This window comes from Medicago sativa, chromosome 6 (genome assembly GCF_051527215.1).
Source record: "Medicago sativa cultivar Bolivia chromosome 6, Bolivia_mono, whole genome shotgun sequence".
Classification (NCBI taxonomy): Eukaryota; Viridiplantae; Streptophyta; class Magnoliopsida; order Fabales; family Fabaceae; genus Medicago; species Medicago sativa.
The window spans coordinates 174,003-318,181 of NC_140754.1; the positions used below are offsets into that span (position 1 = coordinate 174,003).

General features: G+C 32.6%; 13 protein-coding genes, 1 long non-coding RNA gene and 3 pseudogenes across 15 annotated transcripts in view; 12 read left to right on the plus strand and 5 right to left on the minus strand.

Annotated features, from left to right (window-relative positions):
- DEG10 (DegP protease 10) overlaps positions 1–3,276 on the minus strand; it is a 6,420-nt gene extending 3,144 nt beyond the window's left edge. Inside the window, exons 1-3 of the mRNA XM_085717866.1 lie at positions 2,729–3,276; positions 1,225–1,666; positions 39–298 (exon numbers count right to left, since the gene is read on the minus strand). Of these exons, the coding sequence (XP_085573992.1) occupies positions 39–298; positions 1,225–1,666; positions 2,729–3,143 (1,117 nt within the window). The 5' untranslated portion in view covers positions 3,144–3,276. The remainder of the gene's footprint in view (positions 1–38; positions 299–1,224; positions 1,667–2,728) is intronic.
- A 4,286-nt stretch (positions 3,277–7,562) lies between these two features.
- LOC146911794 (putative B3 domain-containing protein At1g78640) lies at positions 7,563–7,982 on the plus strand. Its single transcript, XM_085717864.1, has one exon. It carries the CDS (start codon positions 7,563–7,565, stop codon positions 7,980–7,982), a length of 420 nt encoding a protein of 139 aa, XP_085573990.1.
- A 2,496-nt stretch (positions 7,983–10,478) lies between these two features.
- RAD52-2 (cobalt ion-binding protein) lies at positions 10,479–14,907 on the plus strand. The gene is made up of 4 exons (XM_085717868.1): positions 10,479–10,974; positions 11,267–11,304; positions 11,374–11,465; positions 14,423–14,907. The coding sequence occupies exons 1-4, from the start codon at positions 10,592–10,594 to the stop codon at positions 14,573–14,575; spliced, it is 666 nt and encodes a 221-aa protein (XP_085573994.1). The 5' UTR covers positions 10,479–10,591; the 3' UTR covers positions 14,576–14,907.
- Positions 14,908–15,748: 841 nt separating this feature from the next.
- LOC146911796 (uncharacterized) lies at positions 15,749–18,026 on the plus strand. The gene is made up of 2 exons (XM_085717869.1): positions 15,749–16,262; positions 17,824–18,026. The coding sequence occupies exons 1-2, from the start codon at positions 15,763–15,765 to the stop codon at positions 17,879–17,881; spliced, it is 558 nt and encodes a 185-aa protein (XP_085573995.1). The 5' UTR covers positions 15,749–15,762; the 3' UTR covers positions 17,882–18,026.
- A 12,493-nt stretch (positions 18,027–30,519) lies between these two features.
- Positions 30,520–35,803, minus strand: U2A' (U2 small nuclear ribonucleoprotein A). Its single transcript, XM_085717870.1, has 8 exons — positions 35,707–35,803; positions 34,725–34,851; positions 34,382–34,511; positions 34,077–34,282; positions 33,395–33,556; positions 31,997–32,047; positions 31,250–31,399; positions 30,520–30,814 (listed from the first exon to the last, which is right to left on the minus strand). The coding sequence occupies exons 2-8, from the start codon at positions 34,845–34,847 to the stop codon at positions 30,809–30,811; spliced, it is 828 nt and encodes a 275-aa protein (XP_085573996.1). The 5' UTR covers positions 34,848–34,851; positions 35,707–35,803; the 3' UTR covers positions 30,520–30,808.
- Positions 35,804–48,565: 12,762 nt separating this feature from the next.
- LOC146911798 (Thiamine pyrophosphate dependent pyruvate decarboxylase family protein) lies at positions 48,566–52,337 on the plus strand. The gene is made up of 2 exons (XM_085717884.1): positions 48,566–50,159; positions 51,657–52,337. The coding sequence occupies exons 1-2, from the start codon at positions 48,768–48,770 to the stop codon at positions 51,969–51,971; spliced, it is 1,707 nt and encodes a 568-aa protein (XP_085574010.1). The 5' UTR covers positions 48,566–48,767; the 3' UTR covers positions 51,972–52,337.
- Positions 52,338–52,827: 490 nt separating this feature from the next.
- On the plus strand, positions 52,828–55,101 carry LOC146911799 (F-box/kelch-repeat protein At3g23880-like). The gene is made up of 2 exons (XM_085717885.1): positions 52,828–54,002; positions 54,381–55,101. The coding sequence occupies exons 1-2, from the start codon at positions 53,232–53,234 to the stop codon at positions 54,390–54,392; spliced, it is 783 nt and encodes a 260-aa protein (XP_085574011.1). The 5' UTR covers positions 52,828–53,231; the 3' UTR covers positions 54,393–55,101.
- Positions 55,102–60,707: 5,606 nt separating this feature from the next.
- Positions 60,708–64,319, plus strand: LOC146911800 (protein DETOXIFICATION 9-like). Its single transcript, XM_085717883.1, has 7 exons — positions 60,708–61,019; positions 62,080–62,623; positions 62,702–62,788; positions 62,885–62,941; positions 63,049–63,287; positions 63,721–63,926; positions 64,048–64,319. Exons 2-7 carry the CDS (start codon positions 62,259–62,261, stop codon positions 64,114–64,116), a joined length of 1,023 nt encoding a protein of 340 aa, XP_085574009.1. The 5' UTR covers positions 60,708–61,019; positions 62,080–62,258; the 3' UTR covers positions 64,117–64,319.
- A 2,091-nt stretch (positions 64,320–66,410) lies between these two features.
- LOC146911801 (uncharacterized) lies at positions 66,411–69,900 on the plus strand. The gene is made up of 4 exons (XR_015014628.1): positions 66,411–66,558; positions 66,809–66,852; positions 66,969–67,041; positions 69,495–69,900. It is a non-coding gene; the product is annotated as an uncharacterized LOC146911801 (long non-coding RNA).
- A 3,762-nt stretch (positions 69,901–73,662) lies between these two features.
- On the plus strand, positions 73,663–80,897 carry LOC146911802 (uncharacterized). Its single transcript, XM_085717887.1, has 19 exons — positions 73,663–73,930; positions 74,962–75,314; positions 75,405–75,512; positions 75,758–75,928; positions 75,995–76,561; positions 76,781–76,855; positions 76,928–77,056; positions 77,127–77,201; positions 77,288–77,497; positions 77,708–77,860; positions 77,959–78,173; positions 78,492–78,609; positions 78,702–78,834; positions 78,902–79,103; positions 79,195–79,300; positions 79,378–79,518; positions 79,615–79,738; positions 79,867–79,986; positions 80,406–80,897. Exons 1-19 carry the CDS (start codon positions 73,726–73,728, stop codon positions 80,759–80,761), a joined length of 3,561 nt encoding a protein of 1,186 aa, XP_085574013.1. The 5' UTR covers positions 73,663–73,725; the 3' UTR covers positions 80,762–80,897.
- Positions 80,898–82,246: 1,349 nt separating this feature from the next.
- On the minus strand, positions 82,247–82,763 carry LOC146911803 (protein RADIALIS-like 1 pseudogene; annotated as a pseudogene).
- Positions 82,764–84,730: 1,967 nt separating this feature from the next.
- LOC146911804 (F-box protein SKIP23-like) lies at positions 84,731–86,786 on the plus strand (annotated as a pseudogene). Its single transcript, XR_015014629.1, has 3 exons — positions 84,731–84,870; positions 85,218–86,390; positions 86,677–86,786. The product of XR_015014629.1 is annotated as an F-box protein SKIP23-like (transcript).
- A 2,429-nt stretch (positions 86,787–89,215) lies between these two features.
- On the plus strand, positions 89,216–89,775 carry LOC146911805 (non-specific lipid-transfer protein 2-like). Its single transcript, XM_085717886.1, has one exon. It carries the CDS (start codon positions 89,306–89,308, stop codon positions 89,600–89,602), a length of 297 nt encoding a protein of 98 aa, XP_085574012.1. The 5' UTR covers positions 89,216–89,305; the 3' UTR covers positions 89,603–89,775.
- A 4,012-nt stretch (positions 89,776–93,787) lies between these two features.
- LOC146911806 (putative glutamine amidotransferase GAT1_2.1) lies at positions 93,788–96,497 on the plus strand. The gene is made up of 4 exons (XM_085717889.1): positions 93,788–94,173; positions 94,310–95,037; positions 95,431–95,637; positions 96,076–96,497. The coding sequence occupies exons 1-4, from the start codon at positions 94,098–94,100 to the stop codon at positions 96,307–96,309; spliced, it is 1,245 nt and encodes a 414-aa protein (XP_085574015.1). The 5' UTR covers positions 93,788–94,097; the 3' UTR covers positions 96,310–96,497.
- Positions 96,498–101,042: 4,545 nt separating this feature from the next.
- On the plus strand, positions 101,043–104,369 carry LOC146911807 (prohibitin-3, mitochondrial pseudogene; annotated as a pseudogene).
- Positions 104,370–112,146: 7,777 nt separating this feature from the next.
- LOC146911808 (uncharacterized) lies at positions 112,147–112,536 on the minus strand. The gene has a single exon (XM_085717874.1). The coding sequence runs from the start codon at positions 112,534–112,536 to the stop codon at positions 112,147–112,149; it is 390 nt and encodes a 129-aa protein (XP_085574000.1).
- Positions 112,537–119,952: 7,416 nt separating this feature from the next.
- On the minus strand, positions 119,953–120,435 carry LOC146911809 (S-protein homolog 5-like). Its single transcript, XM_085717875.1, has one exon. It carries the CDS (start codon positions 120,433–120,435, stop codon positions 119,953–119,955), a length of 483 nt encoding a protein of 160 aa, XP_085574001.1.
- Between the last annotated feature and the right edge of the window lie 23,744 nt (positions 120,436–144,179).

The following is a 144,179-nucleotide window of genomic DNA, read 5'->3' on the forward strand; positions in this document are numbered from 1 at the left end:
AGTAAGAAAATTCAGGAAAAAGAATTGAAAGAACATACCTGTACCATCATTTGCTATAGGCACCCCATCAAATGAAAGTATGATATCGTTTTTCTTCAAAACTCTGTATGCATCTGAAAGTGGATTTATTTTGTTTACGAGCACCCCAGTCATGCCAGGCTGCATACCAAAATGGTTTCTGAGGTGCACATTTTCAGTAGTTTGGCACGACAAACCCAGGGAGCAAAATCCAATGTATTTTCCATTTTCTTCTACATCAGATATAAAATGCTTTATTACAGGTACGGGTATTATGTAACTGCAATAGCAAATATGAAATGAAGTAATCTATTATGCAGAAAATATGTTTGATCAGACCAACAGAATATCAAATACTTCATGATAGTTTAAGCATTTCCTACAACCATTATAATATCTCACAAAGTAAGGCCATTGTGGCAATCCTTCCCTGTTCCCCCTTTATAAACTGCCGGGCTTGTAATTTTTAGGGGTAATTGGTCATTCAGACTTGGTCGTAATACTCTTTTCTCACCTTCCCTATCTGTTACACCCGATCGGGCTGTCCTACAGGTATCATCAGCTCCATCAAGGTTCAAACTAAGTGAAGATCTTCATAGATGTGCATGAAGATATCCTCCAGTAATTGGTATCTCTTGTATAATATAAGTTCTTCTTTCCGTTTCATATCATACTTGGCAGCTGCCTTTTCTTAGTTCTTTTTTTATTCACATTTCTTTAACAATACCTCTATTTTCTTCCGTTTGAAGGTACCAGGCTTTGTTGTTTGTGTTTTCTTTTCCCTCTAAATTTTTTTACTTCCCACTTCTCTGTTTATGTCCTTCATTTTTCAATTTCTATTCCATTATTCTGTTTTTGTTCTTTGCCAACTTCTTTGTTCAAATCTTCTTGATCTGATTCAAGGTCCTTAACAATTTCATTCGTTACCTGATTGGACTCATTTTTATCCCTCTCAGTCCCTTAGGATGATTGATGAGATAAATTTCCTAGAATAATTGTGTTTTCTGTTCTTGATATAAACAATTAGGTCTTTAAACATAGGGCTTTGTTAAGTACTATATCTGAAGGTTGCAGAATCAAATCGTATAAGTGATAACGATTAACTACTATAAATGAAAGTAGAAACTAATGGCAGAATAAGGCGTTAATGAATCTTAAGTTTTGGAACTAAAGAAAAATAAAGACAAAGAAAGCAAAAGGACTTACCCTATATTCTCCGCACCAGAAAGATTTTGGAATGCAACACCAGCAACTTTCTTGCCCATAATTGCAGGACCACCACTATTCCCTGGGTTAATGGCTGCATCAATCTGTATTGCCATGAGCTGTGATGCACCATGTACATATTGTGTAGGTTCAACCCTAGAAACAACCCCTTTAGTGACTGAAATGGTGTCACCTCCTTGAGGATATCCAACAACAGCAACAGCTTGTTGTAGAAAGGGGATGTCTCCAAACTCCAAGGGAATCATTCCATCCCAAAATTCATCAGAGTCTACAATCAATAGAGCCAAGTCACATTCATGACCAACAGCTTTGACTTGTGCTCTATACTTGTTTGGAGAACCATGTTTCCTTACAAGTACAAATGAATGATCAGCTACTACATGAGCATTTGTAAGAATCTTTCTCCCATGAATTACAAACCCTGCATTATTACCATCATAAATTTTTTTCAGAGAAAGTAAAGAGCATCAAAATAAACATTCATAAATGATATTTTGACATCTATTTCGTCAACAAATTAGATGGTTAGCACAGCTCGTTAACATATTTCAGTTGATGATTAATGAATATAACAAGATGTTGCAACTCATCAATAATCAACTAAACACAGTAAACCACAATTTTCAAGTACATTTGAGAAAAAAATTGTGATTAAAGAATATCATATGTATTTGAACATAAGTCGGATGGTTAACAAATATATGTGTTTCGGATTTGGCCAATGCCCACTTCCTCAACAGACCAGGATCTCTCAAGTCACTAGCTAGCACACAGAACATCTCATGACTCACAGTCACACTAAATACACCGAATCAGGGCTACCAAGAGCAATTCGGACTATTTATTTCGGATCCTATTTCAACTCGTTCTAATCTTCTCACAGATGTCCCTTGGGACAGCTGCCCAGACTAGGGTTTGAGGAACCCAAAATCCTAATTCACCATCATAAAGGCAAACTCATGGTCTCTACCCAGGTACACACTTTTCTACCCTAAAAGCCTCACATATTCAGCATATTCTTACTTGATCGTCGGAGTGTTTCCAGGTACACTGCTCTCTTCAGTTAGACGTTGGAGCTACTGTTCAAATCCATCAACCTCACTCCATCACCGCCTACCCTCAAGGCCAAAGATCTCTGGTCCGGTTGGATTAATGTGTATATTCATTGATCAACTTAGAGTGATGTTCAAAATTCTGGTTAATTGTGTTCACTTGATAATTAATGAGTTGATATTCATTATTCATTAGTTGTTCGATTAATTCGGTTTGAACCTAATAGCTGAAACTCCTTATCCCTTTACTCAAACTAGTTGAGCTACCAACCCCCTTCCCCAGATTACTAAGGATAATTAACTAACCACATATTTGAATGTGTTAACAATCTAATTTGGTGTCGAAATTTGATATCAATTTATTGAATCAAAACAACACAACTCTTACTAAAATCAAATGAATGAATGAAAAGCAAGCAAGAAGAAGATACCAGAGCCCATAGATTCACGTTGTGACTTATTCTGCCAAGGAAGCAAATAATTGGGACTGCATGAAACAGTGAAAATCTTGACAACAGAATTGAAAGCAAGCTCAACAGCAGCTGTATTATTATTAGTAGTAGTAGTCGTAGTTGTATGTGTCAATGCGCCACTGCTGCGTGGTTGAACCTTCTTCCTCCTTACTCTTACTGATGATGTTGCTGTTGTTGTTGTTGTTGTTGTTGTTGTTATATCTCTGCTCAAATTGTTGTAACTCGACGACGTCGTTGTCGTCGAACACAACCTTATCAATGTTTGAGTTTGTTGGGTCTGAGTCTGAGGAACAGGTGAAAGTGATTGAGAAGCGAGATAACGAGAGGAGAAAATATTCTTCCTAAAACCACGGACATATCTAGACATCATCATTCAGTTTGAGGGTAGACTGACTGACTGACTGACTGGCTAGTTAGTACTTACACAAACCACACGGCGGCAGGCAAGGCAGGGAAGGCAGGCAGCCATGTACTCTTAATTTCTTTCTCGACTTCTGCTGCTGCTTGCGTGGTACTTTACTGCTACTGCAGGGTAAATATTTTAGTTACTACATATACGCCACCTTATTATTTAGTCACACCCCTTCCTTATTTTACTATAGAGCTGGGTAAACATTTTACATCATTTCATTTTTTAATTCAAAAAGTTTAAATGTAGTTTTTTTGCTTTCAAGATTTACAATTGTTTGATTTTAGCCCTCAAGTTTAATTGTTTTATTTTCGCACTAAAGTTTTACGATTGTTTGAGTTTGCCTTCTTAAGTTTCAATTACTCGATATTTTGTATTTGCTAGTCTTCCATCGATATTTTGACCGAAAAAGGTTACATGTTATTTGGATTGCATCTAACCTTTTTTTTTTTTTTTAATCAAGAATTGTATTAACATATATATCCTTTTTAGGGGATGAAGAGCGAGTTTAGCCGTGAGGTAAATATATTATGATAGAGAATTGTTCCACTTGAGAATCAAACTCGATTCTTCTGAACAATCTGTCATTTGTTAAAGCTCATTAATCAATTGAGTTCAATTACTTAATTAAATTGTTTTAATATTTTATTAGTTATCTTTTTTCCTATATGTACTACATATATTTATGCGATGTGTGGGTTGGATATTAAGGGAGGAACAAACCTTAAATTTTACCAATGTTTTTGTCAAGGAAATTTTTACCAATGTTTTATCACCTTCCCTTAAATTTATCATAGTTCATAGACAATTGATTGATTCGAGTTGTAAAAAGCTTAACCCTTAAAGCAAGTGGTAAAAATAAGACTGATTCATTAATCAAATTGAAGCTTAACCCTTAAAGCAAGTGGTAAAAATAAGACGGGTTAATAGGCCTTTACCCCCTGTAATATAGGCGACTTTTGGTTTTGCCCTCTGTAAAAAAAAATTTAGATTCCGTCCTCATAAAATGAAGATTCTTCAGGTTTGCCCCCTGACCCCAATGAGTCAGCAAAATCTCCTATGTGGCACGCTGCCTCACCTTTTTCTGATGACGTGGCGCGCTGACTGTATAATTATTTTTATTTTTTATTGGGGATACACGTGGCATTTTTGATTTTTTTAAAAAATTAAAAAATTCTGGAAAAATAATAAAAAATTGAAAAAAACTTCTGAAAATATTAAAAAATTCTGGAAAATTGAAAAAATACGGAAAAAATTTAAAAATTCTGGAAAAATTAATAAAAATCTGAAAAAATTTAAAAATTCTGGAAAAAATGATTAAAAAAATAAAATAATCTAATAAATAGGAAAATAATGAAAAATTCTGAAAAATAAAAATTCTGGAAAAAATTATGAAAAAATAAAATTTCAAAATTTTCTGAAAAAAATTAAAATTCTGGAAAAATGAAATTTTCGAAATTTTAATAAAAATTCTAATTAAAATTTTAATGAAAAATAAAACTTCTGGAAAATATTTAAAAAAAATTAAAAAGATTAATCATTTTTAAAAAAATGAAATTTTTGAAATTTTCATTAGTATTTCTCGAAATTTCGAAATTTTCATTAGTATTTCTCGAAATTTCGAAATTTTCATTAGTATATATGTCGAGCTTAGGTTTTTTCAGTGTATTTATTTCCAAAAAAATTTCCAGGAATTTTTGTATATTTATAAACCGGAAATTTTTGTGTATTTATAAACTGAGAATAAGGCAAAAAATATGTGTATTTATAAACCGAGCTTAGGTTTTTTGTGTATTTTTCGAAATTTTGAATTTTTCATTACTATTTTTTCCCGGAATTTTTGTGTATTTATATACCGGGAACTTTTGTGTATTTATAAACCGAGAATAAGGGAAAAAATACACTGAAAAAACCTAAGCTCGACATATATACTAATCAAAATTTCGAAAAATACGAATGAAAATTTCAAAAATTTCATTTTTTTAAAAATGATTAATCTTTTTAAGTTTTTTATAAAATTTTGAATTTTTAAAAAAAAATTCCTGAATTTTTTCCAGAATATTTTTTATTTTCCAGAATTTTTTCATTATTTTTCATTTTATAAGATTATTTTATTTTTATTAATTTTTCCAGAATTTTTTAAATTTTTTCTGATTATTTTTATTATTTTTTCCGTATTTTTTCAATTTTTTTCATTTTTATTAATGTTTCAATTTTCCATAATTTTTTTAATATTTTTATTAATTTTTCATTTTTCCAGAATTTTTTAATATTTTCAGAATTTTTTTATTAATTTTCAGATTTTATTCAATTTTTTTATTATTTTTCATTTTTCCAGAATTTTTTAATATTTTTTTAAAAAAAATCAAAAACGCAACGTGTACCCCATTAAAAAAATGAAAAATAAAAATAATTATACAGTCAGCGCGCCACGTCATCAGAAAAAGGTGACGCAGCGTGTCACGTAGAAGATTCTGCTGACTCATTGGGGTCAAAGGGCAAACCTGAAGAATTTTCATTTTACGAGGACGGAATCTAAAAAAAAAATTTACAGGGGGATAAAGGTCTATTAACCTAAATAAGACTGATTCATGAATCAAATTGAATGATGTTGTGTTACAATTTAAAAAGTAAGGAAAGAACTATGACAATTAAAAAGTTAACGATAAAAACTTTGTCCTTAGATTCCTCTGAGTCTCAAATAAGAAATGTGTTCTTAGGCTAGTTCTTTTTCCTGATTCTATAGGTGAAAACTAGTAAAGTACTATTTATGTATTTTACTGAAATAATAAAATCAACTCCAGACTATGATTTTATTTGAAAATTTTGTTTATTTCCTTCATATTTCAAGAGATAATGCTCAACTTATGTTGTGTTTTTTACATGATCCAAAATTACTAACAAGAGATAGTGATACATATGTTACTTTCTTGACCTTCAATAGATATGAGAAATGTTAATCAGTGCCCATACACTATATAAGGTCTTTAAATAGTAACTTATCATAAAAATATGTGTAATTAATGCATCGGAAATTGAAATATTTGACTTTTTTATAAAATAATTTCTTCTTTTAGAATCCTTAAAGAGTGCTCCAAAGACACTCATTAACAAGACCCGATAGATATTAATCGTTTGATTATTCATGCTTATCATGCTTCTTTCACTGCACTCATTCTCTCCTTCATTTCGATTTTCGACATGCTTTTCTTCTATTCATTTCAGCACACATTTCGCCAATCAATGGTTTCTAATAACAAATAGTACAACTCTTAATATTATCAACAAAGAATAACAAGATGTTTCACAACTTCTATATTAGGGCTACATTTTTCATGGCAACTAGTTCCTCTCTAAATAAACAAGGTTAAAGTGATATGCATGGATCCCTAGAGTGGTAAAGCACGCGTATTCACACACTAAACGATATCGATCGTTAATATGAGATCAAACGGTTAACATTATAATATAACAAAATTAGTTTTAAAAATTTCGATCGTTATTTTGAGATCGAAAACTACTTGACACATACTTTACCAAATCCAAACCGGTTTGTCTTTCATTCATGTGTGTATATGTGTTTTTTTTTGTTTTTTTTTATATAGTTTAGATATTTTTATATAGTTTAAAGATATTGTAAAAGTTGCTCAAAAAAAAAAAAAGATATTGTAAAAGAATATATAGATTTAAACTTTTTTTTACAAGATATAGATTTAAACTTTTAAGAAAATATAAACAGGACCTTTTCTTTTTGAGAAATATAAACAAAATGAATATATTTTTTTTTCTTTGCATACACTTTTTTTTTTTTTGGAGTGAGTCATACATTATACACTGTTAATTATTTCCTTACGAAATATATCCTGTAAACGTTTTTTAATAATATATATTTTTTATATAGTTTAAAGATATTGTAAAAGAATATATAGATTTAAACTTTTAAGAAAATATAAACAAAACCTTCTTTAAAATAAAATATATCTAAACAAAACCTTTTCTTTTTGAGAAATATAAACAAGATAAGTATATGTTTTTTTTTCCTTTACATACAATTTTTTTTTTACAATATACGCTGTTATTTATTTTTTGACGAAATATATGCTGTTAACTTTTTTTGCAAAAGTGTAACCAAAAAAAACTTTTTTTGCAAAATATATCCTATTAACTTAAAACCTGAGAATTTGTAAAAAAACATTAAATAAAATCTGATCAGATATGGTAACATTTGAGACAAAATGACTATAAAAAAATAAAAATTGACAGAACAAATTATATTAGATTTAATAGACTTATAGAATATTCAACTACCTATTATAAAAGACTAAGTTGGGGTTTGACAACTTTACAATTTGCAGAACACAGTAAAAAAGAAAAAAACTCACTATGACTTATAGGAACAATAGAGTTTGCGACCATCTAACCTTAGGAGTGTGCCACTGTACAAGCAACGATGACTCTTGGAACATCAAGAAAGTGTTGAAACAAACTGATGTTGGTTATTGCAGTCGACTTTTGTTGGGGAAAAAATTGGCTGAGGAATTTGTGTTGCCTGTGTTGGGTGCTAAAGCTAATAGAGGAATTCAAGTTAAAATATGGGATATTGACACCAAGTCCATGCACACTATCAAATTCAAGAGAAGGTCTGGAATGTATTTTTTCAATGGTGGTTGGGTCAAAGAGTTTGTAATCAGAAGAGGCTTACAAGAAGGGAATAAAATTGGTCTTTATTGGGATCAATATGGCAAATTCTTTAATTTTACTGTTCTTGAGGCTGATAAGGATCAGAATAGACACTATGTTTAGCTATCTATTTATAGAAGAAACATGTCTTTATATTTCCTAATTGTCACTACTTTTTACTTTCAAAGAGTTTTGATTATCCTTTAATTTTTTTTTTTCTCTTTCTAGCAGTAGTCATCAAATTAAGATTTGTTTTGATGTTCTTTCTACTTAACAATCACTATTAATGGGTACTTTAAAAGCGATGAAGTACCCTGGATACATACCCGGTACATGTACGGTATTCGTGGTATTTTATTTTTGTTCATTGTTAGTTTGTGGTTTTTATTTTTGTTCATTGTTAGTGAAATTTGTGGTTTTTTCTTATATATTAACATAATAATATATGCTACTATAATATTGTTTGTGGCTTTGAGCTTCTTTCTTGTTGCAATCAATCCAAATTTTTTATCTTTTAAACTTTTAGTGTGATATTTTTGTTTTTTGAAAGAATTTTTTATGGTTTTTTTTTTTTTGAAAGAAATAAGCTTATAGCTTTTCATTATTGATCAATTGATGGTTTTGTTGTGAATCAAAGAATTTAACTCATTCATGTTATATTATATAGCAAAATTTGCAAAACTCATGTTTCTTACTCCCTCCGTCCCTATATGTAACCACTCTTTCCCTCTAATAAAAGGGTGCTTACATATAAGGACGGAGGGAGTACTAGTTTTCTTATACTTTTTTTTTTTTTTATAAAATTGTCATAATCACGTACCTAAATCCGCATCGTACTGTGTACCTTATCCAAACCTATGCAACATAACTATTTTTTGACAAAAAGAGAAACATAACTATTAAGTTCTTAAATTGTTTTAATATTTTCTTAATTAGCTTTTATTCTTTATGTTACCACACACGTTTAATGTGATCACTGCTGCTATAGGTTATCAAGGGGGAATTTCTCCTTTAAATTGATCCTAATTCATCAACAATGGATTTATTCAAGTTGTAAGAAATTTGAAGCTCTTAAGTAAGCGGTAAAAAAATACTGATTCAAGAATTAAAAGTACGTCAAGGAAAACACTATGACTATTACAAGTGATTGAACTCAAGTTGTTAATGGTCTCTACTAAATTAAAGTATGAATCATTTAAGAGAACTCGATTTGATTTCTAGATGAAATAATTTGATTATACTTACATTACGATTGAACTTCAAATAATTAGATTAGTAGTGCTCCGGAGAATCATAAGAATAACACAAAAATAATAGCTACAAGAATCGTATCCTTAGACTAGTTCTTTTCCTAATTGTATAGGTAAAAACTACTGTGATAGTATTTTATTGAAATAATAAATTCAGTCTAAACTCTAGACTACAATTTTATTTGAAAATTTTGTTAAGTTATTTCATATATCGACCATTTAGCTTTCAATTCTTTCAACTTTTTATTTTAAAAAAGAAAAAGAAAAGAAAATGCTTTTTGACTCTTCCAAAAATAGGCGAAGAAATAACATATGTAGAAAAAGTAACATATGTCGCAATGTACTATCAATTTGATTTTTATAAATAGGTTACCTACTTTGATATATTAGTCTATTATATCATACTCCAAAACACAATTTTGTAAAGAGTTCTCTTAGACTCCAATTTCTTTAATCAAATTGCTGCATGAAGGATATCAAATTGTCAAAATATACTTATTCACGACCGAACTCCAATTATCAAGATATTTTCCTCGTAACCACGACCGAACTCCAATTATCAAGATATTTTCCTCGTAACCGAAGTAGGTCTATATGTGTCTATCAACCTTTTTTGTTTTGATTACTATCTTGTATTAATATTAAAGTAGTAATATTTGAACAACTACTTGGGAGACAACTATTCATCTTTTTTCATTTGTCAAAAATAATAGGGAGAAAAAAAAGGAAGAGAGAGAAAAAAAAGAGGATGAGAAATCCTAAAAAAAGTATGAGAAATAAAGTTATTAAAATAATTGTCACAAATAATTTTATAAGAGAAATGATATATCGACAATGTCCTACATCGAATATTTATACTGTATAGATACTATATCATTTTTTAATTAGTTGTTTCTCTATCCTATAATCACATCAATAGTTATAATTGATGTATTTTTATATAGATTGTCCAAAAGTTATTGATTTTTAGATGTTCATATATCATTAGTCATTTTATAAATATCATTTCTCTTACTATTAATCGCACCCCTCTTATCTCCGTTCCTTTTTAATTGTCACTTTTTGACATTTTACACAAACCAAGACAATCAATAATTGTTACTACTTTTGATGCAATAAGTTATACTTTTACTATAATGACCTTATTCATTTAACATCTCATTTGATATATTTCTCTCTCCGCAATAAATAACCAAGGATAATATTGGTAAAACAACATTTAATGTTGCATTGAACTTTGAAAGTGACAGTTAAATAGGAACAAAAAATTTCTCCAAAAGAGACACTTAAAAAGGAACGGAGGGAGTAATTGTTAGTATCCTTTCCCTTCACTTACCTTACCCACCAACCCCTTCTCACCCCGTCTGTCGTGTTCATTCCATTCATTCATTCATCTTCTCTCACCAACCCCTGACTCTCTCCTTCCTTCCTTCCTCTACATAACCCCTCAACGAATTTTCTAGATTTGGGTGCTTGGTGGTGATGGCATTTTCAGTTTGCAAAACAATTCCATTCACTTCTTCTTCTTCATCTTCTTTCTACAAAGAAATCTCAATTGAACCATCATCAATATGGTTTACAAGAAAGACGAGAAGTATTGGTGTCATCAAGTGTTCTATTGAACGCAGTAGCAGCAGCAGCAGCAGCAGTGATGGAAAGAAAGGAGGAGGTGTAGGAGGAGTAGTATCGAATTCAAATTATGTTGTACCTTTGGACGATTCATTTTCATTCTCAAATTCATCTTCCACCATTACTCGTCCTTTAGCTGAGATTCTTAGAGACCTTAATAAGCGAATCCCTGATACTCTCGTTAAACCTCCCACCGATCCTAATTCCTCCGCTTCTTCTTCCACCTTCATCCCCTGGTCAGTACTTTCTTCATTACTTTCTATTATTATTTATATTGTCTCTGTAAGCACCGACATTTCTGATCGGAGACTATGCTTGATATCTCACAACTAAACAACATATTCATGTGATTAAGTTCAATTATGGCTCCCTTTGATTGGCTTATTTTCGAGGTTATGTAAAAGAGCTTGGTTATGCAAATAAATACGCTTTTCTGTGTCTTGTATTGTCTGTGTCAGTACTTCGTAGATCATTATTATTTTTTATGATCTAATTTTACTTTCAATTTATCTGCTTGTTCTTTGATAGGTATCATGCTAATAGGATGTTAAGCTTCTATGCTCCAGGTGCGTGTTTGCAAATTGCAAAGTGTTTTTGAATTTAGATAGTTTTGAATTTGAAATATGTTTTTGTAGGATGGTGTGGAGAGATACGTGATGTTATTTTCTCTGATAATGGAACTGTAACTGTTGTATACCGTCTTACTGTACGCGGATCTGATGGAGAGGTACCTACCCTCATCTAATCTATCATGTTTATTCATTCATATTTGCCATCTCTATTGTTGTTGTTCTGTCCTTTTTGCTTCTAAAACACATTATGTGGATATTGAACTTAGAATATTGTTATCATGTTAAATAAACTCGCATTGGCTCAACTCATTGCTGGAGGATAATGTTTTGAACAACCCATTATTATCATTTAAATCTGATGTTCTTATCAGATTCAATATGATCTAGGTGGACATGTTATGCTTCTGAGTGATATTGTATCAGCTTTTATGCCATTATTCTTAGAATTTTGGTTGAGCATAACTCAACCTTACCAAACTGGTTTGTAAGTTGAGGGCTGCCCTAACTTTATAAACATTATATAGGCCAACTAAATCCACCACTTCACACCCAACACAATGAAGGTGTTGGAGGCTGCAATGAAGGCAACCCAAATGCCACAGTTAGGCGGCTAGGGACGGGCCGCAATGAAGGCGGAATTTCCAACAATTATATATGCTAGTAATCTGATCAAAAGTTTATTATGTCTGTACTTGTACTCAAAATCTAAATTCAGAGTCAGATTGATTAAGTTTGATAGTGCACTCACCCTAACTTTCTACTATTCCATTCATTCATATTTGCTACCTCTATTGTTGTTGTTCTCTCCTTTTTTCTTCTGAACCACATTACCTGCATATTGGACTTTGAATATCGTTATTATGTTAAATATACTTGCATTGGCTCAACTTGTCGCTGGAGGATGTGTAATCTTATGAACAACCCATCGTTCTGATTTGAAATTTCTGTTCTCGTTAGATTTAATATGATCTAGGCGGGTATATTATGCTTCTGAGTGATATTGTATCGGCTTCTATGCCATTATATATGCTAGCAATCTTGTCAAAAGTTTGTTATGTCTGTTATTGGACCCTACATTTAAATTCGGAGTCAGATTTAAGTCTGATGATGCACTACCATCTACACTATTTAATCCCAAAACCTCAAATATCAACTATGTAGATGTTTGATTCTAAGTCAATATTGTAATCTATATATCAACTCTTTCAAAGCATGTGTGAAAGAATGTGGCCCGTGTGAAATCGCTAATAATCTACTAATTGATATTATAAAATGAACTATGTGAAATCTTCCTTCTAACTTCTAATGCATTCATTCATACTCCCTCCGGTTACATTTATAAGCAAAAAACAACTTTTTAGGTACATTCAATAATTAATGTATCTAACCCATAAACGTGGCCGGATACATTAATTATTCAATGTACCTAAAAAGTCAATTTTTGCTTATAAATGTGACCGGAGGGAGTACTTGCCACCTCTATTCTTCTGTTTTTTTCCTTCTAAAATACATTCTGTGCAAATTGGACTTTGAACATTATTATGATTTTAAACTTGCATTGCACTTTCTGAACTTATTGGAATTGGAGGATATGTAATCTTCTTAACGAACCGTTATTATGATTGAGTAATGATATTTGTACAACTATTTTGTGACAACTTTTGGGACAGCCTTATTTTTCTCTCTTCTTATTGGTCCAAAACAATAGATAGAAATAGGAAGAGAGAGTAAGAACACAATGTGAGTGTGAGAGAGAAAGTTGTCACAAAATAGTTGTACAAATACCATTTCTCATTATGATTTAAAGCTTTTGTTCTTACTACGTGAATAGAATATAATTTGCCAAAGGCTCAAAAGGATCTAGGTGGGCTGTCATGCTTCTCATATTGTATGACCTTTTATATGTGCCACTAATCTTATCAAAAACATTTTCTGTGCCCTGAATTTAAATCCAGAGTCAGGTTGATTTTAGTCTAATAGTGCATTACCTTCTACACTACTCAAGCCGAAAAATGACAGAACTTTTCACCTATGTTTGATTCTAAGTGGATATTTAATTTATATATCAACTCTATTACTTGTTGAAATTACAAAATGAACTTTGAATATTGTTATCATGTTAAATAAACTTGCATTGGCTCAACTTATTGGTAGATATGTAATCTTCTAAACAACCCCTCATTCTGATTTAAAGCTTCTATTATTATTAGATTCAATATGATCTAGACGTGCATGTTATGTTTTTGACTGATATTGTATCAACTTTTATGCCATTTATATAATGCCACTAACCTTATCAAAAGTTTGTCATGTGATGTCTATACTTGCAGTACCCTTAATCTAAAATCAGAGTCAGATTATTAAGTCTGACAGTGCACTGCCTTCTAACACTATTCAAGGCCAAAACTCTCTTAAATTATCAACAATTTTTTAGTCCCTCGTGTTGTTGTAGTGTAGTGGTTACCACTACTAGGACTTGAGTGTCGGTTCGAACCCACAGCACCCCACCCCCTGCCACTAGGCCAATAGCAAAAAAATAATAAAATGAAAAATGAACGTGGCCGCAAAATCACTGGTACTCTACTCCTTGAAATTATAGATGAATTAAAGGGCAGCGTCCTATTTTACTTCTAATGCATTCATTCATATTTGCCACCTCTATTCTCCTTCTGTCCTTTTTCTCTCTAACCACATTTTGTGCAAATTAGCCTTTGAACATTATTACATTGAATTGAATATAATTTGGAAAATGTCCAATATGATTTTGGTAGGCTGTCATGCTTCTTATGTTGTATCACCTTTTATATATGCCACTAATCGTGTCAGAAGCTTGTCATGTCTATATTTGCACCTTAAATCTAAATCCAGAGTAATATTGATTTAAGTTTAATAGCGCATTACCTTTTGCACTATTCAAGCCAAAAATCCACGGAATTTATCACCTATGTTTGATTCTAAGTGCATACTTATTATATATATGAGCTCTTTAAAACATATCTGAGAACGAATGCAAAGGCACTAGTACTATACTAGTTGAAATTACAAAATGAAATATAGAACAACTATCTAATTCTAAATGTCCAAAATGACTAACTTTCTTTGTTGATGGCAGGCCTATCGTGAGTCAACCGGCACAATATCAACTACTGATGGCTCCATTAGTGATCCAGTTTCAGCAGCGGAGGAAAATGCTTTCTGTAAAGCATGTGCGCGGTTTGGTCTTGGTTTGTATTTGTATCATGATGATCAAACAACCAGTATGTAAGAACCGATATTTTGTTTTGTTTGCTGTGTCTAAACTGATATAAATAGAAGTGGGCAAAAGGCGGCGGTTAGACTCTGGTCAAGTAATGTTATGGAAAACTAGAAGCCATATCTTTGTTTTGTATGAATCCAAATGCTTATTTGAAAGCATGTTACTCTTTTGGCTTTATGTTTCCAAAGTTAGAGTAGCATAAACCTTAAATTGATGTGAAAATGAATAATTTCATTTGCTTTTTGTAGTGTAAAGGGAATACCCTTTTTACCATAAAGACTACTACAAGGTGTTGTTTATATGTTTTGAATCTGAGTATGAAATATTTGTGAATTTGTTTAGGTAGATGGTATACCAAAACTCTTAATTTATGTATTAATTTTTTTGATAATCAAGAATATGGTTAAATTGTTATCATATACGGAGGAAGATTTTTTTAAAAAATGGCTTTTGCAAAATACATAATCTCACAACAAAAATAAAAAACTCTACCTTAGGTTTTGTTTTTTGTGAAAACATTTTCTATTTTATTATTTTTTCTAAAGTTTGAGTTAATTTAAATGTTAACAAAAAGATAATAGACTTGCTCTCAAAAAAAGATAATAGACTTTTAAGCGAACAATTGTTAATTTTATTTTTTTACAATGAAAACTCAAAAAGAGCTGCTTTTATTATTTTTAGAAATGTGTCATCTCTTGATGTTTTGTTCATTAGAACAAATAATTTCAAGAGTCGTACATTGGAGTTTGAACCCTAATCGCTAGATATCAATGTTGTACTTATGCGCCTATTCAATCTTATTTAAATTAGCATATATTTTAGAAAATGTAAATAGAAATAAATTTCTTTCTTTTTTTTTTTAAAGAAGAAATAAATTTCTTTCTATGAACATAACCTATCGAATCATTCATCTCCAAATTCAATTGGGAGTTATATTCATCTCCCAAACTTTAAAAGTACTAGTACGAAGTTTATCACTGGAATACTCTTTTTCTTAGTTTTCACCAATGCTTTAGCAATAAAATTTAGAAGGCAAGGAGGTAGAATTAACACGTACTATTTTCTCTTTTCTCTCTTATAATGTCAATATTTATTTCATTATACGACACAGTCACAGATTGTTGAAGTGGTGGTTGTGGTCCCTATTAAGCATATAAACTTTAAATGTATGAATGAAGGGACAATAGAGAAAGATAATGTTAATTTGTGGCTCAAGTTTATTGCCACACTATGGATCCTCCATGCCATTCCTACATGTTGGAGGTTTTCAAAGTGAGAGGAATTGGCACAGCAAGAACAACAATTCAAGTAGAAGAAGCATCATCATCACTTGTAAATCCCTGCAGAGTGAGAGTAATGTCAAAAGAGTATGCAACAAATACAGTGTTACACTTGCTACCTTTCTCACAACTGCTGTGGTAATAGCATCAATTGCAACAGTTGATGCAGCAACATATGATGAACAAGAAGAGACTTTATCAAACATACCTCAAACTCTATCAGGTGAGTGCAAAACAGCTCAAGATTGCAAGAAACCTAAAATACAGAAACCAAAGTCAAGGAAAGCAGAATCATGCACAGGTAAGTGTGTCACTACTTGCATCAGAGGTGGTGATGGCTCTCCTGGTGAAGGCCCTCTTAACATCATAGGACCACTCGTTGTTTTCAAACAAGGTTTTCGATCTCGTCATTACTGGTAAATATTTGCCTTAACTTTTTGCTATAATTTATTTTTAATTTGCTTTTGATAAAGAATCGATATAGTACATGAATTTGTTGACATACTATTGACTCAAAGTGCATACATCAATTTATTTTGAAGTTCCAACTGGCAACTAGATAGACATCATAGAGGACAATTAAACTGAATACACAAAAGTAGATTTCCTACCAGCCTTCACCAACAAACCATCCCCAAGACACCATTTTAATTTGAGAGATCGTCAAATTGCAATTCGCAACCCCTTCTTGAAAAATAACTTTGTGGCCAACCAAAGACACCAAACCACGGCCACCCAAAAAAGAAAGCCGGTTCTCTTCAAACGCTTATGTAAGACCGAGTTTGCATGCAAGAAGAGATGTTGAACACCTTCATGGTTTACACCTTTTGAATATCCGTCCAATTATGGCAGGCCATGCATTATAAGAGAAAGGACAAGAGAAGAAGAGATGGTTACTAGACTCAATATCACTTGAGCTACAAACATAAGACATATCATGAAAGGTAGGCATTACCCCCTCTGCTAGCGAAAGCCTCTTTAGTTGCTAGTCTTCCTTGATGTAATCTCGAAACCAAAACCTTGGCCTTATACAGAACATCAATCTTTCATAACTTTTCCAAAGCCTTTGTCAAAATTGATCACTAGATTGAACATTTATAAGTGAAACCAAGTGTTTATAACAAGAAATGACTTAGAATTCCCCAACATTGTTCAACACCGGCAACATTAACTTTCAATTCATTATTGACAACTTCTTCTTCTCATGCAAATAACGACCTCCTCCACCACCAACTCCATACCAAATGACCATCAACACCCATATCCGCCGTGCTGGCCTCTTTAACAACAGTATCTGAAAACAATCTAAGAAAGACATCCTCAAGAGGAAACCAACCAACCCACAGATCATGCCAAAATGAAATACTTTTTCCATCTCCCAATTTTCTTCTAACCACATCACGAAACCACTAATAAATAGTCCTCTCACACTAGTTTTCACCTAGTCTCTCCACCACAAAGAACTCCTACTTCCCAGCTCAAATTCATATTTAAATGGTGTCTCTATCTTGAAGGCACCCCAAATCCACTTTGATACAGAGTTATATATCAGCCAACAAAATTAAAACTCACTACTTCATGCGAGCTATTTTTGCCCCCTTATCGTTTTCTTTAAAACTGCACCCTTTGAATTCATCAATCTGAACATAAACAAACAAAAAAATCATTTTTTTTTTCACGTCCAGATTAATGAATTAAAAAAAGGGTGCAGCAAAGTTGCTTATCTACTAAGTGAAAGGTCTTTTGGCCTACGTTAGAAGAAAAAGATATACACAGTCATAGATGATAAATTAGTGTAGCAAAGTTGCTTATTTTGATTCTTTGGATTCGAATTCAAACTTAGAATATGAATTGCTTATTTTTTGGATTATTGTATAACTATTTACCTACAGGAGATTAAGTCTCAAAATTACCAAAAAAAATGCACCAAGTTATTATCTTTCAATTGATGCTCACCTTATGTAATTTTTTGTGCAGTTTGGTGGAATGTTCAGATATCTGTAATTTGATAAGCAGTGCTGACAACGTGCCTTGAGTTTATACTGCTATTGATATTATTAACTTTAGGGAAGCAGTCGACATTAATAAACCTTTGTAATGTTTATGTGAGCACTTCTTTCATTTTCTACATACTGTGATTCTTTTACAAAAATATTTTATTTTAATTTTATTCTTTCAAATTTCGGTTAGTATGTCTAGTTCTATGTTTAAATATTATTATCCAACTTGATAGTTAGTTGAAGTACCTGCCAATAACTTTTATTGCGGTCGTGAGCTTAAGTCAGTTGGTAAGGACAATGAATAATATATGCAAGGTCCGGGTTTCAAACCCCGGGCACCACAAAAAAAAAAAACTCTTATTGCGATTCTTGTAAGAGATGCGATTGATTTTTCTTCAAGCAATTACGTGCTAAAAAATAAATTGGTTCTTTTTTTTTTTTTTTGTCAAATAGTCTAGTGGTGTTGGAACACTAGTTAATTCTAGTGAAGAAAATTGGAAAGAAAAACACTATGAAAAAAACTAGTGTGTGGGTGTGACTTAAAAATGTCTCACATTGAACGGTCACCCCAACTAGTAAGTGTTTATATATGGGAAAAGTGACCTCCAAGGGTGTGCCCTTGGGGTACCCAATTTTGTGAACGGGTGAACGCTTAAAAAAAAATTAATATATATTTTTTTGTCACTTGAAAATGTTAAATTAATTAATTAATTAATTTAATCATTATCCGTAAGCGCTACGCGTAACAAATAAATTTGTTACGACCCGACCCGATCCAAAAGCATATCCAGAAACTTCCGGATATATCCAATTAAGAAACAAAACGCGTTTGCTTAAGGATTAAGCAGACTTAATCCCCAAGTCACTCGTTTTTTGTTACAAACTCTCCCTATAAAAGGAGAGCTCGCCCCATTTGATTCTTTACACCGAAAATTCACAGTCGATGCTTCCTGTGTTTTTTCCTCTCTTCTCCCTCCGACTTGTTTTTAACAAGTTTCTTCTGCTTCTACTCCTTTCTGTCCCTTCGGTATTAAGAGTGTTCTTAAGACCATAGTCCCTTGGTCTTAAGTTCATAGTCCCTTCGATAATATATGATTCTTCGGAATATAGAGTACTATTAAGATCATATTAAAGAATGATCTTAACGGTATGTATATATATATATATATTATTTTAAAGAGAAATGGTGGTATCACCATATTTGAGTGGTCGTAGTGCCATATTCATGTTTTGGAGAAGTTAGAATGGTGGTAACACCATATTTGAGTGGTCTCAGCACCATAATAGAATGGTAATAATACCATATTAATTTGAACGGTTTCGAATAGAGCGGTTACGTACCGTATCGAGTGGCTTCGATCAAACGATTGAGCCATATTTTGAGGGTGTAATTCTCGAACGATTTTTCTACAGTGCAGTAGTTAATCGAACAGTTGTAGCTGGGCTTGTTTTATCCTGGAGGCGGCGTGGTTGATAGTCTACCTTGCACAACCTTGGGTAGTGCCACGAAACGTCTTAAAGAGAGCGACCTGGTCGTGACTCAACCTAGTAACAACTTCGGTAGATGATAGAAATTTGGAAATTCAAATTTAACAGTTTGGAAATCCAAAAACAACAAGTGGCTAGAATTCAATTTATAAAGTGAATAAGCGGGGTGTCCGAGATTCGAACTCCGATCACTGCCAACTGAGCTATGCTCACGGAGACATTAAGTTTGTTCCTTAACTACTTCAAAGAATGTTAAGCGCACTCTTGAGTAATTTTGTGAGCTACTCAACTAAAAATGCAAGATAGAAAGATAAAAGATAAAAGGTTAAATTAAATCAAAGGTCTTTAAGTAATTTAATTATAACAAGTTGGTATCGCGGTCTCTTTGGTACACATTCTGCTGAAAAGATTGCATGTCAAAAAAAACAAGCTGGTAATAAGTTAGTCGTTTAAGTTTATTCAAAAAAAAAAATTGTCAAAAAAAAAGTTTATTCAAAAAATAAGTTAGTCATTTACGTTATTTAATTATAACTTTTAAACGCTGAATACTTTACTTTACGGTACGAAAAAACTAAAAAGATCAACTTTTTACAACTAAATAACTTAAAATATCTCTGAAATAATTTAAACAAGATAAAATTGTGAAAATAAGTCGTTTGATTGAATGTGTGTGTATTTTGAAGAATTTACAAGTGTTGAGACTTATATATAAGTCAAAGTATCGTGACCTTGAGAATTTGGAAAGCAAGCAACAATCAAATGATGAATGTTGAATTCTAAGGAGTGAAAGTGAAAAGTCCCACCGGTCACATTTATAAGTAAAAAACAATTTTTTAGATGTATTGTATAATTAATGTATCTAACCTATAAATGTGACAGGATACATTAATTATTCAATGCATCTAAAAAAAATTTTTTGCTTATAAATGTGACGGGAGAGTATTAATTTAGAATATTCCAAGCCCGAGTAGCATGGACGTATACCGTGCTCTATGTTACTCCCTCCGTTTCAAAATACATGTCCAAGTCAACCACTTCACATATGCCAATGTACAATTTTGACCATTAATATCTTTAATTATCTAAAGTAAAAAATTATAAAAATTTAATATTTTGAAAATATTTGTCGAGACAAATCAAACAACATCTTACATGCTAATATTTGTATTTATACATTAGTTAAAAAGTATGGTCAAAGTAAGTCAAGTGAATAGTGCACATTGGACATGTATTTTGAAACGGAAGGAGTAATAATTAATTCAATTAGTGGCGTTATAAGTGCGAAACAATTTTCCGTTTCTTCTATTCCACTGAACATTGACTAATATTCTAACACCTATGTGAACTTCGTGGACTGTAATAACTTCAGAAAATTTGAGTAACTCACATTTGCTTGTTTTGCGTTAACCTAACGTTCATTAAGTTAAGGGAAATTCGTCTGACGCTACCTGTTGTTCTTGGCTAATTTCTAATTTTTTAACAAGGTATTGTTGATTTTGCACAAATGTTTGTTTATTTTTTATTTTTATACATATGTGCTAACAGATAAATGACTGGAAAAGAAGAAAAATACAAAAAAATAGATTAAGAAATAAAGGATCAAATAAATAATTAATATTTATGATTTTTTTAGGGAATATTTACGATGTTTATCATCTATGTTCAAAATAATGATGGTGGAATTTATAATTTGTCAAAAACAAAATTAAAAATATAAAATTTAAGCGATTATTTTAAGAAAATATGTTATTTGATAGATAAGAGATACATAATATATAAAGACTAGTTTATCTATAAAGCTTATTTATGTTAAAAGAGACCCGTAATAAAATAAAAATGTATTTTTTTTTAAAGAACAATGTTCTATTTAATAGGAATAGCATCAACATTATCAACATGAATATCATCAATAGGAATAACATCAACATCAACATTATCATCAATAAGAATAGCATTATCATTAATAGAAACAACACTATCATCAATAGTGGGGTGGTACTTAGTAGTACTACTAGGCTATATTTTTTTTGTTGATGCCCATACCGTGGGGAGACCCAACTCCATTACTGTTTGCACACCCCAAGGTCCGGCCCTGATAGTGTAAGATATCAGTTAAAACTAAGACAAGTGCGTTATGGATTATGAGTTGTGAACATAATTAGATCTATGGACAGATAGGCGAGTAGTGTGACTCCCTTAGCGGATTGAAACAAAGAGTTCTATTTATGCAATTTCAAGGAGGAGAGTTCTGATCCATTCCACTTACTTTTCATGCATGCATTTGATCAAAATACACATAAAACCTTAAAATTCGCTAGGCAAGTAGAGTAGCAGTGGCTCCCCTAAGCAATAGAAACAGAAAGCTTATCAGATGCCACATATGATCAGGATTCCTTTAATTATTCTGATCTTTACTGAGTTATTAATGGCATTGTGCTGCTTTGAATGAGACTGTTAGTTTTCACTTTTCAGGTGTCTTAATGTTGGGCAAAAAGGTTTGATGCACAAAGGGAACAACATCAGAGAAGTGGGCTCTAAATGAAGTAGGAAAATGTGATGCATTCAAAGAGCCAACTGCTGGCTGAGGATGAACAACTTCACCAAAAACATTACCTGCTTCAGCTGAATTCCCAAATTTTATTTTGGTATATTAAATTGCTTGGGTAATTCCACAAATGGAACGTTAGCCTCACAAGTTAATGCTAAAAACTTAGCAAACATGTTGTTAAACATCTTTTTAGCTACTCTAATTACCTCATCACCGGTCAAAAACATTAATTTCCCTCACATAAATTTTGCAGGGCATTCGATAAACAAGCTGAGGCAATATATCTTTTGTAAACTCTCTGCATTAATGATTAAAACAATCGTTATAATCAAAAGTATATTGATATACTAAAATCGATTTCCTAAAATCAAAAGTTTAAAATCGATTTCCTGACATATTATTTATATACTAAAATTAAACTATACTATAGCTCTTTTATTTTATTGATTAAATGTTTTTTTTAGCATGTTACTATATTAATTGACAACTAATATTATTAATTTTATATTTTATACTCTTTTAAAATGTCTCATATTTCATAAAGTATATTGATATGATCCTCACCACACCATATTTTTAAAAGAAAGAATCACAATGATATAGCTTCACAAAATGTATGTGATTGATGTGTGCACTCTGATAGCTCCTATGAAAATGACTGGCATGTCTTTTTCGGATGTGCAAAATTAGAGGAGGTTTGGAGTGCAGTAGACCTTTGGAACATTATACAAGATAACTTTGAAACAGCTGATGGTTTTGTAGCTCTTTTCTTCAGGTTACTAGAATCTCTACAACACCACCAACTCTTTGATTTCGTAATGACCCTTTGGTGCATGTAGAAACGGCGAAACGACAAGTTATGGAACAACGTCGAAACAGAACCGCGTATTTCAGTGAATATGGCATGCGATGTCTTAATCCAATGGCAGCAGGTCCGCGTGAATCAAAGAAGGAGAGAACAAGGAGCATACCACAACAGTGGAATGGCGGATCACAGACAGGAGAAGTGGATTAGACCAGTAGCCGGGGAAGTGAAGTGCAATGTTGATGCGGCAATTTTTAAGGATCAAGGATGTTATGGGGTCGGTATGTGTCTAAGAGGTGATCGAGGGGAGTTCATTAAAGCGAAGACAGCGTGGTACAAAGGTCTCCCACAACCCGCAGAAGCAGAAGCAAGAGGTCTAAAAGAAGCAATAATGTGGCTTGGTAATATGAGGTTTTCAAGGGTGTCTATCGAACTTGATTGCAAGCAAGTGGTTGACGGCATCTCTAGCAACTTCAGCACCAATTCCATGTTTGGCACGATTCTCAATACTTGCAAAACTTCACTTATGAATCATCAAAACTTTAAGATAAGTTTCATTAGGAGACAGACAAATAATGTTGCCCACTTGTTAGTTATGGCGTCATTATCTTATGCTAGTTCCCAAGTTCATGATTATATGTCATCTTGTATTACAACTACTATTAGAAATGAAATGAGTTAAGTTTGTTTTTGTCAAAAAAAAAAAAAAACCTTCACAAAATAAAAAAACTATATAAAAACAAAAACAAAATCTAAAATAAAAATAAGGTATCTTTTTTTTTTACAAGTAAAAATAAGGTATCTAAAATATAATTTAGTCTTTAATATATTAATTATTATATATTAGAAAATCTACTCTAACAAAAATCTCATACCTCCACGGTCATACACGATTTTCTCTATTTGGTTCATTGTCGTTTTTTTTTTGTGTACATGTAAATATATTTTTCATTTCCAATTTATATTTTTGCAATAAATAGAAAAACAATTTATATTTTTGCAATAAATAGAAAAATTGTAGTGCAAATTGAAAATGCGTCCTTTTTATTTATATCTATACTATATGTAATGAGAATAGATGGCTTTGGACGGATTTTTTCATTATTCCAATTACATCATTAAACAAGTTTTTCTATATTAATGTTTATTGTTTGTGTCATTAAAAAAATAAAATTTATATTATAGTCGTTATATTATTGGTCTCATTGAAATAGATAGACATGGTTTGTTTGGTTTGCTATAATTTGAAAGTCAGAAACATCCATATTTGTACCTTTAATCAAAAATAAAATTTCATAAAATAAAAACTGTTTATAACTTACAAATGTTAACGGAATAAAAATAGTGGAAAGTAAGACACGTGAATGTCCGTCTTTCCACTAGTAAATATAATAGGGATTTTCCTTAAAAAAAGGGGGGGATTAGAATTGACAATCATTTTTTTTTCTAATGTATATAATATTCCTTCTAGTCTTTTTTATAAGAATAAAAAATTTAATTTTTTTTCTTTCAAAAAAAAAGAAATTTTTTTGTCCATTTTTATAAGAAACATGGACCAAATTTTTAAATGTGTTGGATGTTTAATTTCATTTGTGTTCTTATTTATTACGAAAGATAATGTTCAAAGTAAGTAAATAGGTGGAATGAAGAGTAATTAATATAGGAATATTTACGGAAAAATTAAATTTATATGAATATTAAATGAAATTTCAAGATGTTTCCGATGATTTAGAAGGTTTTATTTTTTATAAAAAGGATCGAAGGGAGTATTCATTACAATATAACATGAATGACTACATGCATGACTACAATAGTCATATTGAATACATGAATAATTGTGACAGTGGATTCTATTGAGAAAAAAATATTGGTTATATCATTTTTTTTTGACAAAAAATATTGGTTATATCACATGTAGTTAGTTAGCTGAGTGTGTTTTTGGTTATTGACATGCATGACTCTAAGAATCATATTTAATACATGAGAATGAGGAAAAATGATTTAACTAATATTTATTTTTTTAATTTGAACTTAATGATATTTTTATTTCTTTTACTCTTTCTTTAGTTAATATTTTTAACACAAAAATTTCTAAATTAATAGTTAAATCTTCAATTCTAGATTAAATTTAAAATTAAATTCTCAATCATGAATATTAAAATTTGATCTTTAATTTAAGGAATACTTGATAAGTTTTACTTATCTAGTGATTGAATTTCAGATTATAAGATCCTATTTTCCTTAAAATTTACGGGATTAGACCGAACCTTAAATTTCTAATCCACTTTCGAAATTTAAAATAACAGTACCCTAATATGCGAAAAGAATGATAAGTTTTTAGCCTAAAGATTGTAACAAAAAAAATTCTATTTCTAAGTCTCATATAGGGGAAAAAATCTATTTCTTTTACAAAAAGATTGTAACAAAAAATAAAAAATATTAAAGCGAAATAAGAAAAAAAAATTTGAAGTATTTTTATTGATTGTGTGTATTCTGAAATATGTACAAGTGTGGAATATATAGGCAAACAATGCTTATACTGACATTATAAACATAAACATGGAACACGAGTTCAATTATGGTTATGGCATTATGAATATAGAACACGGGTAAAATTTCAAATTAACAAGTTTCACTCTTTAGTAGACTTGAGATATTACACATTTATCAGTTTTGCATTCGCATAACCTTCATTTGGCTGAGGAGAATTCTGATGATCCTAAATACTGGGCTTAAATATGCTTTTCGTCCCTGCAAATAGGGGTGTCGTTTAAAATTTCGTCCCTGCAATCGCTAATCCTTTTTTTTTGCCCCTGCAAAGTTTAATCACTTAAAATTTCGTCCCTTGACCCGGTTAATGACTGCCACGTCACCTGATTACTGATGTGGCGCTGTTAATTGGCCAATCACTTGAATGACTCAGCAAAAGGGCATGGGAATGGACCAAAATACCCCTCCTCATCAAAGTGGCAGCCATCTTCTTCTACCTCTCCCTCTCCCTCTCTTCCGTTTCAGCACCACCCAACCACTCCCTCTCTTTCGTTTTTCAATCCTTCAATTTTCAATGTCCAATTTCAATTTTCTGTCTCAAATTTCCCAATTCAAGTCACCAAAATTCAAACTGAAACTCAATTTAGAACAAAAATTCTCTTTAGGAAACTCATATTTTCCAACTGAATCATTCACCATCACATCGTTTCTCACACGAACAACCACCGCGGCGTCCACCCTACAGCCACCGCGTGTTGTGTTTGTTGGAGTTCACTGTCAGAATCGGAGAAGAGAGGGAAGAATGAAGATGAAGGGACTGGCTTTCGTTGATGAAGAAAAGGAAGAGGATGAGGATGAAGAAAGGGAAGTCTGAGGAGGATGGCAGCGATGATGTCGTCGGGAAGGATTGGCGGTGAGGCAATCGTCGGGAGTGACATGAAATTCAGATGATGTTGTTTCAGTATTGTTGTTGTTTCAGAATCGTAAGAATTGATGATGACATGAAATTGTTGTTGTTGTTGTTTCAATTTTTTTGCAGAAGGAAATTTTAAGTGGCAATGTTGTTGTTTCTGAGAGGAGAGGAGGAAGAAAGAAGAAAGGGAAAATGAGGAAGAAGACAGGGGTATTTTTGCCTTTTCGCACTGGTCTGAGAAGAGGATGGGTAAACAGATGACGTGGCAGTGATTAAGTTGGTCAAGGGACGAAATTTTAAGTGATTAAACTTTGCAGGGGCAAAAAAAAAAGGATTAGCGATTGCAAGGACGAAATTTTAAGCGACCCCTATTTGCAGGGACGAAAAACATATTTAAGCCTAAATACTACTATTGTCGAAATTTTTTTATTTGTGCCCTACTTTTTGCCAAAAAATCCAAAATTACCCTACTTTTTCAGAAAATTGCAGAAATACCCTATTTTTTCTAACTTTCTGGTACCACTCCACTTGGAGTTGCGGGATACCCTAAAAAGTGACAAAATTTTTGTCCTTATTGTACCCCTCTACTCCAAGTTGAGGGGTATTTTCCTTTTTTTTTTTCGAATTTTTTTACTACCACTCAACCTGGACTTGCGTTGTATATATGGCCTTTTTTTAAAAAAAAATTAAATACCCCTCTACTTGGAGTAGAGTGGTATAATAAGGACAAAAAACTTTTGAAACATAGTTTTACGTTAAAGCATGCATAAAAAGAAAATACTTCATCCGTCCCATATTAGATGACCTAGTTGACTCTGACACACGTACCAATGCATATATTTTATCTTTGATATCTTCAATTCTCTGCTAAAAAAAATTATGAAAATTTAATATTTTAAAAATATTCATCGAGACGAATCCATCAATATCTTACATAATATTATTTATCTTTGTGAATTAGTAGAAAAATATGGTCAAAGTGTGTTAAGTCAATATTATTTTTTGTCAAATAGGTCATCTATTGAGGGACGGAGGGAGTAATAATTATTATAAATGTTAAAAAAACTAATTAAAATTATATAACAAATAAAATACCATAAAATCTACAATTATTATAAAACATGTATTATTTCATCTACTATAAATACTTCCTTTCATTTTTCAATTTATCACACCATTTCAACTTATATTAATAATGTTAATTTAGGCATTAATAAAAAAGTAATTATAATAATAATCATAATATTTATAAAATAAATAACATACGAAATACAATAAATATGAAATAAAGATTAGATTTCTACTGATGTCTAATATTAATGCAATCTTTGCAGGAATGACCAGGCATCCTACAAACGCCGCATCTTCTCTCAGTTTCCACATCGTCCATCTCGGTCCTAATGCGAGTAATTGGTGGACGACCTTTCTTTGCCCTACGCATGGATTCGTCTCGATGAATATTTTTAAAATATTAAATTTTCATAATTTTTTTTAGCAGAGAATTGAAGATATCAAAGATAAAATATATGCATTGGTACGTGTGTCGGAGTCAACTAGGTCATCTAATATGGGACGGAGGGAGTATTTTCTTTTTATGCATGCTTTAACGTAAAACTATGCTTCAAAAGTTTTTTGTCCTTATTATACCACTCTACTCCAAGTAGAGTGGTATTTAAAATTTTTTTAAAAAAAGGCCATATATACAACGCAAGTCCAGGTAGAGTGGTAGTAAAAAAATTCGAAAAAAAATAGGAAAGTACCCCTCAACTCCAAGTAGAGGGGTACAATAAGGACAAAAATTTTGTCACTTTTTAGGGTACCCCCAACTCCAAGTGGAGTGGTACCAGAAAGTCAGAAAAAGTAGGGTATTTCTGCAATTTTTCGAAAAAGTAGGGTAGTTTTGGATTTTTTGGCAAAAAGTAGGGCACAAATAAAAAAATTTCACTATTGTCATTCTTGGCTAATTTCTTATTTATTTTTCAAAGTAAACAAAGGCCCCCTACTTTTTACTATCCGTTAGCTTGATTTAAAAGGTGATGTGACGTAAACAATAAATTTTTATTGAAAGAAATAAACAATAATTATTAAGCATGAATAGTGTCATCATCAAGTTATAAAACATAAAAGAAAAGCTTGAAAAACCTACATCGGATTGTGAATACTCAATTATCCCTTTTGGTTTAATTACTTCAACGGTAACCCTAATCTTCTCAATTGATTGAGGGATAAAATCTGCATAATTTTGTAACTAGCCATGGTCGAAAGAGTTGCTATTTCTTATGATATTTATTCAATCTCTCAATTTTCTTGTTTGCCTTGCTAAGTACTCTTCTGACTTCTCATACTACTTTCTTTTCTCCAAAACCCTAAACCTTGTGAATGTCTTCATTTGACTCTCAAAACCGTTCCCACTGTTATATTGGTATTGAAAAATCTGACTCAAGGTTTGTTTTTGCATAAATCTTTGCACCTAGATAAAAACCGATCCCAAAGTTGGACCCTTTTCCAAATTCAAAGGCATTTTTCGCTTAGTCCTTCAACTTTTGTCGTAAGGAATGGGTTCATGTTCTTATGTCTTGCTTATGCCCTGCTAAATATTACCATCTTCTTGTTGTTAGACAGGCCAAGCGATTTCTCATCCAATGCCCGATCATTTAGCATGACTATGGCTAGATCGGTGGAGACTTTCAAAGGCCAAGATTGGAGAATCTTTGACATGCTTATGCTCTCTAGGATAGATATGAAATTTGACAATGTCATTCCAGAAATCTCATTTTCATTGATTAACTTAATGGAAACTTCCACGAATCGTAGAAATATTACTCTATCTATAATCACAATGTCATTCACGTACCTAATTTTCAACTTATTGTTGATCTTTGATCATGTGTGGCAGATTTTTGTGTTGTTAGGATTTGAATATTGGTATGTCAAACTTCTTAGTATCTTTTGATAGTTATATGTATCTAGCTATCTTAATCGCTTATAATGATCTTAAAATATGGATGGAAAATGTACAAACTCATGGTCCTTTTGATTGTAGTTTTGCTATTTTACCATTTGAATGAATGAATCTTATTTTATTGTTAAAAAAAAACTCAAGAAATGTCATTCACGTGTCTAGGAAGACACTTTGAGAAGCGTTGAGTCTCTACAGCATATGAAGATTCATAAAGATAATGAATACTTCAAAATGAAATATAAGTAAATACTTTGGAATGAAGTATGAATAAAAAAAAGCTTTTTTTTTTTCACTCAAACACATTAATTTTTCAACTATCATTTTTGTTTATATTATTTCGGAGTAGTAACAGTTTAACACTAGAAAAATGGTATCACTATACCAAAGATAGAAAACATGTATTGGAAATTCTACCAATTTATTTCTACAAATTTTGAAAATTACTTTCTCAATAAATATTTGCTATTTGTAGAATTTTTTAATGTGTGCTCTTAAGGCTCATATTAGCACAACCCTTGCTCTATACACCCTCCGGTCACAAATATAAGCAAAAATTCACTTTTTAGGTTCATTCAATAAATGATGTATGTGGACTATTAAATAGACCACATACATTATTTATTGAATGAACCTAAAAAGTAAATTTTTGCTTATATTTGTGACCGGAGAGTGTATGTCCTTAATTATAATACTTTTTCAGAAATTTTTTGGTGGTGACCGGGGTTTGAACCCCAGACCTTGTATATATTATGCATTGTCCCTACCAAGTGAGCTAAGCTCACAAGGACACTTTTTCAGAAATTTGATTGTCCATTAAACATTATACATATTAGTTACACTGTTAATTCTTTCTTGGGTTGTGTTAACCGGTGCCCCCGGGGCACTGGTTAAGGAAGCCAAAAAAAGAAAGATTTAGTTTAAAAATAACACTTTTTAAACCTTTAAATAGTTGACTTCACAAGTTCCAATGCAGTATTACTATATATGTTTCTTTAACCGGTTAACATTTCCCTTCTTTTTTAATATGCTTAAAAGTTCTTAGAGATCTTACAAATAGCAACAAACGGAGTACACGTGTCACGTGTTTGCTATGAAGTATGGACTCTAGTACGTGGATCTTTGATTTGGGACCTGTTTCACTATGTTGCTTTGGACGTTGAATTAGAGAAAATGTAGCCAAGTTGTTTTCCAGATTTGTTTTCGTTCCTATTTGTCCTTATCCTTGAACTTAACTGATCAAGTTACCTTAAGTTGATCAACGAGTTAGACCAGACCTTCAACGAGTTAGATGAACTTAGCTGATCAAGTTTCAGCCACAGCAAACTCTACAATTATTTTCACCACTTAATACCATTACGTCTATTCGTCATGTTGATGACAATTCTTCATGTTAATGACAATTCTGTTCATAGACAACAGTTAGAATAGAAGGACCAAGTCTGCATCTCTTTATATGAAGAACATGGATGCAACCAAATAATTGACTATGTCCTATTAGTTTGAAGAATGTTTCATACTTATCGTACACTAAAAATTCCTGGCTAGGGGCCAAAAAAGCCCTAATGATTCATTCAAGTTGTAAAGACAATTAAATTTAATACACATGTTTACGACAGCAGCAGCTATTCTCCAAGAGGGGAATTGAAACCCCCAATTATAAAACCATCTAAGAAACAGAGAAGTACACTTCATGAAAAATAACCAATACTTTGATTCAAGAACCCGACATAAAAGTGTACGCACAATGTTCCTCACTCTAGTCCTGCAAAAAGAATGTAATGAAACATCAGATACATTATTACTATCATGAGGTTAAGACAAGAACACAAACAAGCAGAGCATATATGATCCTAAACAATTCATACACAATTGTATGATCAGTTCTTGTTGCATTTAATTCTCCTCAGTTAGATAACCTATAATGGATCTCATTCCCTCAAGGCCAAGGATGAGAATAGGTAGGATCTATGCTTAATTAACTGTAATTATAGGCTAAAAGAATAGTAATAAAATAATGGTTGGGTGTGTTGGGCGGCAGCTGCTAACATGTTCAAAAAAGAAGTGTGATGAAGGCACAATTATAGGCAGTCCAATTAGTTCTGAACAAGTATAATTACATATCATGGAGGAATGATGGTTAATTTATCAGAGATCCACAAGAAAAGCTTGAGCAACACAAGGAAAAGTAGACACATACCTGTTCCATTGCAGTAGAATCAGTATTACTCTGCTCTTGTGTATCTTTAGATTCATCAGGAACCACATCTTGTTTTTCATTGACATTATCAATCATCATATTATCAGTCAAGCTTTTAAGATCTGCAGGAAGTTGGCCAGACTTCAGTGCCTGTTAACATCAAACCCGATTAGATGACATATCATCAGTTATTTTGGTAATATATAAGAAATCTATACTAGGAAGATACAATAAAATAGTCAAGCAAATGTCATAACAAAGCTCAGAAACTAGTTGCATGAATCTCCCATTAGTCTAGTAAGAGGTCAATAGTCATAAATGAAATGTAAAGTAATTTCAACATTATGTTATGCATGAGTAAAACAAAGGCTTAATTACACTTTTGGCCCCCTAAGTTTTCCAAAGTTGTGATTTTGGCCCCCTAAAAAAAACAACTCTTTCCAAGCCCCCTAAGTTTACTTTCTGTTGCAATTTTAGTCCCTCGTGGCAATTTTAGCCCCCTAAGTTTACTTTTTGACTCGAAATTAGGGGGCCTGGAAAGTAAACTTAGGGGGGCTAAAATTGCCATGAGGGGCTAAAATTGCAACAAAAAGTAAACTTAGGGGGCTTGGAAAGAGTTGTTTTTTTAGAGGGCCAAAATCACAACTTTGGAAAACTTAGGGGGCCAAAAGTGTAATTAAGCCTAAAACAAAAACAATACTTAAGATACCAGAAATGAATGATTATCTAATTTAGAAAAGCAAGTACCTTTTCAAGTCTAGCGACATCTTCAAGAGTCTGTGAACTAACAATGGCAGCCTGCACGCAGAAGAAACATGTAAAACCACAGGGCAACTCACAAATAGTTGTTTCAAGTACCCCCTCTAAGAGATGGCAGCAATAGTTCAGTAAGATAGCCATTTTGCTATAATCCAGAATAAGGTGATTCCTTAGTTAAAGAAAATATCAAACAGGCACATAATATAATTTCAAAAGAATCTGCTTACACATAGTTATATACTATGTATGGCTTACTATAATAGGAAGGTTCCGGTACGCCCTACTGCTGTTAGCTATAGCTTTCATATTGGTTAGATTGGTACTTAACTAAAAAGAGAAAGTTACATTTGTCACAATAGTTTGAGTCTCTAATTAACTCATCATAGTTTAACCACTGACTTTCTCAGATCAATATAACTTCAATTTCAGATTCTCATATTATCAGTTTTATCTATCTTACTCTACTCTCACTTTTCTCTCAAATGTTAAAATTTTTCACTGCCAACCAATACAGAATTAATCAAATGGGCCAGTGGAGCAGAAAGCATACCCACTTATAGCATAATTTCAACTTGTAGGATAATGAGTTACGCTATCAAAATAAGCCACCCTCAAATGCAGATAATTATAAAGCTCTTGCAATGTGTTTTATAGTTGAGACCTGACTAAATTCATTATCAGTTTAATGGATAATTCTAAAGCCCTTGCGATGTGTTTTATAGTTGAGACCTGACTAAATTCATTATCAGTTTAATTGATATCCATTGCATTTACAGAAAGGAACGCATCAAGACTAACTGGACGGATTTTTTTTTTCATTTAATGATTGATGAATAACCACAGTTAAATTCATTTTACAACAAGAATTGAAGTAGCAAGAATTAAAAATAGAATAATAGGTACTTCAGGCCAAGCCTTTTGTTCGGACACTGATATTTGATAGGTTTGACACAAATGAGATATGGCTTGTTGCCTGTACTATCACAAGATATAGTTCAGACTCCTTGCTGTTGCACCTTAAGGTGACTACCAGTGTTATCAATGGTGGATGGTGGAACATGCCATTGCACCGCCATGGCAGGCCTCCGTTTACAAATTGCTTATGGTGGTTGGAGAAAATTCCGCCATGCTAAGGCAGAATGGAAGCACCATGGCCTCCATTAAACAACACTAGTGACTAGTTTATTATGCAAAAGTTTCCTATATCATCGTATATGTGCTGTATTGGACACATGCTGAAGTTATGGGTTAAAGGATTAAAGCAAGCAAGTAAACTCCTCGTCTACAACTTTTAAGCTACAAACAAAAATGCATAAAAAAGGAAAATACACAGATTATTTGTTCATTCTAAATTGAACACAAGGTGTATGGCACTTGTAATTGTACCTTAATAGCAATAATTTGCTCTGGAGTAGGAGGAGTCACTTTGGGTGTCTGTTGTTCCTCCGTAGCTTCTGAAACATCTGGAGTTTCAACAGGCGCTGGTGTGTTTTGAGCTTCTTCTATAGCTTCCTTTGATTCAAACAAGTTTTTCGCTTCTAAACGTTCCTACAGGAAGTACAGATGAAGAGGATGAGTGATTGATAACAAGAAAAAATTCAATAATGTACCACCATTTTCGTTTTTTTTTTTTTGCATTGTAATCTCTAATAATGTAATGAAACAAACTCTTCTTGCATCCACAAATATAATTTTAAGAAAAAAAATATTTGCACCCAAGATCTGATTTGCATTTTCAAATTATGCAGAGTATCAAAGCCGCGTAAAACAAAGACTAAGGGAGTAAAAAATCAGTCCGTCGTCTACAGTTATATGCACGCAAGATCTGGTTTTCATTTCAAATCATTTAGTCTATCAAAGCTGAGTAAAACAAGGGCTAAGACAGACTAGTAAAAAATCAGTCCATCGTCTACGATTATATGCAGTAAAATATCCACAACCTGGTCTTGCCATTAAGAGCCAATGGTAAGTTTTAAAATGCTGATATATTCATTCAAATCAGACTTTCATATTTCAAACAACAAACCAAAGAAAAGATAAATATGGGTAGTGGTAAAGAAATCCTTACCTTATCTTTCACTTTCTTGAAGTCCAAAACTCGGAGGGATTTCAGCTTGTGGATAACATAAAGCCTATAATTCACTTTTTTTGTAATATTGTTGTCAAGAAGACTAAGGAACTGCAGCTTTGGAAGGGATGTCAAAGGATCAATTTCTACTAAGTTTACAATCCTGTTGTTTGTGAGAACTAGTGTGTGTAAATTCGGTAGGAACTCTGCAATACAAACACCATAGTAAGGTAGAGTTACACAGCTTGTGGCTTACAACAGCTAGAAGCAAGATGGGGTAATACAGTTAAAGTTTCAAATCATACCTCCAATATTAGGATTAATTCTAGTAATCCTGTTGTTGTTAATGAGTAGTGTACCCAATCGGTTAAGATTTGGTAAGTTTTCCAATTTGACAATCTCATTGTCGGATAAATCTACTGTGTCAAATTGGTCCTGCAAGGAATCCATTACAAAGGAACTCAAATTCATGAACATATCAAGTAGGCTCATCAAGACAAGATGAACCCTGTCAAAATTATTTAACTGAAGCATAGAGTCATAAATAGATTCTTTCAAATCAAAAGAAAGCTCAACAACAAAAGTAGTTACAATCCTTAAAAAAAAAAAAAATAGTTACAAGGAATGCAAGAAGATAATATTGCATACCTCTGTGGCACCTAAATTTTCGATTACAGATATTTTGTTGCCTCTCAGATCCAACTCGCGCTCTTTAATGGTATTGAAGAAATGAGGACTTTTCCAGATCAGGTCAGCAGTGAGTCTCACCATCTCCCTACGAGGTTAAAATGGAACAGATAGTTACTACTAGATGACTTTGGATGATGAGCACGAAGATTAAGCTCAGGAAAATTACAAAGTAGAGAAGGATATACAAGCAGCCAGCTTGTTTAGGGTTTCAAATTTAGAGCCGTAAATTATAATTGCTGGGCCGGGCCAGTCTACAACCCATTATTACTACAACCCAAATGGAATTCATATTATTTTCATGTCAAGGACGTAAAACCAGAGCACATAGGGCCTGTTTGGATTGGCTTATTTGAGCTTATCTACTTACTGGCATAAGTTTTGTGAGACTAATTTGAAGAACTTACGAGAACAGCTTATGACAATTTTCAAAAGCTATTTTCAGCTTATTTTCATAAGTTCTCTAATATAGCTTACAAAAAGTAAAAACAACTTACAGCTTTTCTATAGAAATAAATAGCTTATGTGAACTTTACACATAAACGATTATCAAGCTGTTTATCCAAACAGGCCCATAATGAAGCATAAATAATCAATAACCCATACAAATATATATATATTTTTCATGTTAAGAGCAAGTAATCTGAATAAACCAACACTCAAAAAAGCATTGCAAGTTACTTTAAACTTCAAAATTTGATCCGCATGATACATGAGAGCAATGTATGAACTGAATAAATAAATCTGAAGCATTAAAGTTTAAATTTTCAACAACCAAAACCTAAAAATAACCCCACATGAAATTAAACAACTTTGAAAAACAAATTATATTAAAATTTAATTATCCAACCCTTCAGTGCGATGAATTTAAGAAAACACCATATAAAGCATAGAAAATTCACTGTAATTAAGAAGTTGAAGGTGAAGAAGAAGAAGTACTCACAGACACGACGGAGGAACGGAAAGAGTGACCGGAACACCACGAATCGGTGAAAGAAAAGTGAGGAGAAGAGAGGGAAAACGAAAACCTAATAAGAGACTCAAACGGTACCGTTTTACATCTTCTAAATGGACCGGGTTAGTTAAATTACTTGTATTTCAATGGGCTTTCTAAATTATCAAATACTATCTCATCTCCCATATACCCCCTTAAGTTCTAAGTAGTATATGGAATTATCATTTTATCCTAATAATATCCTAACAATTTTAAAAATATTTATAATTATTTAATTATGTCCTAGAAAATTTAAATTTGGATATTTCATAAAAAATTGAAAACTTAAAATTTGAGCTTCAACTAAATTTGAGTTTAGGCCAATAAGAGATATTTAGTAATTTAGTAGAAAGTCATCATGGGTTTGTATTGCTGCACACCTATCCAGTATAATACCGTATTTTTTTAAAATTTTTAAACTATATTGTCCTACCTACCTATGGAAAGGATCTAGCGATGACCAGGGGCGGATCTGAACTCAAAATATTAGTGGGGCAACTTTTTTTTTTGTGAAATAATTAAATAATATTGTATTTAGTAAGAAGTTATTTTAAAAATAGTTGTAGCAATCAAAATTAGAAAGAAAATAATTTATTTTCCATTTGTTGAAAATGAACTAAAATTATATCATTACTAATTGTTCTAAGAACATCTCATTCTATATAGGTTACAAGAGATGAATCGAATGCTCTTGCATGATACACGTGCATACGGACGGGTGAGTGTGTTGCGCTCTTTTTTTTTAAAAGCAAGTCGCAATTGCGTAAAAATTATAAAAATATAGACATGGGTACAAATTGTACAAAAATTTATTTCCGTATTAAATATGAGTAAAATTATAGACATGTGTATAAATTAAAAAAAAAAATTGGTCCTCATGTAAATATATAAGTTAAAATATAGACACATGTATAAATTAAAAAAATAGGCCATCTTATTAATATACGAGTAAAAATATAGACACATGTATAAATTACAAAAAAAATATATCTTCATATTAATATATAAGTTGAAATATAGGCATATGTATAAACATAAAAAATTAAGTTTGTATTAATATACGAATAAAATTATACAATAAACCGGTAAAAAAATAAAAAAAAAAAGAAAAAGAAAAAGGGGGGACCTAGGCTAGTGTGGCACTTGCCACACTGTGCCTTGAAGAGGTCCGCCCCTGGCGATGACGTAGCATAGTCGAAAACAAAGAGGTTAATGGAGGGGTCTTTCATATTTAGTGTGTGTTTGATTTGGAGTTTCCAAACCTTGGCAACTAAAAATCAACGTCCCAATACACTATCTAGTTGTGGAATGAGAAGTTAGGAATTCTACCTTCACTCCATATGTTCGCTTAGCCCTTCCAACCGCTAGACCAAACAAGGGCTTAGATTGTGATTTTTGGATTGACAAACTTGCTTTTGTGGGTACCGACAAAGTAGATTTCGGTTTTGTGGGGTTGTCTTGTAAGTTCGCAAAATCAAATTTATAGTGTTTAGGCATGTACACACATGAAGATACAATTTTCTCAAATATGTTGAATTAAATTTTTTTAAATTATTAAAAAAATATTTGATTTTGTGTGCCTAAACACTAGAGAGATGATATGGGCAATTTTATTAGTGCGCAAACTACTTGGAATTTCGGTCAATCAATTTCTTAAGAGGTGAAAACATGGGGTTGAAAAAAGTGTTGCTTTGCCTTATAAATTTGAGTTATCCTTGAGGGGTCACTTTAGTTTGGACCAGTGCATGTTTTGGTCCAACTTAAACCACTTAAATGACCTCTTATTGTAGGTTGTCTTCAGGTTAAAATATACAATACATCCTATTATCCAAAAACACACTAGCAGCCCCCTTTCCTCATTTAATTTACAAATTATTTTTTCCAGATCTAACAAACCCCATGTCCATGACTGAATTGGAGGTGGAGCGAAATTTCTTCTTCAATTCTGAATGTTATTAAACAATTTTGAATGTTAAATTAAAACAACTTCAAGCATAAACTGAATGTTATTTTTTTCCAATTAATCAAATTTAAATTATTAAAAATTGTAACCATGCAGTTAAATTATTAATTAGAAGGTATATTAACAGCATAAACTGAGAATTGAAGATTTTCTTAACAAGGAAGAGAGAAGAATCAAAGTTGGGGATTGGGTTTGATGATGGAACATGGAGTAAATAAAACTGGAGAAGAAGAGAATAAGGATGAAATTGGGGATTGGATTTGATGGAAAGAAGAAGGCTAGGGAGGTGATGGAAGTATGAATCGCTCCTGGAGAAGAAAGGAAGAGAAAGAAATTTTGGTTTTTAGTTTAGTTTAAGGTGTTTTGGGTATTTCACTTAGGGTGTGTTTGATATAGAAGAGAAATTGTAAGGAGAAAAGTTGGTAAGAGAGAATAAGAGAAGAGAGAAAGATGTGAGAAATGGAGTAGATTTGATGGATTGTTTGGTATAAGATAAAGAGAAAAGAAATAGAGAAGAGAGAAGTGTTGATTATATCTAAAAGTACAAAAATACCCTCGAGTACAAAAATGATTTAATTCTAGATTTGATTTGTTTTTTTTTTTAAATGTTGAATAGCTTAAATAATTAAATTAAGTTTTTTTTGGTACAAAATAATTAGATTAATTTAACTAATTATTATATTGATTGATTTGGCTAATTAATAATATTTTAATTTTATTTTAGAACCGAACATCTTTCCCTTTCTTAGTTTCTTATCTCCTTCCATAATCATTGCTAACCGACCCAACCATCTTAATATCTCCTCTTCCACACATGTTGTATATTGTTGTCCCAACCCCCATAGCAATAGTAGTAACGAATTAAATTGGGGCTTTAAACTTGAATTTCACGGTCATAATTAATAAACAAAACCATCCAGAAAACTATTCTCAACGCAAGTCCACCCAAGAAAAGATCAGAATTAAATTGGAAAAACGGCACTTTAACAAAGTGATTGTTCAGCATGGCGGCACAAGAGCAACAAGATGGAGAAAAAACATGAATAAATAGGCCAAGAACAAGGGTAATATAGGAAACTGAAGAACAGAGTGAGTTTCTTCTGTCTTTCTTCGCATATCAGCGAGGAGATAAAAAGGCAGTGGGGCCCGCGTTTTTATAATCTCTCTCCACAAGTTCTTTGCAAACCAAACGAGAGAAATTAGCTATCGCTCTTCAATTTCTCTCTCACCAACTTCTCTCCTCTCTTTTTCACCTCAACCAAACACAGTAGTGACAAAAATGATAAGGTGTGGCTAGTCTTGCATAAGACTTGTGGGTGATACAACTTGTACAACAGGTATTCAACTATTAATCCTAACCATTTACATAAAATATTATTATATCAAAGGTTAGATTTCAATTGGTCCAAGTTGGACCCCAACTTTCACGGGTCCAAATTAAATTTTACCTATCCTTGAGTATCCATAGGACTAGATGGCAAGCCAGTCGTAGATGGCATGTCAGGTAGAGCGAGGCATAGATTGGAGTTTAGTGCTTTATTACATGCTTGTAAAACCATAATGCAATATCTACCAAACTTTAGGGTAAGTTTTATTATGAATCAAACCAACAATATAGCTCATTTACTAACTGGAGCGGCAATGTCACATGCTAGTTGCCAATTTTTTTGATTATATCTCATCAAGTTTAAAAACAATTTCGCTTGCACTTCTAAATAAGGGAGAAATTTAACTTTCTAAAGTTTTGGTTGAAATATGGTTCCTAGTTGAAATTTGCGTGGATGGAATGGAACAATGGTGTCGGAGGCAATGCAACAAGAGATGACAGGTTGAGGGTGAATGATTTCACGAAAAATGATCTTGTTTGTACATGATACATGAGATGATCCATTTTCAATGTTGTATGAGTGAATCATCAATTTCGTTGGATAAATATTACTCTCTCTTCTAAAATGAGCTTGTGAAATAATAAGTAATTTTTATTCTATATGAAACTTGTTAAGGTATTTTCCCAAGCTATATGAAAATTGACAAGAGATAAGAAACAAAATTCAAATAGTGTAAGGATTGACTTGATGAATTTCATATATAATTTAGGGTTAATTAAGTTTTTAGTCCCTATAAATATTCATAGTTTTGTTTTTAGTCCCTACAAAATAAAATCACACTTTTTAGTCCATGTGACAAATATAATCACACTTTTTAGCCAAGTAGTCAAAATGGAAAAGAATCACGTGGAAGATGAATGTGAGAAGATGCACAAGCTAGAGTGGGCAAACATTTTATAACAAAAAAGCACGAATGAATGGTGCCGTTTGGTATGCACAAATATAAGATTTGTGCACCATGCACAACTTGTGCATTTAAGAGCTGAAATCAATTTTGGGCCATTGATTTATTAATATAAAACTCCAACGGTTGAGATCTGTGCTGTTAAAGGGATGGGTGACCTGCTGATGTTGCTGCTGCTACAGTACCGCGGGTCCCACTAGTTGATTAAATCGGAATATTTTAATTGTTTTTTTTGCAAATGTTGTATTGGGCTTATATAACAAAATGAGACCCATAAGAAAATGTTGTATTGGGCTTAATGGTAGAATGGAATTATTAAATTTTCCTTAAATCTTAATATAAATTAAATATACAATTAATCATTATTAAAAATTAAATATACAATAAATCATATTTATAAATTAAATTGAAAATGAATAAAAAGTTAGTAGAAGTTGTTGAAGCAAATTGAGAAAATTTAATAATTGGATAAAAATTTAGTAATTAGATTGTTTATCATGTTTTGAAAATTTAGATAATTGGATAAAAATTTAGTAATTGGATTTTTGTTTTAATTTTCGAAAATTTAGAATATGAATAAATTGGGCAAAAAATAGACAGTTCATCTAGTCACACTATTATAAATAGTGCGTGTGATGTATATTAAAGACCACATAGATAATTTATTGAATAAATCTAAAAAAATTACTTTTGCTTATTTTGGTGACCGAAGTGTGTACATAATTGTTGAATGGGTTAAGGTAAATGAACATTAAAATACGCAAAACATTTATTCGTTAGCCAGTTTGAGTTTTTGTATTTTTAAGAATTTCTTTTTGAATTTTTTATTCTTGAGTTTATTTAATTACACTATTATTATGTTATTTTCATTTCAATGTGTTTAAAAAATAGTTGTAATTTGTTATGTATATTGAATTTATAAATTAGTTTTAATAATAACGATAAAATTAATTAAATACAAACCACATAGTGAATATCTTGATTAATCAATTAACATTTATCCAAGTATTTTCCGTATAAGATTCTTGTTATTAGGGTAAGAGTTGTGGGTTTGATTAGTCGTTGTGACCTATTGATCTGACTATTAGAGCAATTTAGGTCGAAGATTATTGTCGTTAGGGTTAGAGTTACAGGCTTGATTAGTCGCTAAAGATGTTGATTAGTCATTGAATGTGCATCTAAGTACTTTCACTGCAAGATTCTTTCAGTTAGGGTAAGAGTTGTGAGTTTGATGAATCGTTTTGAAGTCTTTGTAATAGTTTAGGTCTAAGAAACTTGTCATTATGGTTAGAGTTGTGAGCTTGGTTAGTCGATAGATAGTTGGATTAGTCGATTAAAGAGTTTTGATTAGTCATCGATCATTGATCCAACTTTTTTGACTCTAGGATTATTCCAGTTAGGGTAAGAGTTGTGAGTTTGATAAGTCGTTGTGACATCTTTGAATTAGTTTAGGTCTAAGAAACTTGTCATTATGGTTGTCGTTAGGGTTAGAGGTGAAAGCTTGGTTAGTGGATAACAATATTTTGATTAGTAAGTGATCGTTCATCTAAGTACTCTGTCTCCAAGATTATTTATGTTAGGGTAAGAGTTGTGAGTTTCATCAGTCGTTCTGAAGTATTTGAAGTAGTTTAGGTCGAAGAATCTTGTCATTAGGGTTAGAGTTGTCCTCTAAAAATTCCATCTTCACTTTTGGTCCCTTCTTTAAAGTAAACTCATATGTAGAATTCATATTTTTGAATAAAATTTTGCAGAAAAATTCATAATATTATAAGAATCATTCCCAAAAGAAAATTAGAATTTTTTAACAAAACATGAATTTAATATGAATTTTTATATTTTTTACGGTTAAAAATTCATATTTAATTTATGTTTTGTTAAAAAATTCTAATTTTCTTTGGGAAATTTTTTTCTAATATTCTTCACATATCTGCCAAATTTCATTAAAAAAATACCAAAATTAACTTTAAAATGGGGACTAAAAGTAGTGATTGAAAATTTTATAGGGGCTAAAAGTTGAAGGAAAATTTTAGAGGGACTAAAACAAAAAGTTGATATATTTATAGGGACTAAAAACATATTTAACCCTATTATTTATTATGTTGAACGAAAATGTTAATAAAAAAGACAGTGATTTTAAAAAATAATAATTAAGAGAATGATCAAATTTCACCTCTCTCCTTATTCTATCCCTCTATTTCACCACTTTCACATGACTCCAAAATTCCCCTCAATTTAATTTTCATGACTCCAAAATTCCCCTCTAATTTAATTTTCATGATTTCATTTTCCTTCTTCTACCAAAATAATCAAATTTCATCTCCCTCCTTACTCTACCTCTTTATTTCACCACTTTCACGTGGCTCCAAAATTTTCCTCCATCTAATTTGAAAAGACCTAAGATAAGATTTCCATCTATTTTGTTTTTCTTCTCCTAATTAAAACTCAGCCTCTCTTATCTCCTTCGATTCCACTATCTCTCTTTTTCCCCAAATCAAAAGCTAAAACTTTCTCTCTTCTCTTACCATTAAAAACTGTTTTGAAGAAAATGTTATAATTGTGATTATGAAATTGGTCAACCGTGGTGTATTAACATAAATACCCCATAAATATTGACATACAATTTAAACTGGTTTATGACATAGAATTTAAATTGGTTCATTAACTAAAATGGTATACTACTATTAAGTACTCCATCCGGTCACTATTATAAGCAAATTTCTACTTTTTAGATTCATTTAATAAATGATGTATGTAGTCTACAATATAAACCACATACATCATTTATTGAATGATCCTAAAAAGTCAAAATTTGCTTATAATAGTGACCGGAGGGAGTATGAGATTAATGATGGTGTTAAGAGTTTTTAGCTACCTCTTGAAGATGAAGAACACAAGAAAGTTGAGATTGATGGCTTATTAATTAAAATCGGTTTTGGCTTATTAATATTAATTAAAACAGTTTTATTTTAATTATAATTATAATTAAAATTGGTTTCACTTTAATTATAATTAGGGAAATGCTAACAAGTGCCCCCGGGGCACTCTTTAAGCACCTAAAGTAGTAAGATTTTATAAAAGTTTGTGTATTTATTGCATTGGAAATCGAAATCTTTACTTTTTTTAAAGAATAATTTCTTTATTAGGAATGCTAAAAGAGTGCCCCGGGTGCACTCGTTAACAAGACCCTTATAATTAATCAGAATAATATTTATGATTTCGGTTCGTTAGTTCTTGGAATTGTTTAGTGTTCGGAATTTTTTGTGATGGTAGCTTGCTTGTATGTGTGGAAATGTTTGGTATGATTAAATAATTTAAATGATTTTTCCCTGTTCATTGTTCAACTATATTTTGTTTGAGAGTGAAATGTGAACAACAAATTTGACAGTGTCATCATATATTGGGTTGCATGTGGATGTGTTTTATTGGAGACAATTGTATTGAGTCCGTTCGATCGTGTTTGAATGGTTATGATTAAGAAATATCAAATCATTGACTAGTTGTAAATGATGATCAAACGGTTGTTATTGAAAGTTGTAATGGTATTGAAAACAGAGAGCAATTTACATAGGTGATGTTCAGAAAAGTTGACAGTGAATTCAGTGCTTTTTGACAGTGTTGGTCGTTGCGTGTCCAATGTTCATTGTGTTGCTGGAAAGATGGTTGCCATGGACAGTACACATAGTGGTGATTCTTTAAATATTAATAAATGTAGAAACAATACAAAGAAATTAATTAGAAGGAATAATATTAATAAATGGCTTGCTGAAGTAATATGTTCCAAACCCTAACCTTAGTTGAAGGAATAATCCTTTATTATAAAAGCTAGAGTTGTTTGGCTACTATGTTTGCCCTAATTCACCATATTTTGCCCTAATGCCTAGCATTTTTCCCTCCTAAACAAGTATTAATTGCTACTCTAATCTCACCCGTTCAAACTTTTTTGTGGACAAAAAAATGCTCTTTAAGGTGGAGGTTAGTGATGGTAATATCAATAGGAAGTGGAGGAACTATGGTGTCAAAAGGGCTACTGATGATGTTGAAGTCATCAATGAATTCATCAAGAAATACAATCTCAAACTAAATCAGGTCTTTCCTTAAATTAAACCAAAATTTGTGTTGCAATATGACTTAATTGGACTAAGATCAAACAAAAATTTAAAATTTAATATTTTAAAATACGTTAAGAGACAAATCGAACATAATCTTATATGCTAACGTTTGTATTGATATTTTAGTTAAAAAATATGGTCAATGTATGTCATGTAAATGACACACCTTACAAAAATGCAAAACATATTTTAAAACGAAAGGAGTATAATTTTCCACACAAAAATAAACGAGAATATGTTATTTTAAAATATAGTTTGTCCCCAAATAGAATAATAATAATAATAATAATAATAATAATAATAATAATAATAATAATAATAATAATAATAATAATAATAATAATAATAATATATAAAATCGCCAAAAAAAAGAAAGAATAATATATATAACACACACACACACACACACACACACACATATATATATATATATATATATATATATATATATCCCTAAAAAAGAAATACACATATATATAATATATTCACGTGTCAATAATACAAAACAAAACTATACCAAAAGGATCAGAATAATAATTGGTATTACACTACCAAAAAAAAAAAGAATGATAATTGGTATTTATTGGACATGATTTTTTTTTTGAACTTTGGGACGCAATATGTTTTACGTTTTCAGAAAGAAAAAAAAACTAATAACCAAATCTGGGGGTGTAATAATTAAGGGAGGTTAGTTAGCAAAAACAGACAATCAATATTCACATTAAAATATGTTTCAATTTTTTTATTGTTTTTGTTACAGCAGGTTAGCAACCCACAGCTGTCCTTCATATTACAACTTGTGCATGGTGCACAACTTTAACATTTGTGCATTCTAAATGCTTTCGAATGAGTTATGAGTCTAGTAGTCCCTATCTCCCTCTATGACACTTCTTCAGCTCCTATTCTCTTTTGTTCTTCATGAATACTTTTATATCGTACGTGAAAGACTAATTAACATTTAGTCATTAAAAAATTAGGTTCTTTAATTCAATTTGATTAATATAGAGATCTCACTATTCTTAATTGATTCATTTAAGTACACTAACTTATAATTGACATTTGGTAAAAAAAAGTCTTACAATTAACATCGTCAAAAAATCACAACCACAACAAAACTCTTTACTATTTTCATAGTATATTGTAGAGATTAAACAAGAGACATGATCATGGTTTAGAGGCTACCTTTTTAACTGTAAATATCTTTTTCGATGATTTCTAAGTTTGAGGCATGTTACTGTCTCCAAAGCTCAATTCATATAAACTCAAGGCCATTAAAAAACAGACTAAATTTAAAAACGAACGTACTAAATAAAAGAAAATGTCAACGAAAATTTGTAGAACGTACAAAATTAATAACTTTACATATAAAATTATGTAATTATCATTTCTTCATGTATTTGTCGTACATCTTTGAGAAAAAAAATTATTACTATCACTCCTCAAAGAATACCTTTAAAACATGAAAGGAAACATAAAAAATAATTTTTGTATTAAAAAGAAGGGTTAAATATGTTTTTGGTCCCTATAAAATTGCGACCTTCTAAGTTTAGTCCTTACTTAATTTTAATACCTTTTTTAATCCCTACAAAAAAAATTTACTTATAATTTTAGTCCCTGCTAAAATAAATTTTGTTTAATTATCCTTAAACTCTTAAATTTTTTAACGATTTTTTTATACAAGTTTAGAACACTATGAAAGGTTCATTTACTAAAATCTATACTTTTTTAACATGAAATAAATTAAATATGAATTTTTTAAAATGACAAAAGTTTAAGATATAAGTAACAAAAATATGGACGTAGAAATCAAATTTTTGCGATATTTTTTTCGGAGGACCTTTTAATAACGTTCTTAACACGCCTGTAAAAAATTGTTGAAAAACTTAAGTGTTTAAGCATAAATTAAACAAATTTGGATTGAGTAAGGACTAATATTGAGTGCAGAATTTTTTTGTAGGGATTAAAAATGCTATTAAAATTAAGTAAGGACTAAACTTATAAGGTCGCAATTTTGTAGGGACCAAAAACATAATTAACCCTAAAAAGAATGTTTTTTTTTTACATTTTTAATAATTTGACTATGAATGTGTTTGATATGTTATTATTAAACAAAGAAAGACATGACAACATCAGTTGAACGAGTGCTTGATTTTTAAAATTATTTCAGAGATAAAACAAACTGTAGGTAAGAGACAAAACAAAAACTTTAAATTTTGATTTTTTTACTAAACCATCTCACAATTTTGTCTCACATTATATAAAATACCAAAATAATCATTTGTCCATAAAAATCGTATAAAATAAAAAATTATTTGATACTATAAGAATTTGTTTGGTACTTTATGTTATCTTATATTCCGTTCAAGATCAATCGCATTTATATACAAATTTGAAAATAGCTTTTCCTAAAAAAATAGTTTGAAGATAGTTTTAGATATTTTTTATTCTCGTGCGTACTTTCTTTATCCTTAAACAAAAACATGTACATCCACATTGGTTGGTGAATGTCAGTGGAGGCTGTGAGTCAGCAAGGTCCTAATAATGGAGAGACCCTTTACAATCAGATTGGCCACGCCCCCTACCCCTGTAGATGAATGTTGTTACAGCAAAGAAAGAAAGAAGAAGCATTCAAAAACATATTTAGCCATACTTTTTTTTTTTTTTTTTGGTTCAATATTTAGCCATACTTTTAATTACTACTTTTTATATTGTATATGAGCTTGTATATATTAATCTAATAACTAATTATTGTCTTATTTAATTTATTTTATATGGACTAATCCACTGAAATCAACATAAAAACAATAACCTAAATCCTTAAGATGAACAAATTTCAATGTACTAAATCAATATCATCATATCAACTCAAGTGGATTAAACTAATCTCTCATTTGAATTTTTTTAATTCAATTTAACTGATACAGAGATTCCATACTTCTAAATTGAATCGTTTTAGTGTAGTAACTTCAAATTGACATTTAGTCAGAAAAAAGTCATAATTAAAATCATCAAAGATTCACAACCATTACAAACTACTATCATTCTCATATAATTTTGAGATTAAATAAGAGACATAGTCATGGTTTAGAGCTGCATTTTTAAACCATAAGTATCTCTTAAATGATCTCTGAGCTAAGGTATGTTAGATTTTCCAAATCTCAATTCACCTATTAAAACACCGACTACATTTACAAAGGAAATCGCTTACAAATATCCTTAAGACATTGTTTCAACAATCATAGGTAACTTTCAAATAAAAAATTGTGTAATTATCACATCTTTATATAAGCTAAATTAGCCCACTCAAACTAGTATCGGGGAGACTTTGAAAAGGAGCACACTCACAGGTCCCAAATCAATACCACGAGACCTACTCAAATGGGTTAGCTTTTCATACATTTGACTTATGTTTTACAACAAAAAAAAATCCCGTCACAAATAGGGGTGGGAACAGGCCAGGCCGTCCGACAGGGGCCTATGGCCTAGCCTATTTAAAGTCTAGCTCGGTCCAGCTCGTTTATTAACAAGGTCAGGCTCAAGCTTTTTATAAAGCCTATTTAATTAAATAGGTCAGGCTAAGGCTTACAAAAAAGCCTATTAAGCCCGTCGGGCCGGCCTATTAAGCTTTTTATGTATAATATATCTTCCATTATTGATATCGTTGAAGTTTTTTTCCTCATAAACTCAAGCCTTCATAAGATTAGTTATTTAGTAGCACATATATTGTTGTGATTATACCTTCATGAGATTTCATTATTTAGTTGCAGATATATTCATGTGCTTTAGGCCTTCGTAAATTTTGGCCTATTTAGTAGTAGGCTTACATGTGTTGCTAGGCTTTGGTGTAAAATAGGCTTTTAAATAGGTTTTCAGGCTTCATCGGGCTTTTAAATAGGCCAGGCCAGACCTCGAAAATGAGCCTATGACGGGTAATAGGCCAGACTCAGGCCTATAATTTTTGAAGTAGGTCAGGCTTAGGCCTTACAAAGCTCGGCCCGGCCTAACCTATTTCCACCCCTAGTCACAAATTCCTTAAGCAACACCTTGAAAAACACTTATAAAAGAAACATTAAAAAATAAATTTTATATTGAAAAAAATATTCCCTTACACTTTTAACAGATTTTTTGAGAGGTTACATTTTTAATAAATTGAATACACAAATTCAAAAACAATTTACTTTATTTATTTGATTTTTTAACATATTTGAAAATATTTTTACTGTATTTGATTCTCTGCTCTGACTAATGTCTTTGCACTTGTTTCGTCAAAAAAAAAAATGTCTTTGCACTTGCACATTCTGACTATCCTTACACAAAAACATGACACATCCTCATTAGTTGGTGAATGTGAGGGAGGAACCAAACTGGTGGAGGCTGCTGAGTCAGCAAGGTTCTAACGGAGAAGAGAATCAATATAGATAGAGCCTCCCTCAATTTTGTATCTGTTGTTGTGACAGCAAAGAAAGAAAGAAAGAAAGAAGCATTCAAAAACAATTTCACTTCTCATTTCCTCTTTTGAAGGCCAACCTCTCATTTCATCCATCATATATATAATAAGATACACAAAAATAGCATTCTTATTCATTCAATCAATTCAACTTCATATATTATATTATTACTATATCTATCAATTCATTTCCAATCCAATGGGAGAAATTGACGGTAATGTCCTCGCTGCTAAATCCTTCTCTCAATTCGGCGTCCAACACATGTTCGGCGTCGTCGGCATCCCCGTAACTTCACTCGCTACACGCGCCGTCTCTCTCGGCATCCGTTTCATCGCTTTCCACAACGAACAATCCGCCGGTTACGCTGCCTCCGCTTACGGCTACCTCACCTCCCGTCCCGGTATCTTCCTCACCGTCTCCGGTCCCGGTTGCGTTCACGGTCTCGCCGGTCTCTCCAACGGCACCACTAACACATGGCCTACTGTCATGATCTCAGGTTCTTGTAACCAAAACGATGTCGGTCGCGGTGATTTTCAAGAACTCGATCAGATCGAAGCTGTTAAGCCTTTCACAAAATTCGCAATCAAAGCTAAACATATCTCCGAAATTCCGAATTGCGTCGCACAGGTCCTTGCTAATTCCGTTGCGAATCGACCTGGTGGTGTTTATTTGGATCTTCCTACTGATGTATTGCATCAGAAAGTTTCAGAATCCGAAGCTGAATCGCTTTTAACCGAAGCCAAAAATCTAGCAGAGAAAATCAAGAAAAGTCATGTTATAAGTATTGAATCTTCAAAGATTCAAGAAGCTGTTTCGCTTCTGAGAAAGGCGGAGAGGCCGTTGATTGTGTTTGGGAAAGGAGCAGCTTATGCTAAAGCTGAAGATGAATTGAAGAAATTGGTGGAAAGGACAGGGATTCCCTTTCTTCCGACTCCAATGGGGAAGGGATTGTTGCCGGATGATCATCCGTTGGCTGCCTCCGCGGCTAGGTCACTTGCTATTGGAAAATGTGACGTGGCGATTGTGATTGGTGCGAGGTTGAATTGGCTGCTTCATTTTGGAGAAGAGCCGAAATGGTCTAAGGATGTGAAGTTCGTGTTGGTGGATGTGAGCAAGGAAGAAATTGAGCTTAGAAAACCGTTTTTAGGGTTAGTTGGTGATGCTAAAGAAGTTTTGGAGATTTTGAATAAGGAGATTAAAGATGATCCGTTTTGCTTGGGGCGCACTCATCCATGGGTGGAAGCTATTTCGAGTAAAGTGAAGGACAATGGTGTGAAGATGGAGGCTCAATTGGCAAAGGACGTTGTGCCGTTTAATTTTTTGACGCCAATGAGGATTATCAGAGATGCTATTTCGGAATTTGGAGGAAGTCCGGCTCCTGTGGTGGTTTCTGAAGGTGCTAATACCATGGATGTTGGTCGATCTGTGTTGGTTCAGAAGGAGCCAAGGACTAGGTTGGATGCTGGTACTTGGGGGACTATGGGGGTTGGTCTTGGTTATTGTATTGCGGCCGCTGTCGCTTATCCTGATCGCCTTGTCGTTGCTGTTGAAGGGGATTCTGGATATGGATTTAGTGCTATGGAAGTTGAGGTATATATTTTGTCATCTAAAATATCATGCAAATTTACATCATTACTATTGTTTTCGAATTGTGTTTGTGCGTTGTGATCCGGATCCCTATTGGATTTGGATGTTACAATGTGTTTCTCTAGTCTAGTGGTAGATGATATAGACATAAGTAGCGGCGAATATAAATGCTTTATTGTCCTTGAAATTGAAAAAAAAGGGGTATTTGGCATGCATTGGACTGAGCAGTGATGAATCTTAGTAGTGGCGAATGTAAATGTTTTCTTGTCCTTGAAATTGAAAAAAAAAAAAAAAAAAGTTTTTTGGCATGCATTGGACTGAGCAGTGATGGATATTAGTGCCCAACTTCTTTGTTGCAAATGAATGGGCAACATAACATACACATATTAGATTTGTGGATTTTACCTTATCAAAATTTCTTAACAAGTTTGTTATTTTGGGTCTTTACCTTTTCCCTGAGACTATAGAAGTTATATATCTTGTTCTAGCCTGAAACAGAGAATAAGCCATGGTATGCTGCTGCAAAAAATCAAGTTCCATTTTAAATCTCTGATGTAGCGAGGGTTTCTGCTTAGAACTTTTGCTGGTGTTCCTGATAGTAAAGATCTTTGATAGTTAGTAGCGGTGTTTATGAAATGTTTAATGCTTTCTTGTCCTTGAAATTGAAAAAAGGTTGTTTGGCATGCATTGCACTTAACAGTGATGACTGATGAGTGAGCAACATAAGATACACATGAGATATGCGTGGAATATTTTTTTACCTTATGAAAACTTCTGAACGAGTTATTTACTCTGGAGCCTTGTTATTTTAGGTCTATGCCTTTTTCCCGCAGATTTTTCAAATTTTATATCTCTAGTCGTACATGATAGACAAATGTAGTATGCTGCTGCAAAAACGAAGTTCCATTTAAATCAATTACTGATGTTGTGAAGGTTTCTGCTTAGATTTTTAACTAGTGTTCCTGATAGCAAAGATCTTGGATAGTTAGTACATAATCATAAATGTTTTCTCGTCCATGAAATTGAACAAAATGCTGTTTGGCATGCATTAGAGTTAAAAACGATGAATCTTAGCTTCCAACTTCTATGTTGCAAACTAGTAAGCAACATAATAAGATACATATCTGAGATATGTGGATTTTACCTTATGATAACTTCTTAACAGGTTTGTTTTTCTTCAGTTTAGCCTTGTTATTAAGGTCTTTACTTTTCCCTGAGACTATGCAAGTTTTATATGTTGTTCTAGCCTGAAACTGAGAATACATTTTGCTTCAAACAAAAATGTTTTTATGCTTGTAAAATGGATTTGTTTGTTTATATAGCTTTGTGAATTTTAACTTTTTAAAAACCATTCATTCATATTAGTTTATAAATTTTTGGTTTCTTAATATATGTAATGTGATCTTATTCATATATGGCTGCATATGCTTTACTCTTGCACCTCATTTTATGAATACAAGAATGTAATTTGATGCTCTATATTTTTTTTTCTTCTTTCAGACATTGGTTCGGTACCAACTGCCTGTGGTGGTGATTGTTTTCAACAATGGTGGTGTATATGGTGGTGACCGTAGAAGCGCGGAAGAGAAACATGGACCTCACAAGGAGGACCCCGCTCCGACATCCTTTGTTCCAAATGCAGGGTACCACACTATGATGGAAGCTTTTGGTGGGAAGGGTTATCTTGTTGGGACACCTGATGAACTAAAGTCAGCTCTCTCAGAATCTTTCTCTGCTAGGAAACCAGCCGTCATAAATGTTACCATTGATCCCTATGCCGGTTCTGAGAGTGGGAGGATGCAACACAAGAATTGATTTCTTTTACTCCTATCACTTGCCAATGCCAAGTGAATGCTAGCGGCCTTCCACTTCTTCAACTTCATTCCTTGTGGTTCAGTTTTTTGTTTTTGTTGTCAGTAATACACACAAGTTAGAAAAAAATAAGTATAGTATAACTACCCTTTCAATTAATTGATAAATAAAAGCATGTGAAATATATTTACTTTTAGATAATCAATTTAGGATGAAGAGTTGTAGGTGGAATGATAAACCGGCTGGAGTTGTAATGCAACATTTCACAGTTTATTTGTTTAAGCTTTTATGTATTTGAGTTTCTCTAGTTCAGAAATTTATGGAATGAAAAATTCAAACCAAACAGTTTGGTTCAGTTTTAACCTTGAATTTATTGCACGTCTGGCTATGGATGAAAAATCTCTAAAAACTAAAGGCAGTACTCACTCAGTCCCATATTAATTGACTCATTTGAACATTTAACACAACCTTAAAAAAATCCATGTATAAATGAATGAGACATTTGAAAGCTCATGGACCACTCATTAGCTTGCCTACTAATACAACTAACCCTGTGTTTATTAGCGAAAAGACGGGCACTCGTGTGTCCGTCTTTCCGCTCTTTTTATTACGTTAACGTTTGAAAATTATTAATGTTGTTTTTTTATGGAATTTTGATTTGGATTGAAAGTAAAATTATAAATGTTTGTTGTTTTTAAGTTATAACAAATCAAACTAATCATGATTATTTATTTCAATGACACTAACAATATAACAAAAAAATATAATCTAAATTTTTTTTAATGACATCAACAGAAAAATATAATTGAAATAATGATAAAGTAAGTATAAATATATTCATCTAGTTTGTTACATCTAGTCTGTTTTATCCAGTTGTTGTTGATTTTTTGACAGATATTGATTCATCAGTTGCAGCAGCGGCCACAAACAACCATGTCGGATACCTCCTCGGTCACCGTAAGAAAACAAAAGTTGTCAAACCCCCTCGGCCTGTTTGCTCTGCTATCTCTCGATCTGGAGTTAGAAATTCTGTACAGGATCCCTATCAAGTCACTCTTGACACTCAAGTGTGTCTCCATGCCCTTTAATTCCTTTATTTCCGATCCCAAATTCGCCAATGATCACCTTCGCTTGTCAAAGATCCACCACCGCCACCACAACCTCCTCATAAGCCCGTGAGCTTTCTTTTCAGAAGGGAACTTCTTTCTCCTTGATTCCCGACTTACTTCTGTTTTTAACAACTCAACAACCATTGTCCCGGATATGAAGCTCAACTTTCCTCTAAATCCTTCTAACATTCGTGCTATCATAACTGACTCTTGCGATGGCATCATCTGTCTTCAAACCATCGATGACAAATTCAAATGTGGTGATCCGCTACTATGGAACCCTTGTACCACCAAATTCAATATATTGCCACCTTTGGATTTCGAGAATCCAAGTATAGAAATTGCATACACCATTGGGCATGATGATCAATTTACCCATACTTACAAGGTAGTTGCTGTTTCTAGCTATCAACCTCGTGGAATTCATAACGTTTACAAAACTCAAGTTAAGGTTCACACTTTAGGCACCAACTCTTGGAGAAGGATTCCAGACTTCCCTTCTCAACTCATGGGTATACCCGAAGGGAATGTTGGGAAATTTGTATGTGGCAGCGTTCATTGGGCCATTGAAGATCAAAATAACCATTTCCTAGAAACACAAGATCCAGATGACCACTCTTCATGGTCATGGCACATTCTTTCTCTTCATTTAGGAAATGAGTCGTATCGGGAGATTTCCCAGCCCGATTATGGTCTACCTCTGCATAACTTCAGCTTGGGGGTTTCTAGGGATTGCCTATGCGTCCTTGCTCACACCAATTTTTTTTTGGATATTTGGCGTATGAACGATTATGGAAATAAAGATTCTTGGACTAAATTGTTCACTCTTCCATTCGCCGAATTCCTTGGTCTTGATGGCATCTGCATTACTCAGCTTTATATTTCTGAGGAGGACCACCAAGTGTTTGTGGACTTCCACAATAAGGTATATGTTTACAATTACAAGACTGGTGCGGTAAAGAATCCCAAGATTCAAGGCCTCCCATGTATTTCCTTCGACTCAAATGTCTATAATGAGAGTTCCTTCAACTGTGATGTCTATGTTGAGAGTCTCATATCACCTTGACCTACATGCTTTGCTATGCTGGCTCTCAAAGATTCTCCTCCTGTGGTGTTTCCGTTTATTATGTCATTTATTTTATGTTGGTTCAATGTTCATTAACTAATGGTCAATGTGATAACTTTATGTCTAGTGACCTCTGTCTTAAGTCACAAAGACTGACAGATTAAAATTATTAAATATTTTGCTCGATGATTATTCTTTTTGTTCTAATTTTTTTTATGAAGTGAAAATAATTTGCAGATGTTGTCGTAGTTGGATGAATCATTAGTGCCATTGGTTTTGATTGGGATGTTAACATCAAAATTACGATACACTTTGAGGATTTTTACTTTTCTTCATTGTCCATCTTCTCCATTTTCAAAAATAATACCCCGGTTGGTTCTAGCAATTGGTATCATAGCTCTTTTTGAGCTCTGTGGGTGGACATCTTGATGAAGGCATATGCAGTTCAAAATTCAACAACAGTGATGTATATTTTCTATGAATTGCTGAAGGAATGAGTTGAGAGATTGGAGAAGAGAACTGAAAGAGTTACGATTAGCAATACCAATCTTTGAAGGAAAGGATGCTGATGGGTGCCTGTATGTGAAGAAGAGGAAGAAGAACATATGGCAGAAGTTGTGCAATGGATGGGTGGTCAAGCCCTCACATGGTACCAACTATAATCTGTCTTTGTTCATGATTGCGGTGCTTTATACTAGGTTCTTACTTTGCTTCATTTGTGTTTGAATTGTAATTTGTGCTCAAATCATAAAAAATAAATAGGATTATTACCAGATCAGAATAATGAAGTCAACAATACAGTTGACTGATTTAGCTTAGAGTACAAGTTACCCTTAATAAGCATAGCTTAGTGTAGTTTACATTTGATCTGCTGCTTGCTATCTCATAGTTACATTCTGTACAGCACTTGTATGCATTGATTACACATGAAATAATACACTATTTTCTCACTTTATAATAAGGATCTAATTAAAATTTGTTATGTGTTTGAATATAGTTTTGAACCGTGAGATGGATGGTTATGTGCTTTTCATAGAGGATGGATAGTTATTCTGCTTCTGCTTCTTCTGCTTTGTATTCAAATTCAAACTATGCACTCACTTTGACATGGTCTTCTACTATTAGAGGATAGAGATGTTAAAACTCTTTTATAACTAATTAGATTTGTTACATTTTTTTAAACTTTGTGATCAAGAGAATTGAAACATTTTAATTCTTGGTCAAACTTAAGCATCTTAATCTGAGTACTATTTGTCGCATCTTAATCTGAGTACTATTTGTCAAGACCTTTATCTGTTTGTCTTAAATTGGTTGTTGCAGGGTTCAGGTGCATGAAAAAGGGTATGAAGAAAATGTGCCATTATGGTTAAGTTGTCACAAAAATAGATTATAATTATAAATGTTTTGGGTTGATGATTCTCTATGTCAGTGACAACACTGACACCTACACATGATAATTTGAGAAAATAGCAGATATTGAATAACTAAATGCATATGTGTTGTGGTTGTATCTAGAAAATAGCAGATATTGAATAACTAAATGCATCTGTGTTGTGGTTGTATCTAACACCCTACATGTGTCGCACATTAGATACATCTTCAATTTGAAGTGTTGGCGCTGAAATGTAATTTAAATAATAATTTGACATATAGTTGTGCAACCAATGAATAATGGAGCTAAGGATTCTCTTTATCAGTGGTAACAATTTGTTTGCATAACAAGTTATAGAGATCTGAAAGTTAGTCAAAAGAAGGGAAAGTTCTTTTACATTGTTTGGAGTATTTGAGAACTATATGATTAACATTGCTGTAAATGAAATTAATGAGGCCATATTAGCATATTTGTACAAAGTTCTCTTCATTGTTTGGAATCTATTTTTATTTTTTTTTTTGTTAAAGAGGAAACTAGAAATCACCAATATTTCAGAAGCAGACATATATTAACTCTTAATTTCACCTTAAACTTTGTTAAACTTAATTACTTGGTTATGAGATGAGAACTATTACCCTTTAGATTAAACTATAGTAGTAGTATTAAGTATTGGTTGAAATTAAAACACATTTAATATTCTTAATCTAATAAATCCTTAATTCTTACCTTTTTTTTTTGGGTACGTAATTCTTACTTTTTTTTATTTTAAAATAAAATTATTGTATGACCATGAAACCGATACGTAAAATTAAATCTCATATTTTCGCTCTTAAAAATATTTATTACTTAATATTAATCAAAATATGTTGAAAAGTATAAAGAAAAATTAGGGGGTTAGACATTTCAACCAGTATGATGGAAGTCTTAAAGGATTGGAGAGGGTAGCACTTGGCTGACATTGTGGTTGGTGACATTGACAAACCACAATGTCACATGTGGCTTTCTTCTCTCTCTTTCATAAGGTTTTTTTGTACTTGTGGTTTGTCAATATCACTAATGTCATCAACCACAATGTCATCCAAATGCTATCTGGATTGGAGGTTCAAAATTCTATACTCGATAAAGGAGGAAATACAAATACTAAAATATTGTTGGTTTTTTACGGATTTTTTCCTCTCAAATAGACTAGTAGTCAGAATTTCACATCTTAAAGATAAATAAGTGAAGAATTTGAATTCAAATTTCGACCCTTGCATATATAATAATGTTCCTTCCAACTAAGTTATGCACGAGAACTTTTTTCCTTCTAATTTTCTTTGAGAAATGTTATTTGAACAATCACTTTTGAGACAACTTATTGAACAACCAAAATATACAAAAAAATGTAAAGATTGACACAAAAATTAAAACAATGATGAGAGAAAATAAGTATGAGAGAGAAAATTATCACAAAAGTTTTCACAAAATAATTGTTCAAATATCATTTGTTATCTCCTATTGGGATTTTCTATCTACGTTTTTTTTTTTTTGGTACAAGGATTTTCTATGTTATCATGTTATCATGCAGTCTTTATGACACACCTCGTGGATCATACCAAGTAATATAAATAGAATTTTTTTTTTGGTAAACGAAATATCGTTGGATACAAGCATCCGTAGGTAAACATAGTTGAACATAATAAATCATACACCCTCTGGTCACTAATATAAGCAAAAATCTACATTTTAAGTTCATTCATTTAATGATGTATGTGGTTTATAATAAAGACCATGTGCATCATTAAATGAATGAATCTAAAATGTAGATTTTTGCTTATAATAGTGACCGGAGGATGTATAACATTAATAAATGGTTGGATGAAGGATGCTCGTCAAAACTCTTAAGATACCAACAATGTGCTCAGTTAAAAAATAAATGTAAATAATTAAATAAAAATCTATAAATGAGATGATTTAAAATACGAATCACTCCTAACAACACACTTTTTTTTTCTTGCTAAAAAAAAAAAAACAACACACTTTTTTTTTTTTGGTAGTGGCCGGGGTTTGAACCTCAAACCTTACATATTTTATGCATTGTCCCAACCAACTGAGTTAAGCTCACGAGGACTTTTATTTTATTTTAAGGACAGCAACGACACACTCTTGAATATTGTGGGCGTCAATAATTTAAATAGAAATAATTAAATATAATCTATAAAATGAGATGATTTAAAATAGAAATTACTACATTTTCATGTGCACTACATGTGATTGGTTTAACTATACCACTAGTAAAAACACACTCTTGAATATTATTGATGTCACGATTTTAATAAATAATGACAGGAGTTTTATTTCAAAAATAAATAAATAATGACAAGAGTAATTAAATTAAATAGAGTGATGTCAAGTTTAATTAAGATCACTCTATTTGAAAATCTATTTGTATGACAATCAAATAGACAACCATGTTTTTACAAAGAAAAGTAATTAACATGAAAAATAAAGTAATAGAAAGATAAAGTAAAAATATAATGTGAGTATGAGAGAGAAAATTGTCACAAAAATTGTTATAAAATGTTCTGTACAAATATAATTTCTCTTCTTTCTACTAAGCAGATAAGCCTTATTATTTATTTGATTTGATATGTAGTTGTGAGAGTGGATCTACACCCACAGTTGAAAATCAATTGATAATCAATTAACCAATTAGGATGCTATCATGATATTCTCACATAATATCAACTTTTAGGGTCTGTTTGGAACAGTTGATTCCCTAAGGAAAGAAAGCATCAAGGATGGAATCACAGATTTTAACAACCTTTCCATCCTTTGGTTGCACAAGAGAGAGCAAGGAAAGAACATTTTTTGGTGGGTCCCACATCTGAAACCTTTCCTTCTCAAATTGTGAAGAAAGCACGAAGAAAGCATGCTTTGGGCATCTAACATGGTAAAATGACAAAAACAACCTCACTTATCAAGAATTAATTTTCTAAAACAGTGCATCCTCTTTTTTTTTTTTTTTTTTCTTCAATTATATTCTATTTTTTAAATATAATGTTCCATTTTTTGTGCGAGTATTGTTCCAAAAAAAATCTATGGTAATTTTTTATGGATATACATCATCAACTTTTATCACTATATATTTATACATAAATATAATGGTCAATATATATGTCCATATTAATACAAGGGTATTTATGTAAACTAATAATTATATATCTTTCTTTCCTTTTACTTTCTTATCACTTTCACTTATATCAAACAACTAAAATAATCATCTCCCTTTCTACTCATTTTCATTCCTTTATCATTCTTTCCTCTTACTATCTTTTCTTAAACTTTCCTTAAGGCCCCATTTGAATTAACTAATTTACGAACTTATATATATAATAAATAAACTTTGAAGTATTATTTATAAGTTTTTGAATGTAGTTTATGTAAAAATAATTTAAGATGGTACAATTTTTGTTAATAAAAACTTATAAATTAACATAGCTTATTTATTTACATAAACTATTTTAAATAAACTTAAACCTAAGTTAATCCAAACAGCCCGAGTCTAACATGTCAAACTTTTGAAAATGATTAGACCAAATTCTTAAGTAATTACAAACAAATCATTTGTGTTATGATCAAACCTTTTGATTTTGCGAGAAAGATAGTGTTAATAATTTAAAGTATCATCTAAAAATAAAAGTAAGTAAATTATGATTTATGAGTCTTACTAACCAGTACCCTCATAGCAATGGTTAAGAAATTTACAAATAGAAATTTTATTTTGGAAATATAAGATGTTACTTTAGATACACAACTTTTTCATGAAAACTTACCTGTTTTGCATGCTTAACCATTGCACTTGGGCACCGGTTATCATTCTCCATGATTTGTTTTTTCAGTTAGGTTTGAAACTCAATTGCTCCGATTTACCAAACTCAACCACTGCACTTGGTATGACCAAGTTCATTGAGATAAGAAATCGTATTAACTATTGATTGAATTGAAATCTTATCCTTCAGAAATCGTATCCTTTTTAAACCAGTATAGCATATTCCTACTATAATATTCTTACTTTTATCCTAAATTATTTAAATTTATGCGGAATTTGGAACTAATTTCCATATGACCAAATTTACTTATAGCCCATTGAATGTTTCATCCTTTTTAAACAGATTGATTATTTACTCTATAAAATATTCAAACTCTATGCACCAAAAAAAAAAAAATTCAAACTCTTGTTAATGAATACTTAGGTCAACAAAAGTTCATGTATTTAGACTAAAATTTTAATTAAATGCATCAATTTTTGTTGACCCAAATTTATTTTATAAATAAGATCGGAGATAGTATATTTATATTTAATTAAAAAGTAGTATAAAAAGAAAACTTTATGATGCATGCGGGGGAACGTTTTCGACATTTGGTCTGATGTTGACTGAATACTAACCCGAGTCAAAACAAAAGAACTCAATACCAGCCTTTCCATTTGCACATTATTTAATTATTACTATATTTAGATTTCCACCTCATGCAATCTTATGATACACCACGTGGATCTTACATAAAATATGTAACAAATTAAATATATATAATTCTATAATTGCACCAGTTATTTAAGGAAACTGTCTCGAGGTGTATACATCCCGGGAGAGAAAGAGATCAAAATAATTTTAAAGGAGCTCGTTTGGATCTGTATCTGAACTTTTTCCTAACATAAAAAGCGCAGCTACAAAATTTGAAGAGTTTGAATTTTGCGGTAAAAGTACGTTTGAAATGATGATTAAACGTGAGTCTCTAGGTGTAAATAAGAAATCGAACACATATTAAGCCGATAATATGATAGAATGAGAGATGAAAAAAAAATAAAATGTTGAATGAATTGAATGTTAGAAAATATGAAGTATACACATATTATTATTGTCGAGGACAATGATATAATATACATTTTTCATGTATGTACATGGTACGTGATTAATTGAATATTACCACTAACTAACAAACACACTCTTCAATTCTGTCATCCTCATTCTGTGTGTAGAAGCACAATTTTAAAATAAAATTATCATTGTTAATTTGTTTATTTATTATTAATTTGCAACTTGGTTTTTGACCATAAATATTAACATTAACCACACTTTCCATGTAGGTAGAAGAAGAAAAGAAACAACTCTTCTACTTATATATAAATATAAATATATTTCTCTCATATCATATAGTGATCACATTTATTGAATGAATGAACAATGAAAAACTCTAGAGAGATGAGTAAGGAGGTGGCAACACCATTGCTAAGAAAGAGTGATGACCATGGAAGTGATGGAAGAGTTGAGATTGAGAATACATTCATTCAAGAGTTGAAGAAGGTGAGTTTCATGGCAGCTCCAATGGTAGCTGTAACAGTTTCACAATATCTTCTTCAAGTGGTTTCTCTTATGATGGTGGGACATCTTGGTATACTTGTTTCATTCTCTGGTGTTTCCATTGCCATGTCTTTTGCTGAAGTTACTGGCTTTAGTGTCCTTGTATGTTCTACTTCTCTCTCTCTCTCTCTCTCTCTCTCTCTCTCTCTCTCTCTCTCTCTCTCTCTCTTTCCTTTTCTTGTTTTTCTTGGATTCAACTATCAATCCAACTAGTTTGCATCTCTAAGCTTTGTATTTTGTTTTTATTTGTTTGAAGCCTATTTTTCTTCTTCTGATTTTTGTTTGGATTAGGAACATAATCCAAAATGTTTGATTAGTACTTTGTAACAGTAATAAACAGGATCTCATGTGAAAGGTATATAATGCAATCCTAACAAGATCAAAGAGTGACAACTATCTATTTGATTCTTGTACAGTAGAAAAATAGCATAGTATCCTATTGAATATAATGAGTGAAGATACAACTTGATCATTCTCAATTTTCTTGTGGGTGAATTCAATCTCTAACAATAAATAAACACAAATTAGTATGACATTTTCATATTCGAGACAAATTAGTCCATAAATCGTTGTATTAGAGGGACTAATTTGTCTCCAAAATGAAAATATGAGGACTAATTTGGATTTATTTTTTGTCAAGTAGTACTGAATTCTCCTAGAAAATTATGAGGGTTGTATATAAATGGTGAAGACTATAGAGTAGTTGGGTATGGTTGGTTGACAACACTTATTTTCTCATTGATGATGAATTGATGATGTCCTGTTGTGTGACAAGATCCTACACGCAGAGTTGAAATAAGGATTTGTATACCATTCATTTGGAGAATCCTAAATTTTCTGTATTTGTACATCTCAACGATCTAACGGCTCAAGTTTTAGGGAATGAATTATCTCCACCATTCAAACCCCTTAATGTCCCTTTTGTATATTCATTTTTTTGAGGGTCCACATTTCACAGTCATAATGTCACTTGACATAGTTCTTTTTCCTCGTCTAAATATTTATACCTTATTTAATGAATTTAATCTAACTACTAATTTTTTTTTTTCAAATTGTGACTGATGTTTTAGTATCAATGTCGTGTCTGGTGTGTGTGTCATCTGTGCTTCATAGTATAAATATAATGCTTATGCTTATTATGTGTTTCTTGTTTGCATTGTAGTTGGGAATGGCTGGTGCATTGGAAACACTATGTGGACAAACCTTTGGTGCAGAGGAGTATGGAAAACTTGGAAACTACACTTGCTGTGCAATATTAACTCTAACTGTAGTTTGTTTCCCAATATCTCTTGTGTGGATATTCACAGATAAAATACTACTGTTTTTAGTCAAGACCCTGGAATGTCTCATGTAGCTCGCGAGTACTGCATATACCTCATTCCCGCTCTATTTGGCTATGCACTTCTTCAAGCGTTGATTCGCTATTTCCAGACTCAGGGAATGATCTTTCCCATGGTTTTTAGCTCAGTATCTGCTCTATTTTTGCACATTCCTATTTGTTGGATTCTGGTTTTTAAGTTGGGATTAGGACACATTGGAGCTGCTTTAGCTATTGGAATTTCTTATTGGTTGAATGTGATATGGCTTTGGGTTTATATTAAGTACTCTCCATCATGTCAAAAAACCAAGATTGTGTTTTCTACTCATGCTTTACATAACCTACCAGAGTTCTGCAAATATGCTATTCCTTCTGGACTCATGTTTTGGTAAATTATAAAACAATGCTGCTTCATTTCATTTTAATTTTCTTCTACTAATTTCAATTTTCATACAATATTGTGTAGTTTTGAATGGTGGTCCTTTGAGATTCTTATTTTAATTGCCGGGCTTTTACCTAATCCTCAACTTGAAACCTCGGTTCTTTCTGTCTGGTGAGTCTAATCAATTTCAATTTATAATGCATTGTCCTAAGGGTGAACTATGCAATGTGATCTTCTTTCTAATTTAATCTAAATTAACTCTTGCAGCTTGAACACTACCTCATTGCACTTCTTCATTCCATATGCAATTGGAGCTTCTGCAAGGTTTGGTTTGGTCCATACACATAATCCTAACAATAATATCATGTGATATTGCAAGATCTTCTGTTTTTGATATCCCCCATGTCATGATGTTTGTGTTGTTTTTGCAGTACTCGTGTTTCAAATGAATTAGGAGCAGGAAATCCAAAGACAGCTAAGGGAGCTGTTAGAGTGGTTGTGATTATTGGAATTGCTGAGGCAATTATTGTCAGCACTTTCTTCCTTTGCTTTAGAAATATTTTAGGATATGCTTATAGCAATGATGAACAAGTTGTGAATTACATTGCGGATATGGTTCCTCTTCTTTGTGTTTCTGTTAGTGCTGATAGTCTAATTGGAGCTCTTTCAGGTCAGTTTTATCTTTTATGTTATTAATAAGCTAGTCTTTTTGCTTAATTATTAGACTAATCTCTCAAGTAGTGATCTCTCAAGTATTACATTTTCTTAGTTTCTAAACTATATGAAATCTGCTCTAATATATAGTCATTAGGATATATGAAAATCTTTCATGTTAGTCTCTAAAGTTGTGTGAATATAACAATAGGGATTAATGAGACAAATTTTCATTTACTTTCTGAGGGATTTAGATTTTGTTGCAGTTAGAAATCAACAGTACACATTCACGTTTTTAGGGATGTCAGTGACTGTTGGATCGAGATCAGACGATCTAGATTTTAATGTATATTTTGGACCGTCTAATCTCGATTCATCGACTACAAATATCTTCATTCTAAAAACATTATAGTTATATTTGTTACTTATATAATGAATGTGAACTGCAGGGGTTGCTAGAGGAGGTGGATTTCAAGAAATGGGGGCTTATGTGAACCTTGGAGCTTACTATATTGTGGGAATTCCTATTGGTTTGTTATTAGGTTTTCATCTAAAATTAAATGCGAAGGGATTGTGGATGGGAACTCTATCAGGATCTGTTTTAAATGTCATTATACTATCTATTGTAACTGCATTAACTGATTGGCAGAAAGAGGTTTGTTTTCTTATACAAATACATAAAACTTTTTCCAAATTGTGCACTTTTTTCTTTTCAACCACATTTGTTTTTTTGCAACAATTGAGGCAACTTTTGCATGTGATTGATTGCATTGCAGGCAACAAAAGCAAGGGAGAGGATAATTGACCAGTCAATAAAAACTAACAACACATTGGTGGTGGCATGAAAAACAAAGAAATTAATCATGATAGGAAAAATAGAGAATTGAGAGTGCTTTTCATAATTTTGCTTATACAGCTGTTGTATGGTTGTTGAAGTGTTTTTTAATTTTTCATGAACTAACATCTAGACATATTTTGGTTGTACATGTGATTTTTGTACTGGATTTGTATTTGTATGAGAAATCTGATCCTACAAATTTTGAGAGCACATGCTTTGGTACTACATTAATCAAGACAGATTTGTCGTGTGCCCATGGCTTATGATGATATATATATATATATATATATATATATATATATATATAAACAATCCACACCCTTTGTTACATCTGGTCTTTCCTATAAATAGTGATTGAATTGATTACAATAAAATAATTCAATGGATAGATAAGGTAAAATTTAATATAATTATAGTTGATTATTGAAAATTAAAGGGAGAATATTCCTATTTAAAGAGAATGATTGATATCACAGATATGAAATAGAATGATATGGAACGATCTAGATGTTTTTATCATCATCATTATATGTTTTTTTGTTGACTTTTGACTAAAAATTGATGTTTGTGTTCCTGAAAAAATCGTGGCGCGACTTAGAGAAACCGTGACATAATTTGGTGATTTTTGAAAATAAAAAAGATAGATGTTGTTGGAAAAATTGTGGCACAATTTGAAAAATAATCATGACACGAATTAATATTTGAATATGACAGAATTGAGAATTGCATTTCAAGTTATAAACAGTGTTTTTTTACAAAAATTTGATTTTGATTAAAACTAAAAATATAAATGTTTGTTGCTTTCAAGTTATAATAAATCAAACTAACCATGATTATCTATTTCAATAACACCAATAATATAACAAAAAAAAATAATAATCTAAATTCTTTTTATGACACCAACAACAATCTTTATTATATAAAAAAATTGTTTAAGGGTATAATGAGATAATAAAAAAAGTAAGTATAGATATACTAATCTAGTTTGTTAAATTTTTATTTGAATTAATATTTGAATTTACTCTTATCTATTTATTATATGTGTTATTTGTATTGAAAGTTGAGGGTACTTTTAAAAAGAAAAAAAAAGACAGTTCAAAAGAGGCGAAATATATTATTTTCTTTACATATAGTATAATATAGATTATATACTACTAATAAGGGACATACATTATTTTTTTTTTTAGCGTGTAACATATTTTTATTGTGTAACATATATATTATCATTTAAAAAGCGTAACAAACTAAATGAGTATATTTATACTTAATTTTTTATTATCCCAATTATACTTTTAAACAACTTTTTCTATAATAAAGATTGTTGTTGGTGTTATTGAAATGAATAATCATGTTTAATTTGATTTGTTTTTTTTTTTTTTGACAAGATGTTTAATTTGATTTGTTACAACTAGAAAGCAACAAACATTTATATTTTTAGTTTTAATCAAAATCAAAATTTCATAAAAAATACATAGTTCATAATTTTCAAATTTTAGCGCAGTAGAAAAAGCGGAGTGCCTGTCTTTTCGCTAGTGTAGTGATATATAAATGAAGTTACTATACTACAACCAACCTTGTACCTATAAAACCATTGTTGTTTCTTACGTGTCTCTTCATGTATCTCGAGGCGCGGTTGGAGTTGCACCTCCACATGTTGATCACGTGGAAGCCGCATAATAAATGATGTTAGACGAAATCGAGGAAAATCGGAATATTGCTTTTCCTCGAAGTACCATACTACTTGCTATTGAGAAAGACATGTACTCCCTCCGGTTACTATTACAATCAAAACTCCACTTTCTAGGTACATTGAATAATCTGTTGTTCGCGGATGACTGAAGGATAACAACCTGCAAAACAATAAAACAAAAGGTAAAACCTGAGGCGTGACAATGTCACTGGACTAAGGAATTATAAGCATAATTGCGCAACTCCCCCAGAATACAACAGGTTCCTCTCGGCGGTAATCATACCGAGGCTATCAAGACACGAGAAATACACACACTCAATGACTCATGCACTTAGTATTTTTGTAAGAAAATAGAAGGGAGAAAGGAAGAGCAAAGTATTTTTTTTCTTTCTGTGTGTCCGTGAATGCAAATTTTTATGATATCATATAGAAAGAAAAATATTTTTATGTTGGATAACCGTTTCTCCTCCATAAAGGCAATATAATATATTCATTAAATCATACTATATATAAAAGTTGCCCCAAGCCATCATTTTAGCCCTAATTAAACCTAAACCCTAGAGAATAAAATTCCTGTTTTAACCCTAACTTAAACCTTAATTACGAAACAGCTATAGTAACAAATGAAGAGAAAAAAAAGCCGCGAACAACAGAATAGAAACCAAATTATGAGAATAACCACATCTCTCTCTCTCTGTTATGCATGTTTTCTTCTCTCTCGCCCCCACTGCTCTCATATGCTTCTTCAATCGATCTCAGGTATCTTAGTTCATATACTCTTTCCTTTAATTAATCGATTCACTTTATTTTCGTGGTCGCACGCTACACTATATGGCTCGAATTTCATTTTTTGATTCTGTTTTCAGGGGTTTTGAGGGGATAAACATGATCTTTTGATAGTTTAGTAAAAATTTGATTTTGAGTTTGATTTTATATACCCAGAGACCTTTTTTTTCCTCATTTATTCTCTTCTGCTCATATCTAAATCACTCTTTTTTCTTTTGCCCAGATCTTCATTTATGACAAGTTACAAACTTAACTCCGAAGATACAGGTAATTCCATCACATTCTCCATGGTTCTTTTATTTTTGCTTTTGTCCCATTTCAGTTTATTTTTCATTTTTTGAACAATGAAATTAAACTTAATCTTATTCTTATTGTGTATGCAGAAATTTGTGCTTAAAGCGAACATATGGGATGGATGCAACCATAAAGTCAAGAAAATCTTGCAGAAAATTGATGGTATGCACCTATTAATATGATTTATTTACATCTTAAAAAACATATTATGCTTTCAATTGTTATTATCCGAAGTTAAACAAAACCAAACTGGAGTGTGCATCTGTTTCTTATATTGTAGGCTTTGTGAATCAGTTTTTCCACTTACTTTTGCCTCCCCCATCTGTTTGATATAATGCTTTTATGAACTGTCACCTATAATTTGGCTTATATTGTGATTTGTGTGTTTTGGCTGCAGTGATATAATGCTTTGATTTGTGTGTTTTGGAATCATGCCTCAGACAATCTCTAATATGTCCTTAGTTTGTTTATTGTTTGTTCTTTATAACTTCTCTCCACTGTTGAATCAACGTCGCCAAATGTTGTATCAAATTTGGCACTGATCTCATCCGTCAAGATTGTTGGAAAAACACTATAATTCTTTTATTCCTTCCTCTGTTTTTCTCTTTCGAAGTGCTCAAAGCGGCCGGCGGCGGCACCAATTGAAGGTTTATTGTTCCTTTCTTTTCTTCTAAAAAATTCTAAAAATTACATTTGGTGCTAATTTTTTTTTGACAGCATAATGTGGATGCACCGGTAAAAGAGGAATAAGACGTATATCAATGAAGAAAACAATTACTAAAAAGAGGTTTTATCAGTTGTTTCATAATTGTTTTTTAGCTTAGAACAACAATGATATGGGATGGTGCATTGCATTTTTGCGGTCTATTCTTTTTGTTTTTAAAATATATTTAATAAGGTTGCTTCAAGTTGAGCCCTAAAGCTTATAGTTAGTAAAGGTTCAGATAGCATATATTAATTACTCAAAATATAAAAGAAAATGTTCATCAGTAAGGATTATAATAAGAATATGGGAAGGAGTTGAGTTTAGTTCAGGGTTTTGGAGCAACTACTGTTTGTTTGAGGGCTGATGCATTTTTGTACTTTTCTGTTTCGGCTGCAAGTTTGTTTCAATTCTTTTATCGTCTGCTTGGATTTGTTTTCCATCTGTGTTTGTGCTGCTGTAGTTTTGTTTTGCAGGGTTATCAATTCAGGTTCATTGTTGAGGCTGTTTTGTTGTCCTGCTGCAGTTTCGTTTGACATTGATTTTTTAGCCAATTCATTTTGTTTCTAAAATAAATTTATTAAGGTTGCTTCAAGTTGAGCCCTAAAGCTTATAGTTAGTAAAGGTTCCCTTAGCATATATTACTCAAAATATAAAAAGAAAATGTTCATAGTAAGGATTAGAGATTTCAAACTTGATTTTGAATTATTTTCCCAGTTATGCAAGCAAGTGACTTTGAAATGCATTTAGTATCACCTTGCTTCTCTCATATCTACTCTAATTATTTTATATGATATGTGTAGTGGCCTTCATCTTTTGTTTAGTCTATTCAATTAATCTCTTTTGTTATATTTTTTTTTTTAATTATTGAGTTTGTTTTATCTTTCCATATATCATATATATATATATATATGATGAACGCACATATCGTTAAGGGTTTAGAGGTCATTATGAAAGTGTGCGAATGTTGAATGAATGCCAAAAGGGTTTGGTTGTATATAGTCCCTTGCATATATAAAATATGTTTAGTATCCCTTTCGGTTGATAGCTTTTAATACTAATCAAGTTACCTTCTAAAAATTCTGAAATAAATATGGTTGAAGTGAAAGCAAAATTTCTTTGGTATCCCTTTTCTGGTTTAAGTGGAAACGTTAGTTTACTAATATTTTCATAGTTGAATGGCTGGGGCAAAATTCTGAAATAAATATGGTTGAAGTGAAAGCAAAATTTCTTTGGTATCCCTTTTGTGGTTGAAGTGGAAACGTTAGTTTACTAATATTTTCATACTTGAATGGCTGGGGCATATCACATATATTTCATACTTGAATGGCTGGGGCATATCACATATATTTTATATATCTGTTTTGGCATTTTATTGTTTCATCCCCCGTGATTTTGGCTTATAGTTACGTGTTTTTTCTTCAAAAAGTCTATGGTATGCATAGTTTGTTCCCTTTCAATGTGAGGGCAACCCTTTTTTCAGTTGATTCTTTAGTATGCCTTTTTAAGTTGATAGACTTTTATGCAACACTTTGATGTCCATGCGGTGTCCCTTTTAATTGTTTTGGTGGGAAAACATTCCTTGGCCTAACATGAGATGAGAGTATTATGAATTTGTTGTCGTTGGGCAAACGAATCTTATACATTTCTTTATGATTTGTTTGTCTTTGTTATATACTCAAGATTAAATATGGGTTCTGCCATGTAGTTTAATGATAGACTCACTTTTTTGTCAAATTCATCTTTGTGATCATAGTGATTTTGTATTAATTGTCATAATGTGGGCTGTGTGACCATAGTGCCTTTTAAAGGAAAATCTGGAGTAAGCTTGATTATGAGTTTGTATAGAGGGCTTGGTTTCTACTAATTGAGTTATTGAGGGAGTTTGTAACCTTTTGGTTTCATTGTGCAGTGAAGAAAAAATATGAAAAACATGAAGTTGTGCATGAAAGGTTGTTTTAAGTCATACGCTGGCACACTCTTGAATCCTTGCTGCAGTTATGCCTCTTGGTGTGTTGATAATGAAGTTGTGCAGCCTTCTTGAGCAATGCAACAACGGTTCTGTCATTTACTACTATTTCGGCTTGGTTTTGTACTTACTGATGTTTGAGTGATATGGCTGCTTAGTGTCACGTTGTAAAATTGATGTGGCATAGACATGTAATGATTATACTTTATTTGTTTTGTATTGTACCAATGTTTTTTTTTTTTTTTTTGATTTGGGGAGTGAGGAGTCTTTAATTGGTGTAGTCTTGACTGAATGGTGTTACTCTATTAGAGTTGTTTTGTATTGAAGACTTTGTACCCGTTTTTTAAAATATATCATCTATTAAAATAAAATGTGATCTTAATAGGCTTAATTAAATGAGCAAGCAATAATATGACAGAAATTTTTCTTTTTAGTTTTTGAAAAATAAAGTAATGCTTCAAATTGTTAGATACTACCAAAAAAAAATTGTTAGATTTTTTTTTTTTGAAGTTTCAAATTGTTAGGTAAATACATGATAGTTTGCGTATTTAATACATGTATTTGAAGTATGTATTAAACTGGTAATCATTTTTCTTTATAGTGTTCCTTCAATACCGTGTCTTTTTTTTTTAAATGATACATATTAACGGTTAGTTCTTACATTATTTTTTTTCTTCGTTCGGGTTTGAACGTAAAACATTCAACTACTTATTACTTAACTGAAATCAGTTGAGCTATGTAACCCCCAACTTCATTACACGTGTCTGATTAAAAATACTAATAATTTAAGATCTCAGACCCGTGCGTCGTGTGGGTTTGATGTGCATACTCATGAATTTTTGAACACGATTGTTGCTTCTGGAATTCCAAAAGGTTTACATTTCAAGGTTATCATTGACTCCATCAGACAAAAGAATCTCATTCAAGTTTCAACGAAGACAATTTCCATTGGTTGTTTCATTTGCTATGACTATGAATAAAAGTCAAGATAGTCGCTTAAACATGTTGGAGTCTATCTGCCTCAATCAATTTTCTCCCATGGGCAACTATACGTTGCCATGTCTAGAGTTACTAATAGGAAAGGCTTGAAGATATTGGTTCATGATGACGAGGGTGATGATACAAATGTAACATCAAATATGGTCTATAAAGAAATATACCAAAATGTACTTTAGTTGGTTCGTATTACAAAAAAACTTTGGATATCCTTATTAATGTGTTTTGTTATACTAATACTTTTATTTCAAATATGATGTGCTTGCTTTATTTATATTCTAACGTTTGTCAAGGATTACTTCACTATACATTGTCCAGTATTATTAGAGACCCGTGCGATAGCACGGGTCAAAAGTCTAGTGTGAGAAAATTGTTTTCAAGGATTGAGCACACATTTCAGATTTTCCACAACAGAATTACACATATGTGTACACCAAATCAATTTCATTTAGCACATTTAAAAGCACATTGAAAAAAACCAATTAAGTTTAACAATATCACCTATTAAATAGGGAGATTAATTCAAAAGAAGTTACACAAATTTGGCAAAACAGAGACGTGATGACATTGAGGATGTCAACAAATTTAATTTTCAAATAAAATAAATTAAATTAATTAGAATAAAATATAAATAACTTTTGAAATATCTAAAACATACAACATAATCAATGTATCTAGTCTTTATTATAGACTGAATACATTAATTATTCAATGTATATAAAAAGTTAAGTTTTGCTTATAATAGTGAACGGAGAGAGTAGATTGTAGATAGTTATTCTACAATTATCATCGAACTAGCTTAAATATTAAATTGAGTTATTTGAAATAATCTACGGACATAAGTTTTATGAGATTGTTTGAGATAACTTACAAAAGTAACTTATGAAATAATGAAAATATCTTATATGTAAAAATAATTTTATTTTACCATTTGCTATAGAAATAGTTAACTTTTTTTTTGAAACGGAAAAATTTATTAACACAAAGCCTGCACAAGAAGCGCAAAAGCCAGCACAAACAACAATACAAGTAAAAGGGTGCCGTATATAGGCGGAACACCCTACACCAAAACCACCAAAACAGAGGGGCGAACAGCACAACCTAACAGCAAAAAACAGGCCCCAAAAAAACAGCAACCCACAAAAAGCCTATCAGGCCCAGACTGAAAACACGCTACCAGCACCCCTAACAAAGCAGCAGCAGCAGCAGCTCTCTAGCAAGAGAGAAACCACCCAGCAGAGAACAAAGCTTCTGCTAAAAATAAAAACACCAAGGTACTGCCACCCTCTAACATACCCCTCCCCTTAATTAAACCTCTTAAGACATTCTCCAGGGTCCCAACACCATTCATAAAAAAGACAAGGAGTAACATTCAATCTTACATAAGTTTTTTTTTTTTTTTGTTTAAACCTATATGAACTTATACATAAAAGCTTATCATTACAAACATGAAACATTTATTCTATAAGCTGTTTATCCAACTGGGCAAAATCATAAATAATTATCCATACAATGATGTGATTACGGTACTTAATAATAGTTGATACAAATATTGAATCTACAAATGATAGTTCAAATTATGCATACATAAGTAAAAACTTATTCTAATAGATCCATTATCCATAGTTATTATAAATACATGTAGTATAATGATTAATACATATATGACAGGATCAACTTATACTAGTAGATAATCATAATTAATATATAGTAAATAGGAAACAAACTTAATAATACGGAGGACGTGGCGGTGGAGGACCGGGATGACCAGGCTGTGGTGGAGGTGGACCAGGATGACCATGAAGTGGTGGCTGTGGTGTATGATGGTGGTGGACAACTGGTGGTGGCGGTGATGGAGCGTAAGGATTTGGAGGAGGGGGTGGATGGTTGAAAACAGGTGGTGGGGGAGCAAAAGGATCATGAGAAGGTGGAGGGTGGTGAGAGTGGGGCATAGGTGGTTGTGGTGGTGGTGGACCTGGACCAAGTGGTGGCCCTCTTCCCATCATCGGAGGTCCTGGTGGTGGAGGATTGTGCCTGTGGTTGTGAGGGTAACTCATGCTTAATTATTTTCTTTCTATAGTAAGAAGTAAGAACCTTACCTCAATAATTTAGAAGTAAAGATTTTTTGTCCTTGCTAACACGATGGACTGACTTATGGCTGGGAATTGTTGTTGTTGTTGTTGACTTGTTGTTGTGTTGTGTCCTTAACTAATTAATAATGTTAGTACTATCTAGAAAGAAACTTAGACACTAAGCTTAAACGATATTTATAAATTTAATTTTAGAGATAATATGTCGGCAACGGGTCTTCATAATCCAATCCTATTAGTAACTTGAGATATATATTTGTGGTTTGAGTCGTGTTAGAACTTCTTTTATTGGATTGGGTCAAATGAAAATGAATTTCATCTTTTAAAAATGGTTCATATGTAAGATGCTGAATTTATATTAATTTACTTAAGTTCAATAAAGAGTGAATGTTAGAGAGTGTTAAAAGGATAATGATTCTAACATTTCTCTTTAATTTTGTTCAATTATACGTGTGTTTAAACACTTTTTACTTGTGTTTGTGATTAAGAAAGAATTTCTCTATATTGTCATATGGTAAATTTTAGGGTTAATTAAGTTTTTAGTCCCTATAAATACTAACAATTTTGTTTTTAATCTTTACAAAATAAAATCACACTTTTTAATTCCTATAAAATTTTCCATCAGCATTTTTAGTCCCTGTAAAAAATTTCCATCAATAGTTTTGGTCCCTAAAATGCTTAAGGAAAATGTCCCAGAGACTAAAAAGTGTGATTTTATTTTATAGGGATTAAAAACAAAACTGTGAATATTTACATGGATTAAAAACTTAATTAACCCTAAATTTTAAGATATGTGTGTGATTTGATGCAAAACAAAATGTGGTTGATGTAAAATTACTATTTTACCGTGACAGTTCATCGTCTATTTTCTTAAAAAATAATGAAAATATAGTGTATTGATTCATAACAAAAATAATGGATTTTTCGTTTTTTTTTTTTTGGATTTTTCAAAAGCAAAAATAATGAAAATCGTTATTATGGTTGATTAGTCTATAAAAGGAAAACACGAAAAGCGCGCGTAGAATGAGAAGTGTTAAAAATGGAAATGCAATGTGATGAGATGAGATGAGATTACATTGAACTCAGAAATGGAATTTTCTCATCAGAAATCATCATTATGCAATTGCGTTGTTAATTTTTTATTAGAAGAGAATTACATTCTAACTGCTTTTGAACTTCTTCATGAACTTCTTGATGATGGACGTACCAATCAAGCCATTCGTCTTCAACAATACTTTTCTGATCCTTCCAGATTTCCTCCTAATCAAATCTCTCGTTTCAATTCCCTCTCATGTATCTATCCTTCCTCTCTCTTCCTTCTTTAATTTACTCGATTCAATCTTTCTTTATTTTGTTTTTATCCTTCAAATTAAATGTAATGTATAATCTATATAGCACCTACACTTCTGATGGAAGACGTGTCCGGTGATCAATATGTGTCAGTGCCTAGCACGATACCCACATTCAATTATGTCATTTTCTTAAATAATTACTTTGTCGACATGTTTGTGTATTAGAGATGTACAAGTTAGTTGCATGTTAGTTAAATCATGGCGTTGGTGTACATGCATGTGTATGACATTGTAATTTTGCAAAAAGTACACTTTGATACCAAATATGCAATAAGCCTACTGTTTAACTTTTAGAGTCTCTACAACTATGAAACACGGACACATACACCAGACATAACACATACCTCGACATTGATAATTATTTGAAAAATGACACAATTCAATGTAATCATACATGTCAGTGTCATGTTGGACACCGACACATCTTCAATAAGAAGTGTCGGTGCTAGAGAGATTATATCTACAATGCAATATAAAACTTCGCAGGTGCTATTTAGAACCATGAGTATATGCTTGGTTTCATTTTTGGAGGAGTCAAAGTTGCAAAATTAATTCCAACTTGAAGCTAAAATTTGTAGTTTTTGGCTTCTACAATTGATTTTAGCTTTGGGTTTAACGCTCAATTCACTTTTACATGAATGTATTACAACAAAAATCACTTTCCTTGAGTGTTTGGAATTGCGGTGGAGTAGATACCCATGCACGTCCATATGAAGCTACATATTGTAGCTTCCACTTGGACGTGGTTCCAAACATATCATACAATAAACCGGTCATGATCAATTTTACAAAATCATTGTACAGCCAAACATTACAAAGTTTGGTTTTTGTTACAATATCAAAATTTTGCATTGACTGCAATTGCTATTTAGAACCATGACCAAATTATGAAGTCTCTACTATCTATTTCGAGGATCAAACTTAACTCTATTTTCATTCATTCAAACTTGAAATTGCATTTGCTTGTTGCAGTGGCGGATCCTCAAACACTGCAACAAAACAAAGAAGAAGCTGAAGATAAGTTAGTGATGACAGATTACGAACTGCGTTTGGCACAGGAAGACATTACAAAACTGAAAGCCGAATTGCAAACCAAAACAGAATATAGTACTATTGATGATGCAACTATGAAGTCAAGTGGAGATGTTTCGGTGAACAATGTTGGTGGTGAGTTACAAACTCAACAACAAAAAGGGAATAATCATAGTCCAGTCGCTGCTTTGGGTCCAGTGAAGGAAAATGAGCGTCGAGACCTCAATTGCGCTGTCAAGGAATATTTGCTTATAGCTGGTTATCGACTCACCGCAATGACATTTTATGAAGAAGTATCAATATCATTCATGAATCAACTCAAGTGTTTTTCTTTTTCACATTTTATGATCTTAATGTTTAATTTTCATTAACTGTTATTGTAGGTTACAGACCAGAACTTGGACATTCGGCATAATACAAATGCATTAGTACCCGATGCCTTGCGTCATTATTATTATCACTATCTTTCATCAACTTCACAGGCTTCTGAGGTCATTACTTAATTTCTGGAGTAGCCAAATTAGTTCATTTAATTAAATAAATGTTCCAACTGGTTGTATATATTTGATGTCTTGGAATCTTGGTTTCTTAATTTTGAGGTTTTTACTATGCATACATGTAAGTTCACTGGATAGTTGTAAGAATCAACTATATGTTCTTGCATTGGCCATATTAGACCTGCAATGCTGCTTCCAAATCACCGTTTATGTTGAATCACATGTGAATGGATATGCAGGAAAACATTGCCCAAGTTCGAGAAATCGAAGCATTGCTGAAGGAAACTCAGAGCCTGAATGAAGAAAAGGAGAGCTTGTCGAAGGACAAAGATTTTACAGACGGTCAAATAAGAGCATTAACTAAATCCTTGGGTGCACTTCAAGAAGATCTTAAGCAGAAAGAGAACACGGTATAGTAGCTATCTCAAACAGTAATCATTTTCTATCATGAATCTTATACTAATAATAACTTTTAGGTTCAAGTGTTAAAGAAGTCTTTGGAGAATCAAAGAAAGGAGCTCCATGACTGTAGAGTTCAGATCAGGAATCTGAAAAGGCATAATGAAGGGTTCGGTTCCGGAAATAGTCTGGTTGTTGGTGATGTTGATAATGTTCTGCCCGAGTCTTTAGATAAGTACAAGGAAGAAATTAAGAAATTACAGATGGAAGTTGAACGGTTGAAGGAAAAGAATAGAGGAGCTCCAGAACATCGAAATTTTAGCATTTCTGACAATGAACTTATACAGACAGAAGACAAATTTATTGAGATGCAAGAAGACCAAGGTGCAACCTCTCATTCTGTTGATGAGGCATTGGATGTTGTAAACGATGAAGAAGCTCATTCTCCCGCTCTTCAAACTCTTAATGAGTTTGCTGATAAACACACAGATTCACAACTAGATTTATTCAATCCTACACCTACAAATACTGCTTTTGAAAATATTGAAAATGTCTCTGAACAAAATGGTGGCAAGCAAGGAGGCGATAGCAGGTTACATGCTAAACCAGAAAGTGTAAATGAGGAAGCAATATTTGAGAAGATGGCAAGTCCATTCTACTTTGATCAAATCCACATACACCATTACTTTTTGGTTTCTTTTTGCCTAGCTTTAACTTTGTCAAATGCGGAAGCGTTATAACTTGTTAGTTGCATTAGCGAATCAAAATAGAAAATATTACTGAAAATGCAATTTTTCAAGTTATGAAAATCTGAATTATTGACATTTATTTTGCTGTTCTTATATCTGTTAATACATTGACAGGGATTAGGAACCATTCAGATACTGGCAGATGCTCTGCCTAAAATTGTTCCTTATGTTCTAATCAACCATCGTGAGGTTTGTTACTCTCTAATTTTATTTACACATAAATCGCGTACAATATGTTACATAACTGTTTCATGGTTGCAGGAGCTCCTTCCTCTAATGATGTGTGCAATTGAGTACCACCCAGATAGCAGGACTCGAGATTCTTTGACGCACACATTATTTAACTTAATAAAGCGTCCTGATGAACAACAAAGACGGATAATTATGGATGTAAGTTATACATTGCTTCATGTAAGTTGATTAAATAATATGGTTTTCAATACAACTATGATCATTTCAGGCGTGTGTCAGCCTTGCGAAGAATGTTGGAGAGATGAGAACAGAAACAGAATTGCTTCCTCAGTGTTGGGAACAAGTATATTCTGGCCTTATTTTTTGCATGCTTCTTGCCATTCTGACTTAGGAACCTTGTTTTCAGTTTTTTGGTGTTATGGATTTTAGATAAATCACATGTACGAGGAACGTAGACTGCTCGTTGCTCAATCATGTGGAGAGCTTGCAGAATTTGTACGCCCTGAGATTCGCGATTCTCTTATTTTATCAATTGTGCAACAACTAGTAGAAGATTCTGCCACTATTGTTCGAGAGGATGCAGTTCATAATTTGGCTAAGCTGCTTCCACTTTTTCCAAACATGGATAAATATTTCAAGGTCAGCCTCACTATATCTGCTTCGAGGCAATCATGGAGAAGATTTCTGACTTGAGAGAATTGGCTACAATGTAAGCTCTGAAAAAGGTTGAGGGGACGGTCTAGGGAATGGAGCTTTATACCCTTAGCATAAAAAATACGACACTCTTTTTCTTTTGGAAAAGGAATAAATATAAAGAGTTGCTCCAATTCTTTGTTTTATTTTTGTTAGGTGGAGGAGCTAATGTTCCAATTGATATGTGATCCCTCAGGAGTAGTGGTGGAAACTACTCTCAAGGAATTGGTTCCGGCAGTTATAAAGTGGGGAAACAAATTAGATCATGTTTTGGTGGTTTCACTCTCTCATATTGTCAGCTCCGCTCAAGTATTGTTTTTCCTTTATATCTTCAATTTTCCTTTGCGATCCATAACTTCATTGTTGGCACTTATTTCTGAGTAGACTTTTTTTTCCGGAAATTGCAGCGTTGTCCAACTCTTTCTGTAGTTGAAGGGCGTTTAGAGTCACATCTACATGTGTTGGGGGAAAGAGAGCGCTGGAATATAGATGTTCTATTGAGAATGCTGGCTGAGTTGCTTTCTTTGGTGCACCAAAAAGCAATTGAAACATGTCCCTTCTTGTCCAACTTTGGAACTACAAATTTTGTGTTATCTACCGCATTGCTTGAATTGTATGCAAGGTAAGCTTGGTTCAAACTGTTCAATTTGGCTCAAACTATAGGACTTACGAAGGAAGTGATTGAACTTACCCCTGACTCTTGAATGTTGCAAATTCTTCCCTTCTACCCACGAGTTACTGGTTGGAATATTGGGTAAAGAGGGTGAAGTGAATGAGAGAATAGGTGGAATGTCAGGACTTGTGCCCAAAACTCACAAGATTTGTATGATTTTCTCATATTCTAATGAATAAGCATTGTAGAGATGAATATGCCGAACCATAAACTATGCGCGATCACAGTGTCAAACATATTGATCTTGATTGGCTCTACATTTGGCAGGGAAAATGTTGAATGGAATGCATTTGAATGGATGCATGTTGAGTGCTTTCCTAAATTGATACAGCTGGCTTGTTTGTTACCATGGAAAGAAGACAATTTGCGAAGCCGAATTTCAAAGGTTAATCATCTATATTTTCTGGTTTTTTATTGTGTTGTATGCTGAGTAGCATAAGCAACTGAATGATTTCTGATCAAAGTTGCGAATTGCAGTTTCTGTTATCAGTTTCCGAAAGGTTTGGGGATACCTATGTTAAATGCATAATGCTCCCTGTATTTTTAACAGCAGTAGGGGATGATGCTGATTTGTCATTTTTTCCTAAGGCCATTCATTCGAAAATTAAAGGTTATGTTTCCTCAATTTTTCTGTGAAATTTTATATATTTGCTTTATATTTGACAGTTTTCTTGTAGGTTTGAGACCAAGATCTTCTATTCCTGAAAGGCTCTCTACATCATGTGTCCTACCACTTCTATTAGCTGGTGTTTTGGGAGGGCCTCGAAAACGCAAAGAATTAATAGCTTACTCGAGAAAGCTGCTACTAGAAGACAATTCCAAGGAAAATCCATCAACCAAGCACACAACTGAAATTGTTAATGCTATCCGCTTCATTTGGTTTGTGTACCCACCAATAATATGTTTACATTTTCAAAATTGCTAGCAGTCTTTTTGCCAATTTAGGTCTTGAGCTTTATTTATAATGCAGCATATATGAAGAAAACCATGGTATGATATTTGATATACTGTGGGAAATGGTTGTTAGCTCTAACGTGAACATGAAAATAACTGCTGCCAAACTTCTGAAAGCTCTTGTAAGTCGACTACTTTCATAGTTTGTATTGAAGTCTCATATTAATGTCAATGCTAACTTAGAGGACTTCATTATTAGGTGCCATATATTGATGCAAAGGTTGCCTCAACTAATGCTTTGCCTGCCTTAGTTACTCTTGGATCTGAACAAAACCTTGATGTGAAGTGCGCTAGTATTGATGCATTTGGTGCCGTTGCTCAACACTTCAGAAATGAAATGGTATCTGTTGCTAGCTTATATCATCAGGTTTAGATGATATGAAGTTAATTCTGACTACACGTTTAAAATAATGATCATAAATATGATCTCTTGCAGATAATTGACAAGATACGTGTTCAAATGGGTGCTTTTCTTGAAGATGGATCCCATGAAGCTACAATTGCTGTCATTCATGCATTGGTGGTTGCAGTACCTCATACAACAGAACAACTTAGAGATTATATCCTTAACTTTATTTGTGGGAAATAATGTTACAAAATGTATTTTGACTCTCAAGATTCTGTCTCATTTTCGATTGCCTTTCAATGTTTCTTAATTTCCGCTGTTTGTTTCTTAACCTTGATGCACATCTATTGTCCAAGATTGCTCAACTTACAGCTGTGCCAATTGCTACTTCAGCTGATTTGAAGCCTCGGCAAGAAAGAGCCAATGCATTTTGCGAGGCAATCCGTGCTCTGGATGCTACAGGTTTGCTCCAAGACATTTATTATTCTTTCTAATTTATATAATTTTCAAGGTATTTTCTGATATTCACGCCAAGGCGTAGCAATAGTATTAGTAATATCACATGGCTTTTCCCGAGTTTATATGAAAACCTAACTTTGGTCATTGTATTGTATGTACCATCACTGCAAAAAAGTTTTACATTGTTATTGTTACTTGTAAATGTTCTGATACATCATTATCTATTATTCTTATGTATACCAAGGAGAGATTGAGATTATAATAAATAATTGCGTTTAATATATTAATATTTAGTAGATGTTAGTGTTACATGTACGATCCATAGCAATTGCCCTTTGACAAAATATTCACAAATCAACCTTAATATTATGATATATTATTGATCCATAGCAACTTGCATTTATTGATTATTTATCATACAGATCTTTCTGCAAACAGTGTTAGAGACTACCTCCTGCCTGCTATACAAAATCTTTTAAAGGACTTGGATGCCCTGGATCCAGCGCATAAAGAAGCCCTTGACATTATCATGAAGGAAAGATCAGGGACAGGTTATAAGGTTGGGATTGCAGGGTCAATGAGCAACTTCTTTGGTGACGCTGGCTTGCGTGGGAAGAAAGACAGTACAGAATCACCATCAGAAAGAATTGTGTCCCCCAAGGGTATTGCGTCACAATCACCACCGGCAGAGGACACTAGATTTAGGCGCATCATGCTGGGACATTTCGGTGACATACTTCGTGGCAAGGGGAAAACACCAGAGGAAACTCAGAACTAATATGAAGCATTTTAGCCTTGTAATTACACACAAAACATTGGAAAAACTTAACCGCTCAAATACATGTTCAGAGTTGCGTACCGATACCTTGATTTTGAGGGAAAAATTAATAAAATTTGAAAACGAGGGATGAAAAGGAGGTGGAGTTATATGTCTTAGTCTAATTATGTAGAGACCATATATACACATCTCCTGATATTTAGTATCAGAAAATACTCCTTAGTAAGAGGTACTTCACAAAAAGAGAAATAAACAAAATAACAATAAAATTGTGGAACCTTGAGTTTTCTTTCATTGATTATTGATACTTGTAGAGGTAATTTAATCCTAAATTCTAGGATCCACTACCAAGAGTACAAGGCTCCGTTACAAGCAGTAACTACAATAAAATGCATAACATAATTCCTTCAGACTTCAAATAGTCTTCCATTGAGCCTAGCCTTCTGCTAATAAGTTTTTATCTCTCATTGGATTCTTGATCAGTATTTGACCCAACTATAGTTTTTATTAGGCCAATGTGATTTGTTGACTCATGGGGTTGGCCCAAGCTCATATCAACACCCTTTTTATTAAGAATAATAATAAGCACATAACAAATGCATTGTACATGCATAACTACATATAATCATGATATTAACATGTTGTAGCCTAAAATATTTATTTAGGGACATAGATTTCCTACGGTTGTTGCACGGAGTAATAGTCGAAAGAATCGTTAGATATAAAAAGAAAATATAATATTTTACTCTCTAATTCTAACGATTCCTTCTATTGTTGCACCAAGCAACAGTTGTAGGATATTGAAATCCTTTATTTAGATATACTATTCTATTGAAATACAATACATGTTTTATGAGCACGCGGTAACTTGAAGCTATCACCCTCTTTTTAGGTGGTGATCAATATCATAACTAAGACATGTAATTGTTTTTTTATAGTGTAGTGTAAGAAAAAGCTAGCATGAACATGAAACAAATTATATTTTTAAGGGTTAATTAAGTTTTTAGTCCCTATAAATATTCACAGTTTTGTTTTTAGTCCCTACAAAATAAAATCACACTTTTTAGTCCCTGTGACATTTTCCTTAAGCATTTTAGGGACTAAAAATGCTGATGGAAAAATTTTATAGGGACTAAAAATGCTGCTGGAAAATTTTTATAGGGACTAAAAATGCTGTGGAAAATTTTATAGGGACTAAAAAGTGTGATTTTATTTTGGCTAAAACCCACTTTTTGCCCCCTAAGTTTGCAAAAGTTGCGATTTTGGCCCCCTATTAAAAAAAATAGCATTTTTGGCCCCTTTCGTCCAAAAATTACTGAGAAGAGGCCACGTGTCCCAAAAAAGGGGCATAATTGCAACTTTTTCTAAAGATAAGGGGTCTAAAAAGCATATTTCCCTTATGTTAGAGGGTCAAAAGAGCATATTTCCCTAAACATAGGGGGTCACTAATGCTATTTTTTTTAATAGGGGGCCAAAATCGCAACTTTTGCAAACTTAGGGGGCAAAATGTGGGTTTTAGCCTTTTATTTTGTAGGGACTAAAAACAAAATTGTGAATATTTATAGGGACTAAAAACTTAATTAACCCTATTTTTAATATATATGGATATGTGAATGAATTAAGTGGGATGTTTAGGGTTGGTGTAGGAAGGAAAGGGAACTTGGCCTGATTCAATAAGGTGAATGTCTTGGAGAAGGAGTTGATAATGGCTCTTGACTTGTTCAGGAGTTTTTCCACCAACAACCTTAGCAATATTGTACCAACGTTCAGGTGTGTCTTTGTCATAAACTGCTAGAGCTCTTTCAAAAGCTTTATTGTCTTCAACATTCCATGTAGTACTGGAACTGGATGAGGAAGAAGACATCACTGATTATTTTAATTAGCAAAAAGAAGAGTAATTATTTGCTTATTTTGCATGCATAGTTGGTGGCTTGTTCCCTTTTATAATCATGAGAGGTGAGATATGAAAGGTATAGGGACCAAAAACATAGAATTGCAAGATTCGAGAATGAGTACCTTCAATTCAACAATCGAATAATTAGTTAGTATCAAATTGAAAATCAACTTTATGTGGGATCGAATTTTGTGGATTTAAGCAATTAAGCGACAAAAACTATTCATTAACAATATTGCCAATAAAGATCAAGTCCATTAAATTTGTGGTCTTGTCGCCAATAAGGTTGAGTCTAACGGAAATATACATCATGTGATAAACATTTAGAGAGATGTTTATATTTATGTGATACAACCTCAAATATGATTACATTTAACGAAGAAAATTCACATGAAAACAAAATAAAATTATGGACTTTCTAATACAATATAAGTGATATGCAATTTTATTTTGTTTTCATATGAATTTCCTTCATGTGATCGTATATGATTTAGTTGGGATTTTAGTTAGTTAGTAAAATGAGATCGTAAGATTCTTTAATATATTTTGTCTAAAGGGAAAATAAAATTCTTGAATATATATATCAAGAGCCTAAAAAAATCACATATTTGAGAGGATGGTGGGTTGTATATATCAACTTGGAGAAAATGATTCTGCTGATATATTGCAAGTAGATGTATTCTGCTAATACATTGCATTATTGTCTTCAAATTTATGTTCAATCTTTCATACTATGGATAAATTCGTTTTACAAAGTATATATATATTTATGTATGGTCCTTGTCTGTACAATTCATGTATACGGATTCTTCCAACTTTATTGGAAATCCTTGACTGCATCTTGCCTTGGTTGGACACTTTTTTTGTTTTCGTTTTAAAACCATAACAATCTTTCAATGTTAATTATCTCGTGGATATTCTTTCTTGATCTTCTTAATTTTTAGATTAAAGATGATATTTAGTATCATGTCTCAACTCTCAACCAAGTTAAGATATGTTCCATCTAAAATGTGGCGATAAACCATAACAGAAAGTGAAACCTATTAGTAGAGTTCGCGTTTTGAGGTATTGTCTATTTTGTGTAAGCTTTTCACAATTTATCATTTATAAAAGACACCCCGTTAAAATGAGAAGTCTAAATATTGTATATAAACTATCGCTAACATCGATTTCCAAGCAATGTGAAGCTTTAATTGTGTTCAAAAACAAGATAGAACATGAACAACTATGATATCGTCCCATACGATATTTTCTAGTCCTTGGATATCATGAAAAAAATAGTTGTCCCAACTTGTTGTCCCAACTTGTATTGTATTCTATGAAGTTTGGATATGTAGTGCGGGTGCATTACGATACGGATATGCATATATGCGGAATTTTTAAATTTAGGATACAATATGGCTAAGATACGTAAACACAATTTTTATACTAAAACTTATATGCATGTAAAATACTTGAAAAAACCATTGATTACTCTTCATTACTATAATCATAAAAGTCACAATTTACAAAATAAAATAACACATACGATAAAATAAAAAATATGTGAAGTTTTCTTATAAATAATATTTTATTTCCATTAATATATTATGATATCAACAAATGCATCAATAAAAGAACTGGTTGATTGAATCTCTCTCTCTCTCTCTCTCTCTCTCTCTCTCTCTCCTCTCTCTCTCTCTCTCTCTCTCTCTCTTCATCCACCAACAACATAATTTTTAATTGATAAATCGAAAAACATTTATAATAATTAATATCTTAATTTGAATCATAAACATCTTTATTGATTTTTCACAACACAATCTCACTTTTTTATCCTTCATTTTTTAAGATATCAGTCAAACAAGGGGAAATACTTGTGTGACATTAATGTCACGGTGACATTAAATCTGGGCCACACATTGGGTGACATTAGATGTGTTGTATGGCCCAAATGCAATGACAATGACAATGTGTGGTTCAGATTTAATGTCACCGTGACATTAATGTCACCAAAGTGCCACCCGTGTATCTATCAAAATCTTACAATTATCCGATAAAATATATACTTTAAATTAAAATAATCATGAGTATCCAACAGAACAGGGGTACATACCGATTGGTAAAATTTGAGAGTGGGTGTTAGAAATAGAATGATGGCTAGCCTTTCTCTTGTTTTGCCCTAGTCTGTCTGTCTTCCATTTCGTCACAGTACACGCAGAGCAGCAAGGAGGTCGTCGTAAGTTAACACTATCTTTCTTTCTTTCTTTCTTTCTTTCTTTATCATTTCAATTTCTCTGTTCTGTTCCTATCCTGCATTTGCAACTAACTCACAATACCTTTGCTCATTTTTGTTTTCTTTTGATTTTGCTGATTTTGTTTCATTTAAGTGTATTGTTCATACATTTGCAAGTAACTCAAACATTCTGTTTGGTTTGGTTTTGTTTTAATTTTGTTTTGTTTTGAATTTGCTGGTTTTGTTTGATTTATGTGTCTTTGTTCATGAATTTGCAAGTAACTTAGAACTTCTACTGATTTTGTTCATGCACTTGACTTTATCATTTTGATTTTGATTTTGTCTAGGAGTGAGTGACCATGGCGGTGGACTGGTCTCAACTCCCACAAGAGCTTCTTAATCTGATATCTAAACGCTTTGATGTTGAACTCGATCTCATTCGCTTTCAATCAATCTGTTCAACTTGGCGCTCTTCCTCTGTCCCAAATCATCATCACATCTTACCCTTCAAGTTTCCACGCCACAAGTACCCATTCCAACCTCATACCATCAACAACAACAATAACGACATCAACTACATATGGCGATTCCATTACCTTCGCAAACAAAGTTTCTTCCTTATCAAACCTCACCAAGAACAAGAACAACAAACCCTACTTCGTCCTTGGTTGATAAATATTAGCCAAAACACAAGTGGCAAAACCCAACTCTTTCCGCCGCTCATTCATTGTGGGCCTATTCCTTTCACTCAAGTGATCGACTTCAACAAATTCTCCGTCCTCCATTTGGGAAGCAGCTATATCATGGACAACTACGACACCACATTCCAATATAATGTCAACTACATTGGTCCTTTTAAGGTCGTTGCTGTCACATGCCATGGAAGAAGACCTCTTATTGTCGGCACGTTGAACTGTGTCCCACAGCCGATATTGTTGAAATGCAGAAATGATGAGAATTGGAAGGTGATCCCGGATGACATGTCGATTGACTTTTACATGGGAGACATCTGCCTTTTCAAAGGACAGCCTTATGCCACCGACAAATTTGGTAAGACAATTATGGTTGGACTGGACGATGACTCGAGTGTCCAATTAGTGGCTGAACCATTGGTTGATGGTGGGGACATGAAATTCTTAGTGGAGAGCGAGGGTGATTTGTTGTTAGCAGATGTTTATGAGTGTATACGAACTGGGTTCCCTGGTCATGATCCTGTAAGGATTGATGTGTTTAAGCTTAATGAGAAGGAGAAGAAGTGGCTGAAGTTGACTAGTTTAGGGGACAGGGTTTTGTTTTTGAACTTTATATGCTCATTTTCTGCATCTGCTTCAGATTTGTGTTTCCAAAGGAAATTGTGTTATCTTTATGGATAATATCTTCACATCAGCTATGCACTATGGACACAATACCTGTGTGTTGCACTTGGATCAAGGTCGACTTTCATCTTTGTCTGATTCTCCTGAATTTTCCGACTTGTTCTGGCCACCTCCCGAGTGGATCATCAAAAGCTGAATTCGTAAGTGAGTATGTTATCTTGCATTGAAAGGTCTCTGATGTTATTGTGATATAGCTTTATCTTGCTTAATTTATGTTTAGTTTGGAATAAATTTTCAGTTAGTACTTATAAAAAAAAGAAAAATGGAAATGCTGTTACATTAACTATGTGTTTATCTAATTTTTCAAAAGCTCTTCATTTACTTTTTTTCCATATGCAACTAGCTTTTACTGAAATCTGGATCTATTTGACGCATTTTGTTTTGACTCTTTTTTGGGGTAACTTATATATGATAAAATGAATATATGCAGGACATCACCATGACAAGTTATTATTATGAAGTTTCTAAACTAAAGGTAACAATTTTGATGGTTTTGGATGTCTTCTTTTGGGTGGATAAGCGTTCTGGTGGATTCTTCAACTCTTCTCTTTAAGAAAGTTGTGATCATTCAAGGTTTTTTTATGTTATGTTATTTAGGTTCTATGTTGACCACTGGCATCATTGTGGTGATGTAAATTTGGAACTTAGTTGACCAGTTACACTTATATATCAAGTGATTTAACTTAAGGTTGACCTTGGTAATGCTATTTCGATGTTGACCACTTGCATTGTTATGGTACTGTAAAGTTGAAACTAATTGATCGGTTGGTTACATTTATATCTCAACTAAGTTTACCTAAGGTTGATCTTGGTTGGTAATTTTATATTTACTTATCTATGTGAAAAATGCTGCTCTGAATAACATATCTATGTCTGGTTCTGTCCTGTTTGTTTCTTGTTTATTTAGATTAGGTTTTGATAGTTCATCCGTTATCTGTAGCTATTTGGAGGTTTTCTTCGTTGTGCATCGATAAGGACTTTCGTATTATGGACCTTAGGTCTTTTTCATTCATTCATTCGTCAGAACTTAGAAGGGATTTACAGGCTATTATTGCATTATACATTGATTTGTTTTGTTCCAAGTGAAATGAAGTTGGTTTATTGTGAATAAGAATCTGCTGTCTGCTTTAACATGCCTGTTGCTAAGACTACAGTGTTGCTAATGATCTTTAACACTCTTTTAATTGTTGTTTCTTATTGTTCAATACTGTGTAGTCATATGGGTAGAGTAGGACTAATAGTACAAGGTTTTTTTATATTGTTATATTGCTTTTATTTTTTGTCCATCTTGCCCCAAGTGAAAGGGTTTGTACCAAAATGTGTTGATTTGGTACACATCCAGGATGGGTCTGTATTGTGTATACTGGGATGACTTCCTAAAATTGTTTACCATACAAAAATAATAATAGAGATATTGCCTTGAGTTAGACGTCTTCTCTAAGTTTCTGTATTTGAAAATAATCTGGTTGTGAGTACATTGGTATTGTTAAAATGGCTTTGCAATTACTGTCAGATCTGTTAGCAGAGCTGACTTATACATAGATTATGTCCACACCAACTTAATCCCGATAAAAACACAAGTACTGAAGTGTAAGGTGAATATAGGCTAAGTTGCTTAATAGTGTCCGAAAGACAATGACTGATTTGAGCTACTTGCCTATCTATATATAGTTTGTTGAGATTTAATAGGCTTCTACTGCATATTGACTGCTAAGCTCATTATTAGGGCTTCTACTGCATATTGACCGCTAAGCTCATTATTATGGCTGGTTCTTTGGCTCTTGAAGGGGTAGCGTTTTCTTTGATATCAAAGGTGGGAGAACTGTGCTTTGAATCCTTAAAGAACACCCTTCTTAGGCATTTTCAGTTCACTATGATGCAGAACCTTACGAGCTTGTTCCAAAATTGAGTCAAGAATGGAGCCAAAATACATAAAGTAGTTCTAAAATACATAAGAGCACCTCGCTGGAATCACTCTGAATGAGTTGAAGGATGAACTAAAGGTTGAACTTTAGTGTTGGATCTATAAAGGGAGGGCTGCAAGGGGGACTCTCTTACAAGGGGTCAACTATCTAACACAAAATTGGTTAGGAGTGTAAGGGATTCGGTTTTTGTTCTGATGTGCAGAAATTAGCACAATAGGGTAATTGTTGTTTGTGGACAATGATGAAACAGAAGGTGAAAAAGAAGATATATGTGAGAAGAATATAATTATTCTGTGGCAGGGGGAGCTGAAAGAATGGAGGTGATGGTACTACTTCCATATTTTATTTCCCAGGGAATAGTCGAAAAGTTGAAACTTTAAAATTAGTGTTAAATTTGAGAAAAATAATCAAGTTGTCTAGAAACATCTTGGATTTGGTTATGTATTAAATCGAATAACCTTGATTACAGCATATCACAATTGTGCTTGAATCCAAGTGCTTGTCTTGGTCTGTTTTCGACATGAATTAATGTCGTTCATTGCTGAACTCTTTCTTCAAATGTGACTGGCATTCGAAAGCAAGGGCTGGAAGTATCTTTATGCAAGCATTGGTGTGTTTGAACAAAGGAATAATTTCAGTGGCAGGTTGGTCAGGAGTTTGTATATAGCAGGAAAAGTAATTTCATTGTGTGGTATGGTTTATGCAGTATAAATATACTATAGAGATGCAATTGTGTTATGGGAGTGGAAGAAGTCAATTGACAGATCCATTTGTTTTTATTGCATTGAATGGAACTGTTTCTAGTGGATGCTTCTTGCATATAGGTGATTAGGGAATGTGTGGTAGATATGTTAGTATATTGAGTGTTTAACTGTTTATGTGGTTTGGTAAGGTAATATAAAATGACAAGAAATAGTTTTAATAAATTTTTAATTTGACCCAATAGTGAGTCTATCATTGTACTATTAGGCATTAGCCCTTCTTTCACGGCAACCTTTTGACTAGTATAACAATAGGAGAAAAGGTCCACCCATATGTTACCGACGTTTCATTATATAAATCAAAGACTTGTAGTATATTTTTAGTTCAAAACAATTGATCCAATTCAATACACATAGTCACAAAAAGAAAAACATGAAGAAACACTCTAGCTATGGTATTGTTTATGCAGTAGTGGTTGTGGCAATAGTGTTTTTGGGGGAGGAGACTTACATGGCAAAGGCATTGACTTGTAGCCCTGTAGAGTTCAGTCCTTGTTTAGGATCAATCACAACTTCTTCTCCACCAACAAGTGCTTGTTGCCAGAAGTTAAGAGAGCAGAGACCATGCCTTTGTGGTTACCTCAAGAATCCAAGCCTCAAGCAGTATATTTACTCTCCTGGTGCTAGAAGGGTTACTAGCTCTTGTGGGGTTCCCTTCCCAACTTGTTAGCCATCAATCATCTTTCTTTTGAATTTTGATTCTCTGCAATGGGTGTAGCAACCACCATAGCATAGATTTAAACTCTCATCCATTTAGTTATATATTTCTTTAGTGGGTAAAATTAAACCACTTGCACTTTGTAGCCTACAAATAAATAACAATGTTTTTCATGTTTCTGTGAATGTTTTCACATATTTTTTATTTTTTTTGGGTCAAGTAGTCTATTGACTAGAATTCATCTTTTTCAAGGTTTTTTATTTTTTTTGGGTCAAGTAGTCTATTGACTAGAATTCATCTTTTTCAAGGTGAATAAGTGGGGTGTCCAGGGTTCGAACCCTGATCTCTGCATACAACAATTTGTCAACTGAGTTATGCTCACGGAGACTTTCCCTGTAGTATTATATGCTATAAAAATGAATGAGATCAATATATGTTAAAAAAGATCGAGTTCAATAAATATGACTGAGTATTTCATTTCTTGATTAATTAACTCCATAATTTAACTTTCCTTCAAAAAAAAAAAAACTCCATAATTTAACTTTGCAAGTTCGTGATTAATACTGAGTCAAGTCAACGGTTGATTGGGTCAACAGTTAATTTAACTTGTACAAAAACAATTGTAACGTGAAATGTAATCTTATTTTCTTTACCCCCCAAAAAAAAAAAAAACTAATTGAGGAGGTAAAAGTAAAAAGGAAATTCATTTATTTATTTTTAAGCAAACAAGATATAGTAATAAACAACTTAAGCTCAGAAGTTGTACCGTGGACGAACCAAAGCTTATAAAACCACTGCAAAACGGGAAATACTTGTGTGACATTAATGTCACGGTGACATTAAATCTGGGTCACACATTGGGTGACATTAGATGTGTTGTGTGGCCCAGATGCAATGGCAATGGCAATGTGTGGTTCAGATTTAATGTCACCGTGACATTAATGTCACCAAAGTGCCACCCCTGCAAAACCATGACAATAAGCAATACAAAAGAGAAATAAACACTGTTGGAACATCATGTTTAAAAACCTATATCAATTTAGAAGTGCTTCCAAAATTTTGGTTTGTAATAGTGTTTTTGGTTGAAAATATACAAGTTGAAAATGTCTCACATTGTTTAGAATGGGGGATGAAAAAAAATTTGTATCCTTCATTATCTTTGGATAAAATTCATCACATACACGAAGTGAATATCGTAATGGATATACACGAATAAAATAAACGGATATTTCGATAACCTGTTACTTAATTGATACGGATGCAGATTTAATGTTATTTGTGCCTGGATATATTTACTCGTAATTAAGCTAAGTAAATTACATAAATATTTTTATTTAAATATAAAAGACACTTTCAACTTCTATAAAAAAAAGTATAATTCGAAAATTGCTTAATAAACCCCTCATGTTTGCTTAAAAAATCTCCCAACTTATCAAAACATATCTTCAATTGGTATAAACGTATAAGAAGATATGTTTCGATCCTTTTTTTCTTCAAAAACTATCTTCTGATCAGTCTTTTTCTGAGGTTGAACAATTTAGGGAGTCTATAGATCAACCTTCTAAGAATTCTTCTCTTCTCCCAACTGATTTTGCTCGTTTCCAACTGAATTTCTCATAATGCCCCTGCGTGAGTTAACTCTTGCAGAGGTTAACACTAGCGTGAGTTAACTCACGCAAAATTAACACTAGCACGAGTTAACTCACGCAGTGGCATTTTCGGAAGTTTGGTTGGGAATGAGCAAAACTCGTTTGGTTGTGTTATTGGGCCTGCTGTTTCTAAATATTGATAGTCCATTTATTTATAAAGTATTTTTCCTATTGATATTTACACATATCTTTGAACAACCTTTAGTTCATCGGTCTATATAGAAAATCATATGGAGTTGTAGTCTAAAGTTGAATAAGGTCATGATAGGTGTGGACATCACAAACCTTACACAAAGGGTATATTTAAAGCATTGATTGTGCGCTCAAAAAGAAAAATTGTGATCACTAGTTTACAAGAGTTATGTACTACTCATTGGAACCGTTAGATTTAGATATAAAAACGGTTATAGGAGTTAGGCTCTGTTTGGTAAAAATAGCGGATAGCTGATAGCTTTTAGCTGATAAGCTAGCTGATGACTGATGACTGATAAGCTAGTTGAAGTGTTTGGTAAAATTAGTGGTTTAACTAGCTGATAAATGTAAAACTACATAAAAGGGTATTATTAATTCAAAATATAAAGTTTATATAACTTGATATTTAAATATTCAGGAATTCTTAATTCAATTTTGTTTTTTAAAAAGTAATTGAAATTTATAAATTTAATATATCTTTTATATTATAAATTAAATTTTATTTACTAAAAAATTTATTTAAGTATAACGAGGTATATATACTTTTTAGTCAATGGAGGTATATATATTTTTTGTCAACAACACAAGGCAAGAGAGATAAATGGAGATATTTTGTCAAAAAAAAAAACAAGAAGATAAATGGAGGTATATATTGTCAGCAACATAAGACAAAAGATAAATGGAGGTATATATATTGTCAGCAACATAAGACAAGTGAGATAAATAATAACGAGGGATGTATTTGTCAAAAAAAAATAAAATAACGAGGGATGTATATTTATTAGGGAAAAAAACGAGGGATGTATATTAGGGAATTGTAGGTTTGAATTAAATTATAATAAAAGGGTAAAAATGGATTTTAGATAAAACAATAGGGGTAAAAGTGGAAGAAAATATGAGAAGCTATAAGCTATAAGCTCAAACGCTACTTGGAATAGCTTCTGAAAAATAGCTTATAAGCTCGTGAAATAAGCTATAAGCTCATGGTCAAAAAGTGTTACCAAACAGAGCTATTTTTGTCAAATCAGCTTATAAGCTAGAAGTTAAGAGCTAAAAGCTCTTTTTTGGTGTTTACCAAACAGACCCTTAGTCCTTTTGAATTTGGGCCATACATTTGTAACAACACTCTCCAGCTGGATAGGATCGAAACACATCATTGGTTATGACATGACGAGTTAGAAAATGCAAAACATAGTGGTACCATAAATATTGCTCTATATATCTCTTTTTGTTACCCAATTTGACATGCACACAATGACATATGTACGTGGTCTTCAATTCAAAGATGAAACCTTCCCTAAGTAACTCAACTCCATCGATCGCCCTAACCCAAATAATGCCTTTATACTATGCAATATTGCATATGCATATGCTACTTTTCACATGATTTCATTTTCCCGTAAACTATATAGTTATAAATGACGCATTGTTTTCAGCAGTAACTAACTTCATTCATAAAACCTCCCCTGAGTACCACCATCCTATATACGCCAATTATTTTCCAAAGAGAGTGTGTACTTAGCAAATTTGATAATGTATGATTAATATGATAACATTGTTCAAGTTTTTATGATATTAATTAATTGCATGCTATAATCGGTATCATATCAATCTAGAGTCTAGACTAGACAAAGTTACAAAATAAGTAATTAGGTTGGTAAAATTCAACTAACTAACTGACTTGAATTGACAAATATTTTTTCCGCACTTAACTTAATAAAACTGATAAATCAATTTGTATCATATTTGTATATATTAGTCTTAAAAAATACCAAGTTAATATATAACAAAATATGCATCATAAGTAGATAATACCTGTCCTGGATGGTGCCATTGAAGAAGTTAACAATTTCTGGGAATATGGAAATATTTCCTGCTGCATTTTGGACTACATGTTCATCATTCCCTATAATTCAACATGTGAACCCAAATAATTACTATCTCGTCTCTTTTCTTTTTACCTCAATTTTTTTTAGTCATATAATTCTTTTCCCTAAAAAAGTTGTAGTTAGGTCTTTAAACCCAAACCGCGCAAGAGTTTAAGATACTCTAAAGGTTCAGGTCATTTGGATCTACTATAAGACAAATCTTTAATTTAACAAAAGAATGTCAAATTTTTCATTGGAAGAATTATAAAATAACTATCTCTAAAAAGAAAACTAAACTTCAATGTTTGGAGTCACCAACTTAAAACGTAATTTAATTCTACGAGAATATCAAATTTTTCACAAAATTAAATTACCGTTTAAATTGATAACTCCAAAAATTAAACTTTGATTTTCTTATTGGAGATAGTCATTTTACTAATTCTCCCAATACCAACATGATATTGTAGGCATATACAATTTGTATTCTTCAGCAAGTGATTCAAAAAAGTTATCTAATCAAAATCTAAAATATAAAAACTTGTCGGATTTCATCATAGCATACGTCATTTAAAATTACTGTTGATCATGTCATGACTAAAGAGATCAAATTGCATTCCTAATTTGGGAATGTTCCACATGCTAGAAGAAGTTAGTATCATCATATTATAGAATATATTAAAACAAAATACAATGATTATCTTCATTTCACCCCTATATATATGCACATTCAAGTTTTAATTAGCTATTAGCCTCTTAAGTCCCTAGCTACTCTGCATCACCAAATTTCTTCACAAAACAATGTCTTCCAATCTTCCTCGTGTTTTGATCGTTTCTAGACGAACCCTTCGTAAGAACAAGTTTGTCGATTTCGTCGGTAAGTTAGTTTAATTCATTCCAGGATGTTCAAAATGTAGAATTATGTGTACAATTTTCGAAAAGTTTAATAATTTCCCTAGCAACATTTATATATGTTGTTAATTATGTTACTAAGTCTTATTTTATTTTTTCAGGTGAATATCATCTTGATCTTATAGTAGCATATGGTGCAGTACCTGTGATTGTACCACGTGTTTCAGGTATACACATGTTGTTAAACAGCTTTGAACCAATTCATGGTGTTCTTCTATGTGAAGGAGAAGACATAGATCCTTCATGGTATGTACAAGATCACACAACATGTACTCTTTCACATGAAGAGTTGGAAGAAATCCGAAAGCTTCATTCGAGTGACACAAACATTGACAAAGAAAAAGACTCAATTGAATTAAGCTTAGCAAAGCTTTGTCTTGAAAGAAACATTCCTTACTTAGGAATTTGTAGAGGTTCACAAGTCCTTAATGTTGCATGTGGAGGTACTCTTTATAGGGACGTATCAAAAGAGCTTTCAAAAAATAGCCATGTCATGCATATAAACTATGATGATTATGATGGTCATAGACATGTTATTAAGGTTGTTAAAAACACACCTTTGTTTGATTGGTTTAAGGATTCATTGGAAAATGAGGGAATGGATGAGATTTTGGTGAATAGCTATCATCATCAAGGGGTTAAGAGATTGGCACAACGTTTTGTTCCAATGGCTTTTGCAAATGATGGTTTAATTGAAGGGTTTTATGACCCTTATGCTTATAATCCAGATGAGGGTAAGTTTATTATGGGTTTGCAATTTCACCCTGAGCGTATGAGAAAACCTAATTCAGATGATTTTGATTACCCTGGATGCCCATATGTCTACAAGGTTTGCAATATTAATTAATTGTTACTTTCAAATTTTAACTTTTAGCTATATATAGTATTATTGGAATTTAGCTTGTCACAATTGATATCCCCCGACATCCGAGCAGTCGGTATGTAGGCGGTCGTTGGATCGAGATTAGACAACTCAAATTTCAATGTTAAAATCTAGACGTTCCAATTTCAATCAGCAATTATTGACGTGTCAACCTAAATGTAGGAGATTGTCGACCGCAGGCAATCCAAATTCTTATTATTGATTTGAAGCATGTCTATGGTTTAATTGCAGCTGCATTATAATTTTTTTTGAGGTCTCAAAGCAACTGCAATTTAGAACCTTGTTTATTATTATTAACATAGTATTATACATTGGACCTTATTGAGATTAAATGTGTAGGAGTTTGTGAAGGCAGTGATTGCTTATCAGAAAAGGCTGAATACTTTAACATCAGTGCCAAACCCTATGAAACTAAACAAGGAAATGAAGAACAAAAGGAGGATTATAATGCGTAGCTTTTCAGTTGCAAAAAATCTATACTCCAACGGCCGTGGGAAATGTTCTTCCAAAGAGTGGGAGCTTGAAGCTGGAGCCGAATTTCTCGAGGTAACAAATCATGTACACAATTGTTACGAGTTTTAATCACAATCACGGAAATAGTAGCATTTTCGATCTTTGCAATTAATCGCGGTTGATATAATCTCAATTATGGTTGTAGAATTATAATAATTGTCGATGTTGCAAATCGGTTATTTAATTTGGACAGTGATTAATTATTTAATTGCTCAACAATTTAGAAAGTATTATGATAGACGGAAATACAAGGATGATTTGGTGGCTAGGGTGAATGAGTTAGAGAGTGAAGTGATAAGGAGGTCAAAGATTGGTAAACAAAAATATTGTGATGGACATGAGGTTTAGAGTTTTACACGACATATTTTGATTTTGCACAATTTTATGATATTTTTTTGATTTTGCACAATCTATATATAGAAATTAATGTGACGTATATATAACTTCATTTGTTTCAATTTACACATGCAGTCAAACACGGCTTTAAGTGTTCAACAAGAGAATCGGTTAAAGCAAATTGGAGCAACTGTTAGGAATGCAGGGTCATATATGAAGCAAAGTGAAAAAATGACAAAAAATGTAATGGGAAAAATGTCGGTGGAGCAATTATCTGACCTACTTTCTTTCTACCACACAATGGGGCAGATTTGTTCTCAAGTATTATTAGAAAGAAAGTTACATGATGTTGTCAATGACTTTAATTAGTTATTTGTTTTTCATATGTAATGGCCTAATGGGACTCACATGAATCTTGGTGGTATTGTAGCTAGGTGCCTAGGTGTGTTTGGATTTCCTTGTATGTGTATATATATGTTTCAATTTTCTTTTTTTTTCTTCCTTTTCTCATGTACTTTCACCCTTCCTAATGAAATTATTTCTTAATCTTCTCATAAGGTGACTTTTCTTTTAGAAAGAAAATTTAAAGGAGATGGTGATCCAATTTAAGGTAGAGGAAACTTGTCAAAAATTATATTTTTATTAATAAAATGAAATAATTTTCAGGGTTTTTCAAAACAAAAAATTTGGGGACATAAACTTGATGCACAAAAGAAAATAAATGAAGGTGGAAAACATTCACTTTTAAACTCATTGATGCTATGAACTAGGAGACAAATTCTTCACTCTTAAACAAATTAACTTTTGTTTCAGAAAATTAGAGGACTTTTTTTTTTTTACATGAAAAGAAAGGATAAGGAGATTTTGAGAGAAAGATCAAGCGCATATTTTGTAAAAAGGGCTTAGGCTTAAAACTAAAGGAGTAAGTTTCTCCAAAATTTAGTTTTTGAAAACCAATATCATGCTTTTTATCTTTGCAGTGAACACCAAGCTGAAGATCAGTTATGTTGTTAGTAATATAAACAGTTACTCTGTGCTTAATGATCCCATGAGTGCTTTGACCATCCTTCAATTGCAAAGCAACAAGAATAGTTAGTAACATAGAAATCGATGTCATAGCTTTGGTGGTTGAAGTCATCATACTTGCACATTAGAGTAATTGATACACTGATGTTGAAACATCCAATATATTTATATGTATTATATATAGGGGTTAAAATAATACTACCTCCGTCCCTAATTATAAGACCCTTTTGAGAATTTTTTTTTGTCCCTTTTTATAAGACCCCTTTGCTATTTCCAACTACATTAATTATTTCTTTACATACATGCCCCTATTTATTATACATCTTTTTCTTCAATCAACAATAAATAACATGTTGAAAACATAAACCAACCTCTCTCTTAAAGGATAAAATTGTAAAAACAATAGTAATTACAAACATATTTAATACAAATATCCACTATCTTAATTCCCGTTATTTTTTCAAAAGGGCCCTATAATTAGGGACGGAGGTAGTATATATAATGACCAAAAAAAATATATAATAAAGGGAAAATTAAATGCTTTCACTTTATGATATATTATTTTATTTCTAATGTTGCGTTGCCTTGTAAATTTAGCGCATACTAAACCTCATACACAAAATATGATTAAATCTAACTAACTGAAATATTTATTCCTCTAGATGTACAACGTTGACGTCAAAGTTATTAATTAATTTTGTAACTGGTTGAAGTTGATCTTGACGTCAAAATCATGAAAAAACATGATGAAAACTTGATCTATGTAAAAATTAGATATTTAGATTAAAAGAAATGATAAAAATATACACATGGTTGATTTCAAATAAAAAAATAACTTAAAACCACATCTCTTCACTGAGTTAAGATGAAAAGATCTTAGAAAGAATACGCAGCTTCTCTATAAAAAAACTAGGGTAGGCTAGTTTAGCTAGCTAATAATTTTATTATCAATATATGATCTAATGAATTGTTGTTATATAATATAACACTTATTATGTGTTTTTAAGTTCATTATATGAAATGACAAAATATCATGCATCTATATGTAAGACTTTCTTACACTATCAATCCATCCAAATCAAATTCTTTGAGTAAGGCATCAACTTATTATAGACATGAGGAATAAGTTAAGTAACTCTAAAATGTGTTATTTTGTTTAATAACTCAGGGTGCGTTCAAGTAATATTTGAAGATTCCTAAGAATAAAATTATAGAAACATATACATGTCTATGTTTGTTACAAGTTTACTAAATTTGATTTTCGAATATAAAATATTTATGGGAATAGAAATTTTTTTTTCAAAGAAAAGGGTGAGAATAAAGTTCTCATGAAGATGGAACTAAATTCACGTGTAACTACCTATTATAATCCGTATTTTTATAGTTCATAAGAATATTAAAACTTCTTTTTTTTTAAATACCTTGTAATAAAATTTTCATCTTTATACTCCAATGAATGTTATTCCTAATAATAAATTTGGTAAACTTGAACCAAACACACCTTTATAAACATTGCTCAACATTATTAAACAGAAAATATTGTGATAGACCTAAAATTTACACCGACATATTTTCTTTTACATAATTATAGAAATTAATGTGACGTATATATAACTTCATTTGTTTCAATTTACAAATGTAGTCAAACACGGCTTTAAGTGTGAAACAAGATAATCGTTTAAAGCAAATTGGAGCAACTGTTAGGAATGCAGTGTCATATCTTGAGAGAATGAAGAAAGAGCAAAAATTGCAAAAAATGTAACGTGGAAAATATCAATCGAGCAATTATTTGACCTACTTTCTTTCTACCACATTATTAGAAAGAAATTTACATGATGTTGTCAATGACTTTAATTAATTGATGTAACTGGATTCACATGAATCTTAGTGGTATGGTAGCTAAGTCTCTTATTTTTCTTTGTACACGTTTCAACTTTTATTTTTCTTTCATTCTCAATTTCTTATGTACTTTCAACCTCCCTCTTAATGAAAGTTATGTCTTAATCACCTTAGGTCGACTTTTGCTATTTTTTTTTTATAAAGAAATTTTAGAGTGAGAAAATGATGATCTAATCAAAAGTAAAGAAAATAGGTCAAAAATTACTTTTTTTAAATAATAAAATGAAATAGTTTTTATGGTTTTTAAATAATATTTGAAGATGTGTACACAATCCCAATCCTTGTCTTCTTCTTAAACAAATTAACTCCTTTGATTTAATGTTGACAAGCAATAAGTGTCGCTGCAATTGAAACATAGCCTTTGAGAAATTTGCTATTGAATCTAGTGAGACCCAAAAAAACCTTTCCGAGCCTTGATAAATGTTTGTGTTGTCCAATCAACTATGGCTTGAATCTTGGTAGAGTCCTGCAAAAAGGTGCCGTCGTGCACAATGTGTCCCAAATACCTCGATTTGTTGCAATTCTAAACCACATTTCTTTTGTTTGAGGTATAACTGACCCAACAAAAGACGTGTGAAAACCTTCTTCATATGCACCATATGATCGGACCAAGATGCATTGCTACAAACAAGAAAAAATTGTCATATGTACTCATGTGTGTCCAATTTAAAGATCGAAAATGTCAAATTGTCGCTATCATTATCAACTGGAACCCTTATAAGCTTCATACTTGGTGGGATGTGAACCGACATGCTTGGTGGGTTGTGGTCTGACATATGTTTTATTCCTATGTTATCCATAGGGCCATTACCGAGATATATATAGCTCATAGACTGGGTAAATACAAAGTCATACGAGGATGCACACATTAGCTTACTCGGTCAAAGAGATAAGAGAACGAGTGGAAGCGGACGTAGTCATGGCTGAAGTCATTCGAGAAAGATGACCACCGCGAGATATCAACATTCGTGATATCATAATTTAGCAACCGATTTAGCGTCTGATTTCAAATTTTCAAAAGAAATGTGGCATGGTATCTTATCCTTTAATTACTTTGAAAGAACGAATCTGTCAAAGAAATTACGGTCTTTTGTTACATAACCATCAAAGAACGAATTAAAGGATAAAAAAGACATAACCACCAAAGAATGTCACATTTTAGCTCGAGCTTCTGCCAATCTTTTTTATAACTGACACTTAATTATGCCTGAAAAGCATGAGTAATTTCGAAAAATATCACCAACTCTTGTTTGCCCAAGAGTATCCTTCACAACCCATCAATGCTGACCTTGAGACAATCACAAGGTCAAGGAGGACAACATATTTTAAAGTTGAAAAAACTACTTTTTATTTCTACAAATATGTATTCGACAATATTTTCTATACTATATCGAGCATCTTTCAATAATAGGGTTAGTGTGCTAACTTTTTTTGTCAACCCTCCGATTCCTATAGATAACCGGAGTTTGACTGAGAGGTAAGTAAACTATAGTCAAGAATCTTCTCCATCAGGTCAAGAATTAAACTTGGGTTCTTTCAAACGATTCCTCTAAGGAGAAGTTCATTAACCACTTGAACCCGATTAATGTAATAACCTAATCATACATGTTGATGATTTTATTAAAAATAGTAAATAAATATTTTTTTAAATAAAATATTACGTATTTTGTCTTTTTTTTCTAGGTCAAATTTATGTTTACTTATTTTATTTATACCGTTTGCGCTAATTATATCAAGAGGATTATTATCATTATCTCTGTCTATATATAGTGAATGCTTGTGTGTACTTGTGATAGTTATCGAATGTTTAAGAATAAATCTCAAGTTTAAAGATGATTATGATCTTTTTCAAGCAATTTGAACTTTCTGCTTCTGATCTTTTTTGGATCTAATAATTCTGATGCAGAGTTGTTCTTGTATGAGAGAGTTGTGTTAAGAAAGTTATTTTCTCATTTTAATGATCGTTTGTCTTTATAGTTCTTTGTCTTAGTGAGCAAGCAAGAAACTCGCAGTTGAAAAACCAAGTTGTTTTTTTGTCTTTAGTGTTTTACCTTGATGACCATATTACTCTTGAAACTAGTCGTTATTCCATATGCTTTGCTTCGTAGCTTTTGATCATTGATTTTGATCTTGGTGTACCTTTGACATGTATCTTTCATCATTCATTTTGGTATAATATGAATTTCTCATTCTTAAGTTATTCTGATCATGCTTCTAATCTTCAAGATTTCAATCTTTTGTACTTTTTAACTTGCACTTCTGATCTACCTGATGGGAAATTTCAAGTACTCTTGATTTCAATTTTGATCATCAAAAACTTTGATCCTAACTTCTGAGATGAGAATAATTTTGAACATTAATTTTGAACGTCCTTGTACTAGTCATTCGGAAGTGCTTATGATCTACAATAATATAATGATCTTCTTGATTTACAATCTGAAGTGCTCCTGATGCCTAATCTGAAGTTCTGTTTTATTGATGAATTTTGTTCACGAAATTGACATGGATCTGCTTCTAATCTCAAATTTATTTGGTCAATCTTGTTCTTCAATTTGATGTGCTTATGAGATGCTTCCTATTGTAAAGAGCACTCAAAGAAACTTGTTAGAAAACAACACATATCAATATGATCACTATGTTCAACTTAAGAAGAATTTTGTGATTTTCCTCAATACCACCACCATTAATTATTTTATATATATTTTTTCAAAATTCTTTGTGTCTTTATCTCTGATGGTCAATCTAGCAAGTGTACTAAATTGCCATTACACAGTAACGTTTATAAGTTCGCCACCACATTGATTATGAATTTTCTATTTAACAATAGCAACTATAGTTAGGAATGTGTAAATTGAGGAGTTGCAGTTAGCAAAAGTTGGTTCACAATTAACGACAATAAAACTGGTTTCGCTACTCTGTAACCATGTCCCGAGTCTACAATTGCATACTTAATTTTCCGATATTCTAACAAAATAGTTAAGCCCAATGTCTTAATACTTAACCCGATTCTTTGATCACAAACCAAAAATGAATTATACTTTTTTAAGATATAAACGAAAAGAAACTCTTAAAAAGAAAGGAAAATCAAAGTCACTATAGTAATGGTAGAGGGGGAATATAGCATAACGTAAAATATAATATTTCATTATTTTTATTCTTCAACTGACATAAATATAATGAAAATCAATTTCATTATTTTTATGCATTAAGAGCATTATTCTCTTCACCAACTTCAGGATTCCAAGGAAAGCATTCCTCGGAGTCCGTCTTTTCCTTACATGGTCCTGATTTATTTATTTTCCAATGACATTCGTGTTTGCAATCATCCTTATCTCGGTGTTGAATATAAATGTCAAAGTGATGAAATACTGTACCCCATATAAATCGACAATGGTATAAGGTTGTTTCTGCAAAGTTAGGCTTTAAACTGAATTGGTAAATTTCTCCAAACTTTAATGATCTAAACCCAATTTTATTGTGACTGTCTTCACAGTTAACACCAAGTTGAAAATCACTTATGTTGTTGTCAATGAAAACGGTTACTGTTGGCTTGTTGAAAAAATTATCAACGCTTTCACCATCCTTAACCTGCAAAGCAAATAGAATAGCTAATAACATAGAAAATGATAGCACAATTTTGGTGGTTGAAATCATCATAGTTGCACAATAGATTTTTTTTTTTTTGGTTACAAGAGTAAGTGATATACTGATATTGAAATATATTATCTATGTATATATTCATGCACCTATTGTAACAAAAAAAAAAATTCATGCACCTATTGAAAGAGATATTTTTTCCACGGTGAAATGTTGACCAAATTTATTACTATTATTTAAGGTAATATTTTTTTATAAAAAAATTGAATGCTTTTAATTAAAATCATTTTTTTAGTAAATTAAAATCAAATTATTTTTTGAGAAAATTTCAATCATATTAGGTAGTTAGTCTTTTTTTTGACAAATCATATTAGGTAGTTATTTATTATTAAAAAAAAGAAGATAGTTAGTTATTATTATGTTTATTTGATTCCGATTTTTAGCTCTCTTGCAAATCTTGGCCTATCCATTGCTTCTCATGTTTGGTTCAATCAAGCACCTTCCATTATTAGGGCAGACTTAGTTACTAATCAGCTAGGTTTACCTAATTTTAGGGTTTCTTAATCTTTTTGAGGGTTTTGGTTCTTGTCCCCCCTCTTTACCTTTTTGTACTTCTGGCTTTCTCTTTCAATATATTTTGGGATTGTAGCTGATGCTACAATTTCCTTTGCCTTAAAAAAAATGTTTATTTGTTTTGTTAGGGGTATTACTTTTATTTGTTGTTAGTGTAATATTTGTTCTCGTGAGCTTAGCTCAGTTGGTAGGACAATGCATAATATATGGAAGGTTTTGGATTCGAACCCCGGACACCACAAAAAAATGTAATATTTTTTGGTTAATATTTTTTAGTATAAATAACTTTATTGGTCAATCATGACTTTGTAGGGTTTAATTTATCGCAGTTTTTGTAAATTTTAATTTTCTAATTATTTTTTCAAAAATTATGTTTTATATTGTTACTACATCTGTTTATTTAGATTTTTAACCAAGTCTGTCCCCTTCAACAAGTCACACCCATTTCTCATGCTCTATTTCCCCCTTCCACAAGTCACTCCCTCTTCTCAACTAAAACCCTCTCTCTCTCTCTCTCTCTCTCTCTCTCTCTCTCTCTCTCTCTCTCTCTCTCTCTATCCATTCGAAAATGGGAAGAATATCGTTTTGGATGCGTCTCGTCGCCTACCCAACCACCTTATAGTACACACTCTACACCGTCGAGAGCGGCCACCGCGCCATCGTCTTTGACAGATTCGGCGGCATTCTTGATGAACGAATATACGAAGGAACTCTTGCCCGCATCCCATGGATTGAAAAGCCTTACATCTTCGACATCCGCTCTCGTCCTCACACATTCTCTACCATCTCCTCTGATACCAAAGATCTTCAAATGGTGAATTTCACTCTACGTGTTCTCTCTCGTCCTGATACTCGATGTCTTCCTACTATTGTTCGAAATCTTGGTCTTGAGTATGCTGAGAAGGTTCTTCCTTCTCTTGTTAATGAAGTTCTTAAGGATGTTGTTGCTCAGTTTAATGCGGAGCAGCTTCTTACACATCGTCATCAAGTTTCTTCTGCTCTTGTTAGGGATACTCTTGTTCGACGTGCTAAGGATTTCAACCTTCTTCTTGATGATGTTGCCATTACTGATTTCTCTTATGATGCTGAATTCTCTAGGGCTGTTGAGTTGAAGCATGTGGCACAACAGGAGGCTGAAAGATCTAAATTTGTTTTGATGAAAGGCAGAACTAGAGCGTCGTGCTGCCATCATCCGTGCTGAGGGAGAAACTGATGCTACTAAGCCTGGTGGTAGGGTTCCTGCTTGTTGGAACAATAGTCAAAATTGGTTAAAAATATTTTCTGTCACCGAAGAGATTACTAGGCTGAGTCGCGGACTAGGTCGCTCGCTTTAAGACGTTTCGTGGCACTGCCCAAAATTGTGCAAGCAGACTATCAACCACGACGTCCCAAGGATAAAACAGCTCAGCTACAACTGTATCAGAGTCCTATTGCACTATAGGATCTGTTCTTGAAATACACCTTCAAATATGGTGCTAAGACCACTCTAATATGATGTTTCCACCACTCTAACCTCTAACTTCTCCAAGGGCATATAACATAAAAAGGGATTATATTCTTAAGATCATTCTTATTTTCCGAAGGGACACTTTATCTCGAAAGGGACTTTGATCTTAAGAATACTCTTATTTCCGAAGGGACAAAATTTACCGAAGGGACTATGTTCTTAAGACCATTCTTAATTCCGATGGGACATTATAAACCGAAGGGACTATAACCTTAAGAACACTCTTTAAATTCGAAGGGAAAGAAAAAGAGGGAGAGGAAAAGAATAGCTCGTCAACACAAGCTAAAGGAGGGAGAAGAGAGAAAAGTTCTTTGACAACTCAAGAGAACTTTTGGGGTGAGTAGAAGTGAGGGAGAGGAGCTCTATTTATAGGTGAAGAGCCAAAGATGAGTTACAAATCCAATGATTAGGATTAGTTGACATCTACAAATCAATGACATGATTTCTCCTCATAAATGAGCACTCAATGGAATAGTTGACATGAGAATTTTTTAATTCACAAATTAACACTCATAGTGTTCCAATACTGCTACTTCTTTATTTTCCTATCCCACTTTGGCTAAGTCTCCTAGTGTATTTGACCTTCCTGGTGTAAAGAACTTGCTCATGACTCTTAATTCTTTGGATTAGGGTTTAGGGTTTAAATTTAGGGATGAGGGTAATCACCTTATATTTTGCTTCTTGAATTTTGGTTATATGCTACGATATACTCATGGCTCTTAATGCTTTGGATTAGTGTTTAGGGTTTAGGGATGAGGATATAATCACGTTGTTTTGCTTCTTGGATTTTGGTTATATGCTACGATATACTCATGACTCTAATTAATGCTTTGGATTAGTGTTTAGGGTTTAGGGATGAGGATATAATCACGTTGTTTTGCTTCTTGAATTTTGGTTATATGCTAAGATATAGATAAGCATTTTTTTTTTCCCATTTTAATTTATCTTACTGCTGCACTAACTTGTGCATTGGAGGTAGCTGTTGAGAAAATACACGTCCCTCTCCAAAATCTTCATTCAACTGTACTAAATTGTTTTGGTTATATGTTAAGAGATAAGCATTTTTGTGTTTTCCATTTCCCTGTTAAGTTTTTGCTAAGAGAGAAAATGATTTTTTGTTTAATTTTAAAAAAATAACAAATTGTAACATGGGTTCCACAAACATATTGCTAATGTTGTGTCATTAAAATTGAAAGTCAAATCGATGGGGGACTAACTAACTCTCGCAAATTGTGACATGGTCACAGCCTCATTCAAGTGTTTGGTGAGAATATAATGGCTTTAATAATAATAACTATAACAAATCTGTGTACCTTGCAATTTACAACTTTGGTGACTCAAATTCAGATAATAAAGCTGATAACTGACGTCTCGTGTGGTCTATAGTGGATCGATGTTAGAAAGTAGCTCAAAATTTAGACGACAACTGACATCACCACCTCTAATTAAGTAGAAGTTCATTGTCCTTCACGCTCTTATGATTGAGACAATGACCTAACCGATGTTGACTCGACATAAATAAGAGAAAACTAGCTAAAGTTGAGTTTTGAGACACTAATATATTTTTATTTTATTTTACTAAAAATGACATTGATCGGGTTACCGTCTCAGTCTAGAGGACAATAATACTATGATCTTCTATTTACTAAAAATGACACTAATAGTTATTGTTAAGAGTTTCAAACCATTTTCAACTATTGGTCTATCATAGATGGAGGGTGCAACGAGCCCCTGATTATTAAGGAGCCAATTGACAGAAACAAGGCAAGCACCTCGTACGTACCATTATTCTTTACATAATGTGACTGATGAAATTTTTGTTCATGACTTGGGAGTTGGGAGTTAAGTCAACACTAGCAAAGATGACTGTGAACTTGAGTCAAGCTTAGAACTTAGAAGATTCTGGTGGAAAAATGATGAACGCCCCTTTGAAGGATAAGGTTGTGGAATATATAAGAATATTAGTCAAAATTAGGCAGGTCTTGCAAATGCTGAAATTGCTAAGGAAGAACTCCCTAATCAGGATATATGAGGCCAACAAAGTTGAAGAGAAGCAATTTTCTGCTGATACAGATAATGGCAATGCTAGTATGGCTGATGAAAACAAGACTAAACCAGGATGATAACATCAACTTTATGTGACTATAACTAAAGTTACATAACACAGGCTGAGAATGCACAATATTGCGTTGGACTTTTACATGTATCTTAATCTGGTCATGAACTTTGATTTCATGCTTTAGATTGGTGTTCTATTAATTGGTCCTTTCATTGGGATCGAGTTTCTATTTTTTTGCTAGTTTTTCTTTTCTTTTCCTTTCTATTTTCTTTTGATTGAGTTTGACCTAGTCCCTTCAACTCTTTTGATACAAAATTACGACACTACAAGAAAATGCCTTTATTCCGACGGTTTCCAAAACTGCCGAAAATTTTGCTGCCACAAAAATGAAAACGACAGTTCAATACAAACCGCCATAATACGCTTTTAGTAAAGCGGCCGTTTCAGACGCCATAATGTACAAGTTCAGCAAAAACCAACAAAAAAAAAAAAAAAACATCCAGCTCAAGTCAGAATCAAATCGAACTTCACAACAACAAATCTGTTAAGCAGAAATGATAAACGATAACACTTAGCACATATTCAAACAATTTTTATCACCGAAACTTACATGAAAACAAAATAAGCACTCGACAACTTCTTTGGCTTGCTTGGATCATTAGCGGATTTCTTTTTCATCTGGTGCTGGTCAAAGCTTCACTAATTAACATTATCAATTCTATTTGGTATGCTAGGAATGAGGTAAGGTTGAGCAATAAGAAAATTCATTAGAGAGCTTCCATTTCTTCAATATATTATGTTACGAGAAAAAATATTCACTTAAAAGAGTTAATCTTTTGAATTACAAAATCATAATGCATAAAAAGGATATTTTTATATCAAAAAATGAGTAAAAATAATTTGAGAAAGAAAGGAAGATCATGCTCACAATTTGAAACGGTAAATATGATGATTAACGATAGAAAAACGTCTAATACATTATTTTCATTATACTTATCTTTAATCATTATGATTTCAAGGAGGAACACATTTATCACAAATCACAATACACGTTAAGAGTATTATTCTCTTCACCGAGATCCCTCCCTACTACAAAAACATCAAGGCCATTGAAAGCATTCTCTAGAGTTCGGGTTCGTAAGCCTACATGGTCTTGATTGAGTTATTTCCCAATGACATTCTTTTTCGACAGTGTTATCATCTCGACTTTGATCATAAACGTTCAAGTGGCGATGTTCAGCACTATTACTCCATGAAAAATTACAATAGTATAAGGTATTTTTAAATAAGATACCAGCCCTAAAAGTGAAGCTGTAAGTTTCTCCAATATGTAGTGATCGAAATCCAATATCATGATTTTTGTCTCTACAGTGGACACCAAGTTGAAGACCATTGGTTGAGTTGTTTGTAATGTACATGGTTATTTTGTCCTTGAAGAAAATATTACTTTTACCACTCTTGAACTGCAAAGCAACAAGAATAGTTAGTAGCATAGAAACTAATAACACAGATTTGGAGTTCAAAAACATCCTTCTTACACAATTGACTAGTTTATAACATATGCCATGTTTCTAGTTATTATATATATATATTGTGGAACCTGATCAGGGGAATATTTACTTTGTGTGAATAACATAATATTGAATTTTTTTAAATAAGGGTTATGTTGACCGGTGCTTCCGGGGCACCGGATAAAGATTACTAAAAAATGATTTTTTTTTATTTCTTATGGATTAATTACACAATTTTCAAAGCAATAACTACTATATAATTTACTGTTTTAGTATCCTTAACCAGTGTCTGAGGACACCGGTTAACATTTCCCTTTAAATTATTACTACATTTGTTTTGAATGTTTAAGTCAATTAATCTCATAATTATGCTCACGAGACTATAATTATGTATTTTATCACAGTATCTTGTGTATTGAATGTTTTAAGTTATTTTGTTTTGTTTTGGTTAAAATAAGCCATGAATGTCCATTATTTCCATACATTTTTTTGGTCTTGGTCTGATTGCATGAATATTTCTTGTTACTACCTTTGACTACACATTAATAAAATGGTTTCGATCCTCTTTGTTCCCACGTCAATATCTTTCTCTCACTTTTTTTCTCCAATTTTATTTGCCTCAATTCAATTGCCTGAGACAAAACATTTAAGTCAAATAATCTCTCATTATTCCTGTGTTTCTCAAGAGTGAGTGACAGTCAATTTTATAGTAGTTAAAGATCGTGCATCTTGCATATAATATTATTGAAGTTTATTAGGTATGTGATTTGATTTTTTATTTTATTTTTTGACAAAAATGATTTGATATTTGTTTGTTTTTTTATTTGATAGGAGTAGTTAAAAAGTTTTTTATACTTATTTTATTTTAAGGACATGTCAAAATTATGTTTATTAGAGACAAAAACAAAAATGAATTTTTGAAAGGACAAAACATTTTATTTTTAAAGATTAAAATCAAAATTCATTTTATTTTCGTTAAGTAGCCTAACATCTAGAAAATCCTCTTTAAGGTGAATAAGTGGGATATTCAGGGTTTGAACACCGTCCCTTGCATATATTATGCATTGTTACTATCAACTATCTAAGTTCACGAGGACAAATTCGTTTTAATTTATGGACAGAAAACTTGTTTAACCCTAAATAAAATAACAATTAAATTAATAGTTTTATTTTTTTTGGACGGAAAACTTGTTTAACCCTAAATAAAATAACAATTAAATTAATATCATTTCCTTGCATGAATCAAGTCATTACATAGTAAAACTTTTAAAAACATTGTCCACATGAGCTTAGTTCAGTTGATGGAGACAAATGCATAATATATGCAGGGATTGGAGTGGTTGGAATCCCAGACACCTAACTTCTCATTTAAAACATGTAACCAAAAAAAACCTTTTAAAAACAATATTTGAAATTTTCTAAAAAATAAATAGAATAGGGTAATACTTTGTTATATTATCTGTTTAAACTTTTCAGCTAAAATTTGAAATCTACGCACACAAAAAAAAAGAGCACTTCTTGATCCTTAAAAGGAAAAATTCTTGAGAATATTTTGTTTTCTTGAGAAGTTCCCCGGAAAATTGCTCTACAACATTTGTATTGTTTCATTGATCGTAAGTTTTCACAAGTAACGACACTATATACACTGAGCCACGGTTAAGTTGAGGTAGAATTTGGCTGAAGTAAGAAACAGGAAAAAATAAAGCACAATTCATATATGTTAAGAGACAAATTATTCAATTTTTTTGTATTAGAAAATCATAGTGCAAAAAAAGGATATCTTATAGTTTCATGGAGGAATACATTTATGATTTATCACATTATACAAAAATATCAAGAAAGAGTATTATTCCCTTCATTGAGATCCCTTCCTTCTACAAAAATATCAAGGCCATTGAAAGCATTCTGTAGTGTTAGGCCCTATCCAATAATTAAACCTACATGGTCCTGATTGATTTATTTCCCAATGACATTCTTTTTTCACTGTAGTATCATCTCGATCTTCATCATAAACGTCAAAGTGGCGATTTTGGGCACTATTACTCCATGTAAAATCACAATAGTATAAGGTATTTTTTAGTAGGGTACCAGGCCTAAAAGTGAAGGAGTAAGTTTCTCCAAAATGTATGGATCGAAATCCAATATCATGATTTTTGTCTTTACAATGGACACCAAGCTGAAGACCATTGGTGGAGTTGTTAGTGATGGACATGTGTACTTTGTCTTTAAGAAAAAGACCACTTTTACCACTCTTGAATTGCAAAGCAACAAGAATAGTTAGTAACATAGAAACTGATAATACAAATTTAGAGAGTGAAACCATCTTACTTTCATATATTGAATCATATGACATGTTTTTAGTTATATATATTGTAGAGCTTGAAGAGGAGAATTTTTACTTTGTGTGAATAACATAATATTAAATGTTCCTTTAAGAAAATAATTGAATGTTTTAATTACTAATATTTTTTATTGTTTCAAATAAATAAATGTATCAATCATTAATATGTATTTTATCACAGTATCTTGTGTATTGAATGTTTTAAATTATTACTATATCTGTGTTCTTTTTGTTAAAATTTGGTTGTTTTATACTATGAAGATCTTTTACTTTTATGGTGGAATTATTTTTATAATTAAAGTTTATTTTTTATTCTCCATAATAAAAGCTTACTTTTTATTTTACGATGTCTAGTTTTTTTTGAGGGAAATTTTACGATGTCTAGTTATTGGAGTCAAGTTGTTTTTCTTTTTTTGAAAGAAGGAGTCAAGTGGTTTATGTGCTTCAAGTATGATCAAAATAATCGGAACTCAAGTTTATGTAATCACAAAAGATTTTTTTTCTTAAGAAGCTAAAATGAAATATATTAACCAACCATCTTAGTCTTTTTATCACAAAAAGTGATAGAAGAGAACTACGGAAAAGAAATATATGTTACAACAAGAATCCAAAGGAAATAAAAGAGTAAAGCCGCAAAACAAGCGGCGGGAAGAATGCAAAAGAGAAAATGAAGCTAGAGAAGAACTTCCAAACAAAAGAGCGGATCAAGCCACCACATATGATAATTGAAAGAAACGTTAGGGTGATTTGCTATCAACCACCAAAATGATTGAAGCTTAATTTTGTCGATAAGGTGATGAATAGATTCCCCTTGTTTTTGAAAAATTCTAGCATTCCTGTCATGCCAAACAATCCAAACACAAGAGAGCCAAATTAAGCAAAAGGCATTGCATATGTTTTTAGAAAAGTCACCCAGCGATCAGAACTGAAGTAAGTGATATTTAACATGTGTTGGGTTGACTGTTTCTAAACCTAGCCATTTCTAGATATCAAACCAAATTTTACCAATAAAATCACATGTCATGAAGAGATGATCACAATCCTCCGAACAGTCGCATCCACTTGAACAATAATGAGTGTTCGGTTGAAGAACCCTTCTCCTAATTAAGTTGTCAACTGTAGGTAGTCGATTCCGTAATAATTGCCAAGCAAAAATGTTAACTTTTAAAGGGATCTCCTTATGCCAAAAAATGTATTGTGCTCTTGAAATAAGGAGGAATCCCTTGAATTCAAAAGATTATAAACACTAGCAACATTGTATTTTGAAGATACATGAAGTTTTCAAGTCCACATGTCATTCACATTAGCCTGCAAAACAATTGTTGAAAGCACACAACACTCATTCAATAATTCTTCCTCCCAAGCACATAACCTCCTCTGCCACCTTCAAACATTACCTCCCTCCCCCCAACCTGACAAAAACATATCTGACACAGTTGCCATTTTGTTAATAGAAATGTCAAAAAGACGATTGTATCTACTCTTTAGAGTACCTCCCTCTAACCAAAGATCCCGCCAAAATAAAGTGCCTAATCCATCCCCCACCTCCCTCCGTAAATGATCGTAAAACCAATTGCTAGTCCCCTATCCATCGCCACTGTTAATGCTAAGTAAGTTTCTCCACCACACTGAAGCTACTCTCCCCCCATCACCAATATTCCCACCACACCCACCATACCTCGCAACTAAAACTCTATACCATAAACAACCTTTTTCCTCCTTCAACCGCCAACACCATTTGCCAATTAGATTCAGGGGAAGTAATGATACCTGTTGGAGCCTTGACGAAGGGAAGGAAGTAGACCGGGAGAGAGGACATAACAGATTTTAGAAGAACTAATCGGCCACCCAGAGATAAATTGTGACTCTTCCACCCAGATAATCTAGAGATGACTTGCTCAGTCAAAGGTTTCCAAAAATTCAGTTTACGGGAGTCACCGCCAATAGGAAGACCCAAGTAAAAGAAGGGAACATGAGCAATTTTACAGTTCAAAACTAGAGAAGCCTCATTCAACCAAGACTCCGAAACATTAATACCAACAAGCATGCTTTTATGGAAGTCAACTTTAAGGTCGGAAGTCATTTCAAAAAGAAATAACAAGGCCTTTAGAGATCGAATATTAGCTAGCTTTTCTTACCAACTAACAAAGTATCATCAGCAAATTGTAAGTGAGAAATATGGATCTCAGCAGTTTGGCCCACCTTGTAACTAGAGAATAAATCAGCACGGACTAAAACACTCATCATGATATTAAGACCTTCCGTCACTCTTAAAAAGAGGAACAACTAAAGGGGGTCACCTTGACGAATACCTCGTTCAAAATGGAACTCGTATGTTGGACATCCATTCACTAACACGAAAGCAGAAGTTGTAGTGACACACTCCATGATCCATTTACGCCATAAGACTGAGAAATTCATTTTGGTCATAAAAACATTAAGGTAATCCCAGTCCACAGAATCAAAAGCCTTCTCGAAATCTATTTTAAAAAGTAATAACTCTTTTTTCGATGATATAATTAACTTTGATCTAGAAGAAAGTGAAGGTGGTGAAAAACACGAGAAAGGGACAGGTTGAATTGTGTTTCTGGATTACATCATTTTCATTGTTAGCCATTACTACTAAGAAACTAAAGATAAAAAAAATTCATTGATGCAAACTTGATTTTAAATCTTTATCAAAACTTACAACTTCATTAGAGATGGGTAAAAAAATATTAAAGCCAAACCATTAAGAACTTGATCTAAAATGACATGCGTGTTGTATACAACTTGATTTGCTAGCATAATCCACTCTTTCCATAGTGATTTTACCTTCTAACCTTAGAATGACTTAAGCAACTAAGATAATCCTTATCTTAGATTTCTTGACTCCTTACCCAAGAAGATCTTCCTTGCCTCAAAATAGAGGACCTTCTTGACTTAAACTTAAGGCTTCCTTGAGTTTCTAATGTCTTTCCAGACCCCTTTGTCAAATATAGGTCATTACCATTACTTGGCGTTGTACATATAGAGGATTGAGTTTGTATTTGATTGATGCAAAGTCATAGCTAAAATGATAAATCTCTAAGAGAGGATAAAAAAATTAAATCCAATATCAATTCAAGAGTACTACTACTACTTGATCGATTTACATCATCATTTAGCTACCCTCGTATAACAGGATATTACAATGTATTCCTAAATCATGTTCTTGGATTTTTCATCATTTTTCTTTTCTATAAGAACATGGTCTTTTTTTTTTAATTTTTGTTTCATGAACACCTACAATGGTGTTTCTTTCTTCTTCGGATTCTTTTTTTTATTTTTTAAGACTAGATCAACAGAAAGATCGTCAGTCAGACATGATGATCAATGCACTCAATGTTTGAATAGTTTTTCTATTATACTAGAGAAAATACTACCATTTAACATAAAAAGATGGATAATGAGACATAATAAGGTATAAGGAGTCTTTAGATATATTGTATGACTTTGTAATTTTTTATTGTTCCCTTCATTTGTTTGAACATGATATCTTTATTATGAAGGTTTTTTTTTAGAGAATTACTTCATTGTACATTCAACTGTTATATACAGTAAGAGCTTGGGACATAATCTTTAATTTTATCCATACAGACAATTTTTGTATTGCATTGATACTGTGAAGCCCCGATACTTCAAAATGAATGACGTACCGTATCCCCTGCGTATCCTGCACCGATACCTGCCCGATACTTCCCGAAACGTATCCAGAGAGTATCCAAATATTAAATTTTATTTTTTTAAAAATTAATTATCCGATACTTTCCGATACGTCCCGATACACACGGATACTTGTGTTTTTTATATTATTTTGATTTCTGTTTTTTTTTGTTGTAAAAAATAAGAATAAAAGCAGTATATTACTATAATATATATACATTTCCTTTATCTTTCTTTGGTGCCAGTACGACCCACACCACACCACACAAACAATTGCATCTTTCCCTTTCTAAGAAATTAGGGTTTCAACTTTTTCTTCCAAAGTGGTCGCCGTCCACTTTGGCCACCGTCGAAGTCTTGGTATCGGACGACTTTGGTATATATTGCGTATGTAATTGACTAGTGACCACTCTCTTAATCATCAATATTATTTATATTTATGTTAATGTGCTACGAGCTTGGTTTCTTGTGTTCGTTAATATATTTTCATATTAAAAAAATGGTTATAATTATATTGTACATTTAATTATATAATTTTTTATTAACGTATCCCAGCCGTATCGTATCTTGATTTTTGAAATTTTCCCGTATCAATGTATCGGTGCAGTATCGTATCCGTATCGTATCTCGTATCCGGGCTTCAGAGCATTGATATCTTCTTGTGTCAATCACCTCGATGATAGATTGGTCATATGGTTGAAACCTTCTACACATACTATTCTTCTTACTATGGACATTTCGTTGATCATAAGATTCCTTCTTCCTTTAGTCTTGATCATTTTTGTCTTATACTATACAGAGAATATTTGTCATTTCCTCTGAAGCTATTGTTCATCTTCTTTTTCTTCATCAGATAAGTCTATCAATATTTGTTTCTTGTCATAGTACATATAATATTAGGGAAATGTTAACTAGTGCCTTAAGAAGATTAATATGGAAACTTTGCATTGGGAAGTAATGAAAATTGAAATGTTCCATTTTAGAAAAGTCAAAAAGTTGTTATCTTAAATAAAAAAATCTATTTTTAACTTTCTTAACTAGTGCTCCCGAGGCACTGGTTAATACAACCCATAATATTATTATGTCCATAGGATATATCTTTTCTTTAATTTGTCTCATTAACAACCTATACACTTGAACATGTTAGTAGACAAATTTTTCATTTATAATCGCTCTTGTTATCATCAAAACATCATCCAAATATATTTTTCATTGAACCTATTTAGTTTATAGGAAGCTCAGATGAAACTTTATAGATGATGGAGGGGATGAAGATGGTGATCAATGATAGTTTGCTCATGGAACATTATAGAATTAGGGACTCAATTATAAAAAATTCCAACAAATTTTTTTAAGTTAACAATACCAATATTAGCATGAAAAAAAAACATTAATAAAAGTTTAAGATGACATAAAAAAGTCTCCACATGTAAAAACATCAAAGAACCATTTAAATATACCATCAATGTTGTATTTAATCCGAAGCATATTCCAATGTACTCCCTCCGTCCGTCTCTATATCTAAGCACCATTTTGATTAAAAATTTGTATCTAAATTTGGTTAATTTTTTTTTATCTAAATATAAACCACTTTAGATGCATTTATTATCATTTTTCTAAACATACCTCTAATTAATAACTACTAACTTGTCTTGAAATATGAAAAGTCAAATTTAATATATATACAAACAAATGACAATTTGATAATATTAACACACAAAATAGACACATTAATTACACTAACTAGTTTTCTTAAAAAATGTGAAAAATTCAAAGGGTGCTTACATACAGGGACGGATGAAATATTATTTAATTAAAGAATGGTGGTATTTTGACTATGTCTAGTCAACATAATATTAAATGTTTCTTATTTAATTTATTTCCATTTATTACAAATTATTTTGACTATGTGTAGTCAACATAGTATTAAATCTTCTTAATATCTTATCCATCTTAAAATAAGTGTCACAATTTGATTTTCACATATATATCAATTAACAACTTTTACCATTAATATTTTTAATTATCTATTATAAAAAATTACTACCTTCATTCATAAATATAAGATTTTTTTTGACAAAATCATGGGAATTAAAAAAGTTAATATTTGTATTAAAGTTGTTTGTAATCACAATTTGTAATAACCTGCTAATAACTTAATAGTGTGAAGCATTAATCAGTTACAATTGGAAGAGAAAAAAAAATTAGTGGCAAGGGCAATTGAGTTATTTCCATATGCTTGTATATGAACCAAGTGCCACTTGTTTTGTATCATTTTTTTTCCCATTTCTCTTACTCTCTCCCTTGGCCACTCTCCCTCTCCTCACCAAACCTCACCAAATTCAACATGCAATTGATAATTAACGAACCTTAGACCACACAAGGATGGAAGCAAGCTGAATTTCCCCTTTTCTCTCCCTATGCACCGAACCTAACCCTCTTTCTTTCCCTCAATCCAAGTTCATTCACCTCAAGTGGTAATAAGCTATTGCATTTGATGTTTTGTGCTTAACATGCACGTTGGATTGCTAGGGATGGGAGTAGAATTAGAGGTTGAAGCTTGTGTTAAGGATTGAAGGTGGAATTAAAGCTAGAGACAATAAGATGATGTGGGATAAGCTTAAGCTATTTTGGGGCTTAAGCAGTGAAAATAATTCAGAATTGTTAAGGTGATTTCCTAGTAGCTTTAGTTCCCACCTTTTGGGTTATTTATATGTGATTTGTGAGAAAAATTAATGTATGTTAAGAGAATTTCCCCCATGTGATGTGTAGTGTTAAATGTGTTTCTGTCTTGCGTTATTTGCTTTAGAATACTGGTTTTGACTTATTGGTATTGAATAATTGTTTCGGTACGTTTGGAGGAGAAAAGTACTTAATTTGCATGCAAAATCACTTTTATTGCTTCTTAACTTAGCTTAAACCACCACACCACCAAACTTATCCTCGGAACCAATTGAGTCTCTAAATACTAGTAAATTAAGCTAGAAACATGATTAATGCTTAATGAGCAATGCTATATCTCTAGAAAAATAACATCAAGAATTCTTCAAGAATAAAGAATAGCCAATCACAATGCACTATTTGCCACAATTCAAGGAGGTGTGACTGAAAAATAGGAAGTGGACAAATAAATCATCCAATTAAAATTTGCCAACTGTGTCTTGAAAAATTCTTGAAACTATTTTTCTTGAGAAGTAGCATTTTCCATGCTTAATACATCACAAGAGTGTATTATGATGTTTGAAATATTATCACCCGGGTATATTTCTAACCTTTAGAAACATGAATTTTTCATAAAAGAACTCGACTTAGATAGTCGAGGTCGGTTATAATCAGAAATGAATAAGAGACGTACTCAGACAAGTATGTAAAAGTATAAGTTTTATGCTCAGAATACGACATATTAGATACATACGTACGTACGTACATACCTACATACATACATAGATACATAATTTTCAGATAAGTGTGGCTCAGAAAAGCTCCAGATTATTCTGGATAGGTCTAGTCCGAAAGGGAACCTTCACGACGACAAGAGGCTTCCGGCTCTAGCCTTAGATAAGATTTTAGCTCGTTAGCAGAGTGAATGTATCCAAGGTTACTCCACTCGGGTCCATTCCGTAAAATCAGATAATGATTGTTTGTCCAATGTAACATTCTAACTTAATTATGAATATGATATGAATATGAATATGACTATGATAAGACTTATGACAGAATACATATAGCGATCCTAGTTTTTCCCCCGATCTCTCAGTTATCCAGAGAGAACAATATAAACCTAAACAGGTTGAGTATAGACAGATGGCAATCATAGGTTTCCTTGAGATTGCCTATAGCCTTGGGTACATGGAAATCATTGAGACATCATGTCTCACCCCAATCCCTTTTATTTATTTCAGATTAGCAAGTTGTTCGTGGAAAGGAAGGCAATGCAGGAGGCTGATGACTTATCCTCACATGCAGAAGGCTGAATGACTTATCCTCATAACAAAGAGGTCTTATAAAAGGGACATAAAATTCTCAAAAGGGACTAAATATTAGGGACAGGGGTGTATAAAAGAAGATATCAATGCAATCATCTGGATGCAAATATTCTCTACATGGATCAAACTCAAGATCATGCCCAACTACCTGATTGATTAAAAGATAAATAATACTATAAGTACAATGAAGTGATTCTATCGAAAACCCTTCATAAAAAAAATCATGTTCAAACAAATGAAGAAAACACTCAAATAATACAAAATCATACGATTTAACAATATTAATCTAACGAATTGAATAGGTTATATATGCAAGATTCAGATGCATTGACAAATGTAATTGTGCCAAGACGAGGGTGGTATGAAGCAATTTCTCATATGATGAATCATAATCTAACAATCATACGTATAAACCCTAATTAATTAAGACGATTAAGCAGCGATCAATTTGTTCTTGTTCAAATTAAATCAAGTTTGTCATTTTTATACCTTAACCTAGAGGGCATACATAAATATCTAGGGTTGTCAGGCCAAGGGTCTAAAATCATTATAGCATTCAGAACAATTGAAAATTAAATAAGACTTAAAATCATATCTGAATAAAGAAATTACATTAATATGATACATCAAATAAATAGAGGTTCACCTATGAAGAATTAAATGCTATTTTTCCTACAATACCCACAACTATTTATTACTTCATCTTCTTTCAATTCTTTAATTTATTTTTCTTATACTATTAATGAAGGATAATTTTCTAAAATGACTTATAATTTCTCTTTCTCATACAACAATCTTCCTTCTTCTTAATTTCTCTTTCTCATACAACAATTTTCTAAAATGACACTTATCATGTTTCTTATACTCTTATTTTTAATGTTCCCTCCATCCTAAATTATAATGTTCCCTTTCATCCTTTGCGTTACAATTAAGAGTATATGACCAAATGGATACACACACTTGTAGAGAGAAGAACCTCTCAACAGACAACTGAATAGTTCAACCTATCACCTGACATGCTTATGATTTTAACAAAAACTAAAAATCAAAGTGTATAAAATGGATTGTTTTTTTATAGGGTTAATTATGTTTTTGGTCCCTACAAAATTGCAACCTTATAAGTTTAGTCCTTACTTAATTTTAATAGCATTTTTGATCCCTACAAAAAAAAATTTACTTATAATTTTAGTCCCTGCTAAAATAAATTTTGTTTAATTATCCTTAAACTCTTAAATTTTTTAACGATTCTTTTTATACAAGTTTAGAACACTATGAACGGTTCATTTACTAAAATTTATAATTTTTTTAACATGAAATAAATTAAATATGAATTTTTTAAAACGAAAAAAGTTTAAGATATAAGTAACAAAAATATGGACGTAGAAATCAAATTTTTGCGATATTGAGTGCATAAGTTTAAGAACCTTTTAATAACGTTCTTAACACGCCTGTAAAAAATTGTTGAAAAACTTAAGAGTTTAAGCATAAATTAAACAAATTTGGATTGAGTAAGGACTAATATTGAGTGCATAAATTTTTTGTAGGGATTAAAAATGCTATTAAAATTAAGTAAGGACTAAACTTACAAGGTCACCATTTTGTAGGGACCAAAAACATAATTAACCCTTTTTTATATATATAAAAAATTAGAAATAAAGTTTGAGAAGAATGGAAGATCGTACTCACACTTTGTAATGGTAAACATGATTATTAACTATAGAAAATCATCTGATATATTATTTTTATTCTTCATCTTATATAATTTCAAGGAGGAATACACATTAAAAGTATTATTCTCTTCTCTGAGATCCCTCCCTTCCATAAAAACATTAAGGACCCCATGTGAAGCATTCTATTGAGTATGGCTTATCCAAAACATTATGCCTACATGGCCCTGATTCATGTACATCCCACTGACATTCTTTTCCCACAAACTTATCATCTCGTTCTTGATCATAAACGTCAAAGTAGTGAAATTCAGTATTAAATCTAAATCCACAAAAGTATAAGGTATTTGGCTGCACGCTATTAGGCCTAAAAACGAAGTTGTAAGATTCTCCAACATTTAGTATTTGAACTCCAATATCATGATTTTTGTCCTTACAGTGGACAGTGAGCTTAACACCATTGGTTAAGTTGTTGGAAATATGCATGTGTACTTTTTCATGAAATAAACCACTTTTACCACCCTTAAACTGAAAAGCAACAAAAATTGTTAGTAACATGAGAATTGGTAACACAAGTTTGGAGACTGAAACCATCCTACTTGCACAATCGATTAATCGATGCACTGATATTGAAACATATGACATGTTTCTAGTTATATATATATTGTTGAACCTGATGAAGGGCTTTTTTTCCCATGAAATTACAAGTATTGATTATTTTGACTATTCTTTTTTTCTTTTTTTTATAAATCAAAACTAGAAGTGATATTGTTTTAATTTTATGTGATACATTGACATCAATAAAAGTTCAAGATGACATAAATTTGTCTCCACGTGTAAAAACACCAAAGAGACATTTAAATGCACCATCAATGTTGCATTTAATTCAATGAACCAGAAACATAATCCAATGTACTATTTAATTAAAGGATGGCGGTATTTTGACGTTGTCTAGTCAACAAAATATTAAATATTTCTTATTTTATTTTATTTTCCATTTATTGCAAGTATTAAATGTTTTTAATATCTCATCCGTCTTAAATAAGTGTCACAATTTGATTTTAACATACTCCCTCTGGTCACATTTATAAGCAAAAAACACTTTTTTATGGGTAAAGATCCTCTCCATTTTGTATAATAAATGAAGTATGCAATTTGGAGAGAGATAGACACATAAAATAGATAGTGGGTCCCACCATCATTAATTACTTTTTAGTTTTCCGAGATTTTTGTGTGTTTATATCTCTTCAAATGGATGAAATGGAGAGGATCTTAACTCCTTTTTTATATACATTGAATACTTAATGTATGCGGTCACATTTATAGGTTAGGTACATTTAATTATTCAATGTACCTAAAAAGTTACTTTTTGCTTATAAAGTGACCGGAGGGAGTATGTTTCAATTAACAACTTTTACCATTAATATGTTTAATTATTTATTATAAGTAGTTACTATCTCCATTCCTAAACATAAGACCAGTTTGACAAAACCATGAGAATTAAGAAAGTTGATATTTGTATTAAAGTTGTTTGTAATAACTGTTGGAACAAGAGTCGTTCATACAATTCCTCTAGAATTTTGATGATAACAAAGTATTTAAAAACAATTGGAATACTAACATATGTTCAAGTGTGCAGAATCAAAGAATAAATCTATCATTGCAGGATGAACATATGAAGAGCATCAGAAGGACCAATATAAGTTTAGAAGACCATGGTAGAAGATCAGAAGAAAGGTCAACCAGAAGTCAATGTCCTTAGAAGAAGGATGCCTCACATAAGCTGGGGAGTTACCTCAACAGATTCTGTGAAGGTCATCACTCAGAAGCTAATGACAAACATGGATGACCCCTCACATTTGTTTACTGTTGTAAACATTTAGAATGTCTCTCGCCTGTGTGCTTGAGCAAATAAGTTTCTTTGTGAAACCTTGAGAATTTAGGAAGTCTCAATCAGTTGTGATTGAGCAAAGGAAAGTTTCTTGGAGTTGTCCTTGAGCAAGGAAGTCTCATGGAAAGGTCCTTGAGCAATTTGTAATCATGTGTGATTATAGTGATATCCCTTGAAAGTGCAAGGGAACTGGACTACTCTTGTGTTGTGGGAGAAATCAATATAAAATGGTTTTGTGTCTACTCTCTCTTCATCTCTCTCTCTCTCTCTCTCTCTCTCTCTCTCTCTCTCTATGTCTTTTTATCTTTGCGTTATGTACCTATCTGTTGCATTCAGACTCTAAGTCAGAATCTATATACCTCATATTATGACCTGGGCTTTAACACCAAGAAAAAGAAACTACAAAAAGCCACAACAATTCAACCCTCCCTCTCTCCTTGTGTTTTTCTCACATTCAATCACAATTGCTATTACAATTTTATCTTTTTAAGAGAGAGAGTTAGCTTATGTTTTCAACATGTTATTTATTGTTGATTGAATAAAAAGATGTATAAGAAATAAGGGTATGTAGGTAAATAAATAATTAATGTAGTTGAAAATAGTGAATGCGTCCTATAAAAAGGGACAAAAAAATTCACAAAAGGGTGGGACAAATGTAGTACTCCCTCCGTTTCAAAATGAGTGTCGCTTTAGCCAATTGCACACGGAGTAAGGAATGAAATGAAATAATCATTAGACATAACACTTTTACTAAACTGCCCTTACTTTATAAGAAAAAGATAAACTTAAAGTTGCATTGAAAATTGTGTGAGAGAAAAGTTGAAGAGGGTAAAGTTGGAAGAAAAAAATTAAAGTTGTATTGGAAATGTAAAGCGACATTCATTTTGAAACAATTTTTTTTGGCTAAAGCGACACTCATTTTGAAACGGAGGGAGTATAAAAGAAGATGTTGATGTAATCATCTGGATGCAAAGATTCTTTATATGGATCAAACGCAAGATCATATCCAACTATCTAACTGAATAAAAGATAAATGATATTATAAGTACAATGAAGTGATTCTATCGAAAACCCTTCATAAAAAAGAAATCATGTTTAAACACTCAAATAGGACAAAATCATACGATTTAACAATAATAATCTAATGAATTAACTAGGTTATATATGCAAGATTCAGATGCATTGACAGATGTAATTGTGCCAAGACGATGATTAAGCAACGTTCAATTTATTTCTGTTCGGATTGAAGCAAGGTCGACATTCTTATACCTTAACCTAGAGGGACACGTAAATGTATAAGGTTGTCAGGCCAAAGGTCTAAAAGCATTATAGCCTTCAGAACAATTGAAAATTATATAAGACTTAAATCATAACTAAATAAAGAAATTACATTAGTATGATCTATCTAGGCATGACAACAAAACCCATACTTGCCCGAACCAAACCAATTTTGACAAGTATTCCCCGTCTTGACTGGGTATGGGAATGGGTGTGGGTTTTCCCCGATTTCAAAACACAGGTACGGGACGGGTAACGGGGATATAAGTACCCACCCCGAACCCATACCCAAACCCGACCCGAATGTAGAAAATCAAATTATTACCCCTTTTATATAAATAGAAATCGAAACCCTAAGTTATTTCACTCACATAGTCAGAGTCTCACTCTTTCAGATCACAATCAGTTATCATATTTCTCTTTTTGCTCCTTATGTATCTCACACTCTCGACCTCTCTCTTCTCCATCACCATAGTCATCGATCGCCATCATCTCTATCATGGATAATGCATTACAACATTGCGATCGAGACTGAAAAATATTTTTATTTTTATTAAAAAAATTATCCTATGCGAGGATGGGGTGAGTATACCCGTACCCGTCGGTAGGCATGACAACAAAACCCATACCCGCGGTTACCCACCCGAACCAAACCCAATTTGACGGGTTTTCCCCGTTTTGACTGGGTTTGGGTATGGGTATGGGTTTTCCCCGATTTCAAAACACGGGTATGGGACGGGTAACTGGTATACATGTACCCACCCCGAAACCATACCCAAACCCATCCCAAATGTAAAAAATTACTTTATGTTAATATGTCATGTTATTTTGTTTGATAATTGTCATGTTAATAAAAACTACCATTGATATTTAAAGATCAACTAACTCATTCCGTCAAACAAATGTTAAAGTGAGACCATTGTTAGATAATGTATTACAACATTGCTCTTGGGGATGCCAAAAAACTTCTATTTCTTAATAAAAAGAATTATTCAATGCGGGGATGGGGATGGGGCGGGGATACCCGAACCCGTCGGGGACGGGGATGAGATTCAATTTCTCATCCCCGTTGGGTATGGGTAGGGTAACGGGTAAGTATATGAGAATCGGGTATGGGGACGGGGAAGGTAAAACCCGTCCCCACCCCGCCCCATTGCCATGTCTGCCTGTCGGGGACGGGGATGAGATTCCCCGATGGGTATGGGCAGGGTAACGAGTAAGCATATGTGAGTAGGGTATGAGGACGGGGAAGGTAAAACTCGTCACCATCCCGCCCCATTGCCATGTAGGGATGGCAATTGGACCCAAGCCCAATGGGCACCCGCAAAAAATACCCACGATGGGCGGGTAAATACCTGCATTGTTGGGTATGGGCCTGGGCACGGGTAATTGCCCGCAAATTTGAACGGGTATGGGTGCGAGTACTGGCACTCTAATGCCCACCCCGCCCCATGCCCGCACATTATATAGACTATACCAATAATTTTATTTATATTAAATTTAGTTAATTAATCCCAGGTCTTTGATATTTATTGTAATATGCACTTGTTTTTTAAATTTTAGATGCTTTTTATTTGGCTAAATAATTTGATGTGTAATATTTTATATGTTGATTTAGCCGATTTCATATCATATTTTAATTAAGTTGTGATATTTTTTGTTATTTATTATCATTTTGTTGTGAAAGTGCGGGTAATGGATGCAGGTACGGGCACTTAGATACCCATAGGGTATGGGGATGGGCAGCAAACTTATTGCCCACGAGGGTATGGGCTCGGGTATGGGGATTTTCTTAAAACGCGGGTATGGGGATGGGCACTATGGTACCCTGCCCAATGGGTACCCATTGCCATCCCTATTGCCATGCCTAGATCCATCAAATAAATAGAGGTTCGCCTATGAAGAATTAATTGCTACTTTTTCTACAATACACACAACTATTTATTACTCTATCTTCTTTCAATTCTTTAATTTATTTTTCCTATGCCATTAATGAAGGATAATTTACATAAATGACTTATAATTTCTCTTTCTCATACAACATTAATTACACTTTTATTTTGTATGAAATGATCAAAGCATCGTAATTTGGGACAGAGGGAGCATTAAAAATAAAGGTATGAGAGTTAGAAACTTAGAGTATGAGAGGAAGATCGTCGTCAGAGACTTAGAGTGTGAGAGTTGACCCCCTCTTCCTTTACGTTAGAAACAAAGGTATATGACCAAATGTACACACACTCACACACCCACTCTGGTAGATAGAAGAACTTCTCAACATATTAGACAAAGTCAAAATATTATCATCCTTTAATTAAAGGGTTAAATATGTTTTTGGTCCCCTTAAATATGTCAACTTTTCGTTTTAGTCCCTCTAAAATTTTCCTTCAACTTTTAGTCCCTATAAAATTTTCAATCTTCATTTTTGGTCCCTCTTTTAAAGTAAACTCTTATGTAAAATTCATATTTTTTAATAAAATTTTCCAGAAAAATTCAAAACATTATAAGAATCACTCGCTAAAAAATTTAGAATTTTTTTATAAAGCATGAATTTAATATGAATTTTTATATTTTTTTACAGTTAAAAATTCATATTTAATTTGTGTTTTGTTCAAAAATTCTAATTTTTTTAGGAAATTTTTTTAGAATATTTTACACATTTCTGAACAATTTCTTTAAAAAATAAAAAAATTAAATTAAAAATAGGGACCAAAAGGAGTGATTGAAAATTTTATAGGGACTAAAAGTTGAAGAAATTTTTTAGAGGGACTAAAACGAAAAGTTGACATATTTATAGGGACCAAAAACATATTTAACCCTTAATTAAATAGTACATTGGATTGTGCTTCTGATTCATTGAATTAAATGCAACATTGATGGTGCATTTAAATGTTTCCTTGATGTTTTTACACGTGTAGACATTTATTTTATTTTATTAGAGACTTTAAATTTAGAGTTTCTCACATTTATAGGGGAAAAAATTTATGTGTCGATAAAATACCATTGCTTTGTATTTTTTTAACTATGAATAAGACTTTTGTAGGTGCTATTGGTAATTTATTTTGGTCAACGTATGACATCACATTAAAAAATATCACTTTTAATTTGCATTAAAAAAGGGAAAGTGAAAAAAAATGTATATTTGTAATTTTAGGGGGAAAAAAGGCCCTTCATCAGGTTCAATAGTATATATAACTTGAAACATGTCATGTGTTTCAATATTAGTATATTGCTTAATCGATTTGTGCAAGTAGGATGGTTTCACTCTCCAAAATTTCTATGTTACTAACTATTCTTGTTGTTTTCCAGTTCAAGGGTGGTAATAGTTGGAGTCTCCTTAAGCCCATAGTACACATGTATATTACCAACAACTTCACCAATGGTGAACAACTTGGAGTCCACTGTAAAGACAAAGATCATGATATTGGATATCGATCAATACGTTTTGCAGAACCTTACGCCTTCACTTTTAGGCCTGCTTTCTTCATACCAAATATCTTGTATTTTTGTGGATTTACATTTAGTAATGAATTTCACCACTTTGTGGTTTACGATCAAATTAAAGATGAGAAAGCTGTCAAAAGAGAATGTCATTGGCAAATAAATAAATATGGACCATGTAGGGTTAATGTTTTAGTTAAGCCCAACTCTATAGAATGCTTCCCATGGTCTTAATGTCTTTATTTAGAGGGAGGGATTTCAGAGAAGAGAATAATACTTTTAATGTATAATAATGTGATCAATGTATTCCTCCTTGAAATTATATGAATTGAAGAATAAAATTGATATATTATATGTTTTTCTATAGTTAGTTAATAATCACCATATAAAAATACCCTTTTTATTTGTTAAAAAAAAAAAAAAAACACCTTTTTATCACGTCTCTCTATCTTGTTCATCGGAATATCTGTCTTATAGAGAGATTTGTTGAAATGGAAGAAATCCATAGTTGTTGCCGTTGCCATTTAGTTTCAACGTTTTTTTCTCTTTTTCATAGAGGTGATTGATTTGAAGGAAAAATCTCTAAAAAATGAAATTGGGAATTTCTTAACAATACAACAATGGAAGAAACTCCCCTTAAAAAAAACAAATGAAGAAGTTGTCGTTCGATGATGATAGTGAGACAACAATGGAAGAAGCTTTTGATGAAAGAGGGAGAATTGGAGAAAGATAGAGAGACGAAGAACAATAGAAAAGAAAAACATAAACCATTCCATATGAATGACAATTTTATCCATAAGTTTTATTTTTTTTCAAAAAACCAAAAATGGATATTTCGGTCCAAATGAAAAGGTATCGGTTACTAAAATACTCATTCATAAAAAAGAATAAGGCACATATAAAGTGAGAATGAGTATCTTCTGTGAGAATGGTAGGAATAAATTTTGACCATTGAATCTTAGTGTATGGCTGAGATTTGAAGACAACTTTTAACATGTCACGTGTTGTTTCTTCTTCTCTCTCCCTATCTCGCCCCATTCTTCAGCCAATTCCGACCACCATCACTAAGGGTGTTCGTCGTTGCGTGTTCGCACGCCGGCTTGACAGAGGATCGTCGTTCTCAATTCATTTTGTTTTAACTTGAGAATCTGTCATTTCCCATTACTTTTCACGTTGAACCATAATCATCTCTCACTCCCATCAAAAAATTTCAAAAACGAACACACACACACACATGTTGTTTGCCCCTGTTTCCTTTTCTCAAAGATGCATCTATCACTTGAAGATTGGTTTTATTGTTTATTTTTTATTAATCTACTAATTCAAGTTCAAATCGAAATCTGCTAAACAAATAAAAAAAATCCTAATTCATGAAATTAGATTTAATCCATAACATTGAAAAAAAAAAACAGTAAAGAAAAAGAAAGAATAAAATATGCCTAAACCATTGAATGTATATTAATAAAAAAAATAAACAATAAAGACACATTAGATATGCCTAAACAAGTAAAAAAGAATGTATTTAAGCAATTAATTAATTTCATAAATATATTAGTCTAAAAATTATTTTCTTTGGTAAGAATAAAAAAGATATTGGTCTAAATGTTATGCAATTAATTAATTTAAAACACCTTTTTGTCAAACAAAAAATACTCCTTTTGGTCCTATTTATAAAAGAAAATTTGGTCAATAAAAGTTAATGTATCTGGTTTAAAATTCAGTTAAGATACATTAATTTATGTTGACCCAACATCTTATAGATAGGTCCGGAAGGAGTAAAAAAACCCTTTTTTCACACTTTGATTTTTTATTTTTGTTAAAATCATATGCATGTCAGGTGATGGGTTAAACTATTCAATTACTTAGTCCGTTAAGAGGTTCTTCTCTTTACTGGTGTGTATGTGTGTCAACTCTCATACTCTAAGTCTCTGACGACGATCTTCCTCTCAAAACGGTGTGGACCATAACAAGTAAATTTAACGCTTTCTCCATCCCATATGACGTTTTGATCATTCCGTACAAATCAAGAAGTGTAATTAATGTTGCATGAAACAGATAAATCACAAGTCATTTTACAAATTTATTCTTTATTAATGGTATATGACAGATAAATTAAAGTATTGAAAGAAAATACTCCATCCGTCCCAAATTATAAGTAAAAAAAAATATTTTCACACTTATTAAGAAAACTAAAATTATACTACAAACTTTTATTGACCAATAATAATTTACCATTTCTTCTCCAATAATAATTTACCATGTCTTCCAAGTGGTGGTAAACCTCCCTGACTATTATTGTTTTTAAGTATACTTAAAAATAATAATAATGGTTGAAAGACATTAGTATCGCACGAGTTCACCTAGATACGATAAACTCAAATATTTACTTATTGATCTCCTAGAAAACACTTAGATTGCACATTAACCACAAGATAAGCCCCCACCCATCCACTCCAAGCAAACCCCTATAAAACCCTACCTTGAAAAGGAAAAAATCCGAGCCCCTTTAGAATTGCACTAGATAGAAAGAATCCCTCCACTATTACCAATCACGAAGAAAAACTCCACTCATAAAAGAAATTCCCCAGAGAATATGACAAGGGCATCCGACAACTCCTCAATTAATGTCAATGTAATTGGTCACTATAAACTCCCGCACCTTACCTTTTTTCACTCTCCCACCCAAACTTATAATGTTAAATGATCCTAAAATCATCAGTCACTTTTGACTCCATCACTTGCAACCTCTATGTTTCTCTTATGTGTCAAGACACATCGTCATGCTATCGTTCCAAAACCGTTGCTTAGCTAAATAACCATGCCATTCAATTGTACTACCTATGACCACACATTAATAAAATTGATTCCTCCTTGATCTCACGTCAATCTCTTTCTCTGACACTTTTTTTTTTCTATGTAAACCTTGATTACATCTAGGAATGTAAGTAAAAATATGGAAACTAGTTAAGGATGTAGCCGCTCTAGTTAAACAATGAGCAACTTCATTTATTTGTCTCGTAATAAAATTCACTTTAGAGTTTGTTAAAAAAGATGAAAAAACCTAATGAAGGCACCAAATTCCAACACATTAACTTTATTGCTATTGAAATCGTCTGCCACCCTTTTGATTTCAACTTCAAAATTAATATTATTAATATTAATTTGCAAATATTTGACCCATGTAAAGCTTGAAGAAGTCCCAAGGCCTCTAACACATCTACCAGAAGGACAGGCGAGAACCATTCAGCCTTTGCTAGAACATAGCTCCTGATCATAACTGATCAGAAGATGACTGCCGATACTTCTTTAATGGGATGGTTGAAGGTGGTGGAATTGCGTCAGTTGAATACTGGAACGGCGGGGGTGTGTACCTGAAGACTCTCTGACACTCAAGTCAGTAGAGGTCTGAAATGGGGGTTTGGAAGTGAGAGAGATTCAACCTTGGGGACTGCGAGGAGCCCTCTTTATATAGAGGTGGGTGAATTCAGAGCCGTTGTAATGGCACACGTGTGTCCGGCGGTTACGAAATCGTAGAAAGTGTAACCGCCGGTGAGATATTCGCGGGAACGTGGGAAAGAGACGTTACTGATCGTTTGAACTGGTCTCTGTTGCTTCGTGTACCCCCCGCAGAGAAGGGGTGTTGCGAGTAATTTGCCAGATGTGGTATTTGGGCTTGATTTGTTATTGAGTCTAAGCAATTGAGCCTAGGTCTTTGAACGGTCAAGAATAGCTTCCTTGATCATCCTGAATGCACACACTCACTCCAACTATTTTGTGTTGGTTTGAAAACGACAACATTTTTATTGAATTTGAAGAATCCATTCGGAGGCTTCTTCCAACTTGATATGACACTTTCGTTGCTTTAATTTTGTGAGCATTCTTCCAACCCAACTAGAAAGATTTAACTTGCTCGCAAACTACTTCACTAGTAGTCGTCCGGGTTTTCCAAATATAATCATTATTATGATTTGTGCGTGTCATCCTTGCGCAGGGTCCATGCATATAGTTCTCTCAAAAAATGTTTCCATATGCAGGAAAACAAAGCTTTCCACTCCATACTCAAAATATCTAATAACTCGAAAGCAATCTCTGCAGCTGAACTTCTGCTTCCAACATCTTGAATATAATTTTATTGAAGTTATTACGTATGTGATTTTATATTTGTTAAGTTCTTTCATTGCAAAAAGATTTTGTTACAATTATTCTTAAGTTTTTCAACAAAAATTTGAAATCTATGTAAAAAAAAAAAAAAAAAACTTCTTGAGAACCGTGAATATTTTGTCCTCTTTCTTTTCCGTTTAAAGTCGACAAAATAGATCACCAATCACTTTCAAGGTTGAATTTGCTTTAAACTTATATGTTTAAGATATTTGTCTAAACAAGTAATAGAATGAATGAAAGAGATTGAGAGGTTCCCCGAAAAATTATTCTGCAACATCTTTATGGTTTGATTGATTGTAAATTTACGCAAGTATTAGTATTATTATATACTTTGGTTCCACGATTAAGTTGTGGCGTGTAAAATCACGGAAAATACTTGGGTGACATAATGTCACCGTGACATTAAATCTGGGCCACATAAAGATGTTGATTTGTGTGGCCCAGATGTGTTGTATGTGTTGTGTGGCCCAGATGTTGTGTGACAATGTGTGTTGTGTGGTTCAGATTTAATGTCACGGTGACATTATGTCACCCAAGTGCTTCCCGTAAAATCACATAGCACAATGCCAAAAGAAATAAGATCAATGAAGATAAACAATACAGCACAATTCATATATTATGTTACGGGAAAAAATATTCACTTAAACGAGTTAATCTTTTGAATTGGAAAATCATAATGCATAAAAAGGATATTTTTATATCAAAAAAATGAGAAAGAAATTTTGAGAAAGAAAGCAAGACCATGGTCACAATTTGAAATGGTAAATATGATGATTAACAATAAAAACGTCTAATATATTATTTTCATTATACTTATTCTTTAATCATTATGATTTCAAGGAGGAAGACATTTATCACAAATCACGGTACACATTTAGAGTATTATTCTCTTCACCGAGATCCCTCCCTACTACAAAAACATCAAGGCCATTGAAAGCATTCTCTAGAGTTCGGGTTCGTAAGCCTACATGGTCTTGATTGATTTATTTCCCAACGACATTCTTTTTCGACAGTGTTATCATCTCGACTTTGATCATAAACGTTCAAGTGGCGATGCTCAGCATTATTACTCCATGAAAAATTACAATAGTATAAGGTATTTTTAAATAAGGTACCAGGCTTAAAAGTGAAGGTGTCAGTTTACACAAGTAACGACACTATATACACTGAGCCACGGTTAAGTTGAGGCATGTAAAATTACATAGCAAAATGGAAAAACAAATAAGAGCAAGGAAGGTAGAATTTGGCTGAAGTAAGAAACAGAAGAAAAAATAAAGCACAATTCATATATGTTAAGAGATAAATTATTCACTTTTAAACGAGTTAATTTTTTGTATTAGAAAATCATAGTGCAAAAAAAGGATATCTTATAGTTTCATGGAGGAATACATTTATGATTTATCACATTATACAAAAATATCAAGAAAGAGTATTATTCCCTTCATTGAGATCCCTTCCTTCTACAAAAATATCAAGGCCATTGAAAGCATTCTGTAGTGTTAGGCCCTATCCAATAATTAAACCTACATGGTCCTGATTGATTTATTTCCCAATGACATTTCTTTTTTCACAGTAGTATCATCTCGATGTTCATCATAAACGTCAAAGTGGCGATTTTGGGCACTATTACTCCATGTTAAATCACAATAGTATAAACGTCACAAGAAAGAGATATGAGAGTTCTATTTTTCTTTTCCAGAAATAATAGTTTTTTTCCATTGAAGAATGGTGGTCTTGTGCATGATAGACCTTCTGGTATATATTTTTCTTATGACATTGCCTTCTTCCTGAATCTTTTCCTCCAACACTTGTTAGGTGTTTTACTTGTAGAGCTCGGACCCTGATACCAATTGAAGTAGCAATAGACGTCACAAGAAAGGGGGGTTTGAATTGTGACCCTTTTAAAAATTATTCATGAGAGTTAAGTTTAGATTTATATACTCAATACTGTTCTTGGTGTACGTTAGTTCAACAAGATTAGAGTATATAACAATTAGTTAATCAAAACAGAATGTTCTGAAGAATGATTATAAGAAGAATGAGAAAAATGATGTTAAGTTAAAATATAAGATTATTTTAACAAGGACCAGAATGTTCTAGAGAATGATTAATGATAAAACAATATTATATGTTGATTTTAAACTTTAGTTAAATAATTAAACAATTGTTTTATCTTGGACCAGAATGTTCTGGAGACATTTTAATATTAAATAAGATAAAGCAACAATATTAATGTTTGATAAGAACCCGATCACTCTGGATTAATTTTGATAGTGATTAACTAAGACCAGAATATTCTGGAGATTAATATAAGTGTAATAAAGTGTGTGTGTGTTGTGTAACTTTAAATAAAGAGAGAGAGAGAGAAGAATAACACATGAGAGTTATCCTGGTTCACCAAACCCGGCTACTTCCAGTCCCCACACCTCGTGTGAGATTATCCACTATAGTTGTCTTGCTAACAGAAACTTCTGACTAGAACTATAAGGTCTTGATCACACCAGATCAGTCCGTTTCACCTGTATTATCAACCTCAACAGGCTTCTACAATTCTTTGCATACTAGCAAAAGAAAGGTTGGAATTTTCTATCTCAAAACTATTAAACCCAATAGACTTTGAGAAATACAACACACTTTGTATAATGAGATTTGTTTGGATCAAATAAATACTCAACACTTGTTTGAGTTTTACAATAGTAAATTCGAAAGAGAAGATCCAAGAGATATAGTGAGAGAGCTTGGAATTTGCTTTGTTTGCGAAGAGCTTTGTTTGTAGTGATGATTTTCACTTAGAGAGATATTAGCTTGCAAAACTCTTGCTTATAACCTTCAAAGACCCTTGTATTTATAGGTGAAGAGTGTCTTGGTGATCAAGGGAGAAAATAGAGTTGTTGGACACGTTTTTGATAGCTGCCCAAAGTCTCAATTGATTTCTCTTTTCTTCTTTAAAAATAGCCAGAACGTTCTCAGAATGTTATGTCTGATTTGTCTAGCTTTGAAAGCACTGTTGCTTGCTTGCGCATGAGAGAACCAGCGGTAATGAGCTGTATAACTTGTTGTCTAATGCTGATGATGGCATGTCCTTTTGCTTTAGTGATGTCATGCTTAAAAGGCCATGTGCTCTTATCCATGAGATAGATATTTTATTCTTTAATGGGCTTTTTGCATTCAAATGGGTTGAACCCTTTTCTTATGGCCCAAGAGACATCATTTCAAATAATAATTTGCCATGTTTTCTTGCTGTGCAGACTTGTCCATTTTTGATGTACTGTTTCATTTTCATCGTAACTGTCAGAATGTTCTCAGTTCATTCTCATGAAACAAATTCTCACAAAACGAAATTAGTAGTTAACAAGATTAAATAAATATAATATGTTTGTAATCTTTGAAACATCTAATAAGGATTTTGTCTCAACAATATATATATATATATATATATATATATATATAAAATTTATTGTGATTCAAATATATATATTTGCAACAAGGCACAGATCTATTTAATTGCACAAAATTCTCTATACTTATTTAAAAGAAAATAAAAACCAAAACCCCCATAATTGAATTTGTGACTAAGAATAGAGACAAGTGCCTAATGTATATCAGTCACAAAAAAGTGATTAACTTAAAACTTTTGGATTTTTATACTAAAAAACAATATGAATTGATATATTAAATGCAATATACAACATAATATTTCTTTCTAAATTAAAAAAGCATAATAATTATCATGCCAAAATTATTATAGTATATTTAGATCCTCATGAGGACATTATCGTTCTTCCTCTCAACCAAGTTAAGAAGTTAATTCATATAGGTTAAACTCAACATCATCAAGAACTAGGGCATCTGATATCATAAAGAACTGACTGATAAGAGAAATTTCTATTCAGTATATTTGAAAAACTCAATTAAGACAGTCATGATACTAGTTTGCTTCTTATAATTTTCGAGCTACATAAGATGGATGTCAATACAGTGTTTCTTAATAACGACATTAATGATACAATAAGGTGCAACTTTGTGTCAATAGATACAAATTAGATGGTTTGCAAAGTCCTGAAATCCACTTATGAGTTAAAAAATTTGTCTCTTTATTGTTACTACAAATTCTCATAAAGAAATTGTCTCAATTGGTTTTGAGATGATATTATGGAGAGTTGTGGATTTAGTAAGCTCGGTGGGAGTAAATTTATATTTCAAGTTTAATGTGTCGACTATATTTTATTTAGTCAATAATGATATATATTAGTTATGTGAAACCAAGAAAATCTTTAACGAAAGTTAGAGATTATAAAGATCATGGGGACACTTCTTCTGTATCAAGTTTTAGATATTTAAAGATCACTCTCACAGTATCCTTTAGATGTCACAAAAGATTTATATCAAAAATTTGAAAATAAATTGACATAATAAGTTTATGGGCGACCTTAATCACTGAGAGAGACTTTTCAGTCTCAAATATTGCACAACAGAAAATTTATAAATTCAGAAAATTAAGTATTTTCCTAAGCTTTACGTATATGATTTTTATGTTTGATCTTATTTATACGCATTTGGAAATAGCATATATAAACAGATTGTTTGACAGATACTTGAGTAATTCAAAGTTTGAATTGTTGAAAAGGCAACCATAAGGATTACTAAAGAGAACAAGAGACCTTATGCTCACATCAGAGATCTAAGAATTTGGAGATCATTAGTTTGTTAGAATCTAACTTTTGGATGTATGTATATAATAGACATCCTAAATCAGTAAATGATTGTAAATATTTATGTCACTTGGTTGCATATAGTTAAAGGTATTGAATTCTCTAAAAAAAAATAGTTAAAGGTATTGAATGACCACTTAATTTATATAGTGACATAAATTAGTCACATAATGCTTCAATAACAAAATTATAAGGTTCATTACCTTATAGATTATTATTGTTAAATGATAGAACATCCAGATACAAACTTTATGTTAGCTATGCCAGCATGTCTTGAATTAGTGGGAGTCTCTTTTCTTTTATGTTCTATACTTTTGTTTTGATGTCGATAGAGACTTTATGTCATGATTTTCTGCAGAAATAAAGTTTATGAGGTTATTTTTGTTATAACCATTTCTATATTATTTTGTGCAAATATTGAATTTGCAAACTTCAGTTTGATCTCACTAAAGTTTTCAGTTGGACCAGTTGGAAATCGACATGATTTATAGATCACTGTTATACCCTAATTTTGGACCTAAAAATACTTGTTCAATTCTTCTTTTCTTGCATTATAAGTCATTTGATATGTCTCTGATCAATTGCATCTTTCTCTGCATTTTATTTCATTGTTATTTGCAAAATTCACATAAAAGGGTATTTTAGTCATTTCCTGCATTCAACTCATTTTAGTCTTTGAAAATTGTTTGAGTCTTTTAAATTGGTTTGTATAAGTCCTTGTTTCAATCTCATGTCAAAATTCATTTCAGAAAATATCAGTTGAGTCATTTTTTTAGTCAGTTTAGCCCCTAGGGGCATTTTAGTCATTTCCCATGATAAAATCTCTTCCAATCTTTAAAAATTTGTTTGAGTCCTTTCAAATAGTTTGAATAAGTCTTCATTTCAATTCTATGTCAAAATCCATTTCAAAAATTGCATTTGAAGTCAGTTTTGCCCCTAGGGGCATTTTAGTCTTTTCATGTGTTAAAACCCTGTTTAAATTCTAAAAATTGTCTTGAGTCTTTTAATTCGCTTGCATAAACTCTTGCTTTAATCCCTTGTTAAAAAAATCATTTTAAAATTGCATTTGAGTCGTTTTTAGTCGTTTTTAGTCCCTAGGGGCGTTTTGGTCATTTCACATAAAAGCTCTTGTCTGCTTCGTTGTTTTTAATCATCTCGCTTTACGTTAATTTTCAATTTACTTTTTCAATCCAATTTTAGTTTCAATTTTCATTTCGGTCCTTGTACTTTTGTTATTTGCATTTTAATCCCTTTTTAAGTTTGTTAGAGTCCAAGTGCCATGTGTCCAAATGCTATTGGTCCTTAAGAGTTTGTTACTACTTAGTCCATGTGGCATTTCCTCATTGGTCCAAGCATCCCTTTCATCACCTATATAAGTCAAACCTTTAGTCACAATTTCAACATTCAATCATTTTTTCCAAAATTCACAAAAAAGTCAAAAAAAACCATTTTATTCTTTTCCCTCTTTTCTTCCTCCACGTAACCAACTCTTTTTCTCCACCACTTTCCTCCATCTCTAACAACTTTTCACCACCACCAAAACCACCACAACAAACTCTAACAACCCACTCAACCACCCTAACCAACCTAAACCACCACCATCTTCATCATTCCATTTTCATAACCACCCAAATTCACCACCACTTCCACCATAACCGTAACACTCTCTCTTCCCCTCCTCCTATCTCTCTTCACCGTAACCTCCCTAACAACCTCAAGAACAATCTCCGCCGCGAACCGCCGCAACTGAATCCAACGATTCCGATTCAATCCAAGAAACATCGTTACCATTACAATCAACCGCCGCAAATCTCACAATCCTCATCTTCACAAACACTCTGAAATCGCAATGTCCAAGCAAGCATCAACAACTTCAAAATCGCAGATCAACGCCTAAATCCAAATTGAATTCGTCAAAGAACAAGAAAGAAGTAGAAAGAAGGAACAGTTCAACGCACACAAACCAGCATCACCAAGCTTCAATAACGCAAGCTCGGACCATTTCCACCACAAAGGAAACTGAACAGAATCGGATTCAAATATTTAAGCACAAGACGGCGACGAATCCTGAAGGCAAAACAAAGGACGATTCAAGGAGGGAAGCTAGCAGATCCGGATTGGAATAAGCTTAAAATTTTTCGCTACCGAAGTTATTTTCTCCTTTTCAACTAAGGTAATACGAGTTCCATACAAGCACTATGCTATTCCCTTGCTGTGTTTGTTGTTATGTGAAGTTTTTCTTGCGAACATAGAATTTTAGATCTACCCTGTTTGTTTGCTTTTTCGTGAAAACATTTTGAAAATCGAATAGAGGAGAAGAGGAGGATTCGAAACATGTATTCTTTTTTAAATTTGGTGGAGTTTTGAAACTCCGGCACGGTGGTGCCACCACCGGCCACCGTGCCGGAAAACTGATGCCTCACCAAAGAAGAAGGAGGCCAGCGCTGTAGCTTAAGAAAGAAGAAGGACGTTTCACGTTTTCTTCTTCAAGTTTGTAACAAATGTTTTTTTTCTTTTTTGGCAAAGCCTCCTTTATGTGAATCCATGAACCATGCTCCATGCCCTTACCCACTAACCCGCTCCAGCACTAAAGCCCAACGTTTTTTGCTTTTCTTCTCCAGTTTTGCTATATTCACCTCCCTTTCCTGCGTGTGTGTGTTTCATTTTGCTAATTGCACCCCTGCATGTTCAAAAAGTCCTTTAAAAATTCTGGAAAAATTCCTATAATTTTCTTTGTACTTTTTGATCAATTTTGACATATTGCATGCCAAGATTGATCAAGAAATATTGGAGAATTGTTTTTACTTTGGTTTATTGTTTTTTCTTTAATTCTTGTTGAAAGTCTTGATGAAAAACTTGTAAAAATTTAGGTGAGGTTTATTGCAATAATGTTGATTGATCTAGGATCGTTTCTTGTGAATTTTGAAGTGCTGGAAGTTGATGGAGAATCACATGTGGGTTTGTGTGTGTTTGTGTTGTTTTTTGCCATATCTTGTGAAACTTTTTGCATGTTCTAGTTCCAATATCTTGGCTCATGATAAGTAGTACTTGATGGGTGATCTTAGGGTGTTGTTTGTTGCATAATATGTAGTGTTTGGTGCTGTTTTGAATGAGTGATAATTGGTTGCTTAGTTAGCAAGTTATTTGTCATTTTAATATGTGAATTGGTGCAAAAATAGGCCTAATTTCATATCATGATTTCTTGGCCTATAATTTTCTTGTAACTCTCATATTAGGGCTGACCCCAAAACTCTTTAAAAAATGTTATAATGTGAGGGTTATAAGTCTTTTGTTTGCTTGGGATTTTGGTATTTTGTTAGGTATATTTTGCCCTCTTTCCTTGCCATTTTATCATGTTACCATGCTTTATTTCCTTGTCAATTTTTCCTATCATACTATGCCTATTATCACTAACTCTTTTGTTCATCATTTCATAAGCATTCCCATCTCATCTCATATTCACCTTTATCTTCTTGCAATTTAATTTCTACCAAGGTTTAGAATGTAATACTTGTAACACCCCGTTTTCCCAACATAAAAATTTCATTTAAAATCAGAGTATTTAATTCATAACGGAATGCTACACGCCACTTTAACATCTCAAAACAGATAATAATAATTATCCTTCAAATTCAACATCATGAAAAATCTTAAACTGTTGCAGCGGAAAATAGTTCAACATTTTAAAGTCTTGGCACGCAGGCCTTATTGGAAAATCTCATAAATTAGTTCATAAAAGAGACACGTAAGGAATAGCAGTAAAAGCAAGCCCCCATCCCGTTACGTATCAGAGCACCTAAACACCAAGTGAGGAGTCCACTCACGAACGCCTCTAATCTTTATTACCTGCACATTACCCACGGTCGAGGCAACATATACGCAGAAGGGGTGAGATTTCATAATCAATACATTAAGCATATAATCTAATAAAATGCATTTAACAACTTAAACATTAATAACATATCAACAGTTAACAATTAGCATATTTTTCATTTCATAACAAATACAATCATCAAATACCATTACTAATTTTCATCGCAAATCATAATCAGCTTAACACTCAATTTGACGACACAACTCATCTTTGATCATGCAACTCTATCAACTCAACAACAACTTGACAACACAACTCATCTTTGACCATGCAACTCTATCAACTCGACAACAACTTGACAACTTAAACAACATGAAACTTCTTGATATGCAAATGCATGTGGTACCATTCAACAACAAATGAGCATAATAGGCTCTTCAACGTGTGAGCACAAAGGCTGCCGGGCCTAAAGCCCCCAACTTTAATGAGCACAAAGGCTGCCGGGCCTAAAGCCCCCAACTTTAATGAGCACAAAGGCTGCCGGGCCTAAAGCCCCCAACTTTAATGAGTATGCAATGAACTCGACTTCCAACAACTTAGACAACAACATAAACAACTCATACGACTCATAATCATGGACCACTCCTTGAATTCTACAACATAGACCGACTCATGCAACTTCAAGACACTAACAGTCAAAAGCAGGGAACAGCAGTAAGATACAACATTTAGTAACATTTGAATGCGTTAACATCATCTAAGGTATGAATTACATCAACATAAATACCATAAAGCATCATTATAACATTCATGCAACCACACTTCTAATCTCAGTCACCTGAACAGACTTCAGGGTCTATAAAAGCATCCTAAACAGCACTCTTACTTACTTCTAAGGTCAACTCAAGACTACACGTGCGAAGGGATCGCATCGGGACAATTTTGGGCAACTAACAGCCTAACTCGCAGTGGCGAGTAACTCTGCTCGCAATGGCGAGCAAAGCGTGCATTCTGGGTTCCTAAGTCCTTACTCGCAGTGGCGAGTTATTCTGCTCGCAGTTGCGAGCTTACAGGTCACTCGCAGTTGCGAGTTGCATTGCTCGCAGTTGCGAGCTCTGGGTTCTAGCTCGCAGTTGCGAGTGTTCTTGCTCGCAGATGCGAGCGATGAATGTCAGTACGGCCAGAAACCTAAAAATCACAACTTTTCACCTATATTCATGATTCCTTCATCCAAATAGCATCTAATTATCATCTTAAGGAATATCTAAGGTCTGTACACTAATTTTGCATCACTATAACATCTGTTCATGATTCAATCATCAAAATTGATCTTAAACCTAATTCCCAATTCTCACCGAAACTTAATCTAATCATGCTAAATTCATCCTATAGAATCATACTCTTAATAATATTGAAAATTAGTCTCACCCTTACCTGGATTGAAGCTTTCACATAATATACGGAACGTGATGGCAGAAAGAAACTCGAACAGTTTAATAAGTCCACACCGCAACTTTAATCCAATTTCCAATCGTACTAAAGGTCTCGTGGTAAGGAGTTTTGTCAATATCAACAATTTTTAATAAGGGAAAGGTGCCATACTCACTCAATTGAAATGAAACAAAGGCACTTTAATGATTGGATGGCGCTACCACATGACAACATCAAGAGGTGGTGTTTGTGGCTTCATGGAGGACGTGAATCCATGGGGTAAGGAGAGATACCAACATAACATGATAAGGCATATAGTAAGTGGAGGCAGTTGGTGAGTATTATTTTGAAGAATTAATCGATGCTACTGCTACACAAAGAGGACCAAGATTTCCACTAGAAACTTGATTTGTTGTGGATTTTAGGAAATCAAAAGAAGGATTCGTAGATGAATTGTTCTTGCTGGTGGCTGCATAATTGTTCTAAATTTTGATTTTGATAAATAGTGACGGTGGCTCTCCCCTTTTCTAAAAACCTAACTTCCTTATTTATAACACTTCTTCTATTTCTCTTCTCACCACCAAACTTACTCACCTCACAACACAACCCCACTTCTAATATTTTTATTTTATTTATCATATCTTATTTTATTTAATAATAAAATAAGTCACACCAACATAACAACTTCACAACATCAATATACTTCACATCAATCTATAAAATCACATAATTTATCTATAAATCATGCAAACTATTTAAATTCTTAAATCATATAAATATATAAATATATATAAATATATAAATCCTCATTAAATTAAGTAAATAATTAAGACGGTCGTTACAACTCTCCCCAACTTATAGAATTTTCGTCCTCGAAAATTTACCTCAAGCAAACAACTCTGGATAAGACTCCAGCATCTTACTCTCTAGCTCCCACGTCAAGCTTTCGCCAGTCGTTCCACTCCAAACCACTCTCACTAGAGGTATTTCTTTGCCTCTCAACGTCTTCATTTTGCGATCATCGATCCTCAAAGGTAAAGTCTCCACCGTAAGGTTGTCTCTAACTTGCACATCATCACTCTGAATCACATGGGACGGGTCTGGGACATACTTCCTCAACTGCGACACATGAAACACATCATGCAAATTTGATAAATGCGGTGGTAAGCCAACTCTATAAGCCACCGTGCCAATTCTTTCAGATATCTGATAAGGACCAATAAACTTCGGAGTCAACTTCTTAGACTTCAATGCACGACCAACACCGGTCATCGGAGTAACTCTCAAGAACACGTGGTCCCCTTCTTGAAACTCAATGTCTTTCCTACGCTTATCATGGTAACTCTTTTGTCGACTCTGCGACGCTTTCATCTTTTCTTGAATCATTTTCACTTTCTCAGTAGTCTGCTGAACAATTCTGGTCCTAAAACTACACTTTCACCTGTTTCAAACCAACACAACGGAGTCCTACACTTCCGACCATACAAAGCCTCGAAAGGTGCCATCCCAATACTTGAATGATAGCTGTTATTATATGTGAACTCTATTAACGGGAGATGACTATCCCAAGTCCCACCTTGCTCAAGTACACAAACTCTCAACAAGTCTTCGAGTGACTGAATTGTTCTTTCCGACTGACCATCTGTCTGAGGATGATAAGCCGAACTCAATCTCAACTTAGAGCCTAAAGCCTCTTGCAAACTCTTCCAAAATCTAGAAGTAAATCGTGGGTCTCTATCTGACACAATGCTCGAAGGAACACCATGCAGCTTCACAATGTCTCGAATATAAATATCTGCCAACTGAGCCACAGGAAAACTAATATTAATCGGAAGGAAATGTGCCGACTTCGTCAATCTGTCAACAATCACCCAAATTGCGTCATTCCCTTTAGAAGTATTTGGCAAACTCGTCACAAAATCCATGGATATACTATCCCATTTCCATTCTGGTACATCTAACGGTGTCATCAACCCAGCAGGTTTCTGATGCTCTACCTTCGACTTCTGACAAATCAAACAAGAGTACACAAATTGTGTCACATCACGTTTCAATCCTGACCACCAAAACAGCTTCTTTAAATCATGATACATCTTTGTAGCTCCCGGATGAATGCTCAAGCTACTCCTATGACTCTCTTCCAGAATCATCCTTTTTATCTCATCATTGTCTGGAATACAAATCCTACCTCGGAACCTCAACACACCTTGATCATCAACTTTAAAGTCACCATCTTCAGTTTGATTACTAGCAACCAACAAGTCCACAAACTTAACATCAACCTTCTGTGCATCTCTAATACTTTTCAAGAAATCGTTATTAATTTTCAGCATTCCTAACTTAACGCTCCGAGACGACATTTCACAAACTAAGCTCATATCTCTAAACTGTTCAAGTAATTCAAATTCCTTCACCATCATAGCAGACATATGTAAACTCTTCCTACTTAAGGCATCCGCAACAACATTAGCTTTACCCGGATGGTAATTCAAACTAAAGTCATAATCCTTTAACAATTTGAGCCACCGTCGCTGTCGCATATTCAATTCTTTCTGATCAAACAAATACTTCAAGCTCTTGTGATCACTAAACACCTCGAATCTCGAACCATACAAGTAGTGTCTCCAAATCTTAAGGACAAATACGACTGCAGCTAATTCAAGGTCATGAGTAGGATAGTTTCGTTCATGAGTTCTCAACTGTCTTGATGCATAAGCAACAACTTTACCATCTTGCATAAGCACACCGCCTAAACCCAATTTGGACGCATCACAATACACCGCAAAAGGTTCATCAGGTTTTGGCAAAATCAAAACTGGAGCCGTCGTCAACGCTTCTTCAATTCATTAAAACTGTTCTCACAATGAACATCCCACACAAAGGTCTTACTTTTACACGTCAACTGAGTTAACGGAAGTGCCAACTTAGAAAATCCTTCTATAAATCTTCGATAGTATCCTGCCAAACCCAAAAAGCTTCTAATCTCCGTAACTGACTTAGGAGTCTCCCATTGTGATACTGCTTCAACTTTAGATGGGTCGACTGCAATACCACTACCAGAAATAACATGGCCCAGAAAATTTACCTCGTTCAACCAGAATTCACACTTAGACAATTTAGCATACAACTTCTTCTCTTTCAGCACTTGCAAAACGATTTTCAAATGTTCTGCATGTTCTTCTTCTGTCTTAGAGTAAATCAAAATATCATCGATGAACACAACCACAAAGCGATCCAAAAATGCATGAAAAATGCGATTCATATACTCCATAAACACGCCAGGCGCATTACTAACACCAAAAGGCATCACCTTATATTCATAATGTTCATATCGCGTCCTAAAAGCCGTCTTCTGCACATCTTCATCTTTTACTTTAATCTTGTGATAACCCGACCTCAAGTCAATCTTGCTGAACACACGTGCACCCACTAACTGATCCATCAAGTCATCAATCCTAGGAAGTGGATACCTATTCCTTATAGTTACTTTGTTCAACTGTCGATAGTCAACACATAACCTCATACTACCACCCTTATTTTTAACGAACAATACCGGCGCTCCCCAAGGTGAAACACTCGGTCTTATGAACTTCTTATCAAGCAAATCTTCCAACTGTTTCTTCAACTCAGCCAACTCAGAACTGACATACGATAAGGTATCATA

Bases quoted from the DNA above. Each gene is read 5' to 3' on its own strand.
- LOC146911794 (XM_085717864.1), top strand. From the start codon at position 7,563: ATGACTTATAGGAACAATAGAGTTTGCGACCATCTAACCTTAGGAGTG.
- RAD52-2 (XM_085717868.1), top strand. From the start codon at position 10,592: ATGGCATTTTCAGTTTGCAAAACAATTCCATTCACTTCTTCTTCTTCA. The intron at 10,975-11,266 runs GTCAGTACTTTC...GTTCTTTGATAG, and splicing joins TCTTCCACCTTCATCCCCTG to GTATCATGCTAATAGGATGT. The intron at 11,305-11,373 runs GTGCGTGTTTGC...ATGTTTTTGTAG, and splicing joins GTTAAGCTTCTATGCTCCAG to GATGGTGTGGAGAGATACGT.
- LOC146911796 (XM_085717869.1), top strand. From the start codon at position 15,763: ATGTTAATTTGTGGCTCAAGTTTATTGCCACACTATGGATCCTCCATG. The intron at 16,263-17,823 runs GTAAATATTTGC...TTTTTTGTGCAG, and splicing joins TTTCGATCTCGTCATTACTG to TTTGGTGGAATGTTCAGATA.
- U2A' (XM_085717870.1), bottom strand. From the start codon at position 34,847: ATGGTGAGACTCACTGCTGACCTGATCTGGAAAAGTCCTCATTTCTTC. The intron at 33,557-34,076 runs GTAAGGATTTCT...TACTTCCTGTAG, and splicing joins TCAAGAAAGTGAAAGATAAG to GAACGTTTAGAAGCGAAAAA. The intron at 32,048-33,394 runs GTACAATTACAA...TTCTGCGTGCAG, and splicing joins AGCAAATTATTGCTATTAAG to GCTGCCATTGTTAGTTCACA.
- LOC146911798 (XM_085717884.1), top strand. From the start codon at position 48,768: ATGGGAGAAATTGACGGTAATGTCCTCGCTGCTAAATCCTTCTCTCAA. The intron at 50,160-51,656 runs GTATATATTTTG...TTCTTCTTTCAG, and splicing joins TTAGTGCTATGGAAGTTGAG to ACATTGGTTCGGTACCAACT.
- LOC146911799 (XM_085717885.1), top strand. From the start codon at position 53,232: ATGAAGCTCAACTTTCCTCTAAATCCTTCTAACATTCGTGCTATCATA.
- LOC146911800 (XM_085717883.1), top strand. From the start codon at position 62,259: ATGTCTCATGTAGCTCGCGAGTACTGCATATACCTCATTCCCGCTCTA. The intron at 63,288-63,720 runs GTCAGTTTTATC...TGTGAACTGCAG, and splicing joins TCTAATTGGAGCTCTTTCAG to GGGTTGCTAGAGGAGGTGGA. The intron at 63,927-64,047 runs GTTTGTTTTCTT...ATTGCATTGCAG, and splicing joins TAACTGATTGGCAGAAAGAG to GCAACAAAAGCAAGGGAGAG.
- LOC146911802 (XM_085717887.1), top strand. From the start codon at position 73,726: ATGGAATTTTCTCATCAGAAATCATCATTATGCAATTGCGTTGTTAAT. The intron at 73,931-74,961 runs GTATCTATCCTT...TGCTTGTTGCAG, and splicing joins TCGTTTCAATTCCCTCTCAT to TGGCGGATCCTCAAACACTG. The intron at 79,519-79,614 runs GTATCTGTTGCT...GATCTCTTGCAG, and splicing joins AACACTTCAGAAATGAAATG to ATAATTGACAAGATACGTGT.
- LOC146911805 (XM_085717886.1), top strand. From the start codon at position 89,306: ATGAAGAAACACTCTAGCTATGGTATTGTTTATGCAGTAGTGGTTGTG.
- LOC146911806 (XM_085717889.1), top strand. From the start codon at position 94,098: ATGTCTTCCAATCTTCCTCGTGTTTTGATCGTTTCTAGACGAACCCTT. The intron at 94,174-94,309 runs GTAAGTTAGTTT...TTATTTTTTCAG, and splicing joins CAAGTTTGTCGATTTCGTCG to GTGAATATCATCTTGATCTT. The intron at 95,638-96,075 runs GTAACAAATCAT...TTACACATGCAG, and splicing joins CTGGAGCCGAATTTCTCGAG to TCAAACACGGCTTTAAGTGT.
- LOC146911808 (XM_085717874.1), bottom strand. From the start codon at position 112,536: ATGACTTCCGACCTTAAAGTTGACTTCCATAAAAGCATGCTTGTTGGT.
- LOC146911809 (XM_085717875.1), bottom strand. From the start codon at position 120,435: ATGTCATATGTTTCAATATCAGTGCATCGATTAATCGATTGTGCAAGT.